Here is a 118,954-nt window from a genome sequence, read left to right as displayed (position 1 = left end):
GACCCGGGAAGTGGTCCCCCCCCCGGCCCGGGATGTGACAATAAATCTCTTTTGGGAGACCCCAGTGTTAGTTTTCATTTTTTCTTTCTATTTTTCAACTTCAAAAAATTAACGAGAAATAGTTTCGGGGCTTAATAAAGGATAAAATCACATCAAGTGAACATTTTAGTTAATTCCCACGTAAAATGTTTTCTAGAGCCAAAGGTTATGGTTTAGTAATTAGTAATTATGATTCACTAATTAATTTTATGTAGTTAATAAGTGTCAGGTTTAGTGATTTTTCAATATTTATTGGAATCTAAATATTTTTAGATTAAAACGGCTATAAAATTAACACGCCCCTGAACACTTGAACTCAAGGTGTTTCTATTCACGTGCACCTAAACACTAAACCTCATGGGCCTCCACTGCTTCTACGGCGTCTTGAACTTTCTAGTGGGCATAAGTTTGGGCTTATGCGTGAGTTTGGATTGCATCTAAACCATTAATTTTATTTATTTAAAGTTTTTTTTTTTGTTAAATTTTCTTCTTGCCCATACCACAACACGAAACTATCATCTTGATGTTCTACAAAATGTATTTTTGGTGAAAATTTTCTTATAATCCATGTCAAAAAATTCGACAATAAGGATATAAATATAAAAGGTATTTGAATCTGAATAAAGTAACGCACTAACAAAAGAAATTCAATGGAAAAAGAAAAAGGAAAAGGAGGGGGGAAAATGTTACGATCGGTACTTTCCTCCGATCCTCCAGGAAGGGAGTTGCTAGCACTTTAGCGATTGTACCACGAAGAATCGCTAGTACCCTAGCAATTATAAACAATCAAAGTCGCTATCTTTTTACCGATCCCCCTTTTTTCAAAATTTTGCTTTTTATTTATTTTATTTCTCTTGCCATAACTACAAACTATCATATTCATGTTCTTCAAAATATATTTTCCAAGCTAAATCTATTATAATTAATATTTAAACACTTGAAATTAATGATTTAAAACCTAAATCTAAAGATACACTCAAATTTTCAACTTAAAAGATCAATAAAAAAATAGTTTCAGGAGCTAATAAACGGTATTACGTCCAAAGGTCTTCCAATATTTTCCTTAACTCCGATGCAAATATTTCCTAAAGCTAAAAATTTCAAATTTTCACAAAAATTGTGATTTATAACCCATACTTCTCTAATCGGTGTTGAGAACTTTTACAATATTCGTTATAAACTTATAAGCCAAAGTTATAGTCATTTTACTCGCACCACATGTTTCCTAAAATTAAGTTAGCACATTTCCAAGATTTTGGACACCTACAAATCTCTTTTGGGAGACCCCATTGTTAGTTTTCATTTTTTCTTTCTATTTTTCAACTTCAAAAAATTAACGAGAAAAAGTTTCGGGGCTTCATAAAGGATAAAAATCACATCAAATGAACAATTTCGTTAATTCCCGCATAAAATGTTTTCTAGAGCTAAAGGTTATGGTTTAGTAATTAGTAATTATGATTCACTAATTAATTTTATGTAGTGAATAAGTGTCAGGTTTAGTAATTTTTCAATATTTATTGGAATCTAAATATTTTTAGATTAAAACGGCGATAAAATTAACACGCCCCTAAACACTTGAACTCAAGGTGTTACTATTCACGTGCCCTTAAACACTAAACCTCATGGGCCTCCACTGCTTCTACGGCGTCTTGAACTTTCTAGTGGGCATAAGTTTGGGCTTAGGCGTGTGTCTAGACTGCGTCTAAACCATTAATTTTATTTATTTAAAGTTTTTATTTTTGTTAAATTTTCTTCTTGCCCATACCACAACACGAAACTATCATCTTGATGTTCTACAAAATGTATTTTTGGTGAAAATTTTCTTATAATCCATGTCAAAAAATTCGAAAATAAGTTATAAATATAAAAGGTATTTGAATCTGAATAAAGTAACGCACTAGCAAAAGAAATTCAATGGAAAAAGATAAAGGAAAAGGAGGGGGAAAAATGTTACGATCGGGAATTTCCTCCGATCCTGCCTGAAGTGAGTTGCTATATATTTAGCGATTATTTTCACGTAGAATCGCTAATATGATAGCGATTGAGATGTGTCAAAGTCGCTATCTTTCTACCGATCCCCCTCTTTTCAAATTTTTCCTCTTTGTTTATTTTGTTTCTCTTACCATAACTACAAACTATCATATTCATGTTCTTCAAAATATATATTCCATGCTAAATCTATTATAATTAATATTTAAACACTTGAAATTAATGATTTAAAACCTAAATTTAAAGATACTCTCAAATTTTCAACTTAAAAAATCAATAAAAAAAATAGTTTCAGGACCTAATAAACGGTATTACGTCCAAAGGTCTTCCAATATATTCCTTAACTCCGACGCAAATATTTCCTAAAGCTAAAAATTTCAAATTTTCAAAAAAACTATGATTTATAACCCATACTTCTCTAATCGATGTTGAGAACTTTTACAATATTCGTTATAAACTTATAAGCCAAAGTTATAGTCATTTTACTCGCACCACATGTTTCCTAAAATTAAGTTAGCACATTTCAAAGATTTTGGACACCTACAAATCTCATTTCGGAGACCCCAGTGTTAGTTTTCATTTTTTTCTTTCTATTTTTCAACTTCAAAAAATTAACGAGAAATAGTTTTGGGGTTTAATAAAGGATAAAATCACATCAAGTGAACATTTTCGTTAATTCCCGCGTAAAATGTTTTCTAGAGCTAAAGGTTATGGTTTAGTAATTAGTAATTATGATTCACTAATTAATTTTATGTAGTTAATAAGTGTCAGGTTTAGTGATTTTTCAATAGTTATTGGAATCTAAATATTTTTAGATTAAAACGGCTATAAAATTAACACGCCCCTAAACACTTGAACTCAAGGTGTTACTATTCACGTGCCCCTAAACACTAAACCTCATGGGCCTCCACTGCTTCTACGGCATCTTGAACTTTCTAGTGGGCATAAGTTGGGTTTAGGCGTGAGTTTGGACTGCGTCTAAACCATTAATTTTATTTATTTAAAGTTTTTATTTTATTTTTTATTTTTTTTAAATTGTCGTCTTGCCCATACCACAACATAAAACTATCACCTTGATGTTCTACAAAATGTAATTTTGGTGAAAATTTTCTTATAATCCATGTCAAAAAATTCGAAAATAAGTTATAAATATAAAAGGTATTTGAATCTGAATAAAGTAACGCACTAGCAAAAGAAATTCAATGGAAAAAGAAATTCAATGGAAAAAGAAAAAGGGAAAGGAGGGGGAAAAATGTTACGATCGGTAATTTCCTCCGATCCTGCCTGAAGTGAGTTGCTATATATTTAGCGATTTTCTTCCTGTAGAATCGCTAATATGGTAGCAATTGTCAACGTCGCTATCTTTCTACCGATCCCCCTCTTTTCAAAATCTTCCTCTTTATTTATTTTGTTTCTCTTACCATAACTACAAACTATCATATTCATGTTCTTCAAAATATATATTCCATGCTAAATCTATTATAATTAATATTTAAACACTTGAAATTAATGATTTAAAACCTAAATTTAAAGATACTCTCAAATTTTCAACTTAAAAAATCAACAAAAAAAATAGTTTCAGGAGCTAATAAACGGTATTACGTCCAAAGGTCTTCCAATATATTCCTTAACTCCGATGCAAATATTTCCTAAAGCTAAAAATTTCAAATTTTCACAAAAATTGTGATTTATAACTCATACTTCTCTAATCGATGTTGAGAACTTTTACAATATTCGTTATAAACTTATAAGCCAAAGTTATAGTCATTTTACTCGCACCACATGTTTCCTAAAATTAAGTTAGCACATTTCAAAGATTTTGGACACCTACAAATCTCGTTTCGGAGACCCCACTGTTAGTTTTCATTTTTTTCTTTCTATTTTTCAACTTCAAAAAATTAACGAGAAATAGTTTTGGGGTTTAATAAAGGATAAAATCACATCAAGTGAACATTTTCGTTAATTCCCGCGTAAAATGTTTTCTAGAGCTAAAGGTTATGGTTTAGTAATTAGTAATTATGATTCACTAATTAATTTTATGTAGTTAATAAGTGTCAGGTTTAGTGATTTTTCAATAGGTATTGGAATCTAAATATTTTTAGATTAAAACGGCTATAAAATTAACACGCCCCTAAACACTTGAACTCAAGGTGTTACTATTCACGTGCCCCTAAACACTAAACCTCATGGGCCTCCACTGCTTCTACGGCATCTTGAACTTTCTAGTGGGCATAAGTTGGGTTTAGGCGTGAGTTTGGACTGCGTCTAAACCATTAATTTTATTTATTTAAAGTTTTTATTTTATTTTTTATTTTTGTTAAATTTTCGTCTTCCCCAATACCACAACACGAAACTATCATCTTGATGTTCTACAAAATGTAATTTTGGTGAAAATTTTCTTATAATCCATGTCAAAAAATTCGAAAATAAGTTATAAATATAAAAGGTATTTGAATCTGAATAAAGTAACGCACTAGCAAAAGAAATTCAATGGAAAAAGAAAAAGGAAAAGGAGGGGGAAAAATGTTACGATCGGTAATTTCCTCCGATCCTACCTGAAGTGAGTTGCTATATGATTAGCGATTGCCTTTATACACAATCGCTACTATTCTAGCAATTGAAATGTGGAAAAGTCGCTATATTTCTACTGATCCTCCTCTTTTCAAAATTTTCCTCTTTATTTATTTTGTTTCTCTTACCATAACTACAAACTATCATATTCATGTTCTTCAAAATATATATTCCATGCTAAATCTATTATAATTAATATTTAAACACTTGAAATTAATGATTTAAAACCTAAATTTAAAGATACTCTCAAATTTTCAACTTAAAAAATCAATAAAAAAAATGGTTTCAGGACCTAATAAACGGTATTACATCCAAAGGTCTTCCAATATATTCCTTAACTCCGACGCAAATATTTCCTAAAGCTAAAAATTTCAAATTTTCAAAAAAACTGTGATTTATAACCCATACTTCTCTAATCGATGTTGAGAACTTTTACAATATTCGTTATAAACTTATAAGCCAAAGTTATAGTCATTTTACTCGCACCACATGTTTCCTAAAATTAAGTTAGCACATTTCAAAGATTTTGGACACCTACAAATCTCGTTTCGGAGACCCCACTGTTAGTTTTCATTTTTTTCTTTCTATTTTTCAACTACAAAAAATTAACGAGAAATAGTTTTGGGGTTTAATAAAGGATAAAATCACATCAAGTGAACATTTTCGTTAATTCCCGCGTAAAATGTTTTCTAGAGCTAAAGGTTATGGTTTAGTAATTAGTAATTATGATTCACTAATTAATTTTATGTAGTTAATAAGTGTCAGGTTTAGTGATTTTTCAATAGGTATTGGAATCTAAATATTTTTAGATTAAAACGGCTATAAAATTAACACGCCCCTAAACACTTGAACTCAAGGTGTTACTATTCACGTGCCCCTAAACACTAAACCTCATGGGCCTCCACTGCTTCTACGGCATCTTGAACTTTCTAGTGGGCATAAGTTGGGTTTAGGCGTGAGTTTGGACTGCGTCTAAACCATTAATTTTATTTATTTAAAGTTTTTATTTTATTTTTTATTTTTGTTAAATTTTCGTCTTCCCCAATACCACAACACGAAACTATCATCTTGATGTTCTACAAAATGTAATTTTGGTGAAAATTTTCTTATAATCCATGTCAAAAAATTCGAAAATAAGTTATAAATATAAAAGGTATTTGAATCTGAATAAAGTAACGCACTAGCAAAAGAAATTCAATGGAAAAAGAAAAAGGAAAAGGAGGGGGAAAAATGTTACGATCGGTAATTTCCTCCGATCCTACCTGAAGTGAGTTGCTATATGATTAGCGATTGCCTTTATACACAATCGCTACTATTCTAGCAATTGAAATGTGGAAAAGTCGCTATATTTCTACTGATCCTCCTCTTTTCAAAATTTTCCTCTTTATTTATTTTGTTTCTCTTACCATAACTACAAACTATCATATTCATGTTCTTCAAAATATATATTCCATGCTAAATCTATTATAATTAATATTTAAACACTTGAAATTAATGATTTAAAACCTAAATTTAAAGATACTCTCAAATTTTCAACTTAAAAAATCAATAAAAAAAATGGTTTCAGGACCTAATAAACGGTATTACATCCAAAGGTCTTCCAATATATTCCTTAACTCCGACGCAAATATTTCCTAAAGCTAAAAATTTCAAATTTTCAAAAAAACTGTGATTTATAACCCATACTTCTCTAATCGATGTTGAGAACTTTTACAATATTCGTTATAAACTTATAAGCCAAAGTTATAGTCATTTTACTCGCACCACATGTTTCCTAAAATTAAGTTAGCACATTTCAAAGATTTTGGACACCTACAAATCTCGTTTCGGAGACCCCACTGTTAGTTTTCATTTTTTTCTTTCTATTTTTCAACTACAAAAAATTAACGAGAAATAGTTTTGGGGTTTAATAAAGGATAAAATCACATCAAGTGAACATTTTCGTTAATTCCCGCGTAAAATGTTTTCTAGAGCTAAAGGTTATGGTTTAGTAATTAGTAATTATGATTCACTAATTAATTTTATGTAGTTAATAAGTGTCAGGTTTAGTGATTTTTCAATAGTTATTGGAATCTAAATATTTTTAGATTAAAACGGCTATAAAATTAACACGCCCCTAAACACTTGAACTCAAGGTGTTACTATTCACGTGCCCCTAAACACTAAACCTCATGGGCCTCCACTGCTTCTACGGCATCTTGAACTTTCTAGTGGGCATAAGTTGGGTTTAGGCGTGAGTTTGGACTGCGTCTAAACCATTAATTTTATTTATTTAAAGTTTTTATTTTATTTTTTATTTTTGTTAAATTTTCGTCTTGCCCATACCACAACACGAAACTATCATCTTTATGTTCTACAAAATGTAATTTTGGTGAAAATTTTCTTATAATCCATGTCAAAAAATTCGAAAATAAGTTATAAATATAAAAGGTATTTGAATCTGAATAAAATAGCGCACTAGCAAAAGAAATTCAGTGGAAAAAGATAAAGGAAAAGGAGGGGTAAAAATGTTACGATCGGTAATCCTCCGATCCTTCCTAAAGTGAGTCGCTATGTATTTAGCGATTTTCTTCACTAGAATCGCTAATATGCTAGCAATTGCGATGAGTCAAAGTCGCTAGATTTCTACCGATCCCCCTCTTTTCAAATTTTTCCTCTTTATTTGTTTTTTTTCTCTTACCATAACTACAAACTATCATATTCATGTTCTTCAAAATATATATTCCATGCTAAATCTGTTATAATTAATATTTAAACACTTGAAATTAATGATTTAAAACCTAAATTTAAAGATACTCTCAAATTTTCAACTTAAAAAATCAATAAAAAAAATAGTTTCAGGAGCTAATAAACGGTATTATGTGCAACTGTCTTCCAATATTTTCCTTAACTCCGACGCAAATATTTCCTAAAGCTAAAAATTTCAAATTTTCAAAAAAACTGTGATTTATAACCCATACTTCTCTAATCGATGTTGAGAACTTTTACAATATTCGTTATAAACTTATAAGTCAAAGTTATAGTCATTTTACTCGCACCACATGTTTCCTAAAATTAAGTTAGCACATTTCAAAGATTTTGGACACCTACAAATCTCGTTTCGGAGACCCCACTGTTAGTTTTCATTTTTTTCTTTCTATTTTTCAACTTCAAAAAATTAACGATAAATTGTTTTGGGGTGTAATAAAGGATAAAATCACATCAAGTGAACATTTTCGTTAATTCCCGCGTAAAATGTTTTCTAGAGCTAAAGGTTATGGTTTAGTAATTAGTAATTATGATTCACTAATTAATTTTATGTAGTTAATAAGTGTCAGGTTTAGTGATTTTTCAATAGTTATTGGAATCTAAATATTTTTAGATTAAAACGGCTATAAAATTAACACGCCCCTAAACACTTGAACTCAAGGTGTTACTATTCACGTGCCCCTAAACACTAAACCTCATGGGCCTCCACTGCTTCTACGGCATCTTGAACTTTCTAGTGGGCATAAGTTGGGTTTAGGCGTGAGTTTGGACTGCGTCTAAACCATTAATTTTATTTATTTAAAGTTTTTATTTTATTTTTTATTTTTGTTAAATTTTCGTCTTGCCCATACCACAACAAGAAACTATCATCTTGATGTTCTACAAAATGTAATTTTGGTGAAAATTTTCTTATAATCCATGTCAAAAAATTCGAAAATAAGTTATAAATATAAAAGGTATTTGAATCTGAATAAAGTAACACACTAGAAAAAGAAATTCAATGGAAAAAGAAAAAGGAAAAGGAGGGGGAAAAATGTTACGATCGGTAATATCCTCGGATCCTTCCTGAAGTGAGTTGCTATGTATGTAGCGGTTGCCTTCACGTAGAATCGCTAAAATGCTAGCAATTGCGATGTGGCAAAGTCGCTATCTTTATACCGATCCCCCTCTTTTCAAAATTTTCCTCTTTATTTATTTTGTTTCGCTTACCATAACTACAAACTATCATATTCATGTTCTTCAAAATATATATTCCATGCTAAATCTATTATAATTAATATTTAAACACTTGAAATTAATGATTTAAAACCTAAATTTAAAGATACTCTCAAATTTTCAACTTAAAAAATCAATAAAAAAAATAGTTTCAGGACCTAATAAACGGTATTACGTCCAACGGTCTTCCAATATTTTCCTTAACTCCGACGCAAATATTTCCTAAAGCTAAAAATTTCAAATTTTCAAAAAAACTGTGATTTATAACCCATACTTCTCTAATCGATGTTGAGAACTTTTACAATATTCGTTATAAACTTATAAGTCAAAGTTATAGTCATTTTACTTGCACCACATGTTTCCTAAAATTAAGTTAGCACATTTCCAAGATTTTGAACACTTACAAATCTCTTTTGGAAGACCCCACTATTAGTTGTCATTTTTTCTTTCTATTTTTCAACTTCAAAAAATTAACGAAAAATAGTTTGGGGGCTTAATAAAGGATAAAATCAGTGTAATTCTACCTCCGCGGCGGCACCGTTCTCTTTTTTTTAATGTCAACCACATTCTTTTTTATTTTTTATTTTTATGGAAGCTCTTTTTTTACGTCTGACAAGTTTGCATCAAATGGGTTGCTTGACTCCAAGCCCAGCAGTGATGCCTGCTCCCTCGTCTGCAAGCGCTAGCTCGCCCTCGAGCGCCTCAGCAGCACCGCCCTCTGCATCGGCACCACCGGCAGCCCGGACCTCATTGTCGGCCTCCTCACCACCAATTCCGCAACGTCCGCACCGTTCACATTGACGAGCGCCTTAACCTTTCGTCGGTGAGGCTGCATTCTGCCAATGGCTCCGACGACAACGTGCTTGATTTGAACAGCTTATCGGACGCCGGTATGACTGCTATCAGCGACAGATTACCCAGGCTCGAAAAGCTGAGCTTAATCTGGTGCTCCAATGCCTCCAGTATTGGTCTAATTTTGCTGATAAGTGTAAATTGTTGAAATCATTGGATTTGCAGGCAAGTATTTGCTTAATTGGCTTCTAATCTCTTCTGTTATTGCTTTGTTAGAGTTGAATTTTAATGCTTGAAGTCTGCAATTCTTCGTTTGAATACTTAACTGGAAATTATTGATACATTCCTAAATGGGTTTCTTTTGGGATAATGTGTTGCAGTCTTGCTTTCGAATAATGTTATTCCTACATTTTTAAGATTACAGAGACAGAAAGAAAATGGCTAACAGAGAATAAATGTGTGAGAGCCTGGAGAGTGAGCCGAGAGGAGGTCCAATAACACAGACAGAAAGAGTGAAGAGAGAAGAAGGCTAAAAAGAAAGAGTGGTTGGACACTTTTATCCCTACATTTAACTGAGGTTCAACACAAATCTCACATTTGGGTTAAATTTGCTAATAACCTTCACCACAAAGGTTTAAATCTTATTTTTTTGACCACAGGGGCAATTTTCTGAATACTTTATCACCACGGGGACCATAAATCCAATTTACAATGCTACGACATCTTATTATTGCTTTTCTTCTTTTTAATCTTTTGCTTCGTGATTTGGGTTCAGTGTGAAAATTAAAACTCGTCTCTTGGGCATCATTTTCTTCTTAACCCCCTTCATACTTTGTTGTTCATCCATGAGGTTCATCCTACTTTGAAGAATCCCTTGTCTTCGCGATGTTGGAAAAGGAATGTTATAATGATGGTTGTGTGGGAGCAAAGGAGAAGACTCGCCTTTCAAGTTTGATCTCAACTTGTTTGTTTCCCATGGTACCGGTGAGTAACCACCAAAGTCCTCATCGGTATGTGCTTGTTTATGAGCACTCCCAAAATCAAAATCCTTTTCTTCTCTGCACTTTCATGATTGGCGATGCAATGGGCATGGCGCGTTGGATAGAGCCTAGGGGTGAATCTGATTTCTACGGACGTTTTGACACTGATCAAGATGAAACATATTGTGAAGAGGGAAAAGTAGTCGGTACTGAAAGGTGAAGCAAGTTGTGAGTCTAAGTGTGAGAGCTAGAACTAGAAGTGGGTGTAAAAGTATATCATGTCATGGGAAGATTTGGTCATTGTCATTTTATTCGCAGAGTTTAATAGGAAGCACGTAGTCGTTGCCATCTAAGATGGGGTAGTCAAGTAATTAAATAGCCCTTTTGTTTATTTTATTATAAGCTTTATTATCGTAAGCTACACTAAAAAAAAGGAGAGTTTAAACCTGAATCCAAAAGAAGAAGACATCGTATGTCAACCAGAGCAATTCACCGCTTGTTGCATTGAAGTGTTAGAAATATATATAGTGAATATTAAGCTTATAAGGAAAAAAATGAATATTAGAAGTTGTTGCAGGCATGCATCACGGTGATCGAGGGTGATCATTAAAATGCCAAAAGAAGTTTCCTTGAAGGTAAAAATTGAGTATGGACTTCGACTTGTTAGTGGCCAAAGCCAAAGTTCCATGGTTTCAACATTTTGATAGGATTCAGTTAGCTTAGAAGGGACACCGTATGTCCTGTAGTCACTATTTCTATACGAAACTGCACGGATTAACGAGTGACCATTTAGGTGTCGTCAACTTTCAGGAGGGCACCAAATCAATTTCACTAAAACAGTGGGGTACATAAAGAGAGCAACGTATATGCAACATGGTCATTGTAATCCTGGTGTCTCCATTCTCCATTTCCTCAAATTCCTTCCAATTGTCACGAATTTTTAGTTCAAGAGTAATCACTTAAAATTCAATAACTATTACTCCAGTTTTCTCTATAATATATTATACTAATTAATAATTTCACACATGCTATGCATATGAAGAAGAAGATATTGGGTAATAAATTAAAAACAGGGTGTGTGAGGGAAAAAAAGTGTTAAATTACAATGGGGCATTATATTAAACACAGTTGATAAAGATAAATTTCTTAATAAAAAGTATATATTAGGTGAAATGAGTTCTAAATTATAATTTTTAGGTTTGAGTTATTTTTTTAAATTTCCATTACTATCCTGTATTTATCATAAGTTTATCAAATTGCTTTAAAGTTACAGGGTAGTTGGAAATTTAAGGTAAAACAGAGAAAGATTTATGACAGTCAAAGTAAAGCAATATATTTTTTTTGGAGGAGTCATTTTTCACCTCACCGAATAATTGAGGGAATTTTTTTTCTTACCATTCTCATGATGCTCGTCAATTTATTTATCCCCGTTATATGAGTTTAAATTCGAGATTTATATAATAGATAGACACAAATTTTAAAATTTAAACTCATCAAACGATGATAAATAAGGTGGTGATCATTACTATCATCTGAGGGTGGTGAACAAAAATGCATCATGAATTAAGGGTCCGTTTGAGAGTCTAGGACAATTTTTGCAGTAAGCGTAAATGTGTGTTTTTTGTTGGAAGTGCTTTCATTAAAAACATGTTAGAGCATCTCAAAAAAAAAAAAAAAAGAGGCTACAATTGTTACATAGACATGCAACAGTAAAAAAATGACAACAAACTCATTGAGAGACATAACAATAATTGACACCAAATGTAGCCCCCATCTCATCACTACATTTTGCGCATGGCTCATTTGAATATGCCATTTATATCTTATTCGGAACAAATCTTGTTGAATGCTTCAAATTCTAGGGTTGATGTTTAGTATTAATTAGATACTGTATACTTCAAAATGTAGGGTGTACATGCATTGAAATTAATAATGGTTGAAATTTGAAACGACACATCTTGAGTTTGAAATACTTTTAAAACTTGGCACCTCATATCCTCCACTCTTTAAGAATATTTCTTAGAGTACAGAGTTGTTTATAATTTTTTTTTAAAATTTATTATTATTAAGAGGATGACGAGAGTTCGAAACTATTACATTAATTTAGGTGATGAGGAGTTTCAAACATGGGATGCATGAGTAGAAATTCAACAACCTATCTGTTAGAATAATAAATTACATGCAAAACAAACAAGGGGACTTAAGGCTCGAGAAATAAATGTTACACTAGGATGTCATGAGGCCAAATGACTCTTGTTATATCAGCAACTAGAAGACATCGACAAGTTGAACGAGCTTACTAAAAAAATATTGAACCAAATAACATGATAAAAACCCATACAATCCAATTCATCAGCAAAAATTTATCTTTTCATTTTGTATTTTACTCTTATTCCCTATTTAATTAGTGTGAATATGTACGAATTATTAAGGAGTTTAAAGCTCATTTAGTTATATTAACATTCACCCTTGTACTTGATCAAGTGCCGAGTACGACTCATTCTCCCTTAGTATCACCTATTTAAAAATAAGTATGCAAATTACTCAAATTTTATGATCCCAATTGGTCTAGAGTGCTTCCATAAAAAGTAATTGTACAACTCAAACTTTTAAATCTATAATTTGTATAAATAAAGTGAGAAGACAAAAAGGGTGAAACTTTCAAAATGCTAAATTTTGCCCTTCTCTTAACTAGAATTCTAAAATATTAAAATTAATTAGTTAGAGTTAAAATAGTAATTTTAAAATATAATCACTTATGGCTCGTTTACTAATCTCTAATCAGAAAGAGAAGAATTGAATCGAGTAGTAGGAATGGGAAGGAATCAGAATTGAATTCCTATTGAAGTTGTTTACTAAAGTGTTTTGGAATCAAAGAATAAATGGTAATAATTTCATATAAGTTGTTTACTAATATGCATGAAGCAGAATGAAAGTTAATATGATTACTAAAATACCCTTGTCCTAAAAGAATTATGTTATATACTAATTAATAAAAAAATTAAATGCACATTTCTGTCAAGGTTAAACATACTACAATGTACGTTAAAATCCCTTTCTCAGAATTTTAATTATTCCAATATTAGTTAAACATTGGGGTATCCTGTTATCGAAATGCATTTTCGCATTTTTAGTTACGTGAATGTGTCATTAGTGGGTAGTTATTTCATTTTGTATTTTTATATTTTTAATTAAAAAAATAGATCCACCAAAAAATAATTTAAAAATAGAAAAATTTGTCTTGAATTTAACATTGAAAAAAAAACTAATTGTCACGCACGTAGACGTGTGCCTCGAGGCTATTGTTTAGTGAAACCAAAGTATTTTTTTCATTAGTAAACTAAACACAGGCCTTTTTTTTTTTTTTTACCAAAAGAAAATCATGGTTACTGTTCTTCCTGCAAAACTTGAAATTTTAAGCCATGTGAAAGGCCAGCCAAAAGGCCCAAAGTTAGCAGTCTCTCATACCCACACGGCCCAAACCACCTGAAAACTGCGCCGCTACCAGAGCCAGCAAAACATAAAGGCCCAGATCAACCTGTTATTTGAGGCAAGAAACAAGGGCAATACAGTCCATTCACCCTGGCCGAAATTGAAAATTAAAATCGAACAGTCATGACCGTCCGATGTAACATTCTTTGAACTTTGAAGAAGAGCCGTAGATATATTTATAGAGAGAGAGCGCCTCTCGAAATTTCAAATCTCACTCTCATCCCGCTCTCCTCCCATTTCAGACCAGTAGAGAGAGAGAGAGAGAGAGAGAGAGAGAGAGATTTGCGGGAAGCGGATCTACTACAAGTGAGCCCATCATAGGTGCGTCCGATTCTCCGTCGCCTTCTCGCCACCGCATAAGAATGTCCGGCCGCCACGAGAAAGAGAAGGGCGTTAACGTCCAGGTCCTTCTCCGCTGCAGGTATTTACCCTTTCCCGCACTTCATGTCTCTCTTTAGGGTTAGATTTCTTGAAAATCGTTATAAGGCGACATTTTTGAATCTTTGAAATCCCTAATTACTTATCGATTTTGTTAATTGTTACTTATATTGTTGATTTAGGCCGTTTAGTGAGGATGAGTTGCGGAGCAATGCCCCGCAGGTTATTACTTGCAATGAGTACCAGAGGGAAGTGGCCGTGTCTCAGAACATTGCCGGAAAACACATCGATAGGGTTTTCACTTTCGATAAGGTCTTTTCCTGCAACCCAAGTATTGTTTTCTTTAATGTAGATTTTTCGGGTTTTCGAAATTTTGTAATTGGTATGGTTATGGTCAAAATTTTAATTTCTGTGGCTTCTACTTGTAGGTTTTTGGTCCTAATGCTCAGCAAAGAGATCTTTATGATCAAGCTGTGATTCCAATAGTGCACGAAGTCTTGGAAGGCTTCAACTGTACCATTTTTGCGTATGGGCAAACTGGTACCGGTAAGACATACACAATGGAGGGTGAATGCAAAAGGGCAAAGGTATGGTGTTTCAGTCTTGTATTGAGTTTTGTGGTGCTGTTGTCCAAGTTTTTGTCATTAAATTTTTTTGATGTCATGGCCTATTTAAACAGACTGGGCCTAATGGAGAATTGCCTCCCGAGGCTGGAGTTATTCCGAGGGCTGTCCAGCAGATTTTCGATACCCTTGAGGGTCAGAATGCAGAGTACAGTGTGAAAGTCACTTTCTTAGAGCTTTACAACGAAGAGATTACCGATCTTCTTGCTCCAGAGGAACTTAATAGAGTTTCTTTGGAAGATAAGCAGAAAAAGCAGCTGCCTCTGATGGAGGATGGGAAGGGTGGAGTCCTTGTAAGAGGTTTGGAGGAGGAAATTGTGACGAGTGCGAATGAGATTTTCACTCTACTCGAAAGAGGGTCTTCTAAACGTCGTACTGCTGAAACTTTATTGAACAAGCAGTCAAGGTAATGCAAATGCTTCTTTGACCGACTTCATGTATTCAGTGTCAACTTTTGTTCATGGTGTTTTACTTTGTCAATTTCAGTCGGTCACATTCTCTCTTTTCCATCACCATACACATTAAAGAAGCAACCCCTGAAGGTGAAGAGTTGATAAAATGCGGAAAGTTGAATCTGGTTGATTTGGCCGGCTCAGAAAATATTTCTCGTTCGGGTGCTCGAGAGGTGCAGTTCAGTTTGACTGTTCAAGTTTGTTTGTAGTGATAGGAATTGCTCTTTTAAGTTTATGCTTAAACTGTTCTTAATTTTGCGCTCTCACAATTATTAGGGTCGCGCAAGGGAAGCCGGAGAAATCAACAAAAGCTTACTGACTTTAGGGCGAGTAATCAACGCCCTGGTGGAACATCTTGGGCATATCCCATACAGGTTTGCTAAGCACTTGTTTGCTGTTATCTCTATGCCTATACTCGTTGTTCTTCCCAATTCTAATAACAGAGTCGTATTTGAAATCAGGGATAGTAAGCTAACACGGTTACTTCGGGATTCACTTGGAGGAAGAACAAAGACGTGCATCATAGCTACAGTATCGCCTGCTGTGCACTGTCTTGAGGAAACTTTGAGTACGCTGGATTATGCACACAGAGCAAAAAATATAAGAAATAAACCTGAGGTTTGTTATTTCATAATGGTACCCATAGTTTCTTTATCTGATATGATTCTCCACTGTGATCTTTTTGGTCAACTCTACAACAATTGTCTAAGAGAAGTTTGTTGTTGGTGCATAGAAAACTACAGGCTCTTTTGTTACTGGAATAAATACAATAATGAATTCGTCTTCTTGGCAAATTTGTACACCGTTACATGCCTATAGGAGTGATTACTGTTTTGTGAATTTGTTGTTACAAACTTATAGGAGCGATTACTGTTGGTTCCACAAGTAATATGTCTTTTCTTCTGTGAAGACTATAGTTTGGATGAGTTTACAATCCTCACTTTTTATGTTTGTATTTCTTGTTATTTGGTGTTATTGCACAATGGCACTGTTGTATGTGATCTGTGTTAAGTGTTGAAACCTTTTGTATTCTAATGCTTCATAAAATGATGAAGAGCTGTATTTCAACCATTTGTAGGTGAACCAAAAAATGATGAAATCAACTCTTATCAAGGATCTTTATGGTGAAATTGAACGGCTTAAGGCAGGTCAGACACTTTGGCTGCCGGTTTAAGTAAAGTGTCTCTGTAATTTCATATGGTGATTGTTTCTAATATTGTGATTGTGTTCAGAGGTGTATGCTGCGCGTGAGAAGAATGGTGTTTATATCCCGAAGGAGCGATACTATCAGGAAGAAAGTGAAAGGAAGGTATAATATTTTTCTTTAGCTTGTTAAGGATATTATTTGTGTCTGGATCTGTCTGATATCTTTTCTGAGGCACTTCTGTACAATGTTTGTTTGCTGCTTTCTAGAAGGCTGTGCTTACTTACTTTTTGTATTTGTGAAACTTAACTTCTCTTTTCTCCATTTTTTGTTTGTGGTGGGTGTGGGGGGTTGCTATGTTTGCTATTATGGCTTTGCATAAACAAGTCTTTCGATATTTTTGAAAGACATTGTACCTTTCATCGATTAGCTGATTCTGGGGTCTTGTTAATTTTGTTTTGCTGTACTAATTCCCTTTTTTCTTGTGTGTAGTCCATGGCTGATCAGATTGAGAACATGGGGGTTGTAATAGAAAACCATCAGAAGGTTTGTCCATACGATATTTTTTTAAAGATAAGTCATTGACTTATTTCTGGTTTTTTGGCGATATCTAACTTCATTTTTACATGTGGCATGTTATAAACAGCAATTTGAGGAGTTGCAGAATAAATATGATCTCCAGGTTCGACAGTGTTATGATTTGAGTAGCAAACTTGATTCAACTGAGGTGAGCTATCTTCATCTACTCATGTTCATGGTATTTTGGGAAAGGATTTTTTTGCTATAGATTCTGAAAGCTCATTGTAAAACGATGTTGCAGAAAACTTTGAACCATACCACTAAGTTGCTTTCTATCACTGAGGAAGAATTGATGAAATGCCGATATGCTTTGAAGGAGAGGGATTTTATCATTTCCGAGCAGAAGAAAGCTGGTCTGTCTCTGAATCCTTAATTTCTTGAACTTGATTGTTTTCTGCATTTGTGTTTGTTTTGATATTATTGAATGCATGGCAGAAAATGCTTTGGCTCAGCAAGCATGCAATTTGCAGTCTGACTTGGAGAAAGCACTTCACGATAATGCATCCTTGTTTCTAAAAATTGGTTTGTAGCCCTCAACAAGCAATTATATTTAAGTTATTTTAATTGTCAAACAAATTTACTAAGTCTTTGTATTTATGATGTGATACTGTGCAGGTAGAGAGGACAAGCTGAGCGCTGATAATAGGTTGGTAGTGAATAATTACCAGGAAGATCTTGCCAAACAAGTTGGTTCTCTTTGCAATATTGTAGCAACATCGATGTCTCATCAGAATGAACACCTTCAGTGTGTAGAGAATCTTTGTCATTCTTTTTTAAGTGCACATGTTAAGGTATCATTTGAAACTTTCCCTTGCTTTTCTCTCTTATGAGGTTCGTTTATGTTAGGATTGTTTTTTAATGATGTCTTCTTGCTTTTGGACTTCTTGATTTTAGGCAATTATGGACATGAAAAGTAAATTGACATCTTCAAGGACTTTGTATCTTTCTCATATTGAGGCAGTGCAAAATGTTGTGCGTTTGCACAAGGCGAGCTCTAATGCTGGTCTAGAGGAAATTTCATGTTTGGCTTCTTCTAATGTGCAGTCTGTTGAAGAAGTGGGTAGCAATGATGGAGTTCCCCTGTTGCACATATCAGTTTTGTACCATGGATATTTTCTTGTTGCCGCTATCCATTTTTACCAACTTTATTTTTTTATTTTCTTGGAATCAGTTTCTAACTTCAGAGGCTGGTGAAGCAGCTACAATATTTGAGGATCTTCAGAGCGGTCTCTCAACACAGCAGGGTGAAATGACAGCTTTTGCTAAGGAATTGAAACAGGTCCTGCTCTGACATCTACCCTATTACATTTATAATTTAATCTACGAAAATTAAGTTTGTAGCACATCAGTTATTTGCATAGCATGGGGGAAAAATAACTTTGCTTTTTCAATATCTTCTTATTTGGTTTCTGCACAACAGAGATTCAATTCGAGTATTAAGCAAATAAAAGACATTTCTGAGTACTCTCAAGGATTCCTACACAAGCTTTTGGAAGAATCAAAGAGGCTTGAAGATCATGTGGGGCAGACCAATGATATTAAATTAAATAGCATTGCTGAATTTCAGAAGGCTTATGAGGTATAGACAATTACTGCACAGATATATCTGCATTGATATATTTTCTTCTGAAAAATTTCTGACATCCCAAGTGTATGTCACACAGGAGCAATCAAAATCTGATGCAGAGAAGCTTATTGCTGATATCTCTAGTTTAGTCTCCATTCACATGTGCCGTCAGAAAGAGATGGTTTGTTTCCATTGTTGGTTCATTATAATTTTCTCCAAATTAAGATTTTTATTCATTCTCATTCTGAAATGAATGACTGTTGAACTCACAGGTGGATGCCAAGCTTGTTGGTTTCAGAGAAAGTGCTATTGCAGACAAGTATTTCATGGACGGTCATGTTTCCTCCATGGAGGGTATTACCACAGACGCAAAAAGAAAATGGCTGGAATTTTCAATGCAAGCGGAAAATGATGCTAAGGATGGTGTTGACTATTCTGCTGCTAAGCATTGCCGCATGGAGGTCATTCTACAAAAAAGGTAAGTGTATCATTTTTCGTGCCGACTCTTGATCCATATTCTTTTTATTCTTGAATGCTGATGTTTGTTCTGTTCTTTTATTTGTTAGTGTAAGTACTGCTGATACAGCTTTGGAGCACTGGAAAAAGACACAGGAGTCTGTGAATGATATGGGAAATAAACATGTTTCAGCTATGCTGTCACTTATCAGGTAGGGAAACCTTTTTCACATCTTGTTCATCAGGGATTTGTTGCTTTTGCTTAAGTTTTGTATGGGCAACCCCATTAGTCTTCTTGAAAAGAAAATGTACTGGAGAACGAACTGTGCTTCTTAAATTTAACAGATAAAAGGGCCTTTACTTTTAAACAATAAGGGGACATGTTTATCATTCTTATAACATCATAGATTTTGTTTGTTCCATTTCATGTCAATTACCCTTAATCCTTAAATATTTCTTATTGCAGAAATGCTTCGGACGGTAATGAGCAACATGATGTCGAGATCAATTCAGTGAGGGCTGCAGTTGAGCAAGATGTGGCAAAGAATAGTGATGATATCCTTCAGCATGTTGATAGTAAGTTTTCGTTGTCTTACTTTAATATATCCTGAATCTGTCGAGCAGTGATGAGTTGTGTTCAAATGTTTTGTGATCTTTCTTATAATTGTATTGTTCTAGCAATAAACGTTGGCATGATCTAACTGGTCAACAATTGCCTGCTAGTAGTACACATTCCAAAACCTTTCCAGGTTTCGAAACTGGTTGTTACAGTGTAAAACCTACAACTGACTCATTGTTTCATGCATTTAAATTTGAGGAATGAAGTTGGGCAACGATGATGAAATGTAGGCAAAATTTAATGCATTGGAGATCTGAATATGTGCGGTGTAGTGGTTTTGTATCCGTGTTTCTATTGGCTTTGGTTATTAAGAGTCGTACAGACTTCCTAAGCATAATATTTTATCGAATTCTCCTACAGGTGTGTGTGAGCAGGAGCAGGAATCTATATCTAAAATCTTGGAGACTATCAAGGCTCATTCAAACACCCTTGAGACTTTACGGGAGGGTCACTCGGGCCAAGCTGTGTCAATTGAGGAGAGGGCACGGGATACCTTCCAGAACCATTATTTGGTGAGCTTTCTTTCCACACAACTTGTTATTGTGATGTACAAATCAGTCAAGACCATATTCAGAAGGGGAAATAAATTGTGCTTGAACACTTTCTCCTACTTGTCAACCGATGTATAGTAAAGGGAAGAGTAACAAGATATCGAGCATTTTTATTCTTAGTTTGTGCGCTCATTTACAATTCGGTTCATGATTTATGTTTTGATGAATGTGTAGGACTATGAACCTAGTGGATCTACGCCAGAAAAGTCCGAGCCGGAAGTTCCAAGCAAGGGCACCATTGAGTCACTTCGAGCCATGCCAATGGAAGCTCTTGTGGAGGAGTTCCGGGAAAACAATTCCTACGAGTCATTCGATGTGAAGGAGTTGAAACCGTCGCTTATACCTCGCACTCCGCTTACACAACTGAACTAAATGTGGCGCGATGATCATCGCTCGATTACCTGCATGAAATGGAATTTGTATTTGTATCATTATCTTATACTTTTTCTTGCTTCTGAGAAATATAATGTAGCAGAGAGTAGTGGAAGTTGGGGGTGTATGGTTTGCTCCTGGTGCAGTCGGTGTACCAATGAATCCAGTCTTTGGATTTAGCAGTGTAGCTCGATATACATAGGAATTTATATTGGAGGCAGAAAAAACCTACACCTGTTTAATTTTATTCAATCAATGGGGTTGTGTTCAACCACATTTGCCTCTCTTTGCAAGTTTATCTTTCTTTTTGCTTTTACGTTGATTTCGTTATCTCCTTCCATGCCGGCCATGATTTCGCAGTTGCTGCCGGTGCCACCAATCTCTTCCTCTTCCTCTCCCTTCTCTTATTGTCTCTGTACCGGTGAATGCAAATGTTGAAATAAAACTTATAGCATTGTCCTTTGTCTAAGAGCTCATGAGTAGAACTTGCCTCCAAAAACCGACCTGTAACTTGCAAGTTAAGTACGCTTAAATATAGTCTTAAATTATATCCTCCCAAACCTCTTGAATTTATGATAACCTGATTTCGAGAAAGAAAAAGGGAATATACCCTAATTCCATTTTACTTTTAAAACAAAAAAAAGTCAGTATCCGAAGTTTCAAGTTTGATTATCGTAGAAACTTGAAACAAGATCTCTATATTATATTTGTGTATGATGTAATGAAAAATTCTATGATGCTCCGGAGTATAAGATAGTTCGAGCTTTTTAACCTTTAGATTTAGATTTTTTAATTTTAAATAAAGATCTAATGCTTCAAAAACCATGTTTCAGATCATCGTAGCAAATCCGTGACGTGCTGTCTCATTCTGAAACTACAAACTCCAAGACTGTTTGAAACATTGTCAACTCCCACAACCTTGTTATGCTCAAACCGAAAAACCAGACCTTCCTTGTCCCCAACCATGGCATCCTCAGACTCCCATTGTTCTCCACAGCTCCTGCTGTTACAGACACCACGGCTGTCCCTGCCCAACCTCCTTTTCCCCGAACTCTGGACCCCAAATTCTATGTCAACGTCCTGCTCAGCTCCAGAAACATCTTTCACATCCGACAAGTCCATGCCCAAGTGACTGCCAATGGAATGCTCCAAAACCTCACCGTTGCAAACAAGCTGCTTTATATGTACACCGAGCAGAGGGTGCTGGGTGAAGCTTATGCTCTGTTTGGTAGGATGGAGGAGAAAGATGCAGTTTCTTGGAGTGTAATGGTTGGTGGGTTTGTGAAGGCTGGTGATTTTACCAATGGTTTTGCAACATTTAGGGAGCTTATTCGAGGCGGTGTTTCGCCGGATAACTATACGTTGCCTTTTGTGATTAGGGTTTGTAGGGATTTGATGGACCTGCAAATGGGCAGGTTGGTTCATGGCATTGTGTTGAAACATGGGTTGGTTTCGGATAATTTTGTTTGCGCTGCGCTCGTGGACATGTATGCAAAATGTACTGTTATCGATGATGCCCGCCAACTGTTTGATAATATGCAGAGCAGGGATCTTGTGAGTTGGACAGTGATGATTGGTGCATTTGCTGAGTGCAGGAATGCTGATGAGGCTTTGGTTTTGTTTGATCGGATGGTTGATGAAGGTCTTTTACCAGATAAGGTTGCTATGGCTACTGTTGTTAATGCTTGTGCAAAATTGGGGGCTATGCATAAAGCCAGGCTTGTTCATGATTATATATGTAGGAATAAGTTTTCGTTGGATGTGATCTTAGGAACGGCGATGATTGATATGTATGCTAAGTGCGGATGTGTTGATTCTGCTAGGGAAATTTTTGATGGGATGCACGTAAAGAATGTTATAACATGGAGTGCTATGATTGCAGCTTATGGTTATCATGGGCACGGCCGAAAAGCTATTGATATTTTTGAAATGATGTTAAGCAGTGGAGTGTCACCAAATGCAATAACTTTTATTTCGCTATTATATGCTTGTAGTCATTCAGGCTTGATCGAAGAGGGTCTTCGGTTTTTCTCTTCGATGTGGGATGAATATGCTGTCAGAGCAGATGTCAAACATTATACTTGTATGGTTGATCTCTTGGGCCGTGCTGGGAGACTTGATGACGCCTTAAAATTAGTCGAGAGCACGACAGTTGAGAAAGATGAGGGGTTATGGGGAGCTTTTCTTGGCGCATGTAGAATCCATGGGAATGTAGACCTGGCAAAAAAGGTAGTGAATTCTCTTCTTGAACTACAGCCAGAAAACGCGGGGCATTATGTATTGCTTTCAAATATATATGCACGAGAAGGTAGGTGGAAGGAAATGTCAAAAATGAGAGATCTGATGACCCAGAGGAAACTGAAGAAAATTCTGGGTTTGACTTGGATTGAAGTGGATAACAAAATTTACCAATTTAGCGTGGGCGATAGGTCTCATCCATGGTCAGAAAAGATTTATGCGATGATCAAGAGTTTGAATGAGAAGTTGGAGCTGGCTGGTTATGTCCCTGATACAAATTTTGTGTTACATGATGTTGACGAGGAAGTGAAGTTGGGTATGTTGTCTTCACATAGTGAGAAGTTGGCAATTGCATTTGGTCTTCTTGCCACTGCTGATGGAACTCCGATCAGAATTACAAAAAATCTTAGGGTTTGTGGTGACTGCCACTCGTTTATCAAGTTTGTATCGGCTATAACACAAAGGGTTATCATTGTTCGAGATGCAAATCGGTTTCACCACTTCAAAGAAGGGGCATGCTCATGTGGAGATTATTGGTAATCACATATTTGACGATAATTTAGGTTAGTTTTCCCAAAGTCAAAATAAAAAGTTGAGATTTCCTCTCTTGCTTTATTTTTCATCTCATGATATAATTATCCAATATCAATTTAAAAGACATTTAGGTTTTCAATTTTCTAGTGAGTTTATGTCTTTAATAGCACATCATATATTATACACGGATCCACTAAAAGTTTCTTGAATGACATAGATAAAATATGAAAATCTGGATTGTTCTTTACAGGCGGCTTTAGCCAATTTATCTGAGCTGCAAGTGTTCATCTCAACATCTAACATCTGAATCATTGTTCAATAGATAATTTAGGAAGAGGAAAAGGAAGAGTCGGTATGTTTATTATAGTTCTTTTGAAGAGAATACAAGGGTAGTTATATAAGACTCAAATCTGCTCTGGAAATTAGCCTTGAATTAAGCTAATCAGACATGAGTTTGGTTTATTGAAATTTCTTCCTACAAATTCTAGAAACTATTGTTTTTGTTGTCACCCAAATGTATTAAGGCTCATCGTGTGGTGACGTCTGGGATGCCATCTTAGTAGTCTCTTGTGTGTTGTGGAGGTACATGATGACATCCTGTTTGTAGGCACATAATGCTTAAGTGGGAACGGGGCAATAATATTTTTCAGTCGTTTTTCTAGGGGAGCATCAGCATTAAAAAATTTAGTACAATATTTTTCTTTCAATGTGAATGATAATTTTGAAAGTAAAAGAGATCGTAACAAGAAAATAATTCAAGTCTTGACGTAGTTTGGTGGTTATGTTGTTCTTTTATATGTTCAGTTCTTAATTATGTTTTTAATTAGTAACAAGTTTGACATGATTATCATCTTTACTGCAACTTGTGATTAAAATTTTAAGATAGTCTCCCTTCGGATATTTGGTCCCCTGATTAGAACACAGGTGATCTGGTTTTCTAAATTAAATAATATGATTGTTATTTAGTTTCGTATTGTTATTAGGATTGTTGTGTCTGTTTAACCCTTTAAGGGTTATGATTAGTATATTTTGAATCTACATTTTCTCAATAAGCATAAACTTGGAAAACATCAACTCCCCAAGCATCGTTGTTTCCTTTGTTCTCTTAGTCTTTTGGTTCTTGAAATGTTCCTTTTGTGTTACTCTACGTTTACCTTTCCCAGCCCCATCTAGTTCCCTTGTTTCACAATGGTCCACTGAACGTCAAGACCGTGTCATCCCCTCTTCAGGAGGATGTGGACAAGCTTAGAATTTACAAATTTGCAAAAGACCGTAGACCTAGCTGGGCAGGTAGGGATGTCACCTATCCATAAGCGATTGTGTGACCATTTAGGGTACCCAACAGTTAGAATGTCACAATCCATCTGTTGTGTTAGAATGTCACAATCCATCAGTTGTGTTCCTTTGTAATTTTCGCTTTTGCACTTAAATTAATAGCAACAACAATGTGGGTGAACTTGTCATGGATGAAGGGAACCCTATAAATGTCGTCTATTAGTCGATCCTAGGCTTCTAGCTATAGATCAAACTCAGAAACAGAACAACTCCCATCTATTTGTGTCTCACCAGCAACTGTTTTGTACTTTAACGAGACAAATACCTGCTATAGTTACAAACCAATTGAATTCTACCAAACCTAGAGGCAGTAATTACAAACCAAAGTTTAGACCCCTTCCTCAACCATTTAGTGATAAAACAACCCAATCACTGATCCTATTTGTCGAAAACTTATATTTGTAAATTATTAGCTATACCTGATTCTGAGGTATTGTGGAACTAATGATGCTTATCCACCTTGTTAGCACTACTGTTATAGTCTTTTGGATCCTTAATTTTTATGATTATCCTAATTATTAGTTCAATTGATGTTCGACACAAGGAAGACAGGAATTTTCTGAGTTGCTTTCTAGCTATAAACTATGCCAATGCATGATTTAGAGAAAGAACACAAATTATGAAATATTGTATTCGAAGCTTTTGAAACCTCCATTGCTTTGAATTTGTTCTGGACAATAAAATAGCTTTTGGTACAAAAATAAAAACAAAAGTTCTGTGGTGAGACCTGCAAGCTGTTGATTCCATACATCATCTATATCAGGGTGTATTTGTGGCTGCTTTTGGAATGGCTAGAAGGTGGTTTCTGCCTACCATAAGCACTTCAGTCTATGTTTAGTAAGAAAACTTAAAATGTTTCCAAGTCACACAAACAATTTCTCGAGAAGCACTCCCAACTGCTTTTCCAGGAAGCATTTGAATTTTTAATAATAATTTCAACGTGCTTTTAAAGAAAATCACTTCTAGCAGAAACCCTTATGATGAACAAAAGTGCTTCTTATGTAAGCAGTCCCAAATGGCGACCCTAATATATAATGCCATTCCTAACTCTTCAAAATTGAATCATTTGGCCTATCTTTACAGTGTTTTATTTATTTTTTTAATGGTAAATATATCTATTTGTAAGAATTATTGAATGGCTGTGTTTGTCAGCTGGTATAAATGCCATACAGAAGAACAGGTCTTCAATTTGGTTTGCTTTTTCTTCAACTTTTTGTTCTTGCTAGCAGTATTTTTTGTCTCCAACTTTTGGTAGTGGCTGTTTGGTGGGACTAACATGATGTGTGATGGATACCGTCTCTTATCTTTTCTTTCCAGTTGAAGGTTCTTGACAAATCTCATTTAATCTCCATCTGGCAAAGATGATGCTCTCAACTGCAATCTGCGTGTACTTTCATGAAGTTGTGTTCTGCACCTTAATGCTCTCATGACCTATCTCCCGCTCCAAAACCATGCTTGCAATGTCAACACTTTATGTCCGATAGCCAAAGGGATACAAGTGCTCAAATGCACCAAATCTGTATAGTCTCTTCCATCAATTCTATAGGTTCCCAAATATGGCCATGCATTTCACATTGAAGATCTCCATTTTTCAGAGATTGGCTCAAGTCCTATTTGCAAATTTGCTACCAAATGGTAAAGATTGTTGTACAACTTTATGTCCCATCACCAAATCTGAAAACCAAGATGGTAAAGAATACAAGTGCTCACCCAACACCACCCATTTGATAGTGGGTGGAATGGGTGCATGTCATTGTCTCTATGTGCTTGCAAATGTATATATATACATATAAATATGGATATATGTACAAACTAATTTTCTTTTACCTATAGAATCAAACTTGAAAGAGAAGGGTGCCCAAGAGCTTTAAAAAAATGTTATTTTTCTGCCATATCCAATATTCTTGTTTGTCCAACTCTATCGACATTGACCCAGTGGTAACTCTTTTACTTCCTTTGAAACGGCTTCACTTATCTACCAGTAGCATGTAAGTCGCCCCTTCCACATAATTTAGGTTTAGTTGTGCGGTAAAACCGAGCAGCCAGTTGTTAAGAGCTCATAGTTGAATTTCTTGAAAAACTGGCTTGTAAGGGAAGACCGCTCGATAACCACACTAAAATGTCGCATGTGGGACAATTGGGTCGTAATAAAATTTGTACCATTATGATTAAAAATAAAACATTATTATTAAGAGGAGGAATAAGTGTTTAAAATTATTACAATAATTTAAGGGAGGAGAAATTTTAAACTCCGGGTATAAACCCAATTGTCACAAATAATTATCAAATGAAAAGACAAGCATTTCAGTTGGGTCCCTGGTGAGATGTTGGCAGGAGTTGAAGTGAGAGAATAGCTCAAGTGATGTGATTCGAATGTGCATTTGTCTTGATCGGCGAACCGGTGTGAAAGTAAGTGAACATTTTGGGTACAATTTCCTCCACAAGGGCATGTGTATGCAGTGAACATTTTGGGTGCAATTTCCTCCACAAGGGCATGTGTATGCATGTAGTTCCACTTATCTGCCCAACTTATTGCATACAAATTTTCACATGGGACAAATATTTATGTTTTTTAACGAATAAAGCATAGAACACGTATCATATATGAATTAAACTTTAGCTATTGGTATATTATTTCCATTGACGTGTTTAAAACCTAGCTAGCTTAAAAAAACTGTTAAAGGTTCGGAGGTCTCGATGTTAATAATAGTAAAATCATTCAATATAAGAGAAATTTTAACCCGTCTTCAACTCAAGCAACTTCCTCTTACATGTTTGTTTTCATTAGATGGAGATTTGGATTTAATGTGAAAAATTAATTAAATCAGTTTGGATATTAACTGTGTGGACAAATGAAATCATTTTAATGGTAACCAAATTGCTAAACATATATATATATATATATATATTTTTTTTTTTTTTTAATTTGACTTATTTTGTGAATTATGATCCACAAGAGAATATATGATAAACAGTTCCAATGATAAAAAAACGAATATATAAAATAAAACGTCAACATATAATCCATATACATCCTCACTCGAAAACTCTCGTAAAGTTTAATTTATATTTTGTTCTTTCCTTTTTATTAACTAGCAAAAAGAAATTGGAGGGTGGGGTGACTGCACAAGAGAAAATGGACGTCAAAAGTAAAGACTTGTATTTAATAACTAATTCTGCCCTTGTAATCCCTTCAAAATGGGTTGGAAAATCACGAAAATCACTCCTCTTCTGATCTCGATTTTGAAAGCAAATTACATTAACGTCCAGATAAGCGGACAAAATCCAACATTTATCCACATAAGATAAGGACATGCATGTAGATAGGATAGTGTTATTCACATATCCATTTTTCCTTTCACACTCCTCTTAGTTTTCGGTATCAAATAAATTGAAGAATATCAATGACTAAAACTTAACAAGGGTGTGTGAGAGATAAAAATGAGTGTGTGGATAATATTAACCATGTGGATATTCCTGCATTTATCTCTTTATCTGACAATTAGTTTGTTCATTGATTCCGATTTGCGTTTAAACTAATACTAGAGAGATTAAATTTAGAAACAAAAAAAACTAAATGATGTGTCACCAATAGAAATGAGCATGTTTATCAATACTTAAGTAATAAACCAATTATCAACTTCCATGTTATTTAGTTTTCAAAATTATCTACAAATCTAGTCTCTCTAGCATTACCCTTTGAATTTAAAAGGTTTGAAGCAAAATATGACCCATGATTTCCAGCTGTTTTTTAGGATTTACTGAACAATTTTCATCAGAACAGCAAGCCATTACACTAACATCAAGAAATGGAAAAATTAATTTTATTATGATTTTCATACTGTCACATAATACAAATAAACGATAAAGTTTACATTTTTCTAGTCTAATTATACAAATAGTAGATATCATGAAAGAGTTTTGACATCCATTTCAAAAGATTTACTGCTAAACGTGAATTAGAAACTTTAAAGCTTTAAAACGAGGATTATAATCAACAATGTTGGGATCACAATAAAAAACTTTATAAAAAAGAACATAAAGGTGGAGGCAGTGTGTGACCTTTGTGACATAAGATATGACCTTTTTTCTTTTTACTATTTTTCTTTTAAATCCCCAAAACTAACCGCTCGATTAATAAGAAAGCTAATCCTTAATCCAATCCTCTCCAAACCTACCACCATCAGTTTCTCTCCCCTCCCTTTATATATCATACTTCCCTTCATCTTTCAATGCACATTTCCTCTCTCTCCCTCTCTCTCTCTCTCTCTCTCTCCCCAACAAAAACCTTCTTTGTTATTAAGTATCACACTACATAAACATCCTAAGCCTGTTTCCTAATTCTCTCTGATCTGCAAAACTGCAAATTTTCTGTTCTAATGATGGATATTACAGCAATAAAGTTGCTTGTTGAAGTTATTTTTCTCGCTTGTTGTTGTGTTTTTGCTATAAACAACATTACCGGAGTCGAAGCGTTGCACAATGTTTATCCCGAGTTTCAGTCTCTTGCCGCCGTTAAGGCGAAGCAAGTCCACAGAACTGCGTTTCACTTTCAACCTCCCAGAAACTGGATTAACGGTACTATATACTTACTTTGCTCTATTAATTTTTAGATTTTAGCATCATAAACCTTAATTACATTTTACAACTATATTATGATGACGAATTGACGACCATGATCATGAAATTTGGTTTTATTTTTTTCATCTGCATGCGGCTTTGATGAGCTACTCTCTAATTTCCGAGGGATCGAGTTATGAGTGTTCGTTTTGGTCATTTTCTTTTGTTGTTCAGATTTTGATTTACCCTAATTCCTTTTTGATTCAAAGCAAATGATTATCCCATGTTGAAATGCGTAAATAGTTGTTTACTTGCAATCACAGTCCGACATATATGATTGAAAGTAACTAATCACATTACGTGATTTATTTGTTCAAATTTTCTTTTGAAAACTTATTATCCTATGTATGCATGTATGATTATTTCCCTAACTGATATTTTTTTAGCATTGAGACACGCAATTAGCACATAGCAGTTGCCAAAAAAGAAGAAACCAAGCATGCAATTGTGCGACCATGTAAATGTGTTGGGGGATTTGAGAGTGACGTTTACACTTTACAGGCATTTGAGCTCTAGGTTGTTTTTCCCTCCTCATTTTATGGCAATATAAAATTTTCCTTTTTAGTGAAAGAAAACTTGGATAGGTTCTCATCTCTTTTATGTAACAGTTTAAACCATCTTTGACCCAAAACAAAAAAATAGTTTAAACCATCTATTTGATAAACTTTTTAGGCATTCGGAACCAGATGAAGAGCTTGACTCACTAATTATTTTTTCTGGCTTTATGAAAAAAAAACAAATGGTACAACAGATCCGCCATATATACATATATATAGGCCCTTTTATGCAAAAGGAATCTCCATTTTTTGAGATTAGGTATGGTGGGTCACTCCATGCCGAACTTCAACAATCCAAACTATCTATTTTGTAAGTCTCGATTCATAAATAATCTTTACAAAAATTTAATTTAATTTGAAACTATTTGCCTATCTAATTATCAAAGTAAAACTTTATTGTTTCTTATATAACAAAGTATTCATTAATTTCTTTGAATCCAATTAGATGTATTAAATATCTTCGATTTGACTAATATTTTGTAAGGATGATCTATGAGGTGCAACTTAAAAAATAAACGGCTCGGATAGTTAAAATTCGATGTGGTGTGAACCCCACAACTAATCCTATTTTTATTAAAAAATGGGATCCCTTCTTTTAAAAGCTTTCTCTATGTATATATGGAAAGCTTTTAAAAGAAGGGATCCCATTTTTGATCCAAAAAGAATATTTTGATCAACATCGGACTCAGATGATAAAAATATTTTGATCCAAAAAGAATACATATGACAAAATATTATCAATAAAGAGGTGGTTTGTGCTTTTTTCGGTCATTCATTTATGTGTCCTGATAAATAGCCGATCTGGTCGGTTCAGAGCACAGGCTTCATGTGTTATTTCGAAAGTTCTGGTCTTTGTTGTAATTATTCTGTAAATTTTGACCCCAAAAACAAAAAAATATTCTAAATTTCACTTGATGTTCTAGATCTGCTCAGTCAGACTCATTATGTTTATTCTTTGTAAAGATCTGAAAACCCAGTTAAACTGCGGCAGCGCAATAAATACATAATGTTAGATATGAAATACATGTTGATGTGTGGTGTTATTAGTTGATATTCCGTTTGTAGAGTATATTAATGTAAAAACAAAAAGAATACACGTCTTATCATTTAAATGGAATAGTAAATCTACGTGACAGTATTTTGAATATGCTGAAAATCTAATCGTTGATGTTTTATTACAGTCACTGACATTTTAATTGTTTTACCTTTTTTCTTAAATTCGATGGCTGCCCACAAACGAATTAACACCAAAAGACCCCAATGGTGAGTTCTTCATTCCTCCCAACATTGAAATGTTGCAACCCTTTCATTCAATTAACAGTTGTTGTTTTGATTAATTTCTTAATTAATTTCTTAATTTGTTCAGGACCTATGTATTTTGGTGGTCTCTACCACTTGTTCTATCAGTACAATCCTGAAGGGGCTGTGTGGGGCAACATTGTTTGGGCCCATTCAGTGTCCAAAGACCTCATCAATTGGGAAGCCCTGGAGCCAGCCATATCCCCATCCAAGCCCTTTGACGTAAATGGGTGTTGGTCCGGATCCGCCACTGTTCTCCCGGGTAACAAGCCCATTATGCTATACACCGGCATCGACTCCCAAAACCGGCAAGTTCAAAACTATGCTATCCCGGAAAATGCGTCGGACCCCTATCTCCGTAAATGGATTAAGCCCGATAACAACCCGCTCGTGATTCCGGACGCAGGTATCAACGCCACTGCGTTCCGAGACCCGACAACGGCTTGGTGGGGTAATGGACATTGGAAGATGTTGGTGGGAGGCAAAAGGAAGCATAGAGGAATGGCCTATTTGTATAGGAGCAAGGATTTTGTGCATTGGGTGAAGGCCCATCATCCTCTCCACTCTGCTCCCCAAACGGGTATGTGGGAGTGCCCCGATTTTTACCCGGTTCCATTGGTTGGAAAATTAGGGTTGGACACATCAAAAGTTGGTGGAGATGTGAAACATGTGTTGAAAGTGAGCCTTGATGAGACTAGGTATGAGTACTACACGGTTGGAACATATTTTCCTGAGAAAGATAGGTATGTTCCTGACAAAGAATTGGTGGATGGTTGGAGTGGATTGAGATATGACTATGGTACCTTTTATGCATCCAAAACTTTCTTTGATCCTGCAAAGAAGAGGAGAATTTTGTGGGGTTGGGCTAATGAATCTGATACAGCTAGCAATGATGCTGCTAAGGGATGGGCCGGAATTCAGGTAAAATAGTTGCATCAAAATATTTATATCGATTACGTTATTGATCGCATTTATTGATCACATTGTTGATTTCTTTCTTTTATCAACTTGAAACGCATGCAAGTGATTTCACCTATGTAAGAGCTCTTGTCAACAGTGTGATTAGTAAATATGTCAGGCCTATTGTTGATTCTGATTTGTAAAGGATTTCTTTTTTTCAAGCAATATGTGCAAGTATTGAGATCTTTTGTTTGGGGTTTACTTGTACAGACAATTCCAAGGGATGTGTGGCTTAGTCCTGATGGTAAACAATTGCTACAATGGCCTGTTGTAGAATTAGAAACATTACGAGGGAAAAAGGTGGGCATCAACAAGCAAATTCTCAAGCAGGGAGATCATGTTGAAGTCAAAGGAATAACTGCTGCTCAGGTTTGATCCTCTTAAAACCTAGAATTCTTTTTTTTTTTTTTTTTTTTTAAATTTGTGCAACTCGTTTTTTGAACATGTTGATGAACCCTCTTGCAGGCTGATGTTGAAGTTACATTCTCACTTCCGAGTTTGGCCAAGGCTGAAGAATTTAACCCTAGCTGGAGTAACCTTGATGCCCAAACACTCTGTGGTAAAAAGGGTTCAAAAATCCAAGGTGGAATTGGTCCTTTTGGACTCTTGACATTAGCTTCAAAAAACCTAGAGGAATTCACTCCTGTCTTCTTTAGGGTTTTCAAAGCTAAAGGCAGACACGTGGTTCTCATGTGCTCTGATGCAACAAGGTATGTGTCATTTGATTTGCCCAAGTTCTTTCTCATTTTGGTTACAAAGGAGTGTTTTCGAACCATGTATCTCTAGCCTACTTCTGCTCATCACCCTAACCACTCTTATTAACTGGCTAACCCCACTAGCTTTTTGTTTAGGCACTATCTAACCACCATGCAATTCTTAACTTGGTCCTTTTTTGTTGGGAAACATTGTGATTAATTTTTGGTATTGTTTTTCCATTTTTGTTTGGGACAGTTCATCTTTGCAGGACAACCTGTACAGACCATCATTTGCTGGCTTTGTAGATGTAGATTTATCTCACTCTAAGAAGCTTTCCCTCAGGAGTTTGGTAAGTACCTAATTGGAATAAGGTCTTTTACAATCTGTAACTCTTTTATTTATTTAATCAAATGGATATAATTAATCGCTAATTATTGTTTTTCATTTTGGTCTTTAACTACAGATTGATCATTCTGTTGTTGAAAGTTACGGAGCTGGAGGGAAAACATGCATCACATCTAGGGTTTACCCGACTCTAGCGGTAAACAACGGTGCTCACTTGTATGTGTTCAACAATGGGACTCAGCCTGTTACTGCGGAGAGTCTTAATGCATGGAGTATGAATGCTCCAACGATGAACAAGCGGATTTAGGGTGTAGAGAGAAGAGAAAATGATTAGAATATTGTAAATGCCTTGTTTTAATAATGTAGTCTGAGAGCTAGGGAATAATGAAGGATGTATCAGTCATGAAGTTGCTGTCGCTGATGCTTAAGGTTTTACTGGTACTTGTACACATTTTATCATAAAAAATAATTTTATATTTAATTAAGGTGCACACCTTCTATCAAATGTCCTCAAATTAAGAAATTAAGGATATAGAGAAGAGATTTAGCCTAAATGTCAGAGTGCCTAATTAAGGTGATAGTTTGGATTGAAAGCCAGAATGATTATTTTAAGACAGTATAGGAGGTTTTGTGAACTTGTAATCTAATGTGCGACGCAACTAATTAATCCACATGGATAACCCTGTTAATTTTCAAGACAGAAATTAATCTGATATACTTTGCATTATTTTGCTTAAAATGTAGTGACACCATTGTTCATAAAGACATCTAAAAGACAACCTCTCTCATCTAAAACATCCGAATTTAACAGAATATCCATTAGAAAGGGTAATCCAGGTCAACTGTTGCACATCCCTAGTTTTGATGGTTGTGATTCATGTTACAAGATCTTAGATTTCCAGATATGTTAATTCTTACATTATCTTATTGTGAACACGAAAAATTCCTGAAAACAAGAAACCAGAATACGTGTACAAAATAATATTTTTGTGTTTAATGATTTTGGGGTTACGATCTCTCTCAAATTTGGTCATCTGATTCTATCTTCGTAGGGTGTAGGTTTGTGGATGAGTTGTTGATCCAAAGGGCCGTCGGGGCTTGATCTAAGGATGAACAGTTGATGAACGGATCTTCAAGGGGCGTTGGGCTTGATCTTGAAGAATGGGTGTATGGGTTTGTTGAGGTTGTTGATCCAAAGGGCCGTTGGGGCTTGATCTTAGGATGAACAGTTGATGAATGGATCTTCAAGGGGCGTTGGACTTGATCTTGAAGAATGGGTGTATGGATTTCTTCAAGGGCTTTTGGGCTTGATCTTGAAGGTTGATGGATGAGCAGATCTTCAAGGGCTTTTGGGCTTAGTCTTGAAGAACGATTGGATGTGTGGATTTGTTGAGGTTGTTGATCCAAAGGGCCGTTGGGGCTTGATCTTAGGATGAACGGATGATGAATGATGAACACTTTCTTCAAGGGGCCGTCGGGGCTTGATCTTGAGTTGGTGGGAGTTTTTCAAGGGCCGTTGGAGCTTGATCTTGAAGGAGGATTTGACGAAGAACGAAGAGTGCTTTCTTGATCCTTCATGATTTTCTTGAGAGCTTTAGAACTTTAAGGCTTCAAGGTTTTGGTCCCCTGATTCTATCTTCGTAGGATGTAGATTTATTGATCCAAGGGCTGTCGATGCTTGATCTTGGATGAACGGTTGGAAGTTTCTTCAAGGGCCTTCGGGGCTTTGATCTTGAAGGTTGATGGAAGTTTCTTCAAGGGCCGTTGGGCTTGATCTTGAAGGTTGATGGAAGTTTCTTCAAGGGCCTTCGGGGTTTGATCTTGAAGTTTGATGGATGAGCGGATCTTCAAGGGCTTTTGGGCTTCATCTTGAAGAACGGTGATGAACGGATCTTCAAGGGCTTTTGGGCTTGATCTTGAAGAACGGTTGGTTTTCTTCAAGAGCCGTCGGGGCTTGATCTTGAATGAACAGTTGGTTTTCTTCAAGGGCTTTTGGGCTTGATCTTGAAGAATAGATGTGTGGATTTGTTTGTTGATTCAAGGGCCGTCGGGGTTTGATCTTGGATGAACAGTTGTTGAACGGATCTTTAAGGGCCTTTAAGGCTTAATCTTGAAGAACAGTTGTTTGTTGATCCAAGGGCCTTCGGGGCTTGATCTTGGATGAATGATTGCCTCAAGGATTTGACAAAGAACGAAGAGTGCTTTCTCCATTCTTCGGGATTCTTGGGAATTTGGGGGTTGGATGCTTGAGAGCTTTAGAGTTTCAAAGCTTCAAGGATTTTGGATGTGTGAGGAGTATTCTCTTCCATTTTGGGAGTAGAGAAATGTATTTGTGAATTGGTTTCCCAAGGTGATATTTATTCCTCTTGATGGAGAAGCCTATTTATAGGTTTTGAGAGTGAATCACCACCATTCATTTTTTTGGTGAAGTGAGTGGAGGTTGTAGGTGAAGTAAGTGGAGGTTGTAGGTGAAGTGAGTGGAGGTTGTAGGTGAAGTAAGTGGATGTTGTAGGTGAAGTAAGTGTGTGAGGTTGGTGAAGTAAATAAATGTTGTAATTTTAATACATTGGTTAATATTTATTTTACCGAAATTTCGATTTCTGCAAATGCCCCCACTTCAAGGCGCGTCGTAGACATGTGCTTGTCACGTGTAGAAGATGCGTGTTGAAGTCCCTTAATGTAGATGTCAACCCAAGGGCCGTCGAGGCTTGATCTTGAATTGGGCTGGAAATTTCTTCAAGGGCCATCGAGGCTTGATCTTGAGTTCGACTGGAAGATTTTCTGGTTTCCTCCAATCGTTGATTTTCCACAGGCTTAATCTTGAACTGGGCTGGAGGATTCATTTGGTCTCCCCCGAAGGTCTGAACTTACTCCTTTTATCTGGAGTTGAATTTGATTCAAGGGTGGTGAACACTTGATTTTGAATTGGACTTGTGATTTCTTCAAGGGCCATCGAGGCTTGATCTTGAAGAATGGTTGTGCGGATTTCTTCAAGGGCTTTTGGGCTTGATCTTGAAGGTTGATGGATGAGCAGATCTTCAAGGGGTTTTGGGCTTGATCTTGAAGAACAGTTGGAAGTTTCTTCAAGGGGCCGTCGGGGCTTGATCTTGAAGTTTGATGGAAGTTTCTCCAAAGTGTTTGTGTTTTTGTTGATGATGTGACTGTACTTGAAGTTTTGAAGTTTCAAGTTGCCTACGTACCCTTGGTTGAGGAGGGATCAAGTCATGACGTAGTTCAAATGAATGATGGTTTTTTTTTTTTTTTTTTTTTTTTTTTTTTTGGATTTTAATGGTGATTTTGGTGATGATTTTACCGTACACAGTTTATGCTCTTGCGGGCCAGGAGCGTTTGGTGCCGTTCGCAGTTTCAACTCGTGCAGGCAAGGAGCAATTGATGTCGCCTTTTATGCTCGTGTGGACCAGGAGCTTTTGGTGTCGTTTGCAGTTTCAGCTCATGCATGCAAGGAGCGTTGGTTGTCACCTTTTAGGCTCGTGCGAACGAGGAGCTTTTGGTGTCGTTTGCAGTTTCAGCTCATGCAGGCAAGGAGCTTTTGGTTGTCACCTTTTAGGCTAGTGCGAACGAGGAGCTTTTGGTGTCGTTTGCAGTTTCAACTCGTGCAGACAAGGAGCTTGTGGTGCCGTTTGCAGTTTCAGCTCATGCAGGCAAGGAGCGTTGGTTGTCACCTTTTAGGCTCGTGCGAACGATGAGCTTTTGTTCCTTTGACAGAGTTAATGCAGGGGCGGAAGCCGCGGCAAAAAGAGCTCTTGCCTTACTTCGGGTTATGATGCCCGAAATATCACCACTTGCGGCGATGATGTTCTTGTTCTTTGCTTTGATTGTAGGAACAGCTTGATCCTTTCTTGATGCCATTTACGTTTTTCAGTGATTTGAGGATAAAGATGAGAGGTAGAGATATCCCACCGGGCGTGCCAAATTTGTGAACACGAAAAATTCCTGAAAACAAGAAACCAGAATACGTGTACAAAATAATATTTTTGTGTTTAATGATTTTGGGGTTACGATCTCTCTCAAATTTGGTCATCTGATTCTATCTTCGTAGGGTGTAGGTTTGTGGATGAGTTGTTGATCCAAAGGGCCGTCGGGGCTTGATCTAAGGATGAACAGTTGATGAACAGATCTTCAAGGGGCGTTGGGCTTGATCTTGAAGAATGGGTGTATGGGTTTGTTGAGGTTGTTGATCCAAAGGGCCGTTGGGGCTTGATCTTAGGATGAACAGTTGATGAATGGATCTTCAAGGGGCGTTGGGCTTGATCTTGAAGAATGGGTGTATGGATTTCTTCAAGGGCTTTTGGGCTTGATCTTAAAGGTTGATGGATGAGCAGATCTTCAAGGGCTTTTGGGCTTAGTCTTGAAGAACGATTGGATGTGTGGATTTGTTGAGGTTGTTGATCCAAAGGGCCGTTAGGATGAACGGATGATGAATGATGAACACTTTCTTCAAGGGGCCGTCGGGGCTTGATCTTGAGTTGGTGGGAGTTCTTCAAGGGCCGTTGGGGCTTGATCTTGAAGGAGGATTTGACGAAGAACGAAGAGTGCTTTCTTGATCCTTCGGGATTTTCTTGAGAGCTTTAGAACTTTAAGGCTTCAAGGTTTTGGTCCCCTAATTCTATCTTCGTAGGATGTAGATTTATTGATCCAAGGGCTGTCGATGCTTGATCTTGGATGAACGGATGAAAGTTTCTTCAAGGGCCTTCGGGGCTTTGATCTTGAAGGTTGATGGAAGTTTCTTCAAGGGCCGTTGGGCTTGATCTTGAAGGTTGATGGAAGTTTCTTCAAGGGCCTTCGGGGCTTGATCTTGAAGTTTGATGGATGAGCGGATCTTCAAGGGCTTTTGGGCTTCATCTTGAAGAACGGTGATGAACGGATCTTCAAGGGCTTTTGGGCTTGATCTTGAAGAACGGTTGGTTTTCTTCAAGAGCCGTCGGGGCTTGATCTTGAATGAACAGTTGGTTTTCTTCAAGGGCTTTTGGGCTTGATCTTGAAGAATAGATGTGTGGATTTGTTTGTTGATCCAAGGGCCGTCGGGGCTTGATCTTGGATGAACAGTTGTTGAACGGATCTTTAAGGGCCTTTGAGGCTTAATCTTGAAGAACAGTTGTTTGTTGATCCAAGGGCCTTCGGGGCTTGATCTTGGATGAATGATTGCCTCAAGGATTTGACGAAGAACGAAGAGTGCTTTCTCCATTCTTCGGGATTCTTGGGAATTTGGGGGTTGGATGCTTGAGAGCTTTAGAGTTTCAAAGCTTCAAGGATTTTGGATGTGTGAGGAGTATTCTCTTCCATTTTGGGAGTAGAGAAATGTATTTGTGAATTGGTTTCCCAAGGTGATATCTATTCCTCTTGATGGAGAAACCTATTTATAGGTTTTGAGAGTGAATCACCACCATTCATTTTTTTGGTGAAGTGAGTGGAGGTTGTAGGTGAAGTAAGTGGAGGTTGTAGGTGAAGTAAGTGGATGTTGTAGGTTGGTGAAGTAAATAAATGTTGTAATTTTAATACATTGGTTAACATTTATTTTACCGAAATTTCGATGTCTACACTTATACTAATTATTTCATAAAGCAACCAATAAAATTTTTATATAGGCATCCTACTTTTTGTGGCAACTATGAAAACAATTGACATAAATATAACTAGTTATGTGCCCATACGTTGTACGTGTGTAATTAAATTTGCTATTATTTATTATAAAAATATTTACATCACTTTTTTTTTTAAGAAAAAGAAAACTAAAAAAAATAGAAATAAAATTGGGCGTGGAACTTGGAAGAAGGGGTGAGAGAGTTGATGAAGTGGGAGACGTGGGTTTGGAAAACCTTCTTAATTTTTAAATAGGGTGTGTTGTCATTACTTGGCTGTGAGGTTTGTTCAAAAAATAACAAAATTTGTGTTGTATGTATTTACTAAATTGCCCATGTATTTTATTTTTGTTTAGTTTTGATGAGAGGGTTAGAATAATACTTTTGTAGAGTTTTGATTGACAAATAAGGTCCCTTAATAGGTAATTTAGATTTAGATATTAGCGTTTGGAAATAATAAAACAAAAATGAACAAAGAAAACGATTAAAAACAAATAGCACCAAATTAACGAATGCGCAACCGCTTTTATATATACAGTTTAGATGAAAAAAAGGGAAACGCAGAAATAAGTTGTTGGATCGGATAAAATGCACAAGTCTATCAATTCTACTCACAAAATGGCAGCCAAAATTGATGCAACATCGGGATCATACGACCGCATGAAAGAAGTCAAAGAATTCGACGATTCGAAGATGGGAGTCAAAGGCCTCTCCGATTCAGGCATCACTGTCATCCCTCAAATTTTTGTCCACGACCCTCAAACCTTATCAGATCTCAAACCCTCATCCAAAAACACCACCACCACCATTCCCACCATCGACCTTTCTCACATCAACTCAGCCGCCCACCGCCCCAAAATCGTTGACCAAGTGAAATCCGCCGCCAATACCTTTGGCTTCTTCCAAGTCACCAACCATGGGGTGCCGGTCTCCGTTTTGGATGAAACGATCACCGCTGTCAAAGCGTTCCACGAGCTGCCGCAGGGGGACAGAGCCAAGTACTACAGGCGAAATGAAGGAAAGGGAGTCATGTACGCTAGCAATGCCGACTTGTACCGCACATCAGCCGCCAGCTGGCGTGATTCTATACACGTGTGGATGAGCCCGGAGAGGGCCAAGGCCGAGGAGGTACCTGAGGCGTGTCGGGAAGAGTTGTTTGCTTGGGATCTGCATGCAACCAAGGTGGCGGATGACGTGTTTGAGTTGCTTTCGGAAGGGTTAGGGTTGGAGGGAAAGAGATTTAAGGAGTTAACATTTTCGGAAAACAGGTTTCTGGTGGGGCATTGCTATCCTTCTTGTCCCCAGCCTGATCGGACCATGGGGATTACGGCGCATACTGATGTTACGGCTCTGACGGTTCTGTTGCGGAACCATGTACCTGGGTTGCAAGTTAGGCATGAGAATGAGTGGCTGGATGTGAAGACTGTGCCTGGAGGTTTGATTATTAACGTTGGAGACTTGCTTCAGGTAAATCCAATATGACAATAATATCATATTCATATTTTCTCCTGCATGAACTGGTTCTTTAAGGGGAGGGATCTCCATTTTTGTTTTTAAATGATAATTAGTTGTGAGATTTATTCCACATCGAATTTCAACCATCTAAAACCGTCTATTTTGCAAGTATCATCCTTACAAAAATTCAATTAAATCTGAACATTTTGCCTATTTGATTGTTATAATGAAATTTCTATGTTTCTTAGTACATAATGTTGTCAATTTTTTTTAGCTCAACTAGATGTCTGTATATTGCCGATTTGGCCAATATTTTGTAAGGATGATCTATAAGATGCAACTTGAAAATGGATTAGTTGTGGGACCCTTTAATGGGAGGCATCTATGAGGTCCAACTTGAAAAATAGATCCAATTAGGATTGTTGAAGTTCGATTTGGTGTGGATCCCACAACTAAACCTTATTTTTTGAGAAAAATGGAGATTCATTCTCTTAAAGACTCTGTATGTGTGTGTGATTTTTATATATATATATATATATATATATATATATATATATTTATAGTTTGTGATATCCTCTAAATTTACTTTCTATCATATAACTTGTCAAATATCTGATAAGGTAGGTTCTAAGAGTAATATCCAAAATGGGTATTCTTTGCATGTACGCTATTGGAAATTGGAATAAAAATATGCATAGAGGATACAGTATAGATTTTTCTATTTTCACTTAGACAAAAATTAGTTAGTTTCATGTGGAAAATGAAAAACATTGTGGAGTTTCTATCTTCATTTTTCTGTTTTGTTCTATAGAAAGTAGTTAAGTTGATATGCTAAGTCAAGTGGAGATCCATATTAATGCAGTCAATATTAAATATATATATATATATATATATATATATATATATATATAATGGTTTCTTTTAAGAGAGCTTTAATGAAAAGGGCTTGAGCCAACAAATATTTAACCAAAAACCATTCCAAAATGTTATTTAACCAAAATGGCTCAAAGTTTAATAAAAAAACTATCCAAAACTATTGTCCACAGGCCAACAAATATTCTACCGAGTCCATGCACCACCATAAGGACCAAAACTATTAGCACTATCTTGGGAATGTCTCCGCCTCCTCATCTTCTTTTTCCCTTTGTCTTTCCTTGAGCCACTTTCCTCATGCATGCTCTTCTTTTTCCTTGAGCCATTTTCTTCATATCTGATCTTCTTCCTCACCTCCCCATTTTCTTTTCCCTTCTTACTTGACTTCTCTTTAAATGAAGCTTTCTTCTTCTTTCTTGATGATTGCCCACTATCACCTGCAGCAGAATCATGTCCCCACAGCAGGGGATCATCTTCATCATCTAACTGCCAATTGCCCGGTAATTCTCCATTTTCAAAAACAACCAAATCAAAGTTGAAAAATGAAGCATTAATTCATCGGAACAAAGCAGCCAAAACAAGTTCAAAGAAGTTTAATGGCAAAAACCGGTGAAAAAGTGTTTGAAAATAAAAAGAATCAAAACATAACACTGTTTCTGGAAAAAAAAAACTCAGATACAGTGTTTGTTTTGTCTGTGCACAAACAAAACAAACACTGTATCAGGAAAAAAAAGAACCAAAATCCATAAATAGTGACTTAAATTCCAGAAACAGTGACTTAGATTCCAAAAATAATGACTTAAATTCCAGTAACAATGACTTAAATTTCAGAAATTCCAGAAATAGTGACTTAAATTCCAGAAATTCTAGAAACAGTGACTTAAATTCCAGAAATAGTGAATTAAATTCCAGAAACAGTGACTTAATTCCAGAAACAGTCTATGTTTTAACCTTTGACTGTTTCTTTTCTTTCATGCATCAATTGATTATATCTAAGAAATATGGTGCTTATTTTGCTTTGAATCCAAATACAGTGAATTTCACTATTTCTTTTCTAGCTTACATTTAAGAAACAATGACTTAGATTCCAGAAACAGTAACTTAGATTTCCATAAACAGTGACTTAGATTCCAGAAACAATGTTATTTAAAATCCAGAAACAGTGACCTATTGTTATTATTGAATAACATGCAGATTTCAAATCTATTTTCTGAAGAAACAAACGATGAAAACTTATAGTTGAGCCATTTATCCATTAACAACGAAAATCTGGAATCAACCTAAAAAAGTTAGGGGTAAAATCGACAAATCATAATTTATTATAGTTGGGCAATTTTTAATTGAACTACTTTAATATGGGCCTTATACTAATCATTAAACAAAACTTATAACATGGTTTTTTTTTATCAAAACTAAAAGTTTTCAAGTCATTTTCATTAGTTTTCCTTTCTTTTAATGAATATCGTACTGTTTCTCAAAACAAAAAATAAACGTTATTTAAAAATTTCTCTTGTTTTTTCATTTAATAAAGGTGCGTGATCAATGATGTATATCTTAAGAGTTGAGATTTATAATATAATGACTATAAATTTTTTTTTAAATTTTTAATAAAGGTGCGTGATCAATGATGTATATCTAGTTAGTTGACATGAAATTTTTAATGGCCATATTTTGTCTTTATATCGATTGTTTATTTCTTTTTTCTTTATATCAAATTTTTGAGTAATGCTATTCTTACCATAATTCTTTACCATCTTAGGTGGCAGATGAGTTGAACAATCTACATCATTTAATTTCAATCTTTTTATTAGTTAAAACACTTAAATAATCTTAGGTGGAAGGTGGAGACTTCTCGTATACCACAATCATCATTTAATCAACAATCTTTTTATTAATTATTGATTAACATTTTGATTAAATGTTAATTAATTTGGGAGTCTTAACGAAAAGTCCACTGTACTGTTCACTTTAACGAAAAACCATATTTTTACACTAAAAAATCAATCCTAGTACTATTCACTTTACTCTTTATTTTGTCATTATCATTAAAACTCAAAGTTTTCAAGCCTTTTTTTATTAGTTTTCCTAATTAATTTAGATGATGTGGCTGTTTAACTCATCTGCCACCTAAGATAGTAAAGAAATGTGGTATAAAATTATGATAAGAATAGCATTATTGTATATTTTTGCGTCCAATCAGGATTAATTAATACTTTAATTATTGTGTTTTGTGTGAGGGTTTAGATCATCTCCAATGGGGAGTATAAAAGTGTGCAGCACAGGGTGTTGGCCAACTCATGGAAAGAAGCTCGAATCTCTGTTGTGATGTTTTTTTACCATACCAAATGGAGAGAAAATAATTACTATGGACCTCTTCCTGAGCTTTTGTCACCAGAGAAACCACCAATCTATCGAGACTTCACTAAACATGAAATACTTGAAAATTACTATAGCAAGGGATTAGATAGCAAATCTTTCATTGACAAAGTCACAATAAAAAACTAAGAGCTGGGTTAATCTCTTTCCACCATGTTTTTAGTTTATAGGAGTGATGCTAGGGATAAAAAATATGAATATCTCTGGGTATTTTCATATGTATTTGATTCGTTTGCAACATGCTTTTGAATTCGTCAGCTGGTTATAAGACTTGTGCGACAATCATGGGAATAGGACCTCATTGGAATAAGGGCACAACACTTTTTCATCACTATGGTAAAAGATCACTTGTTGTTATTGTGTTTTTTAGTTTCTATGTTCATTGTATATCGTACTTTTAAATTAAATTCTTCTAATTTGTGCATTTGTCCGTTCTTTTCAAGTACATTCAATTTTCGTGAATGTATGGATGTCTAACGGAAATACTAAGAATTCGTATACTTTGACAGATATGTTAAATTTATTTTAGAGAACTTTATTACAAATTTTTGTATTTTTTTATGTTTTAGTATACAAATTGTCGTATATTTTATATAGCTCTTTAGAAGTCTTAATTAATTTTTTCTTCAAAAGTTTGATTTTGTGAACTAAAGCAACTTGTAGAAAAAACTATTACAGCCAAACCTTAGGCGATGACGCAGTTTTCATCGACTAAGTTCTCTGTGCATGACAAATTAAGGGATTCGTCGCGCTAAATCGTCATGGCAAAAAGATAATAATAAAACTTTAGGCGACGAAGAATTTTATTAGGCAACAGACGTTTACACAACGAACTATATGTATTTCGTTGCACAATTTCTGAAGAAAAGAAAACACGTTAAACAGAATTCTTCGTCGCACAAAGTCTCTAAAATGGAAGAATTGGCCCTGCCGCAGGGGGGGGGGGATGTTGGTGTGGCCATGGGCAAGGTGAAATTTTCCGTAGCCTATCTGGATCCGGAAGGGGCGAATAACTGCGTTTTGCCACCAGTTGTTCGTCTTTTTTAAGAAAAAAAAAAGTATGCGGGGTTATATAAAACAAGCCAATGAAAAAAATTAATTAAATTATGGGAGTTTTAACAAAACGCTTCTGGTACTATTCACTTTAACGAAAAATGACAATTTTACTCTAAAAAGTTGCTACTGGTACTATTCACTTACAACACATTTTTATCATTTTGATTAAAACTCAAAGTTTTCAAGCTTTTTTCATTAGTTTTCCTTTAAAATAATGGCCTGCAAACAAAGGAAAAAAATTGTGCGTAGGCAAGAAACAGAGAATATGATCAACTAATATTAATATAGACTATAGTTTCGAATCTTTGATGTAAAAAACTAAAGGCTTTGTGTTTCTTGGATTAAATAACTCGTAACCATACAATTACAAATTCAAGTTGACAGTGGTATTATAAAATTGATGGTAAAGATTTACAGGAAGAAACAATTTCAGAATAGCCCCAAACCTAGAGAAGTGTTTCGAACCGTGAATCTCTACCCTGCCTCTTATCACCCTAACCACTCTCATTAGCTGGCTAACCCCAGTGGCTTTTTGCCTGAGCAGTATCTAATCACCATGGAATTGTTAATTTTGTTCCTCTTTTCTTGGGAAACCTTATAATTAATTTTTGGGATTGTTCTTCGATTTTTTTTAGGCTTTTCAGCCAAAATAGTCTTTGATATTTGTATAACTCATCACTTTGATTTTTGAGATTCGAAATCTATAGAATTGGTCATTGAGTTTGTCCACAATCAATCATTTTGGTCATTTCATATAAAATCTCTATAAAATAAGGATAAAATAACAAAAATACCCTCGATTTTGTCAAATCATTTGGGCCTATTGTTTATTATATTGAGGGTAATTTTGTCATTTTGATCATTATTTAACATAATTTTTCACTAAATGACTAAAGTGATTGATGGTAGACAATCTTAGGGGACCTCTTTTATCGATTTCTAATCTCAATGATCAAAAAGAGAAATTAAACAAATCTCATGAAACAATTTAACTAAAAAAAACCATTTTTTTAAGGTGACAGTCGGGATTGGAAGTCAGATTGATTTTTTTAAGGGTTTCATCATTACGTCAACAATGTCAAAAGAGGACAGGCATGTGAAGAGGGAATATATCTTAGCTGGGTAAACCACTTGAAAGAGACGATGGCCTCGAAGCTTCTCAGTAAGATAGGCCACGAACTTGCAAACTACAGCGTGCAATCCAATGTGCGACGTTCTCGACACTTCCAATCCAATCCACATCATTAACCCAGTTAATTTTCAAGACAGAAATCTGACATGGTGCTACCGCACTTGGAGAAATTTTTGGGTGTTCCGGGTACACCAAAAAAATTTGGTGTACCCTCACTCATAATGGTGGACCCTACCCTCACTTTTTTTTCAATAAAATAATAAAATCAAATTTTAATGAGTGTGGGTACACCAAAATTTTTTGGTGTACCCGGAACACCTAAAAATTTTCCCCGCACTTGAAGTTGAAAAAGTTGTCAAAACTGAAACTGCACAAAAATGACAAAATTGCAGGATTGCATTAATTATTTAATTGAAATTTAGTTTTATTTGACTTGATGTATTTTTTATGTTTCGAAAAATTTTAATTTTTTAATCAAATTGAAATGCATGAGGTAGGTGAATGTTTAGAAGATTAAAACTCTTGAAATGTTGAACAATGTTTTTATTTGTATGTTGAATAGGCTCAAACCGTTCGAACCAAACTGAATCAAACAGATTAACCATGATTTAGGTTGGTTTGGTTTGGTTCAATGATGATATTGGTTAAAACTGAACTATACCGAACCCTTGAAAACAAGTTAGTTCATTTATGTTGTGATGTCAAACAGATCTGCGCCCACCCCTAAACTACACTAGCTCATATAAACCTCGACACTACACTCGCTTTTTAACTAGCAGCTAACAAACCATATTATTAACTAATGCTGAGATGGACAGCTGACATGGCATATTCCTATTTTACTCAACGGGCGCCAACTGGCACGACACGCTGCAAGTGTGGATGGAATGAGGATCCTCCGATCACATCCGTTCATTGTATATCGTGTGATCAGTTTTTGTCAAATACTATTTATATTTAATTTTAAATAAATAAATTTACAATGATTTCTAGCCGCACGATATATGATAAACTGATATGATTGGAGAATTCCCGTGATCCTCACAAAGGATCCAGAGAGGATCCTCATTCGTGCGGATGAGCTCGAAGAGGCCCAAGGCAGAACAAATACCTGAGGTGTGCAGGGAAGAGGTCATATTACATGGGATTTGCATGCAACCAACGGGGCGAGACGTGGTGGAGATGATTTCGGAAGGGTTAGGATTGTGGGGAAGGAGGTGGAGGTTTAAGCAGTTAACTTTTTCGGATAAGAGGGCGCTTTTTGGGCATTTCTAAACCCTAAACCCTGAATCCTGAATATCAACGTTGGACATTTGCTTCAAGTAAATCAATCGTGACAATATATGTTCAATTTTTTTTTCCTCCTTTTGTTGCACAACTATATAAATCTAGTGATATAAATTACTTCTGATCCACTCTCTACATTATAACATGTTATACATATATGATAAGATACGTAGTATTGTACTATATATAAGAAATTTTTATATTTACGTGGGAATAGTACTTTTCACATGTATTTTTTCTAGTGTTATAACATGACTAGAAAATATGGTTGACGTGTCTGACTTCCAAAGCTTACTGATAAAAAAAAAATACACTGGTTATAATGTAAGTGCAATATAAGTAACACTGGTTAAAAAAATCCCTCATGATACATCCTTGACATTTAGACGTTTGTGTTATAAATTATAATTAGTTGCATTTGCCACTACGTCGGTAGTGTCCGTAATAGCACTTTTTCATTACATGTCGCTTTCTCATTTTAATTTTATGAGAAATGCTAAGGAGATTCTTTCGAAAGTGGGGCTCTCTATAAATTTTTTATCACTTCATCTTTTTGACACAATTCTCTTGCCAACATCATAAATATTGTGCCAAAAAAATCAGGTGGTGAAGAGTTCAAGGAGAGTTCTACTTTGAGAAAGTCTCTTTAGCAAAATAATGTGATTTTTGTCCTACATCATGTTCTTTGACATAAATTTGTCGTTCAAACCTATTGATTCCTTTCGATATTTAAACATCATGACTTCATATTGATTTTGTCCTAGATTTCTATAATTACAGTCCTAGTGCTACGTACATGGCTACAAATATTTTTGTGCCGCTCACGCATCATTGAGCTTAATTATCACTTTTTTTCATGAGAAGATGGCTCTTGAGAGTCACCAGGTTTGCTTGATCCCTCACAGGACCAGCCCGCAGAACTTCTTACCTACACAAGCCACACGCCACTTGCTTAATTATGTGTCAGTGGTCGCTAAAGTTTTGCAGATTACTGACCTATGCACATAGCAGAATTGGTTACGGGGTTGAAGAAATCACCCGGTGACCAATAATTTGGTCGCTAAAACCTGTTTAGGAGCCATAAGGTTTAGTAAGAATCTAACAGTAATTCCAGATTAAATACTTAAGAACAAGTCAACTAAATAATATCAGAATTATGGGCCTCAATAACACTCCTCGGACACTGGACGGCCCAGGACCTAGTAGTGATTATTCAGTTAAGAGTAATGCTAAGTAGATTAAATCTGTAAACTATATAGTGCATCAACAATAAGAAATAAGGACGTTAATCAATACTTAAGTAATAATACAATCATAAACTTCCATGTTCTTTAATTTGTAAAATTTATTCTATATATATATGGGTAATTTGGTAGTGATTTTTAGAACCAAATGACACTAATTAAGCGAAGGGTAATGCTAGGAAGACAAAATTTGCAAACTAAATGATGTTTCACCAATATAAATGAGCACATTATCAACGCTTAAATAATAAACCAATCATTAACTTTCATGTCCTTTAGTTTTCAAAATTTTATCTTCAAATTTAATATTGTTAGCATTACTCTAAATAAAAAGGACATACACTAATGACAACGTAAAATGGAAATTTCAGTGAGCAGTACGTCATGACTTTGGCACCAAAAAAAGGATTAAAAATAAAGAGCACTATCTACATTATTTTTCTTTTTTTGTTAAAAAATAAAATAAAATAAAGAGCACTAAACGCATCCCCGCCTTTAAATATCGTTGGATGAAAGAAAGGGAGACGCACAAACATATTGTTTTATTGGATTGAAAGTTCTAATTCTCAGTTGTGCTAAGGAAATGGCAGCCAAGGTCTTCCCATGTATCGCCTGATCAACCTTCAAATAGTAAGTGTCCAAAAGGAGAGAGAGAGAGAGAGAGAGAGAGAGAGAGAGAGAGAGAGAGAGAGAGAGAGAGAGAGAGAGAGAGAGAGAGAGAGAGAGAGAGAGAGAGAGAGAGAGAGAGAGAGAGAGAGAGAGAGAGAGAGAGAGAGAGAGAGTTGATGGATGCAAAGTAGTGACTTAAAAGTTAAAGCACCAAAACCTCATTGTTGAATTGTGTGAATAATTTTATTTATTTATGGGTAGTATTGCTAATGTCATAAGACATGTTAATGTTGAAGTTGTTTTAGCTTTGTTTTTAGTATGGTAAACTTAACTTTTTCAATTGGGTTGTACTAAAGTAGTGCCATAAAGCATTTTGATGAATTTTATTTCAAGTTGAATTTTAGTGTGGTGATCATAATTTTTCTTTCAATTGGCCTGTATTGATAGTATAAAATATTTAGTTTGCAAATGGTTTGAAACCGAATTGAACCGCAACCAAATGGTTCAAAAGTGCACCGCAAAAAAATTTGGTCTTAGTTTTGGTCTCACACAAAATTGCACCAAACTAAACCGTGCACACCTATACCCATTACAATCAAATGGAAAAGAACTTCTAGAAACGGTGGATAAAAACCTGTCCCCAATATATGTCATGTATCTAGTGACCAACACTAGTAATGGCATCGGGAATAAAATTTGCTTTGTGAAGGACACCAGACCAAGAAATAAAAGAAAAGGAACTAGCTAGAGATCTGATGTCGTCAAAGATTGTCCTTAGCCACCAAGGAGTACTACACTTGTTCAAAATAACATCAATGATAAGCTTGGAATCTCCTTCAACATACAACCTCTTAAAACCCTTGACCTTTGAAGTTCTCAAAGCATCACGCAAAGCAAGAGCTTCAACAACAAAAATGATACATTCTTCGAGATTGCGGGTACCAGCCACAATAGGTGAACCATTAGAATCTCTTATGACAAACCAGCAATAGCCTGAGAACCCACCAAAGAGCCAACAAAATTAATTTCTATTTTAGGATCATGGAGGTGGCCTCCACTTGATACTTTGAGATAAACCATGAGTTTCATTATGGGTATGAATTAATCTTATGTTTTATTGGCATGTAATACTGACATTCCACATCGCCCAGGGGAGTGGATCCTGTAAGCCTTTTATGTATATTCTCATCTCTACCTAGCACAAGGCCTTTTAGGAGCTCATTGGCTTTGGGTTCCATCAAAACTCCGAAGATAAGTGAGTAGCGCGCGAGAGCAATCCCATAATGGGTGACCTACTGGGAAGTTCTCATGTGAGTTCCCAGAAACAAAACCGTGAGGGTGTGGTCGGGGCCCAAAGCGGACAATAGAATGCTACGGTGGAGTGGAGCTCGGGATGTGGTAGGGGCCTGAGCCAGGATGTGACAATTTGGGGTTCCATCGGAACTCCGAAATTAAGCGAGTAGCGCGCGAGAGCAATCCTATGATGGGTGACCTATTAGGAAGTTCTCGTGTGAGTTCCTAGAAAAGCCTCGTGCTAGGTAGAGATGAGAATATACATAAGGCTTATAGGATTCACTCCCCTAGGCGATGTGGAATGTCACAAATACTGTCTGCCAACTATAATAGCAACCATAGGGACCCTGGTAGGATGAACCTTGCAAATATAGAAAACAAGATTATTCATCATTTCACACTTACCAAAAAGTTAAAAGAGCCTTACTAAGATAGAAAGCTCAAACTCATCATTTGCATTTAGCTGGGATAGCCAAGAAATCAAATCTGAATTAGAATTCACATAAGTTTAGCCAGTTATGATCCTCCAGACATTATGAGAGATTGCAATCAACAAAGAGATGTTGTTGATCTTCTTCATCATTGTTACAAACAGGGCAAACAAAGTTAGTATTAGGAAAAAACTATGCGATCTCTTTCTTGTTTGTAATCTACCTCAAATTGTTGAGAATATATTAATCCCACATTGGTGAAATAAGAGACTTTGCATGTGCTGATAAGTAGTTGGGCTATTCCCCATATTGTCAATTTGTTTTATGGTGGAGCCCCAACTTTCTTCATGGTAACAGAGCAGGTTGTCCCATGTGTAAAGCCCAAAGGCCTCAAGTGCTCCACATTACTCGAGTTGTGTTGTTCATGTGTTAGGCTTGAAAGTTCGCCACATGTGGGTACTGTTCTAAAAATCGGCCTAAGCGTTGGGCGATGGCTGGCCGTGGAGTTAACTCAAAATCGAGAGCAAAATCAAGACAGGGATTAGGCAACCGCCGAGACGATCTGGACGACCCTTGGGTAGCCTAGGCGGGCGACTGAGTGCCCTAGGCAATTCAGAAATTTCAATTTTGTTCTATTTTCAAGAATGCATATCAGCTACATTCTTGCCCTTCTGGGCTTCTGGTTCATAGTTTGGCGAAGACGAAAGGATGAACAAGATGAGAAATAATTTTCTCTCTCTTCCTTTCACAATCAAGTTTTGACAGCAAGCATCAAGTTGCTTGCTTTTCTTATTTAATTTTTTTTTTTAGTTTCCCTCCAATCAAGTTTTGACAGCAAGCATCAAGTTGCTTGCTTTTTGTTAAAAACCATAGGCTGTCAGTCCCTAACATATTGATTTTTCTTGTAAAAAATGATGGGGTGTCAATCCCTACATCCACATATTTCACACCTTTATTTCTCTTTAAATTAAACATTAATTAATATGATCTCTAAAAAATATTTTATAAATTACTATGAACTACCCATATTCACATCAGAATTTTTTTCTTTATTATGAACCACCCAACCCACTATGTGGGATTTTTACCTTTTAAAAAAAAAAAGATATAATCATTCAAAATGTCTTAAGTTATATGGCATATATGCTTAATGTGTTTTTAAATTTTGGACTTGTTGGATACTTTTTTTGCATTTTATCCATGGATTTTATATAAATATAATTGTTTGTAAGTGTCAATATGCACTTATTTACAAGATATACAAGAAATTTACTTAAATCCGCCTAAACCCCGCCTAGCCTCCTAGGCGCTAGGTGCTAGCCTGCCGCCCAACTAGCGCCTAGCGTTTTTTAGAACCTTGCAAGTGGGGGCGTATTGAGAATGAATCTCATATTGATGAGAGAAGAGACCTTGCAAGTGCTTATAAGTAGTTAGGCTACTTCCCATATTGTCAATTAATTTATGGTGGAACCCCAACTCTCTTGAGAAATGAGGAACGAACTAAACATTTCTATATTTTGTGGGACAGAAAGTTTCTACATTCTATTTAATAACACTATAGATAGATGTGTCATTTGCTTGTCAGTTTGCAACCAGGTGACCGATTTAACACAGAACTCACCATTAACAATGGACGCCATATAAATTCATCACGTCTTTCCTGTAACGGTAGCAAGATACTGCATATTCTGGCAAGTCCCCGTATAATAAGACTTTGTTCCTACCAATTTTCTCAATAACATCACTAGCTCTTATGTTGGCGAGTTCCTATTTATTTAAATACTTTGATAACTTGTATTCCGATGCATTGAAAGCTCTTTGTGCCTATATACAGAGACTACGATTGTGAGAACTTCAAATGGAGTTCTTATTGGAGATACTCTTAGAATAAAGAAGATGAAACGAAGAACGAGATCAACATATGGCAGGAAACGAAAGGGTTGGCTAGTCGACATATAATAATTTAATGGAGAGGTCGGCAATACACAGCAGCAGAAGTCGACGTACTAAGAAACAATGATAAGAGCTGCTGTCTGGAGAAAACAAGAAATCTGTGTCGTTGGAATTGGAATTGGTCAAGAAATGGGCCAAAATAAGTTACCAGATGAAAAAAAATATAAATATATATAGCTCAATGAAATGATCACAATATTAAAAGTATGATTAAATATATATGTATTTCTAAAATACAGGTGTTCACATTTGAATACGTTGACTCCTTCCTTCCAATTCTTGCATGTCCCGTGGCAAAACCCATAACAAGCCAAAGAAAGAGTCAAAATATCCACATCAATAATAACACTAAAAAAAAAAACAACATTAGTTTTTTCTTCTAATTAAAATTCCAATTCCTACGTGGAATGATATGAATTGGCATTAAAGAGGTTACTGTCAAATTAAATCATAGTACTAAGTGGCAAATCAAATATAAATTTTACGGTTAATCTCAGTTTATTACCTTGAAGTTTTTTTGTTTTCAACATTTGATACATCGAGTTTTTTTCGTCCCAGTTTGTTACTTAAAATCATAATTTTAAAACATTTTCATACATCCGTTAAGTTTTCGGTTACAGTCTCTGTTAACTGATTTACAACACTAGCCCAGACTTACAAGGTGGCCCAGCCACAAAGTAAGAAACCCAGAAAAACTACAAACCCTAAATCATAAAAAGACAAAAACAAAACACGCCCATGATGAACGAACCGAGTTGCCACCACAATCGCAAATCCGCTAGGACATTAAACCATGTAGAGAGAAGCATATCCCCAAGTCACCACAACCAACCCCACACATTCCTCTCAGAATCTGATCCAAGATTCGGCACTCCAAGGAGGCGGTACAAAGACCCGAATCGAGACGACAGTCTCGGTTCTGCACCCCTTGGAGTGCATAAGCGGAAACTCGCCTTTGAAATGGGTGGCACTTGCATGAACCAAAATGAAAGAGAGATTATTGAATCTTGTCGAATAGGCTGTGGGAAAAGAAAGAGAGGGAAGAATAGGAGAGGGCGGAGGAGAAATTAGGAAAACTGTGACAGCTCAGGAAACCACCACCCAAGAAGGGTTGGGAACCGGCTGAAGACCCAGGGGGAGAGGGGGCGGCATCTTTTTCTGCAAATCTAATGAACAAAAAGATTGTCTATCAGCGAAAACAAGACGTAGAGTGTGAAGCGAGGGAAGGCAATAGGGGGGCAAATGAAGGCTTCCAACAAGTTCCTGAAAAAAATAAAAACAAAGACGAAACAGAAGCTAAAAAACCTTTGTCCAAATCCACATCCCACAAAATTTGATCAAAACGATAAAACAAATATAAACCAAGAGATCAAAATTATCCCAATATCCATCAAATGTTAATATAAACTGCAGTAATTCAACTCCGATACATGGCAAATGACGTTAACTGAATTACAAAAATTCAAACTCCAGTCTAGACGAAAGTAACAAAATATTCGCCCAACACTCTACTTGATCTTCTTCTTGGGCCTCAACTGCAAGAAACAAAGATTAAGTTTCAGTCACTTAGAACGTAAAACTGATCCACAGCATATCAATCACGATCATATTCAATTCTATGATCGAATTTCAAATGCAGTACGCAAATAGCAACGCTGCATACTCCACAGAAAAATAAATCTACCTGGTTGCTGTGGCCACACTTCTTCTTCCTGCAGTTCACTGCCCTCGGATGCAGACGAGCATAGCACCTAACAAACAAGGGAGACAAAAAAAATTACATGTCAGCAGAACAATCTGTCTGTGGGATTCTCGCATGCAAAATCAAGTGTTGAAAAACTACAAGGGAAAAAACAATGGCAAGATACACAATAATTTACATGTCCAACACAGTATCAATCAACTTTACGTAGTGTAAAGGTATTAAAATCAACCAAAGGAAAAGCCTTGTTGACGAGGTCGAAACACTAGTTAAGATCTAAGATCAAAATGACACATTTCAAACAATCACATCATGCAAAATATATTAAGTAAACACAAAAAACAACAGGATGTTCCACCCATGAACACCAACTGAAAACAATTGATCTCAGCCAACACGATTAATGGATAGAAATAAATGTTGAGGCAGGATAAACTCAATACACCTGAAAAAGAGGAGGCTAAGTAATTCTCAACAATGAAGGACAAGCCACAAGAACATAACAACGCCAAACCAACAAATATACCGTAAAGTTAATAAAATGGAATTTCCTATTGGAAACAAGCATAGAATCTAACTTGCTCGGAAAAGTACACAAAAAAAGGCCTAGCCATTTGCCACTTAGGAAAAGCCTCATTCCTTCAGTCAAAATCTCAAAACCAAATTTGATATCTTCATGTCGAAAACATCATTAATTAAATCATGAGTCGATAGCTTAAATTAGGATATAAGTACAACAGTCAGTAATTGTTTTTACATAACAATGCTATACAATATAAGAACAATTAATCAATGTTCCACTCAAGAAAATCAACTGAAAATAAATGAGTCCAGCTGACAAAGTTAAGAGAATGGAAAATTTATATCGGGACGAGTATAACCTCAATTGCACTCTATCTGAAAGGGAGGCTAAGTAATTGTCCCACAAAATTAACCACTAAATTCACAACAAAAAAAAACATTAATTTGCCATAAATAAACAGATTAAGGTGAAAAAAGATAATTACTTTCTGCAAATCATCTTCTCCTGATTGTACTTGCGAGCCAAAGCCATCAGAGAAGGCTCGATAATTCCTCCCCGGAGTCTCAGCACCAGATGAAGAGTCGACTCTGAATCAAAACAGAGCAATCAATTCAAATCAGACTCCGTAAGCAGATCCAAACAATTGAAAAAAAATCCCCAAAATTAAAAACACTAGGAAAAAGGGAGACCGACCTTTCTGGATGTTGTAGTCAGCTAGGGTTCGGCCGTCTTCGAGCTGCTTGCCGGCGAAGATCAGGCGCTGCTGGTCCGGGGGAATGCCCTCCTTGTCCTGGATCTTGGCCTTGACATTGTCGATAGTGTCGCTGCTCTCGACCTCGAGAGTGATGGTCTTCCCGGTTAGGGTTTTCACGAAAATCTGCATCTCGAGGTTCGTTGGGCTGTGACTCTGAGAGGCGGAAATGGCTTCGTTAGGGTTTTATAATCAGCTTCTAGGGTTTCATTTCTTCGGGGCATCTCGCTTTGGAGTCGAGGCTTGCCAGGAAGGAATTGGGCCACCTGCTAAAAAGTGTGGGTATTTGGGCCTGTTTTTAAAAAGTACGACTACTATTTTTTTATGTAATTATAGATAAAATAGAAAATAAATATTCTAAATATAATCTGTGTTGAATGAACTGATGTCACATTGTTATTGAAAAACGAATAACCATAGCCATCGACCAACCACCATATATGGGTTGGGTTGGGTTCTGAACATTAAAAATTTATTTTGAGGAAAAACCTGATCACTCATTCAATAAGTTGATGGTTAGATTAGGATGGAGTACTATTTACGCAATTAAAACTGATCCACCCAAATGAAAATAATTCTTAAACATACTTGTATATTAAATAGATATATAGATATATAACTAAATTTAGTAACTTTTAAATATTTTTTTTTTTATTAAAACGTGTTGTGAATAGTGAAAGTTATGTATTAGTCATATGTAGGGATATAACAACATCAAGTTTATATTATTTAGGCCTAATTTAAAGTAGGTATTGATTATTTATTACTCATACTTACATTAGAATAAACCAATTAACTCCAATCTGTAAAACCAACCCAACTCAACCCACTTAAGAATGGTTTGGGTGGTTGGTTTGCCCATTTTATTGGGTGAAAAAGAGTGAACGATTCCAACTTGAGCATGTTAGGTTGATCAACGAGTTCAAGTCCAACCAAACCAACCCACCCAATGTCCACCCCTAGTCACAATGACGATATGTGTCAACTAAAACATAGGCATGTGTTACTTTCTTATCTGCATGTCATTGATTTATTGTCATGAAACACGATTCAAGAGGAAAAATCGTGTGAATGCATTTGTAATTGACAATCAGTTCAAATAAACATTTTTTGACTTTTTTTCCCATGTTCAGTTTTCAATAATGATGCCGTATTGATCATATATAAACGACATAAAATGATGACATAATGACAAGACAACGATGATATAATAACAACTCAATTAACATATATCATTTATTGCTGCTACTTGCGCTGCGTAATTTTGCAGTTAAAATTGATGTATAGATGTGAGGGAAGACTCAAAACACTTGCGTCTACTAAGTTGCTGCATATCATTATAAATGGCGACTGAAACTTTTCAGGTCCACCAGGAACAGAACGTAGAACCAAAGTACTAGATTTTAAACCATATATAGATAACAGAACACCATCATTTGTTGTGTGTAAAGCTCATCACCAACCAAACGAAATTCTAATCCTCTTTTCCGCCAAAATAATCTAAGTTCAAAACTACATCTTTGTTGATCGAATGGCTGATGATAATAGTTTGATCCAAAATAAAAGTATCTACGAAACAGAGCAGCAGCAGAACACGACACAGTTGAAGGCGAGGTAAGAAATTACAACCTTCTTCCCCTTCTACCACCCTTTCTACGAGTACTATCGGTGGGAATTGGAGTCACATCCTCTGTCAAAACAGAAAAACAAAAATCAACGACTGCAAAGATAACTATTCTCATGATCGAACATTACAAGCAAGCACACAAATGTTCCCTTTTTTTTTAAACAAGAAAAGCACCAAAAATATGTCATTTGAAGAAAACGAAGTTCCATAATCACCGATCATCGCTCCCAAAGTCTCGGCATCACAAGTGGAACAATACACATTTAATACGAGCAAGAGAGATGAAAGGGGAAAGGAAATTACCAATGCGGCCAATTCTCATGCCAGAACGAGCAAGAGCTCTGAGTGCTGATTGGGCACCTGGACCAGGAGTCTTGGTCTTGTTCCCTCCAGTAGCCCGGAGCTTTATATGTAGAGCAGTAATGCCAAGCTCCTGCAAAATCAGCCAGCAAAACAAATTAATTTTATTATTACTTATTAGAACTCGGAAAATAGACACCAAAGAGGGATGTCGATCATACTCAGTCTGCAATAAAAATTATTCAAGTAAAAACACAGGCAAACCTTGCAGCGTTGAGAAACATCCTGAGCGGCAAGCATAGCTGCATAAGGAGATGATTCATCCCTATCAGCTTTCACCTTCATACCACCTGAAATTAGGAAAAAAAGGCAATCTTGTTATAGTATAGCAACAGCAGCGGAACAATCAATAGAAAATCATCTTCTAACAGATTATGCCAGGACACTACAATTAACGGTCACTTCTATTCATCACATTATGGAAAAGGAACGGTTTAAGAAGAACATCAACAAATGAAAAAACAGAGGCATTCATATTTGAAAAGTGCCATCACTGAGCTTCGATAACATAGCTCGGCAATCAACTACGGGTATACAAATTTACCGGGGAGGACATCCAACCATGCAGTTGCAAATCAAACAACACAAACAACTATTTCAAGTAACAATTTTTTAGATAGGTGTTTAAGAGTTTACCGGTGACGCGAACAAGAGTCTCCCTACCGGACAAGTCAGTCACATGCTGCGATTAGAAACACCGAAACCAACAATTTCACATATAAATTCAACTCCAAATGGGAGCGATAATCACATCCAAACCGAAAAATATGGGACTTACAATGAAGGTATCATTAAACGAGGCAAAAATATGAGCAACACCGAAAGCATGCTCTCCGTCACGGAGAACAGGTCCAAGTGTAACATTATCCTCCTTGGGCTCCCTGGTCTTCTTCCTCGACTACAAAAACAATCGAAAAATACAAATAAAAATATATACCAAATAAAATAAAATTATCACAGTACTTGCACAGTAAATCTATAAATCCAAACAGTATTAGTCTTCTCCAATCCAACAATTCGTTATGTGTTTGGTTGGCGAGAAAATAAGGAGGGAAAAAGAGTATTTTCTGATCATTTTTTACTTTCAATTTCTCGGCAACCAGATTGTAAAAATCACTAAAAATACAGAGAGGAGAGAGAGGGAGAGCGAGGGTTTACCATGGCTGTGAGCAAATGATTTGGTAAGAGGTCACAGACTATTCAGAACGACGACGCTCCGGCAGAATCTCAGCGCTTCCAGAAACCCTGCCTGCGTATTTCGGTTGTTTTATAGTTAGGGTTTTGCATTCCGGGCAACTAAATGAGCTCATTGCCCTTATTAAAGTAATCGCGTTTGGGAGCTTACCTTAGAGCAATTCCAGTACGTAAATGACAATTGAATCCCTTCCAATACACAATAATTATCTTTAATGAACAGTAATTATCTTTTGTATCTCCACATCTAAACTTAATAGTCATGGCAATAGGCAATAAAATATTAAACAGTAATTTCGGATAAGATTTTTAACCAGTCTCGTTACATCACATGTCATTATCCGAAACTACAATTTTTTATGATAGTTTTCGATAAGATTTTTATCCAATTCCATCACGTCACGTGTCGTTACCTTTTTAGAATCTTTGAGGATAGATTTTCGATAAGATTTTTAACGAATCTCATCACACCTCGTGTCGCAATTTGTTTAGAATCTTTAAGGATAAATTTCGATAAAACTTTTAACGAATCACAGCGTGCCACGTGGCATTATCTACAACCTAATCCTTTTTGTTTTTCTCCATATAACCCACCATCCATCCTAAGAAATCACACACCAAAATCAAAATCTCTCAAAATCTCTATCCTTATTCATAATTTCTCCTTCATTCTTACAATGTCTTCTTCAAGGATGTTGTGGGAAATCGATGAGTAAGAGGAATAATTGTTTAAGCGAGGGGAAGAAATGTTCAATCTCCAGGAGGGAGAAAATGAGATGGAAGAGGAAGAAGATGAGGAGTGTAGAACGAGAGATGGCGAAGCAAGAAGCCAAAGAGCCTCACATTCCCGTCGAGTCATCCAAGCTGTGGCTAAGATCTCAAAGCCTAAGCATTCCACAAACATTGATAGAAGTAGGCAACGATGAGGTAAGGATCTCTTGGACGATTATTTTGACCGTAACAGTGTGTTCCCTGATGTGTACTTCAGACGTCGTTTTTATTTGGTGTGCTAATGTAATTTTATTTGGTGTGTTTATATTCTTTGAATAAAGATTCTTTTAGTTTAAATAAAGTACCAAATTAAATAAAGATACTCTTAGTTTAAATAAATTATTAAATTAAATAAATACAAAATTACATAAAGTACTCAATTAAATAAATACGAATACAACCCAAAGTGATTGGAAAGTTATGGGCTCCGATTATACAACAAATTCCCTAGTCCCTCGTGAATGCAAAATCATCACCTAACCAATTTGTCCTTAAAATTATGGGCTCCAATTATATAACAAATCACCTAGTCCCTCAATTTTTTTTAAAAATTTTTAAAGCCCAAAAATGTGGACCATTGATCTGGAATTGAATGGCTGAGATTGTGCCATGTCATCTAGCCGTTGGGGGAGTTTTGAAATTTTATTTTTTTACCATTGGAAATTGAACGGTCCAGAAAACAGAACTATTGAAATCTAACACCCGAGAGGGTGCCACGTTGCACCCAGCAATGGCTACAGGCAGCTTGTCCAGCATGGGCCTCATTGCCTGCAAACCCTGTCGATGATGCGCCCCCACGCGCTTGGCTCAATTTTTTTATTTATAATGTAGCTGGCATCAGCCTTGCATCACTCTCCCCTTAGGCGCTCAAGCCTTAGGTTTGTGCCTGAGCTGTCTCTCGGGCCCCACCTCAGCCCAATAGCCTGAATGGGGTGGAATCACTTTGGCAGGCGATTGGGTTGTTGGAGTAGCCTGTCCAAGGGGCTAATGCTCACGCTGGAGGTGCTCTTATTGGTTTTTTTTTTTTTTTTTTTTAGTACATGGATATTTTTATACTAGGGGAGGAGGAGTTTGGCTAAGTCACACAATGAGAAACCTAATTTGGTATCGAATTCACCATCCACAAGATTCGAACCTAAGACATCTTACTTCCAAGTGAAGAGGAATACCACCACCATAGTACTGAGTGGCACCTCATTGCCCATTTTAAAGTAATTGTATATTCTTCTTCACTTGTAAGTAAGAGATCTTAGATTCAATTTTCTTTAAAAGACGAGTTTGAATCACATTATTTATAACTTAGGGTGAGGCTAAGCTCACCCTCCTCCTCACCCTCCTCTTTTTTAGTCTAGATAAGAGGCTAAGTCCATAGTGAGGCTAGCCTATTATTGCACTCTTTGTAAATAAAAGATTTTAAATTTGATTCTCACCGAAACGAATTTAAAACTCCGATTTAAAAAATATGGATAATATAGTTTGTTAGAAAATAAAATTACCCCACGAACCTAGTTACCAATTTGCTCCTTGCTAGCCGCCCACTACATGGCGATGTGCGGTTTCGAACTCGACCCGACAAACCTCAGACTTTTCAACATTCACTCACACACGCACTCTCTCTCTCTCTCTACGTTGAATATCTAAACTACTGAATGATTGAACGAACCGGATTCTCGTCGGCTACTTTTTATGCGGATTATGGGAATCCGTTAATCTTGTATGTTCATTTTACAGTGTACGGTTAGAAATTATTTTAAATATTTTTATTTAAAATTAAACATAAACAATAGTTAACAAAAATTGACAGTACAATGTACGATAAACAGATAATATTGACAGATTCCAGGATCCTCACCAAAAAGATCCGGAGAGGATCCTGTTGGTGATTGAACTAGTCTTTGACTATCCGAATTCGATACAGAGGATACAGATAATTTCGAAAATGGCGTGCTATGTGGTTTTGGTAGGTGCGCGCATTTGATAGTTTGGACCACCATTTACTATTGAGGACGACTCCTGCTGGTCGAAAGGCAGAGGAAAAAGGCGAGACGACGACGCTGGCTGAAAAAATCTGAGCATTTTACACTCTCACCATGTCATGTGAGTCACACTGACATTTTTTCTTCTGTTTTTTTTTTACTTACAAATCGAAAAAATAGCAAACAGAAAATTTGGTTTTGAATTCCATCATCCCCTGTTTCATTTGATCACCAACTCCAATGGGAAATTCTGGTAAGTCTTTATATATATATAATATGTATATATGCATGGAGTGAGAGTTGATCAGAATGTGTTTCTGTTTCTGTTTGTTGTAGATTGGATGATGTCGTTGCTTACCATTGCACTTGTGTTCCTTTCACTGTTGCTTCCTACTTGGAGTGCCACGAGTGGTTCCGCCAAAAGTAGGCCGGAGGTCATTTCAGTACGCCACGGTGCGGTTGCCACTGATGATCGCCGGTGTTCTAGAATCGGGAAGGATGTTCTTCGCGAAGGCGGTAATGCCGTTGATGTATCAGTAGCTGCTGCTCTGTGCTTAGGGGTTGTTAGCCCAGCATCGAGCGGCATTGGAGGCGGCGCCTTCATGCTTGTCCGGCTAGCCAGCGGGGAAGCACACGCCTTTGATATGAGAGAAACCGCCCCATTGCTTGCTTCCGAGGTTCGTTGTGCTGTACATGCTTTACCGAATTCGTTGCCTTAATTGGTTGTCACTCGAGTGTATTCGATAACTGTTTTTTCAGAATATGTATGCTGCCAATGTTACTCTGAAAGGTAGAGGCGCTCTCTCGGTAGCAATTCCAGGGGAACTGGCGGGTCTTCATGAAGCTTGGAAACAACATGGAAGGCTTCCGTGGGATAGGCTTGTAAGACCTGCTGAGCGTCTTGCTCGTTTGGGATTTAAGATTTCACCTTACCTCCACAGACAAATGGTTGCGGCGGAATCAGGAATCTTGGCAAACGAGGGACTTCGTCATATATTTACATCAAATGGGAGTCTCTTGCAGACAGGTGAGATATGTCGGAACATAAAACTGGCAGAGACACTCAATCAAATTTCGAAGTTTGGTCCCGTAGCCATGTACAACGGATCGATTGGGACCAAATTGATTAGAGATGTTCAGAAGCTTGGAGGAATACTGACAATGAAGGACTTGCAAACTTATAGAGTAAGGCTGAGAAAGCCGGTATCTGCTGACACACTAGGGCTTAAAATACTGGCTATGCCTCCTCCTTCTGGTGGTCCTCCGTTGATACTTGTGAGTACATCTTTGTTCTTAATTAGTGTCACCTTTTTTTTTTTTGTTTTGTTTCAGTTTTCGTCTCTTTTGACAAATTAAAGAAGCAGTTCAAATAGGTTCGTTATGGACTACTCTTGTCAATTCCACTCTACAGATGCTAAACATACTTTCGCAATATGGAAATGCTTCTGGAGTTCCGGATCCTCTTTGGATTCATCGAGAAATTGAATCTTTGAAACATGTTTTCGCTGTGAGGATGAATCTCGGTGATCCTGAGTTTGTAAATGTGACTAAAGTTCTAGCTGATATGCTTTCTCCTGAGTTTGCTGAGCAGATGAAGAAAACCATATATGACAACATGACTTTTGATCCCAGCCATTACGGTGGCAGGTAAATTCTTTGATTGGCAAGAAGTTGATTATCTAGTAGTTGCTTGCACTTGATCATGTTTCATCGACGATGATGACTCCTTATTTCCTAACAGGTGGAGTCAGATCAATGATCATGGAACTAGTCACTTGTCTATCGTAGATCCTCAGGGAAATGCCGTCTCCATGACGACTACTGTAAACGGATACTTCGGTGCACTTATACTGTCATCGAGTACAGGAATAGTCTTAAACAATGAAATGGATGACTTCTCCATACCTGGAAATGTTTCCGCAAGTCCACCACCAGCGCCACCCAATTTTATCAGGCCAGGAAAAAGGCCGTTATCGTCCATGACACCTGCTATAGTGTTAAAGGTAAAGGTAATGCAGAACCACCTAAATCTTACGTTTTGTATGCAGCGTATCCGTGCCCAATATGTTCACATGGCTTGTTTATATGCGTGACAGGATGACCAACTGAATGCTGTAGTTGGCGCGAGCGGGGGAGTCTTCATCATTCCGGCAACTGCGGAAGTTCTCTTGAATCATTTTGCAAGGGGAATGGATCCACTCTCTTCCGTCATGGCTCCAAGGGTCTATCATCAGGTAATTTAACGAATTATTGAGACGTGTACGCTAAACGGAATCTCAACTAAAACTACTAATCTGAAACATTTCTGTGCAAGCAGCTATTACCTAATGTGGTTCGTTATGAGGATTGGACGTCCGTGACTGGCGATCACTTTGAGGTTCCTACTCAAATCAGGAAATCCCTACAAAAGAAGGGCCATATCCTAGAGCCCCTTACTTCTGGGGCTATTTGCCAGTTTATAGTTCACAAGGCTTCGACGGAAAATGAAGGTACTCGGGAGATTTTGGCAGTGAGCGATCCAAGAAAAGGCGGGGTTCCGGCTGGTTTCTAAAACTGCAAACTGGTGCAATGGAAGCGATCGAAGCTAGTTATTGTTCTTGTTCCAACGCTAGTCTACTCCCCCCTTTAGCATTGTGGTTGAAACTATTGGTTATTTCTTGTAGCTAGTGACTGATTCACAAGTTTTCTACTCTACATAGTTCATGTTGGTTCTTCCTTTGCAATGGATATGCTAACAAAAAAATTTCCGTCACCTTCGAAAAGGCGACGAAGGAAGTTACATAAATTGAGCAATATTGTGCGAGATTATAGTTTTTTTTTACACATATACACAATAAAATTGGAAAACTTATCTGAAAATTTATCACTTGACATGTTTTTTTGAAAGTATTTTTTGTCTTCAAACTTAACAATATGTTCGTTCATTTTCACTAACGCCACCTATTGTTTCTTTGAATTTAGCAGTATATTAGAAACTTCATCACACATCAGTAACATCACTAAAAATGAATTAAAAAAAAAAGAATTGAGAGAGAAATAAAAACCCTAAAAAAATCTATTATTCTTGTGTAAGAAAATTGAATACATTAGGAATTTTTTTTTCGTAGTTTTGTTTGTGATTTGTTAGTTGTTTAAGTGCAGCCACAGTTCAATTTCCTACCAACTTTGAAATCACATTGCCTAATATTTACGAGTTGCTAAAGTTCAACCATTTCATTTAGTATTTTTATAGTTCAAATTTCATTTTGTTTTAAGTTTTTGATATTCATTTATAAATTTTTATTTGTTTTTTAGCTTCTTCTATTGTTTTTTTAAGTTTTATGTTTAATTTTCTAATATACCCTAAATTTAACGGGAAAAAAAAAAAGACTGTTAGTAAAAATGACCAATGTTGCAACACATTATTAAGTTCAAGGACTAAAGAAACTAAAATAACAGTTTAGAGACTATAATTAAACTAGAGATAAAGTTCGGAACCATTGCTACAAGTAAGCTATTTTATAATGTAATCTAGATGAAATCCAAAAACCAGAACAGATAAGCAGAAATAAGACACAAATGCTTTATTACAAGTGAAAAACCGAAACACTTGGAATTACCATTGTTATCTACACCACATATCATCTGTGGCAGATAAATTAAACCCGATATGGTTAAGGCCGAAAGGATGAATTCTTAGGTGCCACAATCTCAAGGAAACCTTTTGGATTGTCGACGTGAACCCAATGGCCGGACTTGGGAAGAACATGAACTGAAACCTTCCCCTCCGATCCATCTGCTTCGCGAGTGGCAAGGTTTTCGAGTTCTTGTTCGTTGACATCAAACGAGAGACATAAAGTATGATGAAACAGAATGGTAAACATTTAGCCCAGAAAAAAAAAACATAAAGTATGATTAACACAGCCTCACTCATTCCATGAAGGTGCTGATGACAGCCATAATAGTAGAACGATAATGACGAAATCTCTACTCCACGGTGCATCTTGTGGCGGATCAAAGGGATGAAATCCTAGGTGCCACAATCTCAAGAAGACCTTTCGGATTGTCCACGTGAACCCAGTGGCCAGACTGGGGAAGAACATGAACTGAAAGCTTTCCCTCTGATCCATTGGCTTCCCTATTGGCAAGGCTTCCAAGCCGTTGAACCACATCGGGGTCCCAACGATCACTGTTCTCAGCACGCACAACATGTATCGCCATATCTTTTGGTGGGTGCTCCAACAGAGGCCAATAGGACTTCTCCCTGATAATTTGGATTCATAGAAAGTGTGAAAGGTAAGGGGGAGGGAGGGGAAAAAATTCATTCTTTCTACTTCCTAGAACTGATATCAAATCAATAAGATATTTACAGGTAAGACTTGAACATCTGGACAGCACCATCGAGATTGAACGCCCACGTCTCGTGATCTCCCTGTTTCTTGAGGTTGGTGCCTATCCATTCTGACAATGACTTTGAGAACCCAAGTTCAATCATATGATTCACAAGCCACCTGAAGCCAAGAACCAAATTCATCACATAAAAACTTGGAAACATGAACGTCATGTGACATTTTGATAATTTTGTAACACCAGTATGTAACAAAGTTTTGAAGAAAAAACAATGGTCTCCTAATGGATTTATCTAGACTCCTGTAATCAGAGTAAAGCTATACAGAATCCAAGGCTCTCGATTGAGTGAAGCAATCTGAGAGTAGAGCAGGCGTTGTGTGTGCCAACATTACTAAACATAATGACTTTGATTAAAAATACTCCTTTTAATGCTATACACTTTTAGGGAGAAATATGACAATGTACGGATTATTGTCGTCTCCAAATTGGTATCATACAGAAGAAAAAAATATATATAAAGGACTCGACTTGACACCTACTTATGAACAGATAACCCCATAATACATGCAGTTAATAATATCAAAATAATCTATCATAAGGAGAAAGAGGTTTTACTTTCGTGATGGAACTGACGAAGGTAGACTCTGCAATGTCTGCAAAACTTTCTCAACTTCCCCATCACTTTTGTCACGGCTCACTTCTCCTGGAACAGAATCCAATACCCACAGCTGTTCTGGATCACAAAGAAAGTACAAAGCGCACAAAATATCTTTAAGTGCAAAGGGAACTGAACTTTCAATCACACATGATCTTAAACTTTGACCCTCGTATATAAGTTTACAAGTTAGAATTTACTAGGCCACTGGCTAAGCTGGCCCTATTTGACGGCCATAGTCATATTAAAATGGAAAACCAATCTGAAAGATAATCGGTACTTTGGTTTCAATTCAGTTCATTAGGCAAACATAGCACTACGAAGCAATACTTTCTCATAAACCTAAACGGGGAAACTAAGCATGTTTCATCCACAAACCCAACTAATCATGATAATGAAAATACAAGCCTACAAGTATTTGGCTGGAAAGTTTCAACATTCAGGGTTCACGAACCACCGTGCTCAAAAGTCACATACACGGAGTCCCACCTGATGATCCCCAAGATGCAACACATACAATCGAGTGAGAGCTCTCTCGGAACCAAAAATGCCTTGCGAACACCCCAACCCACGGAAAACATATCATCCTAATTCACACTATATACTCAACCTGCATCAAGCAAGCAAAAACAGCTTCCCAATTTTGTTCATTTCGCTAGAACGATGAGCTTATATTAAGGTACTGGTTAGTTTATGGTAAAGCTCTTGAATTTACACAACTAACTCAAAAATATTCCCAAATAATTCTACTTTCGGCACAAAAGAGCAAGCACAAGTGATGAACTTATGAGGGGAAGATCGAATACCTGCTTGGGTAGCTTAGCGGAATCACCGTAGTCACCAAGAGCACAGCTCTCTGCAAATTGCAGAGCAACCTTACCGCCCATGGAGTGACCGAGAACAACATCGGGCCAGTCCCAACCCTGAGTCCCAACCAAATCAGCCAAATCTCGGGCCGCATTGACCAAATCATGAGGTGGGTTCAGACCTTCGATCTCGGCCGATTTCCCATGGTTCCTCAAATCCACAAGCACCAATCTCCAACCTGCAATTGGAAATTTGTGTCAATAAAAACGGAGAAATCAAGTAATCGAGAGGAGCAGAAGAGGGAGGGGGGAGAGGGAGGGAGGGAGAGAGAGAGAGAGAGAGAGAGAGAGAGAGAGACCAGATGGATCGGAGAGATTGGAGAGGAGGGAGCGAGAGAAAGTTCGCCAGTTTCTGGCGGAGCCCAGGAGGCCGTGGAGGATGAAAGCGGTGGAGCGGTAGGGTTGTTGTGGGTCCGCGTCGGAGGCTCGGAGCTCTTCATAGGCCAGGGTTTGCAGCGGCCGTCGTGAGATTGTGAATCGGGTCAGGAGGTGGTGAAGACCCGGTTTGTTTCCGAGGATCCGAGCCATGACGACGGCTAAAACTGTCAACTATTCCAACTGTGATGGAAGAAACAAGGAGATTAAATTATGAGTTGCACGACGTCGTTTCTACCTTCCGCGGGAGTATCAACGGAAAGTGTTGGAAAGAAAAAAAAAAAAAAAAATTGACAGCTGTGGGATTTGAACCCACGCCCTTTCGGACCAGAGCCTAAATCTGGCGCCTTAGACCACTCGGCCAAACTGTCCTATTGGTGCTAACCATACAGATTTAACTGTCATTTACTCTAATACTTCTCAGTTAATCTACAAAAGTGAGTCGTTCATAGGTACTATTAGCTTCCGGATACGACAGTCCTCCCACATTAAGGGGCTCATGTATAGAGTCTTCTCGTTAGGAGAGAATCCGTATGCGATAGTTGTATGCAAGAATTTCTCCTAATTGAGATAACATCTGTTTGAAAAAAAAAATTAATCGTGCAATAACCAATTAGACTTGTGGTCTTCACATTGCTAATCCATTCATAATTGTTGAAGCCTAAATGGATAACAGAATTCTGATTGCAGGGAAGTAATGGAATCTGATTTGCTTACTGGAAATGATCCTACAACTAAATACAAATTGGTTGGTAAATATGTAGAGACTACTCGCGACTATTCATGCAGCAACTCTCTCACTTCCGCCAAAATGTAGGCCCCAAGTGCCGGACCTACATGCATTCCCGACTCTTTGTGGGAGAGCTACCCCATGGGTAAAGCGTACTGATGATTTCCTTCAATCATAGCTCTCAGACGTGAATAGCCACTAAGGCCATCTCTAATCGGTATGGCTAGATATAGTCCTGTCCAAAATTATAGCCTTGTAATAATAATAATAATAATAATAATAAATAGTGTCAAGTCATACTCATATAACATCTCCAACCGAAGGAAGCTAAATATAACCCCCCCTCAATAATTTAATTGTTTTAAGTTTATACTTTAAATTTATTGGTTAATTTAAATCAATTATTGTAATTGAAGAGTTGAGCACCGAAAAACGGCTAGGAAGGGGGCTACATTTGGCCAACCTGATGGCCCTTCGATCAAATAATAGTCTGGTGAGCTCCACAGAATTATAGCCCAGTCATCGGTTGGAGATGAGTTTTTGGGCAAATCAGACCATTTTTTGCTTTTAGACCTTTAACCTTCTCCATTGGGGATGGCCTAATAAGTTTTGCATCTATATTGCTCATGAAGATTTCTCTACTTTTATGTCAACAAAAAGCAACAAATTCAACTAAATTGGCATTTCTTCACAGCCAAGTTCCCAAATCCATGTGTAAGTTGTAACCCATTTCATCAAACACATAAATTTGCGATGATTCCTAGTTTACATGAAGTACTCTTGCAATCAAGCCAACATTTGGCACAAGTTACACACACTATGCTAATTTGAAAGGCCAAATTTTGAAAACCATTCTATTCAACTTATTTTGCTTTTAAACAACTGTAACTTTATATACTATTTTGTGTCTTTGGGCAGTCGAAAATTAAGGGCTGGAATGGAAAATATTCCTGAGCTGCATCGACGAGGAGATAACACCGCTAAGTTATTCCTCTGGTTTGCTTTAGTCAAATGGATCAATCCGCGGGTCATGCTCGCTTGCCATCATCATCCCAGTGCACAGGCACGTCGGGCACATGACCTAAGTGAACATGGAAGGTGATTAGTCCTAGTAGAGAGCGAAAGAGAGAGAGTTTGGCATTACAATAGATGATGCAAATCTCCTATCAAAAGAAACGAATGGAATTAAAGCCTTTTTGCACAAAATTCCTTTCGGAAGTTTGACAAATCATCGTAAATCCCTTTATAATTCTTTCTTCCTTTTAAGCTCGGCACGAGTAAATCATCGGCAAACATGATACGATGAAATTGTGGAAAGATTTGAAGCAAGTGTAGCACGAAACAAATGATCAACAACACCAAGAGATAAGTGTGAAAAATTGCAGTGCGATCATTTCTCATGAATAAACCACCTAGCAACAAATTTTGTACCTTTCCAGCACCAGAGCAATTTGGGCACCTCTCAGTTGTGGGCACTCGCAAAGGGCGGTCTGATGCACTAGATGCTGATATAGGATTGATGTTCAAGCACGCTCCACTTGCAGAACATCTAGCACAGGCCAAGTACCCTGCCCATGTTTGCCCAGACAAAATTACCAGATTAAAACCAAAGTATGAGAACAATATAACATTAGAAATAACATTTATAACGAGAAATTAAAGAAAGGTAAAAAACATCAGAAAAGTAACAAAGTTGAAAAGATTTTTAGTGATGAGAAAGGCAAGGGAGAACTTCTGTACAATTCGAAGAAACTAATAGCGTTGTAAGAGCCAGAACCTAAGCCACTTTTTACTTGTTATTTTCATAAATTTATCAGCATACGCAAACTTCATAAAAACTAACCGCAAGAAGATATAAAAACAACCCCATTCAACAAATGATCCACTTATCCCTTAGAACTTTATCAGTTGGCACATTTCATTTATGGCAGTTTAAAACATACCAGTTCCATGGCAATATTTGCACCTTTTCTTCTCTTGCTGCTCAACATTGTTAGCTTCAATCAACATCAATGCTGAAATGACACCCACTGCCCCACCGGAGAAGGATGCCACAATAGGATCAACCTGACTGAAATCAAAATCAAACAAAAGGGATTTCAGAACAGTAAGTAAGAAAAACCATACTGGTTGCTTGAATTTCTAATTGTAATCAGGAAAAAAGAAACATGTTCAGTATATACCTTAATTGTAAAGGCAGATGCATGCTACGAATGAAATCTTCATACGAGGTACCTCCTATACCTAATTTTAGTTCCAGCTGTCACAGAGAACAGGTTGAGACATTTAACAAATATAACAGTGAAGAATTCTAAGTCCATCCAATAGGCACAAAACATGAACATCAAAACTAAGGTTCCTAATCCGTTATGACCTCAACCGAAGATATCCTTAATAAACAGAGGAACATGTAGCATCACGCTTTAAGGGCCAGTAAACATATAAGCAGGTAAAGGGTAAAAAAAATGGGAATCCACCTTTACAAAAGTATACATGTATGGAGCCATGGGGAAATATTCACTATAAACAATCATCCATGCTTATAGACTTACCGATGGTGCAATGAGACCCCCAAATACAATTACACTAGATATCATGGATAAGCTTGTGAGGTAGAGCTGCTTCAATGTCTTTGGTGTCTACATCGTAACACATATCACACAATGTCAGCTGAAATAAAAGGTAAAGTGCTTGCACAACCACAGAATTCAGAAGAAAAATATCATACAGACATGAAAATTTTGGCATACGAGCACTTGTTTTAGTTGGACATTTAATTGGAAAGGTATTAGTTGGTGACTGTTGGCACAAGAAACGGACTAAGCAAGAGCTAAACAAAGAAACACAACCATCTTATCAAACATGGACAATAATTCATTGTCAATTATCGTTTTCAACCCGCATGCCCCCTCTTGAAATATAAGGTTAGTATTTGTATCTAAACCCATACGTGTTTCTGACTACTTAGCTAACTATCCAAATATCCCAACTTGTTTGAGGACGTCGATAAGGAGCAAACTTAAGGCGGTTAACTAAATTGTAGATGATACTCACCATATGAGGGAGAAAAGGGATAGTGGATGGAATGTCAGGCATCTCATTTGACTCTTCCACACAAGCCTCATCCATATCTTTCGCCATCCTCATCCGGTGCTGCACCCGCAATCTCCTTAGCTACACAAACCAAACATATATCAAACAAAGAAGTTAACAATCCCCTAATTACTGAAATGTAAATGATCAAACATATATCAAACACTTTTGAGTTTTCTGTTTTCACCTCTTCCATGAGAAGAAAAATCTTGTTGCGCCGGCTTCTTATGTTGTCCTGAATTTCCTGCAGTTGCATCTGCACAAAGTCCTGTACCGTCTCCGGCCCTTCTATGATACAAAAGGTGCTGACGAAAGAAAACAGAACACAGAAAGCTTAGCATTTTCCCGTTAACTAAACAGAAGGACCAAAATTGAATTTCAGTTTCGGATTGCTAAAAGCGCCTTCTGACAGCCAAAAGGGCTAAATGCTTTTGGCTCATAGAAGTTCTTTTCAGACGAGAAATGCTCCTGTGAGATGCTTCTTCATAAGCACTTGAATTTTAATAAAACATTTCAAGGCACTTGGATTTTAATAAAATTTTAAACGTGTTTATAGTAGAAGTGCTTATGAGTAAAAGTGCTTTATAGAGAAAGCAATCCAGACGGGCTCTTGATTACCTTGGCGTGTTATCGCCGGGGGATGATTCCTTGGAAGCAGAACAGGAAATTTGGGGACGCGGGGAGGTGAATTTGGACAGAGATAGACGTCTAGGGATTCCATGGGAGGAGATGGTGGAGGGAAGTAGGGTATTGGAGGAAGGGGGAGGATGAGAAGTGAGTGAGAAAGAAGCCATTTTTGTAAAGCTTCTACGCTCTGCTCATCTCATCAGCCAAAAAGCAGAGAGAGAGAGGAAGGAGGGTTTTGGTGAGGGAGAGCAGAGGGGAGATAGAGAGACAGGAATCTTTGGGAGGTTTGAGACTTTGAGTGGGCATCTTGGTGGAAGACGGAGACAAAAGAGACGATGAGGCTAATGGGTTATTGCCACGTCACCACATGCTTCTGTTTCTCTCTCTTGACCGTTAATTGTTACTTGCGAATCCGGATCCTCGTCGAAAATACATGAATTGTATCGGTTCATCGTATATCGTGCAGTTAGAAATTATTTTAAATATTTTTATTTAAAATTAAATACAAACAGTACATGATAAAAACTGACCGCACGATGTACGATAAACTGACAAGATGAATCTCTAAGATCCTCACCAAAAGGATTCGGAGAGGATCCTGTTGGGTTACTTGCGTTCGCAGCAATTACCACGCCACTTATACGTTTCGGAAACGAATATTTGTAGGTTGAGAGGACCAGGCAAATGAGAAAATTTTCATTGTAACTGGAACACAAGCGGTACACCACGTGTTTTTATACAGGTGGTGGGAAATTTTATTTTTTAAGTTATTATCTTTTTCTCACACATATCCCACCATTTGTATAGTAACACGTGCTGTATCATCTTATATTTCAGTCACATTGAAAAATCAACTGAAAGAGAGAACAACAGAAAAGCCCAAGTTAGCTAAAATGGTTCCTATAAAACAATACGGGTCAGTAATATTTTGGTAACGTATACAACATTTGAGTTATGGGTATGACTTCAATGCTACATATTTTGGGTCGCAAGAGAGGAGATTTAGTGTTCATATTCAAATCCATAACGTATCTTGGGCCGCAAGAGAGGAGATCTAGTATCCGTATTCATTTAGCCGCTAAATTTGATTTTCACAACTGTTTGGATATTCTATTTTCAGTCGCATCCATTCATTCATTCTTATATCATTCAACAATACGTAGCATTTGAAGAAATTTCCCTGTGTTATTAGGTTTACAGCTCCTTAAAGAACCCTAATTGCATTTGCAATTGCATTTGCAACTCCTCACTATTTTCTCCCAAACATACTTAAAAACGAAGCTACATGACAATCATGGAATCATCTGCAGTTCGTTGTTTTATCCAACAACAAAAACATTGACTTGTTTTGTTTTGGTCTGAAACTACAAAAACAAAGACACCAGCAGAAAAAACAACATAAACAACAGCACAACAACAACAGGAGGAGAAAACCATGTTCCAAATCCCCCAAATCCTTCATACAGATCATCAACTTCCCAATCCAATATCTCTTTTCTGAACCTCTTTCCCTTCCCACTCCTTCCGCTTTCAGCTAATCGTATGTGAGATAAAATGTGAGGAAAAACTTTCTTGTGAGAATCTTCTCCAATCAACAAATCTGAATGCCCGAAACCCTCCACAACTACCCTTTCGTGATGGAATCCTGGCTGGTGCAACTTCATGTACTTATGAGCGAGGAAAGACGTGTGAGGAGTCACGAGGAGAGACCGCCCTCCGGATATGTAAAGCGTTGTGAGTGCCATTCTTTCTGGATGGATCAAATATGAGTTGCTGCCGTTGCTGTCTACTATAAAACCGGAGTTGCATATCTTTCTCAGGTGGGGAAATGCTGCCATGGGAAGTTTTGTAGAGCTTTGCTTGTTCAACCACTGGTGCATGGTGGGGCTTACGTTTTTGTGCCAGAATGTGTTTCCGAAGATTCCTGAGAAAACTTCACATTCGTTGCAGGTGCATCTCTCGTAGCGGGGTATGAAGCGGGCTATAAGTTTCAGGAGGCTGTGGCGTAAGCTAACGGTTGATGTCTCCAACAGAGGAAGCGTCTTATCAATTCCAAGTATGAACATTGATATCTGCATATTAAAAGGAACTTTTGAGGCTCTCGCAGGTAAAATTAATGTGAGCTTGCTTTACGATTTAATAATTTTTGAATTACTACAAACTTTATTTAATTCCTTCCTCCCCTTGTTCATAATAATTAATAAGTTTCCTGCGTGGTTGTATTCCATCCTAAATCTATAGAGAGAGATGGGCGGAGGGCGGGGGGGGGGGGGGGGGGGGGGGTGAGAGGGGGGTGGGGAGCGAGAGTGAGAACTCACCGGCATCAGAGGAAGCCACATTTTAACTCTGGACCAAGGACTAAGCTTGAAGAACATTGAAGAATTGGTGCATGAGAGAGAAGCAATACGGGTTGCAGAGACGTGACCTCCCATGACAGCTATGTGTATGGCTAAGCCTCCGACACAGTGTGCAACTACATGCACCTTCACGCGCGGCCCATGCAACTCAACAATCTTATTAATTGCTGCAGAAAAAGTGAAGCAGGAAAACGCTCATTGACATACAATAGGATTAGTAAGAGTTAAGTACAATTACAGTAGGTGTATTTGGTCTTTTACCAGCAGCGATGTCAAATCTTGCAATATCTTCAATCGTAAAACTGTTTGACGAATTCAGAGGGTGCAATCGTGATTGCAGTAGCCATGTTTCATGCCCTCCTTCAAGCAGAGTTCTGACTAAATCATTTGGCTCTGTTGGCAGCCAGTAACTCTCGGTGGAGTATCCATTAAGAAGAAGAACTGGATTTAGTTGCTCATTTCCTTTAAGTTGTGGCAAAATATGGTGGCACTTCCATTGCCTACAACTGATATTGAATCCATCTTCTGCACAATATATGGACAAGAAATTAGGAACTCTATAGCAGCAAGAAATGGACCGGAAACAGAAAACAAAAACATTTGCTACCTGTTTTTAATTCATGGAGAATGCCGCTCGGATAAGATTTAATTTGAAAATAGGATGAATCTAAATCCTTGTGGTTCCCTCGAGGTATCTGCAATACATAGGTTCTCAAGAGGGCCCCTAATAGATGGCATAAGAACCTTCCCCTCTTGTTTCCTTCAAGGCTTATGAAACTCTTAAGAAGCTCCTTCATCGAAATGCTAAGCTCCCCTTTTAAAACAACCTTCTCATCCTCCGAGTTTTTCTCAGCAACTTTCACAAATGTCACATGCAGTGTTGTCATCTCCCTCCAAGCATATAATGCAGAGATAAAAGGATTCATTATCTTTCTTCCCTCGAGAATATATCTGCATCAAAATCGTTGTGAGAAAAATAAAAGTAAGAAAATTTATCAAACTTTCAAGTTTTATATACCTTGAACCAGTAGAAGCCCCGAGAAGAAGATGGTAATGCATATACTGTGTGTAAGGAGTTCTGCAATCTACCTCGCAAATATTTACATCCCCGTCTAAGATGTGTAAATCATCCTTCTCAAAGGCTCTAAGTTTCACATGCCCTCCAACTTTCCCTCTTAAAAGGGAATGGGCTTCTTGAGTACCCAACTTCCGCTCATTCGGTCCTTTCTGGTCTTGAGGGTTCATCTTCATTCTGAGATAAGCTGTGCACGGCATACCCCCAACGTAACCTCTCATTGTTTCTTTGACCAAGACCTCTGATCTCTGACCATTAACTATAGTCTTATCAGTGAAGGAATCCTGACCTTGGTTAGCAATTTTAGGAACAGATGCAAGACCTTCTCTGTACTTTAGAGCATCCTGCACAAGGTTCTTGCTTATGTGCTCAGCTGCCGCCGCAATAGTAAGAGAAGGATTTATTCCAATAGAGCATGGGATCAAAGAAGCATCACATACATAGAGGCCGGGATGTACAGTGATAGGTGACACCGGATCAAAAACCTGCCCGTTGGAGTTGCAAACACCGTGTGAAGGATCTAAAGATGCATTGCACCCTCCTAAAAGATGAACTGATGTGCTTCGGTATTTTGACATAAAGAGAATTCCTCCTAATTTCTGAGTGAGCTTTTGGAAAGCTGTAATTTTTCGTGGGAGAAGGGAATCATGAGGCGGGGTAAAGCAGATTTTGTTCGTGCCCTTTTCCAACGTGATCTTACCATCACTCTCATCATATCCCAATGCAATAAGAACCATTGCTTGGGTTGCTTTACAACCTATGATATGCTTTATCTTGTCTATAATCCCATGAAGGAACCAGTATCCAGTAGGCCATCCGTAAGTTGTAATTCCTTTAAACAGCAGGTACGGATACGATGTTGGAAGTACAGCACTCTGTAACAACGAAGACTACATAAGAGGTTGATGAATCCAAATCCATCAAACCAGAATAAAACATTTTTAAACTTATATCTTCAGAGATTAACATTTATATACATGCATGCATACTTCATATATATATGTAACTCGTTTTCCACAAAAGCCAGACTACATCTAGATTTTCCCACCAGATATCTATATGATACATCGTTGATTACATAAAAAATTAAAAGTCATTTGTGACCAAACCAATAGATTTACATGAATGAAAAACTGAAGTCAATTAAGTTTACAGAAGTTTCTGAACCTGTATTGTAAAGCCGAGCGAAGAAGTGTAGGAGGCAGAGATGGATGGCCCTGGCCTTTCTTCAAATGGTGTCTTAAACATTTGCTTTCTGTCTAATCCGTAACCATTCAGTGGTGCTGGGCTCCCAGCAAGATAAGCCACAGTATTTCCATTGCAGCTGAATCCAGATCCAAGTGCTTCAGAAAGTTTTAGTCCTCTCATTCTTGACTGGTAGAGTATTTTAGTGGTGCCAAAAACTCCCGCTGCGAAAAAACAAGTCTAGAAATTGTTAAGAGTCTTTGTGATTAAAATTTTCAGAATACCTAATTTGATTGTTTCTCACCTGATAGGATTACGAAATCAGAGGTTATGTAATCAATCTCATTCAAGTAAATAAGCCATCTTCTATTTTTTCTACTGCTTTCTCCTTTGTATTGGAAGTTTTCATGCATGTTTCGAACCACATACTGTACTTGACATTCTGTTTTAACTATGCAGCCTGCCTGCTTCACAAGAAACACTGGTTTTAGCGGAGAAGGTACGGTAAAAACTTAAACACGAACATCTATTACATCCTAATGGATATTTTTTTTTTTTTTTTACGAACTTCATTGATCTATTAGATAACATAAGACATGCCTGGATTGCTGAACGCAGATAATTTTTGTCAGTAGAACTTTTGGCATTATAAGGACATCCAGAAAGACAGTTTCCACAGGCTAAGCAGGTACCCATTGCATCAGTTTGTAGTTCTTCAAGGTCAAAATTCACGCTTAGCTTCACCGAAGTCTCAAAAACTTCTTCAGTCTCTCCAATAGCAACCTCTTCCAAGACTTTTGCGGCAGGAAACTTGACAGGAATGCTTTGTGCTTTCAGCATGGCTGCCGCAGAAGCTTCACAGTTATCCCAATTCCTTTCCCAATCCTTTGGCCATTTTGGATTTCGTCTAGCACGAGCTGGTGCTGGAACCAGAACTCCTGCATTCACTAATGAACCCCCACCAAGTCCACACGCCGTAGCTGCTAGAGAATCATTCTGCTCATATACCTAGACTTTCATCATAACAGATGCATATTACACCTTGCCCCGATTTGAATGGTTACGGAAAAACTGTATATGTCGCTAAATTATAGTAAAAAGTAAAAAAACTGGTATATACACAATAGTAAGCAAAAGTGACATCACAAAACAAAGTACATACAATATCCTGAGATTGACATGATTCAAAACAAACAACAAAATACAGAATCGCGGCAGATATTGCCCGAGAGAAAAAGAGGAAGAGAGAATAACCTGGAACAAAGCATCTTTTGGTCCAAAGCTAATGCCCAGGTTCTGGTTCTCCATCCTCATAGCAGAAAATATCTTCGAGCTGTCAGTAGGAAAGTCCTTAGATTCCCATCTCCGGCCTTTCTCAACTAGACACACCCTTACCCCTGCCATAGACAACCGACAAGCAGCAACAGAACCGCCATAGCCAGACCCCACAACAACTGCATCATAACCATCTTGTTGTCCATAACCAAAACTAACTTCCGATTCTTGCTGCTCCATTTTCTTTCAAGTTCCGGATCTAGAATTCGGTACAATTTCTTACTTAAGGTCAAAACAAGGTGTGAGAATTTCAGTTCCAGATTCAAGATACCTTATATAGCAGAGGATACTGCCAACATGGAAAGTACTGGGTATCAAATTTGTTTCCTAGTGTGATTATTTAATAGGTAAATGATTGCAATCACGTTTTAGCATGAAGAAACCAATGAATCCAGTTAAGACGAAGTTGAGAACAATTACCTAGTAATAAGCTCCAAGACAATGCAACCTCATTAGAACATTGAACATCCAAGATTACAGCAAATATTATGTCGTCTAGCGGCACAAAGGACACAAATCGAAAGACTATAAAGTCAGAGGTTAAAAGTAGTTTAGTCATCTATCAGCTAGCTAAAAAAGCACATTCGGTCTATTTCTGGACAAATCCCAGATCATCGTAATCTGCATTGAACTTTTTTGAAGCAAACAAAGCTTGCATTCGACCACCAAGCATAAAAATTGAACAAGAAACTAGGACTTTCTTGTCTTGGACTTAAAGAAGTAAGAAAATTTGCATTACATAACAAAGTGGAGATAATCTCAACTTAAATATATGTATAAAAATCTTGTTTACAGTCTAGCGATTTGGACCGACTTCTGAAGGGCCTGCATAAGATTTCTCATGATCCTTGGCTCACCAGGAGGTGTCTTGTCCTTCAAGGGTCCGTTTCTGACAGCTCGGAAAATAGGGCCAGAGCCGTCACTTGGTGGAAAAACCAAGCAGTCTATGTACACAGGGACCTCAACCTCCGCATTCCCGATTGTAACAAACCCCAATCTAGTCCCACCTGCAATTTTGTCTACCTGTTCCATTGCAATGTACAAGAAAACATTCAGTCCATTGCTAGGGTCTCAGTGCCATGTTCATAATGTATGCCAATGTGTCCATGCAACAGGAACCTTAAATATGGAAGTCAACATGGCTAAGGGAATACAAGTCAAGCAAACTGATTTCCGCATACTCATTTTTCGTTTATTTCTGACATATTGGATTGGATAAATTTGTGAATCATCTTTATAAATTGGGTGTTATAAACATAATGGGATTTGATTTTTATTTAAGTTTATTGCATATAGCGATACCTCCAACGCAACGCCTAATACGACTTCAAACTTTGAATAAAATAAAGGAAAATGAAGAAACATAAATAAACAGGAAAAAAAATAAAAAAATGAAATGAACAATATATTGTGTACCTTCAAAGGCATATCAAGAGGCAGGTTAGCTCCTTGGCAGAGACTATTAGCCCACTGTCGAGCAAAACGCAGCGTTTAGCACATTGGACCAGAAAAATGGCGTTTAGCACATTGGACCAGAAAAATGGCGTTTAGCACATTGGGCCAGAAAATGGGAAAATACAGAAATTTAAAAAACGCTAGAAGGAGGGTTCGAACCTCCGACCTTGTGGTTAACAGCCACACGCTCTAACCAGCTGAGCTATTCCAGCTTTGGTGTTAGAGTGTGCACTTTAATGTTTACATATACTTTATATTACCTGGAATAGTAGAATTTGGAATCTGGGAAGATCGGTATCCGAGGGCAATTTCATGGTCCCGAGCAAGACGCCGTCTTCGGCGTCGTCCGAAGGGATAAGGCTGTCCTTTTCCTGAGACGACGCCTTGGCCACCGCAGTTTGATTTCGGTGGCGGTAGTGACGGCCGGAATGCAAATTAAGGTTAGGAAAGAAGCAGTAGCTGGTGGCGGTGGTGGATACTAGTGGACAGGAAGCAGCCAGCGACGGAGGAGGAGGGGAGAGTGGCACGTGGGAGCTGACACGTGGGGAGTGGACGCGGCGGAGCGAGCTCATCGCTCCTCCCGCCACAGCGACAGAACTGGGCATGGATGGCTGAGCAAATGAAATCTGTGAGGGGGTTTTAGAACTGATGGGAAAGAGGGAAAGGGATTTGTTGGAGGAATCGCAAGTTGGGAGGATATGCTTCTTTCATCTTCTTTAACGAGGCGGGAATGGTTGGCGAGAATCGCCTCATCAAGATTCCAATCATTTCATGCCATATCAGCAAATGTAGGCCACCGCTTGCCTCATAAACTTGGCATTTTTTAAAAACAAAATTTAGCAACGGTCTCTCAAATTTATCTCAATTGGAGTAATAGTCTCTTAACTTAAAATTCATGACCCTTTTTTCTTAACTCATCAAAACGTACAGCTATGATCCTTTTTGTCAACTCAGTCAGAATTCTGTCAAAGTGAGTCTTGTTGGAAGGACCGTTGCTACAATTTGGTTAAAGTTGAGAGACTATTGCTCAAATTGGGTTAAGGTTGAGAGATCATTACAACAATTTTTCTGATTTGATTTTTTATATTTGCCCCTTGATTCAACCTCACGTGTTTGCCACGTGACTCATTTTGACGGAAGTTCTTAACGGAGTTGATGAAAATGACCATTGCTACACTTTTTGATGAGTTAAGAAACCAGTAGTCTCAAATTTTTAGTTGAATGGTACAATTACCTCCTTTTTGTGTGAAATTAAGGAGTTGTTTGATAAGTATTTTGTTTTTAGTTTATTATTTTTTTTGAAAACTGATAAATGAAAATTCGTTTGATAACCACTTTACATTTTCAAACCCAAAATCGAAAGCTGAAAGCTAAATTTTGAAAACTCAATAAAATAGTCTGCATTTTCTAGTTTTTGAAAACTAAAAATAGTTATCAAACAAGTTTTCATTCTTCAATTAAAAAAAAAACAAATAAAAAAAACTAAAAATTTTAAAAAAAAATTGTTATCAGACGGTTCTTAAATTGATTATTTTCGAATTTTAATGACAATTCTCCTTTACCATTTCTCAGTGAAAAAGGATCACTAGCCCAAAAGAAGTTCATACGGCTTGGAGACAAATCAATGTGATTGCAAACTATTAAGGTGCAATGCGAGAAAATTAAAACGTAAGAAAGTTACTAATTAGTAAAACAAGATTCTAATTTCAACGGACAACTCGAAGAATTGGACATTCGAAAGCATATCACAATGTGTGAATAAATCCTATGTGTGAGGTACACATATCTGTAGAGTGACTTGCCCTGCAAGTAACAGTGCAAGCAACAAATCTTTTCAATTAGTTCTCAATTTGTACAGGTGATAAGTGAGAAAGGGAAAAAAAAAAGATAATAATCCACAAGAAGTACAACACCGGAATAACAGAACAAACTCCTGAAGGTCGAAAGTTTTTACAAAGAGAGCTGCTCTGCCGTCTATACGAACCACATGAAGTATACTGCTCCGGTTTTACATCCACTCAACTAAGCCGGAGAGCAAGATTCGAGCTTAGGGAGGAGACTTCGCCAAGCCTCTGCAATACTATTCGCCAAGCGTGCCTGTCCCTTGGCAAATTCATGGAAAGCAACCCCCATGTCTGTTGTTTTTTGTTCCTGAAAGTGAACTATCTCTTCATTCATCCGTCGCACTATCGTTTCAAATCTTCTGGTTGCTTCCTCACCCTCAGCCTTCAACTGCATCACAAAACCAATCTTAGTCAAATAATGAAGATACCACCTAACGTGTAAACCATATACGATTGCATCAGCTGACTTGCCTCATTGTACTCGTGCTCAGCTTCGCCCACCCTGTCCGATCTAGTCAACATGAGTTTGTCACTGCAAACCAATCAACACTTATTAGGCCAATCAACAATTACGGACAAAACGAGCGCCAGAGTGTTTATATCAAATGGTGAGTGGAATCCAACATTAGTTGAATCAAATGGTTCCCATCATGCATTTTCACAAATCTTTTTTTTTTTTCCTTGAACCATTTTATTTTTATTAACTGGAAACCTAAATATGATCACAGGTGCTGCTTGTCTGTGTTTTCAGTATACAAGAGGCTAGCGTAACAGAAAATCCAGACACGCAGAGAAACATAAAACAGTTGACCAGATGCATACAGATTTATCTCCTTCAACTTAATTGTTTCGGCAAGTTCACACTGTTGCCTGAAGGCATTTGCTCTCTCAGCTATTGTGGCCTGTTTCAACACACACAAGTAAAAGAAGTGCAAACAGTATAATCTAAAGACATGTATCAAGTCAAACACTTCTCACCTTAATAGACTGCACGGCACGGACATAATCTTTCAAGGGTTCTTCAAAATTCATTAACAGTTGTTGGGCCTACAACGAGACGGAAAGATATGGTAATACCATAACATATAATGATAAGCTCTTATACAAAATGGAAAACAAAAGGAATGCATGCAAAGAAGAATAAGCAAACACACCATAGACACTGGAACACCAATGATATATATTGAATTCTCAATTCAAGCCTACCTCCTTTTGCAGCCTAATTGATAATGTCTCTGACTTCACCCCAAGCTCGGTAAAGGCCTTTCCAAGAGCATTACCTTCGGAAGCTCCTAGGAGCTTGGCTGCTTTCCCAAAATCTGCTAGAGACTGTCCCAGCTCTGCATAAATATAGTTATAAAGAATCACATTCTAACCACATTCAGAATTCAGAATAAGGAAATGCAGCCATAAGCCCCCTAATAGAGAAATGTAAGAGAAAAAGGTAAAGAAAGAACATTGAGCCTTCAAATCGTCATTACCTCTGTACCTCTTGACAAGACGGTATGCATGTTTCTGGGCTTCAGCCAAGTGGTTTTCCAGCTCAAAGATGTAGTGTTTCAACTTCTCATATTCAGGATTTGACTCGTCCACCGGCTTTTCCTTTCCAAGAACAACATCGCTCACTTTAGATTGTACATCCTGTTAAATACAGAACTGCTGTTGTTCAACCAGATCACCTCTCAAAAAGGAAAGATACTTACTAGTTTAAGTGGCCTATTCAGTTCAACAAATACAATAAATGCGGAAGACATGAAGCAGTGGAAAGGATTGCCCATTATGAAAAATGCCTTTTTAGGGAAATGAAATATCCCATGGAAACAGTTAGTCTTGCAAACACTATGCAGAATCAAAGTTACCTTGAAGATTTGCATCAAATCTGCTGGCTTCTTCTTAAAGATACCAGTCTCGTGAAACCTTAACCTCTCCATTGTCTGAAAAAAGCATATAAACACGTCAACTATTCTGAAGTCCGACAGAGGTGCCTGATAAGTTATTGACTTTCATAGTAGTGACATGAGAATAACTCTGTGACTCAAGGCATCACTTTAGAAGCACCACCTCTTCATCTGCTTGTAAGAAGGTTCTCAGATCCTCACTTTGCTGAAGTTCATGATGTGAAGCTATCCGATTAACAAATACATCCAATGCTTGACGCCTCATCTCAATAAATTCAGCACTGAAACGGAACTTTTCTGCATTAAGGACTGAAGTTAGTCACAGTGATAGGTGTTTATTTGGAGTGATTCCAAATTCCAATTCTTGGTGCAAGGCCAAGTGTGCTGGGCCCCTGGAGGAGTCTAGTTTATCTTTTATTTTCGGTTTTTTTTAAGTTTTCTGTGTTTTCACTTCCGCTAACCACTCTAATTTCTGCTGCCCAATTCTATCCTACATCATAAACCAACAAAAAAAGAGAGAGAGAGAGAGAATTTTCTTAGGGTTGGCTCCACCTTGTCACTATCACAATTCCTTCATTCGCAATTTGAATCAACAACTAAGATACCTATACTAGCTAGTTAAGGCCTACACATGAAGATACAAGTACATAAGTTTAGGCATGACAAAACAATGCACATGATGAGGTAAACATAGCATTTTCTACTTTACAAGTACAAAAGAGTTCTAAGAAAAAGGGTATAGCTATGTTGTTACCTACAGCACTCTTTTCTGGAAGAGGTGGAATAAAAATTCCTTTATACTTTTCAAAGAGGCGATCCCGTAGCCAAACAAAATCACTGTAACGTCGAATAACAATCTTCTCCGGCCCTTGGTATTCAGGAAAATTTGTCTGAAAAAACAAACATAGATAGATGTGAATGCTCAAGTAGAATTTAACCATTATTATTGCATCAAAATAGACACAAAAACAAGACTTAAAAGAGCATATTTACAGATCACATGCTCATCCAACTCATTAAACATGCTTAAGCTCAAAAGATCCATTGAAAAACATCATTCGTTTGCACACATATTATAACGAGAATCACTGATTCTCACATTAACTGAATTTATCATTCAGTACATCAAATTCCCCTAACAAAACCCAACTTAAATAAACAAATTCCCCTAACAAAGTGAGAATTTATATCTTCCGTACACTCTGAGCTAAAACCAACCATGCAGTTACTGTTAATTACGCAATCAACCCAATCACAGGGACCTTAACCCTAATCAAATCAAAGCCTACAATCAATAACAGAAATTGAGAGCGAAATGACGAAATTACCTTGGTGATCACTCGGTAGGAGATGTATGCCTGGACGCCATTGCCCAATTTCACAGGATCAGTCACTGAGACTGACAGGTACGGCTGCGACGACGGAGATCTAGGGCTCTGCGACGGCCCCGATATGCTTCTCTGCTGCTCCATGCAAACACAATCAAATTACGAGCAAATCATCAAAACAAAGACCCAACAGAAGAAGACGAAGAGGAAGAGATGAGTGGCAGGTTCGTAATTACCGCGGTAATCATGGCGGAGTTGTGATGAAGGTCGGGTGGGGTCAATGAAGAAGATGGGGCGAGACGGAGCTCTGCGAGATTTCAATCGGATAGTCAACCAGAGCGTAAAGCGGTGGAAGTGGGAGTGGAATTTTCTAAAGTGCGCCGTGTGTGCGCCGCGCCCTGTTCCGGTGGCCTGGTCCGTGCAGTCGACGCCAGCGAAATGATCAGTTGGATGTCTTGCTGCGTAAATGAGCGAGAAGAAGAAAGTATTGCTTGTTTATTGGCATTGCTGAATAAGAACAACAAAAAATCAATGTATTTTGTTTTTTTTTTTTTTTGGTCAAAAGGTAAAATTTATTACCAACAACCGTCATTACCAAAGAAGAGGTCTATTTACATGAAAAGCACAAAAGAAGATATGGATCCTCAAAACAAAGCCCAAAATAAAGTTTTGAGCCCAGAAACAGGAAAACCCAACAGTCTTGCTTGAGTTGCCGCCACCAAAGCATCGTCGAGAAACAGAGATCCAGCCATCCAAATCTGCAAAAATGATGGAAAAGACGACTCCAACAACTTCCTCAAAGCACCACATAGATCGGAACATCAACCACAAACCAAAGAAAGCCAGTGAGATATGACCCACTAGCAATAAAAGTCACCGAAGGAGAAAAAAAGCCACTAGGGATAGGGTCATGGGAGGTGATGGTGTGAACACCTGCGTCCGAGCTCTACACACTTCTCAGGAGAATCACGTCAAAGCGCGTTGAAGGAGAGTGACTGCAGATCCGTAAATATTTGGGGTGGAGGAAAGCCGGAGCGAGGTGGGAAGGGTGGGAAGAGAAAGGAATAAAACTATTACAATCATTTAGAGGAATGAGAATTTCGAACCGAAAACGTATGGGTAAAAACTCACCGTCATATCCACTAAGATTTTGAACCACATGCGCTTGTTACCAAAATACATATTCTAGAAACTTTCATTTGTAAGGTTGCAAAAGAGCTTAGCCTTAGTCTTTCAGCAGGCTATGACTTTGTGTTTTTCCTTGGTCATTTTTGCAGCACTTCAACGACTTCGTGGTTGGGATTTGAACGGTTCTGTGGTCGCGATTTCCAGTTGCGGCGGTTAGGTATTTTCTCAGGTATTAGTTTTTTCTGGTGGTCACAGTTTATCGAGTGATGCGGGTGTTGTATTTGGGTTTTTTTGAGTTCTCTTTTGATTGTTTTGGGCAATTTGTTGCTTAATTATTTTGTTGTCAAGCGTTTCTACATCGTTCAGTTGCTCTGTAAACATTTAAGATTGAAAGTTTATAGCTTTTGATGGTTGACATAAAACCAGGCTTTGATTGTTTTTGAGAATTTGGATAGTGTTCTTTATAAAACTGAAATGGCCATGTGATTTCTTCTTTCGATTATTTGGTTTTGCTGGGTTGTGTTGAGTATTTTAAGCGATTTGTTGCCTGAATATTTTGTCACTAAGCACTTCTGTGTGGTTGAGTTTCTCTGTAAAGATTTAAAATTAGTTCCTCTCTTCAAAGTTAACAACTTTTGTTGCCTGGCATAAAATCAAGTTTTGATTGTTTTGGAGCAGTTTAAATGGAAGATCAAGGTCCAACTCCTCCTCGATCGATTGGTACCGTATGAAAGGATTGTGAAAATTAAAGTTGGGATCTGCAGAATATGGAGGCCCAGATTTCTACGAAATTATGAACTTCCGCAACAATAAAAAAGAAACAATTGAAGCAGGTGCTTGTTCACACTTCAAAGTTTATGCCAAAAGAAACAATTTATTAAGACAAATAATGCAAATTTTAGCGAGGAACTAGAAGGATAGTGATGAAAGGCAAGTCAGACACATCCAAATGCCTCAAATAATTGAGTTCATAAAAAATAGGATTTCTCCTCTTTTCACACATCTAATTGAATCATCACTCTTGCCAAATCCCACTTCAAACTCAACAAATTCATCAAAAAAATTGCAAAATAAACCCAGATAGGATTCAAATTTAAAATGTTACCCACCCAAGATCGAGACATTTACAAATTAAAAGTCTACCAAATGGGCCAGAAGCACCCCAATTGACTGAAACACCCAGAATCAAATAGCATGGAAACTATCTGCCTTAGGGTTTCAAGAAAAATCGGGAAAAAGAGCTCCAAAACCCAAAAGGAAAACAGAGCAATGCCTCAGAAAAGCCAGGTGGGAGGAGAGGAGGGTTTCAGAAGGAAAACCCTAAAGAGACCCTCCCCGATGGAGTTTTTCACTATTGCGCAGCTATGACTCAAAACGCTTCCATGGCTAAAAAGGGAAGGCGATCTTAAGGGCCACGCCTAACAAGAACAAACAAATATTGCAGAACAAACATTTAGATTAAAAGTTGCTGAATTTGAATGGAAGAAAACCAGAAAACCCTAATGCCCGAAGAGGCAGAGGAGGCGTATGAAGTGCAGAAGGTGGGAATATATAGGGATGCGGCCTTTGCTCATTTGCTTGTGTGTTGGTTGGGCTTTTTGGTTGTGAGTAGCAGAAGACCCAAAGACTTGGAATTTTCGTGAGGCCCAAAATGTTATAATTGCAACTTTTGTTGGGATGAGATGTTAGAGATTTTGGGCCAAACAAGTTCAGCATTTCATTTGAAAGATGGTGGTGCCAGCCCAATTATCATCTATAGCTTAAAGAATAATATGAATGTTAGCACTTCAACGAGCAATTTTTTAACGTGTTTGAAACACGGCCTAGTACACTAAATCTTAATACAAGTTGTTGAATATTTGAAAAAAAATTTCAACTACTTGTATTATGACACTGCTGTACAGAACTGTGTTCTCAACATACTGAAAAGTCTCTCCACTTCAACATACTAAACTATACGGCTACGGAGATTGTCAATAACGGTTTTCTAATTTTATTTTAAGCAAAACTCTTAACAAAGTAAAGAATATGCCACTTAGTACTACGGTCTAATAGTATTCCTCTTTATTTGTAAATGAGAGGTCATACGTTCGATTCTCACCAAAGACAAATTTGAACCACATTATTGCTAGCTCATTGTAAGACTAAACTCACATCCTCTCCCTTAATATAGATAATATCTTTTGTAAAAAAATAAAAATAAATAAAAATAATTAGTTGCTTGACTAACGTAGCATGTATTTTTATCTGATTAAATGCTAGCTAGTTTAAACTCGCAATTTTTTTTCCCTTAATATGAGCCTGCCGACAATAGTTTAGTTGTTTGACTTGAAATTATCTGACTGAGATGTTCAATTCCACACATGTTTTACTAATTATTATATATGACTAATTAACCTAATTAGAAATATTATTTTTGAGTTGATAAAGGATAAGGGTGAATGTCCTCGAAATTTCACAAGTAATTAACAAATTAAAATAGAACGAATTAAATTAAGGTCAACATTCTGTTATGTAGAGGTCAATCGTGCAATTGATTTTTCATTTCCCGTGTCGTATTCCTAATGATGATAGTCCTCACATCAATTTAGTCAGAAAGTAAACAATGACCAATTTTTTTAGCTGCAACAACCGATCACCAAGTCTTTTTTTTTTTTTTTTGAACAAAAAGACATAACTAATGACCAAGTCTTGAAAATGAAGAAAAAGAAAAAAATTCGAAATAAAACAGAAGCATACGTAGTTTTATTGATACATTTATTTTTACTTTTTACACATATTTTAAATTTTTGATCATCAAATTGAATAAGTTGAAGAAAATTAATGATAAAAATTAATAAAGAGGTGTAGAAAGTAAAAATCAGTGTGAATGTAACACTATTTAAACAGAAATGCATGCATGCATGCATTATGCTATATGAATTTTCCAGGGTTGGGAATGTTGATATTTGACGTCAGGGCATTCAACTTGAATTTCTGAACGTGTTCTTCACATGATTGGATGACTGGGTCGTTTGACACATAAAATAAGCTAGTTCCTCAAGGGAGAGTATGTAATAATTCAAAACTGATAAATAATAATAAGTGAGGCTTATAATATCATATATTGTTTGATACAGTAAAAATGCCACCCTAAGTTATACAGTTGAAATCAAACCAATTTTTATACAGTTGAAATCAAACTAATTTTATAACTTTATAGTTCATTCGAAAGTGTTTTTAAAACAACTGAAATCACTTTTAGAGAAAATATTTTTCAGTTGTAAAAGCACTTAAAATACTTATTTCATCACCAAAAACGCTTTGGTCATTTTAAAAGCATTTTTGTAACATCCCGTCCCGAAACTAACGAAACGTACATTGAAATTACAATTTTACCCCTAATCTATTCGTTTACGTGTATATTTGTGTTGTGTGGGTGGTGGGACCACACACAATCATACACTTTCTTTTCTCCCGGGATTCCCTCCCTCATTCCCTCACTCTGTCTCTTCTCTCTTCTCTCTTTTCTCTCTCTCTCTCTCTCACTCTCCCCGAGTCCTCTCTTCTTCTTCCTTCTTCAACACACGGACATACACACAAACTTACTCAATACTTCACCAATCGAAAAACCAAGACTACCATCGTGTTCGTGGAGCTGAGAGGAGTCCAGTGGTGCCATTTTCAGGTAAGGAAAACACCATTTTCACGTCGATATCACGAGGTCCGATTTGAACACTGTTCATGCAAACCTAAACTAGCTTGTTTTTGGAATTTCTAAGCTTGTAGATGTGTTTGTGAGGTCCCAAGGAGCCTCGGAGTAGTTCGTTGGACAAATTTGGACGTCGGGAAGGCTAGGTTCAAAGTTGGCCGAACTTTGATCGTTGTTGCAGGTATGATCGTGTAATTTTTAGGCCTTAAAACTAGTCTAACGTTGTTCTACTAGTCCTAGGCTTCATTTTGGTATAAAGAACGTGAAATTTGGTTGAAAAACGAAGGAGAAAACAAGGTTTGAAAATTACCCAGTTTTCCGGCGCCGTCGCCGGCGCCGGCGTCTCGCCGGAGGTTCGCCGGAGAAGAAAGGAGAATATTCCGTTAAGTCTAACGGAATATTCCTAACGGCAGTGACAGAATCCGGTTAGATTTGACGGAATATTCCGTCAGTTAACGGAATATTCCTGACGGCGTCAACTGACGCCGTCAGTGTGCAGTGCACGTGGGCCGCGCGTGGGGGCGCGTAGGTCCGTGGCTGTTCAGGCGCGTGAGGGCGCGTGCGTGGTCCAAAAATTTTTCTAAAAATATGGGTGTGATCCTGAGGTTGTGTAGATCACATTGGTATATTCATTTGTCCAATTTGAGCAATGAATGAGAAGTTATTACGAGAAGTTGCTTAGGTGCTTTTAAATTAATGTTTTCGTAACTTTGTCGCGTATAGGTGATTCGTTTTCCGAAGACGAGCGTACGCACTCGAGGCAGGGGGGCTACGACCCTTCTAATTATCAGTGAGTGGGCTTTTGTTTTCCGTATATACCTATATACATATTAATTCCCAGAAATTAAATAGAAAAAGGTTATATGTTTTATGCCATGCATCATTTGAATATTGTTTACGCATCATCACGTGCGTTGGTAGTTGGCATACATATATAAATGTGTATTTGGTGCTGTGGACGCACAGGTAAGTGCCAGGTAAGCGGTATTCATGTGGTTATGCATTCCTGTTTATTATGCAATAGTAGTTTGAAATGCTTAGAGAGCTCATAATCTGCACCCCCGGTGTTAGTGCTCCCGCCCAGGGCCAGGGCACAGTCCTTCACGTGATGTTCACCAGCACCACACGCTCGCCTTGGATCCAAGTTAGGTGCAAGCCTTGTCGTACAGACCACATTAGGTGGTTCCGACTCGTAGGTGACCCGCGATTATTCGCACAGTCTTCACGTGATCGTAGCACTAGAGCGTATATATTACACCCAGTCTTGTCGTACAGACCACGTTAGGTGGTTCCGACTCGTGTGCAGATTCAGATATTGAGTTGAGATTGAAGCTCTATATGCAGCCGTACAGGTCACGTTAGGTGACTCCCGGCTGCCAGATTATATATATTCGATGTGAATTACGCTTGAGCATTTATAATTGATTATGATATTCTGTAATGGCATATTCTCAAGCATGAATGGCATATTGCAAAGCATGAATGGCATATTGTGAGCATGAATGGCATATGTGGAGCATGATTGACATATCTATACATACGTATATATGTTCATTTTCTGGGAAGTATACAGGTTTTACGGCGAGGGGTTAGAATGTGTTTTGCTAAAGAGTTTTCAAAGAACTTTGTTTTTGCCCACTCACGCTTTTGTTTTTGCGCCCCTCCAGGTTCTAGTGGTCTAGCAAGTTCGGTGGTATTCCCCAGAGGGCGTCCCGGCAATTTCTGACAGACACTCACCATTGTAGGGTCACCTTCGGGTGTACATATGTCGTATCTTTTCCTTTTGGACTGTTGTAGACTTGCTCTGAATTGTGTCTCACATACACTAGTACTTTGTATGTTATTAGGTTTTTAACTATTCGTACTTTTATATTACCTTCTTAATTAGCTTCCGCACGCGCACATGGTTACGTCACCTTCGTGTGACGGCCAGCACGCCCTGATCTCGGTCGGGGTGTGTCAGCTTGGTATCAGAGCCTAGGTTTGGCAGTCCTGTGTCTTTGTGAGTATTCTAATAGTTGGTGTCTTCTGTCAGAATCATGCCGCCTCGTCGGGAACCACGTCGCTCAGATGAGTCTAGTTTTCCTGATCTTACTCAGTTGGGGGAAGTGATTGCTACAGCCCTTCAAACAGTGATGCGCCCTCCCCAGAGGACTCCTCTGGAGACTATGTATAACCTGAAGTTGGATAAGTTTAAAGGTAATGAGGGTCACGAAGGCGCAGAACGTTGGTTGGAACACATAGAGAAGACTTTCCGTGTGTTACATAACCAGGGGAACCTTCCTATGGAAAGGTGGGTTGAGACAACCTCTTGGTTTCTGGAGATGGAGTCTGCAGCTTGGTGGGAACAAGAACTTCGTAGGTTGACTCCAGCTCAGAGGACCGATTGGAATGTTTTCAAAGACGTGTTTCAAAGGAGATTTGTACCCCCTGAGTATATCGATCGTAAGAAACAGGAATTCACTGAATTGAAACAGCGAAAGTTGACGGCTAACGAGTACTATCGTAAGTTCACTGATTTGTCTCGTTACTATCCCGATGTCGCTGGTAATCAGGCGGAGATGCTTCGTCGTTTTCGCTTGGGCACTAAGAAGAAATGGCGTTCTATGGTAACTACTACTCACTGTGAGTCATATCAGGAGTTCTATGAGATATTGTTGAGGGTAGAGGACTCTGAGAATATGTCAAGTGATAGTGACGAAGAGAAAAACGGCAATCAGAAGAAAGACGACAAAGGAAAAGGTCAAACATCGTTGGGGCCTCGCCAAACTCAGAACTTTAAAAGGGGTGGTGCAAGTTCAAGTTCGTCTAGTGGTGGTTTCAGTGCCTCTGGACAAGGACGTGGAGGTAGGTTTTATGGAGGTGCTCGAGGCCAGAGACAAGATGATGGTGGCCGAAACCGACTCCCATTTTGCCGTAGATGTAATAATCGACATTTCGGCGAGTGTAGGCGTGGCAACGGTGCTTGTTTCACGTGTGGGCAGATGGGACATAGAGCGGTGAATTGTCCCCAGGGTCAGCAACAGAAGCCGCAGCAGACCTTTATGCCGCCACCTGCACCGATTCGGCAAATCCAAGGTCCGAGTAATTATGGTCAAACAGGTAGAGGTGGTGCCTATCACTATCAGGGTGATGCTGTTCCCTATGCCCCGGGACCGTATCAGTACCCCCAGGACCCGTATTCACAAGGTGGTTATCCCCCGTATCCCAGCAACTACATGCCGTATCCTCCAGCTCCAACAAGTGGTTCTCAGTGGTACCAAGGAGGACAGTATCAGCAGGGTGAGAATGCCACTAGTAGTGCAGGGTCTTCGAGGCAGATGGGTCAGCCCAGTCAGGGGCGTGGAGCTCAAGGTCGCGGTGTTCAAGCGAGCAGAGGTCGTGGAGGACGACAGCAGGGCCAGGGGCGTATTCACAATATTTCCCTGCAGGATGCTCAGAACAACCCGGACTTGATAATGGGTACGTTAAACATTCTTGGTTATTTTGCTAGAGTCTTAATTGATTGTGGAGCTACACATTCCGTTATTTCTCATACATTTGCTCAAGTAACGCAACCTCGCCCCACACCTCTAGGGTACGATTTAGAGTTCGCTATGCCTAGAGGAGAGAGTTGTGTTGTAGATTGTGTGTACCCAGGATGTCCAGTGATAGTAGAGGGTGTAGTTATGCCCGCGGATCTTATTCCGTTAGATATTGTCGATTTTGATGTGATTTTGGGCAATGATTGGTTGCACTTCTATCGTGCCAACATTGATTGTTACGGGAAAGTAGTTACTTTTCACCGTCCTGGATTACCTGAGGTTACTTTTGTGGGTGAGCCGAGTGGAGTAAGACATGGTGTTATTTCAGCTTTGCGAGCAAAGAAGTTGTTGTCTAAAGGTTGTCAGGGGTATCTAGCTCATGTGGTGCTAGAGGAGGCCGTTCCTAGCAGAATTGAGGATGTGAGAGTGGTTAGACACTTCCCTGATGTTTTTCCTGAAGATTTACCTGGTTTACCCCCAGATCGAGATGTGGATTTCACTATTGAGTTGCTTCCAGGTACTAATCCTATTTCATTAACTCCTTATCGAATGGCTCCTGCTGAGTTAAGGGAATTGAAAGTGCAATTACAGGAATTAGTGGATAAGGGATTCATTCAGCCTAGTATTTCACCTTGGGGCGCTCCAGTGTTGTTTGTGAGAAAGAAAGATGGGACTTTGAGGCTGTGTATCGACTACAGACAATTGAATCGGGTGACGATTAAAAACCGTTATCCATTGCCTCGTATCGACGATTTGTTTGATCAGCTGAGAGGTGCTTGTGTATTTTCTAAGATAGACTTGAGGTCTGGGTACTATCAGCTGAAGATTAGTAGGGATGATGTTCCTAAGACGGCGTTCAGGACTCGTTACGGTCATTACGAGTTTCTGGTTATGCCATTTGGGTTGACGAATGCACCAGCAGCTTTTATGGATTTAATGAACCGGGTATTTCAGCCTTACCTGGATAGATTTGTCATTGTCTTCATTGACGATATTCTGGTGTATTCTAAGTCCAAAGCGGAACATGTCCGACATCTTACTTTGGTGTTGAAAAGGTTGAGAGAACACCAATTGTATGCTAAGTTTAGTAAGTGCCAGTTCTGGTTAGATCAAGTCGCGTTTTTGGGGCACATCATTTCTGCTCAAGGTATTCTGGTTGATACTCAGAAGGTTGCAGCTGTGGAGAGTTGGGAGCAACCACGAACCGTCACTGAGGTGAGAAGTTTCATTGGTTTGGCGGGATATTATCGGAGATTCGTTAAGGATTTTTCGGTAATTGCCTTGCCACTGACGAGGTTAACAAGGAAAGATGTTAAGTTTGAGTGGGATGATAAGTGTGAGCAAAGTTTCCAGCAGTTGAAGCATTGTCTCACTCATGCACCTGTTTTGGCACTCCCGGACGATAGTGGTGATTTCGAGGTTTATAGCGATGCTTCCTTGAATGGTCTGGGATGTGTATTGATGCAGCATGGTAGGGTGATTGCTTATGCTTCGCGGCAGTTGAAAACCCATGAGATGAATTACCCTACACATGATTTGGAGTTGGCTGCTATCATCTTTGCGTTGAAGTTGTGGAGACATTATCTTTACGGAGAGAAGTGTAGGATCTTCACAGATCACAAGAGTCTTCAGTATCTCTTCACCCAGAAGGAACTTAATCTTCGTCAAAGGAGGTGGTTAGAGTTGCTCAGCGATTACGATTGCACGATTGATTATCACCCTGGTCGTGCGAACGTAGTAGCCGATGCACTTAGCAGGAAGTCACATGGCCGTATCAATGCGTTGTACGCTAGTCGTATTCCTCTTTTGGTGGACTTGCGTGCTACGGGAGTAAGGTTAGAAGCAGAAGATCGAGAAGTGGCATTACTTGCTAATTTTCAAGTTAGGCCAATCTTGGTTGATCGAGTGCTTGAAGCTCAGGCAGCTGATGAACAGACTCAAAAACTAATTCAAGCTCGAGATCAAGGAAGGAGGCGAGATCTCAGAGTTCGTGATTCTGATGGCATGTTGATGTTAGAGGGTAAAATGTTCGTGCCTAGTAATGTGGACTTGAAGAAGGAAATTCTTGATGAAGCACATATCTCGGCTTATGCCATGCACCCAGGAGCAACTAAAATGTATCATACCATTCGACCATTTTACTATTGGCCGGGTATGAAAAGGGAGATAGCTGAGTATGTGACCAGGTGTGCTGTTTGTCAACAGGTTAAAGCAGAAAGAAAGAAGCCATTTGGGCTATCGCAGCCGCTTCCCGTTCCAGAGTGGAAATGGGAAAATATCACTATGGATTTTGTGTACAAGTTGCCGCGTACACATAATGGCTTTGATGGCATTTGGGTGATCGTTGATCGGCTCACTAAGTCGGCACATTTCATTCCAGTAAGAGAGAAGTACTCTTTGAGCCGGTTAGCAGAGCTGTTTATTTCAAAGGTTGTGAAGTACCATGGTGTCCCTGTAAGTATTGTCTCGGATCGTGATCCACGATTCACATCAAAGTTTTGGGTAGCCTTTCAGGAAGCTTTGGGTACGAGACTACTTTACAGTACGGCATATCATCCACAAACGGACGGACAGTCTGAGAGAACTATTCAGACCTTGGAAGATATGCTGCGAGCATCGGTGTTACAGTTTAGTGATGTTTGGCACCAGCGATTAGATTTAATGGAATTTGCTTACAACAACAGTTTCCATTCGAGCATTGGCATGGCGCCATTTGAAGCTTTGTATGGTAGATCTTGTCGCACTCCGTTATGTTGGTCGGAGGTTGGCGAAAGAGTCTTGGTAGGTCCGGAGATTGTCGAGGAGACTACTCAAAATGTTCAGGTAATTAGGTCTAACCTGAAAGCAGCACAGGACAGACAGAAAAGTTTAGCAGATCGACGTGCTACGGACAGAACGTATGAGGTCGGAGATTGGGTATTTCTGAAGCTTTCACCGTGGAGAGGTGTTGTGCGGTTTGGAAAGAAAGGGAAGTTGAGTCCCAGGTATATCGGACCGTACATAGTCACAGAAAAAGTTGGTGAGGTAGCTTATAGGTTGGAGTTGCCTCCGGAGTTGGCTAAAGTGCATAACGTTTTTCACGTGTCTATGCTCCGACATTACGTTGCTGATCCATTGCATGTGATACCTCCTCAACCGTTAGAGATAAATCCAGATTTGACGTACGACGAGGAACCGTTAACGATCTTAGATTGGAAAGAAAAGGTTCTGAGGAACAAGACGGTGAATTTGGTGAAAGTTTTGTGGAGGAGTCACTCGGTTGAAGAAGCTACATGGGAGACAGAAGAACGAATGAGGGATTTGTATCCTAGATTATTCTTTGACTATTAGGGGTGTATTGAGGTTGTTTTGAATTTCGGGACGAAATTCTATTAAGGAGGGTAGGTTGTAACATCCCGTCCCGAAACTAACGAAACGTACATTGAAATTACAATTTTACCCCTAATCTATTCGTTTACGTGTATATTTGTGTTGTGTGGGTGGTGGGACCACACACAATCATACACTTTCTTTTCTCCCGGGATTCCCTCCCTCATTCCCTCACTCTGTCTCTTCTCTCTTCTCTCTTTTCTCTCTCTCTCTCTCTCACTCTCCCCGAGTCCTCTCTTCTTCTTCCTTCTTCAACACACGGACATACACACAAACTTACTCAATACTTCACCAATCGAAAAACCAAGACTACCATCGTGTTCGTGGAGCTGAGAGGAGTCCAGTGGTGCCATTTTCAGGTAAGGAAAACACCATTTTCACGTCGATATCACGAGGTCCGATTTGAACACTGTTCATGCAAACCTAAACTAGCTTGTTTTTGGAATTTCTAAGCTTGTAGATGTGTTTGTGAGGTCCCAAGGAGCCTCGGAGTAGTTCGTTGGACAAATTTGGACGTCGGGAAGGCTAGGTTCAAAGTTGGCCGAACTTTGATCGTTGTTGCAGGTATGATCGTGTAATTTTTAGGCCTTAAAACTAGTCTAACGTTGTTCTACTAGTCCTAGGCTTCATTTTGGTATAAAGAACGTGAAATTTGGTTGAAAAACGAAGGAGAAAACAAGGTTTGAAAATTACCCAGTTTTCCGGCGCCGTCGCCGGCGCCGGCGTCTCGCCGGAGGTTCGCCGGAGAAGAAAGGAGAATATTCCGTTAAGTCTAACGGAATATTCCTAACGGCAGTGACAGAATCCGGTTAGATTTGACGGAATATTCCGTCAGTTAACGGAATATTCCTGACGGCGTCAACTGACGCCGTCAGTGTGCAGTGCACGTGGGCCGCGCGTGGGGGCGCGTAGGTCCGTGGCTGTTCAGGCGCGTGAGGGCGCGTGCGTGGTCCAAAAATTTTTCTAAAAATATGGGTGTGATCCTGAGGTTGTGTAGATCACATTGGTATATTCATTTGTCCAATTTGAGCAATGAATGAGAAGTTATTACGAGAAGTTGCTTAGGTGCTTTTAAATTAATGTTTTCGTAACTTTGTCGCGTATAGGTGATTCGTTTTCCGAAGACGAGCGTACGCACTCGAGGCAGGGGGGCTACGACCCTTCTAATTATCAGTGAGTGGGCTTTTGTTTTCCGTATATACCTATATACATATTAATTCCCAGAAATTAAATAGAAAAAGGTTATATGTTTTATGCCATGCATCATTTGAATATTGTTTACGCATCATCACGTGCGTTGGTAGTTGGCATACATATATAAATGTGTATTTGGTGCTGTGGACGCACAGGTAAGTGCCAGGTAAGCGGTATTCATGTGGTTATGCATTCCTGTTTATTATGCAATAGTAGTTTGAAATGCTTAGAGAGCTCATAATCTGCACCCCCGGTGTTAGTGCTCCCGCCCAGGGCCAGGGCACAGTCCTTCACGTGATGTTCACCAGCACCACACGCTCGCCTTGGATCCAAGTTAGGTGCAAGCCTTGTCGTACAGACCACATTAGGTGGTTCCGACTCGTAGGTGACCCGCGATTATTCGCACAGTCTTCACGTGATCGTAGCACTAGAGCGTATATATTACACCCAGTCTTGTCGTACAGACCACGTTAGGTGGTTCCGACTCGTGTGCAGATTCAGATATTGAGTTGAGATTGAAGCTCTATATGCAGCCGTACAGGTCACGTTAGGTGACTCCCGGCTGCCAGATTATATATATTCGATGTGAATTACGCTTGAGCATTTATAATTGATTATGATATTCTGTAATGGCATATTCTCAAGCATGAATGGCATATTGCAAAGCATGAATGGCATATTGTGAGCATGAATGGCATATGTGGAGCATGATTGACATATCTATACATACGTATATATGTTCATTTTCTGGGAAGTATACAGGTTTTACGGCGAGGGGTTAGAATGTGTTTTGCTAAAGAGTTTTCAAAGAACTTTGTTTTTGCCCACTCACGCTTTTGTTTTTGCGCCCCTCCAGGTTCTAGTGGTCTAGCAAGTTCGGTGGTATTCCCCAGAGGGCGTCCCGGCAATTTCTGACAGACACTCACCATTGTAGGGTCACCTTCGGGTGTACATATGTCGTATCTTTTCCTTTTGGACTGTTGTAGACTTGCTCTGAATTGTGTCTCACATACACTAGTACTTTGTATGTTATTAGGTTTTTAACTATTCGTACTTTTATATTACCTTCTTAATTAGCTTCCGCACACGCACATGGTTACGTCACCTTCGTGTGACGGCCAGCACGCCCTGATCTCGGTCGGGGTGTGTCAATTTTCAAACGAGCCCTTAGGGATGCTATTACTTAATAAATGTGTAGTTAAAAATATTATTCTTTGACCTATTTATCTGTAAGAATATTGTTCCTAATACGATTTCTTGAGCGCCAATATTTTATTTCTTACATATTTTTGTACTCACTGACAATAATAAATATGTGGAGACATGTTTCCTTAAGATGAGATCAAGAAAGATTATAACTTATTACAATATGGAGTTTATTTCAATACATAACTAGCCTCGAGTTGAGACCAAATTTTTTTATGACATGAAAATGATTCCATTATAGAGTATTACTGATGCAGGCCAATGACTAAAGGCGTTATTACATAAAATTACTGGCAGCTAGGATTTAAGTTTTATAATATAATACATGCATTTTTAGAGTTATAATGCATGTATCTATCTTTAAATTTGTGGCTCATGGAATTCCTAGGTTTATGACATTTTATGAAATCATTTAGTTTTTTAGGAGTTATATTGTAAGCCTTTATTTTTTTTTTTTTTTTATGTCTTTTCATATTTTTCACTTTAAGTTGTAAGCCTATAAATACTTGTATTTGTAAAGAAGAAGGGAAGAACCTGTTTGAATTATCATATTGATATTTGAGTTGTAAACTCGTTTTTATGTGCCTTTCTCTTGTGTAAGAGTCTCCTGCATTGTTCTTTCTAGTGTCTACGTTGTAGACTGGTATTAGAACCAAATTTTATAGGGTTTTCAAGCCTCTCCTAGCACTAGGAGATAGTGGACCCTACCTATCAATTTATTTTGCTTCTATCTGTTGCGCCCTACATTAGTTGGTATCAGAATGTTAGCTTGATCCAAGGGTGGCGCTATATTCAGCATGTCGCAGATGCCATTAGATGAAGATCTTAATCTGGACCTTCCTCCAATATTTGATTGTTGCTTGGATAGTTCATGTCCAATATGTCGTGAAAATTAGTCAGGTGATTGTCTTGTAAATCTTGATCTTCCTCCTGAGTTTGATCGTTCTCCATATAGTACTTATCACTTTTGCTGTCAAAGTTCTTGTGTGGTTTAACGAAATATTGATATGGAATCTTGTGTAATTATTAAAAATGCTGATTACAAAGAATTTTTGAAGTGGAGTTTCATGATTTAATGAGTTCATTGGAAGCTTCTAGATATGTTGATTTAATTAGGGTTGATGTCTTCTACTTCAGAATTTCCAAAGTTTTGCGTGACATTATAAATCAAATGAAAGAGAATGTCAAGGTTGTGAGGTATGCTATTAAGGATGCTTTTCACACTTCAATAGTCAATATTAAATGCTCCAATTATCTATTTGTTTGGACCTGCAGAGTTCAATTTTATCACTCCAAATCAGATGATCCGAATTCGAGGACGAATTCTCTCCAACCCCACGAGAATGATGCAGGCCAAGGACTGAAGGCGTTATTACATAAAATTACTGGCACCTGGGATTTAAGTTTTATAATATAATACATGCATTTTAAGAGTTGTAATGCATGTATCTATCTTTAAATTTGTGCCTTATGGAATTCCTAGGTTAATGACATTTTATGAAATCATTTAGTTTTTTAGGAGTTATATTGTAAGCCCTTATTTATTTATTTTTATGTCTTTTCATATTTTTCACTTTACGTTGTAAGACTATAAATACTTGTATTTGTAAAGAAGAAAGGGAGAAGTTGTTTGAATTATTATATTGATATTTGAGTTGTAAACTCGTTTTTATGTGCCTTTCTCTTGTGTAAGAGTCTGCTGCTTTGTTCTTTCTAGTGTTTACATTGTAGGCTGGTACTATAACCAAAGTTTATAGGGCTTTCAGGCCTCTCCTCGCACTAGGAGATAGTGGACCCTACCTATCAATTTATTTCGCTTCTATCCGCTGCGCCCTGCATCAATTACTTTAGAGAGGTTTTACTATACAACTAATTAGTGAATTAATCATGCATGGCCTCATGCTAATAATGTCACATCCCGACCTTGGTCCCAATCACAACCCGGGCTCGACTATACTGTAGCACGATATTGTCCGCTTTAGGCCTTGACCACGCCCTCACGGTTTTGTTTCTGGGAACTCACACGAGAACTTCCCAGTGGGTCACCCATTCTGGGATTGCTCTCGCGCAAACTCACTTAACTTCGGAGTTCCTACGGAATCCGAAGCCAGTGAGCTCCCAAAAGGCCTCGTGCTAGGTAGAGATAGGAATATACATATAAGGCTTACATGATCCACTCCCCTGGGTGATGTGGGATGTTACAATCCACCCCCCTTAGGGGCCCGACGTCCTCGTTGGCATACTTCTGGCTAGGGATTGACTCTGATACCAAATTGTCACATCTCAACCCGGGCCCCCACCACAACCCGGATTCGACTCTACTGTAGCATGATATTGTCCGCTTTGGGCCCCGATCACGCCCTCACAGTTTTGTTTATGGGAACTCACACGAGAACTTCCCAGTGGGTTACCCATTTTGGGATTGCTCTTGTGCGAACTCGCTTAACTTTGGAGTTCCTACGGAATTCGAAGCCAGTGAGCTCCTAAAAGGACTCGTGCTAGGTAGAGATGAAAATATACATATAAGGCTTACATGATCCATTCCCCTGGGCGATGTGGGATGTTACAATTAGTAACGAAATTATTTATTTATAGGTAGTAATTTATTTTTGTCAAATTCATGTAAGCTTTTAACATTCCTTAACAATTTACTAGTTCTTGCAATTCAAGGAAAATATGTAAATTTTGTCAAAATTTCAAGAAAACGAACACGTTTGTAACATGTTGGGAAAATTACAAGAAAATTGTAATATTCTTCTAAGAAGCATGTAGACAATTAGGCTGAGGTGCAGGTATCTCGCTCTCTTTAAGGAGATTGAAGCCCACTGTGGTTTGACAAAAGTTCATGAACTGGTGCATCAGTATATCTCTTGACTTGTCTCATCCAGGATACAAATAAAGAAGAGTCCAAAGCTCCACCACAAGAATACCCTTCTTTGGCCAATAAGTAAAAGATAGAAAGTATGGAGGAATAAAAATGTAGTTGTGAGGAAATTGGTAGTGGGATCATAAATAAAAAGATAATGGGAAAAATGCTAATAATTATATGTTTATTATTAAATTAACAAAGAAAAAAGGTTACAAGAGTTACAAAAGTTGAAATGCTAAAGATTCAGAAAGGGATTCTCTCTAGATCCCTTCCACCAAATACACCCAATCATCTAATCCGAGCCCTTAAAATTTGATCCAACGGCTAAAGGTATATTAACTTTTAAATAGGCTTCCTGTTTTTAGCCATTGGATCAAATTTCAAGGGTCTGGATTTGTTGATTGGGTGGATTTGGTGGATGGGATCCGGAAAGGATCCATTTCCTAAAGATTCCATCTTAATTTCCCACTAACCACGAATAATGAAAAATAAACTTACTTTTCCACTAACAACCAAACAATGACAATTATAATTAATTTAATATTAAAAATGAACCAACATAACATTTATAAAATATAAATCTAATTTACACACACACACATCATCCATGCGCTAATTTTCTCCACAAATTAATGCAATTAATTCATCGTCCTTGATTTGTAGAAGTTCACAAAATATCACATATCCAAAATTGAAAATTGAAACATATCGATATTAAGTCATGTGAAAGCTAAACAAAATCAATTTGCAGATTTACAGCATAATTACATAACTATCTTTTTCAAGACATTTGAGCGTGGTCTATGTCCAGTACAAATTGAATCTAATCTGAGCCTTTTGAATTTTTTGATTTCCTATTTTCAAACTTCACTCTTTTGTTGCTTTCCGGAGCCCATTTAAGTGATGTGCGTGGTACAAAGATCTATCAATCAGGCAAGCTAGGAACGATTCATTCCCTTCTTTGATTATGTCATTGCGCGTGAATTGATATCTGCATTTTGCAACCTTAAATTGCAGACGAGGAAAGAATATATGTTTGACATCATAAGTTTTTGTTGACTTCTTTTGTTGACTACTTTGTGACTCATGCATTGACTAATTGCAAATATAAAGAGTTTGTCGTTTCTTAGAAACCAAACTATTATCTATCGCCTAAACATGCAATCATATGGGGCCACGAGTGTTTAAAATTGGCATTTTCTTCAGATCACGCGTTTCTTCTCTTAGAGAGACTTTTCAGTGCGCCATCGGAACATGGACATGTAATTTATTTATTGTTATACAAGTGGATGAACACTTGAATAAAAGAATTTTTCTCCACTTGTATAATGACGTATCGCACTGTATACCGGACACATTGAAAAATCTCTCTTTCTCTTGCTTATAAATATAAATGTCTCATTGAGAAGTCAGGTAAAAGAAAATGGAAAAGAATCCGGCGAGGATCCTCGTCGGATCCTTTCCTGGGATTCCGTGATCGTGACTGTTCATCGTACATCGTGCGGTCAGAAATCATTTCAAATTTTAAAATTTAAAATTAAATATAAATAGTACCTAACGATTTCTGATCGCACGATGTATGATGAACGGTTACAATCACGAGATCCCTAGGATCCCCAAGAAAAGTTTGTACACATGCATATGTCAAAAACTAATTTGTATTACATTTGTTTTATTGAGAGCAATAATAGGGTGATTTTATTGATAAAAACAGAACAATACAAGATGTGTCATTCTGAATACATATTCAGATATTCTCTAGTGATCAAATCTTTGATTTGGAGAAAAATTTGCACAACTAATTAGATAAACCATCGCATGACTACTACCACAAACTACCAGAAACACGAACAATAGACATTACAAATTTGACGCAAAAATGATAGAAACAACAATTTCAACACTGAGTGCCCACACAAAGCAAGGCTGAAACAAGCGAGGCCACATCAATTATTGCTAAAACAGCAAGTCAACAACAATTTGCCGTAACAATCGTAAGACAATAAAACTAACTAATCTGTGAATGAACCACCAATTAGTTTCTCTTTATAGTGAGGGCTACACCGCTTACAGCTGCTGAAGTTCTTTTTTTTTTTCTTTTTCTTTTTTTCTTCTTTTGCACAGAATGAGGGAGCATTATGTACAATATTCTGCAATAAATATTGCAATAGTTTTTAAGGAAAACTAATGACAAATCCAAAAAAACTTTAGTTTTAATGAAAAATGACAAATAAAGGTGTAGTGAATAGTACCAGGGAAAGTTAAAAATGTGGTTTTTCGTTAGAATTGAACAGTACCAGGAGTGTTTTGTTAAGACTCCTTAGTTTTTATGTTTGATGTCCTTTTGAAGAAAGAATATTGATGAAAGTACCCTGAACTTCTATGAAGAAGTTGGATTTGACACCTTTAAGTCCCTACAATATTGCAGAAATTTTGGATTGTTCCTTTGGATTAAAACGGTTGAAAGTTACGTTTCTCTCCTCTACCTACAATCTCATCAAAGAATTTGACAGGTGTTGGTGATCGTTGCATTCATGAGTAAGAAATGAATTGAGGGCTTGTTTGGAGCTGTTTTGTAAAAAGTACTTATACTCATTACATGGAATAGTGTGGTCAATGGATTTCATAGTTGAGTCAACCTACTCTAATACGATAAAAGAACTTGAGGTTCTACTCTAAAACAAATTGGCAACACAAGAGTTGCTCAACTTCTTACAAACCTTTACAAGGTTCTTATTTTTTTTTTATATTGGACATTTCTTCGCATCGTCACACATCCATTCCCCTATGGTTGTTGGCTTACATAGTTAGGTTATACCATAATGAAAGAATTAAGTTGAGAGTCCACCCAAAGCTATTAGCAATAAGAGGAGTGAGTAACCCAACCAATTCCTTATGGCCTTGTTTGTTTGTCTTCACGAAGCTTTATAGGACCAAACTACATTAAGAGATAGTGTAGTTATGTATTTTTTATCCGCAGTGACTAGCTTAATGGGATTACGAGGGACTCGCCTCAACTAGCACCCTGGTTAAACAATTTTAGCGAGACCCCCCAAAAAGCAAAGGACTGCTAAGACTTGCTTCGCTTTGCAAAGCGAGACCTCAATTCCAACAATCATTGAAAATTGGTCTGATCCTCCCGGAAAGAGAAACTCGATGACTCAAACCTTTGATCTTCGTCGCTGTTTGCCGCACATCTACAGAAAGGCTTTGAATTCCACACTATCTGTTACTGACTTGCCCGTGCTGCAGAGATCACTCATTTTCACAGCTGCCAACAAGATGAAGAAGGCATTGGATCTCAAATCATCGAGCTCCAGCTCAAGAAGAGTCTTGGGTCGGCCGGGCTCAGGTCTCTGGAAGCCCAAAAGGGTTATCATGGCGATGGGTGAGCTAATAAGGATCCAAATGGGGATTTCACTGGTCAGCTTAATTTCTTCACTTTTTCATTTCTCGTTTGTAATTTTTGTTTATCTAACTTAGAAGGGTTTAAATTTGTTTTGATTTATTTTTAGTAGGTAATGTTTGGTTTTTATAATTATAATGATAAGATGAGATTGTTTAGCTCAAATCTGAGAGTGGTCTGGTCATTTTGGATTGCAAAAATTGTTTCTTTGCTGAATGTAGTTTGATATGATGAAATTTTTATGTGTTAATTAATCAAAATCTTCGTTTCAAGCTAGTATGTTGCATCGAATGCATAGTTTATAGTCAGTATTTTAAAGCTTTTTGTTTAAGGGTCGTTTGCATTAGAGCTGTTTCAGCAGCTTAAGTCCTTTGATTCCACTGACCAACAAGAATGCGATCTTGCCGTTGCACCCTTCCCTCCCCTTTTTCTCAATAGGAAAATATTATAGTTGATGGCTTTAGCAGTCTGGCACTGCACTAGCATTGCACCAAACACTTCACTATTCTTATCTTGCTTAGTCCAAGCCAAGCCAGTCTAGTTTAGTCCCTGAAGCTAATCTAGTTTGAGATAATCTAATGCAACAAATGTACCTATAAGTCCTTATAGGTAGACTTGGCATTTTCAACCCAACCTGTTAACCCGACCCGATTCGACCCATTAAAATTAGGTTTCGGGTGGGTGATAAACGGGTCGGGTGGTTAACCGATCAACCCGTTAAATAACGGGTAATTTTGGGTGAACCCGCGAAACCCGTTAATCACCCGTTTATTGAGGACTTTTGTGTAATTTTAATAGTCTTAATAGAAAACCCTCAGACCTCAGTCCATCTCCACTCTCATGCACACCGTGCTCCTTCGGTCCTTCACTTCTAGCTCCAGACCTCCGGTTATCTCCCTCATCCTCTTCTTGCAACTTCTCTTTTGTCCATCCTCAAGATTGCTCCTAGTAATCCTCTCTTTTGTTGTTTTGGATCCGATTTCTTATGTTTTTGTTTCTGGGTTCTTCTAAAAGTGTGGATTTTTATTGATTGGAATTTGGAATGAAATTAATGCTTACCCATGTCATCAATTTGGGGTTTTGTTTCATGCTGCTTTCGTTGTCTCTTTTTTGTGGTGTTCAAAATTAAAATTGCTTCATGGGTTTGATGCTTGGAATGAATTTAGGGTTGGAATTGTTTGCAAAATTATGGGTTTTCAATTGTTTTCTGAAATGGGATTGTGTGAAATTGGACTACTGGGATTTGGTAGATGGTTACAATGTAGTTTAGAAAGATTAGTTCTTTTGATTTTTGGGAATTCGGGGTCCATTTCAATTTCTAATTTGGATTATATTAAGTCATAGTAGTCATTGCTTTCGGTTGTCTCAACTTCCTTGGCATCTGATGCATCTTATGTTTATGGTTAGTGTAGATGGATATCGATGAAGAGAACACTGAGGCTATGGAAATATCAACAATCAATCTAAGTGATATGCCAGGTACAACAAGTGCACCAAGTCCTTCAAAGAGAAAGGCTAAAGGTATATGAGTAGGTAAGATACGTCAAAAGAGATCCCGGGTTTGGACTTTGTTTGAAGAATTGCCTGTTGGTCCTGATAATAAACAACATGCGAAGTGTAAAAACTGTGGGATAGTTTACGTATGTGATAGTAATTGTGGGATGAAAAACCTATTGAATCATATGAATTTGTGTAGTAAAAAACATCCTATTGATATAAAGAAATCTCAAGTTGGACTGCATTCTCCTTAGTTTAACCATATTAGTTTTTGTGAGCTATTAATTGAGGCTATAGTTAAACATGATTTTCCTTTTAGGTTTGTTGAATATGAGGGCATTAGAACTTTGTTTAAATACATATCTCCTGATATCAAATTGCCTTGTAGATGTCACATCCCGGCTCGAGGTCCACCATATCTCGGGCCCGCTCCACCACCGTAGCACGATATTGTCCGCTTTAGGCCCCAACCACACCCTCACAGTTTTGTTTTTGGGAATTCACACAAGAACTTCCCAGTGGGTCACCCATCATAGGAGTGCTCTCGCGCGCTACTCGCTTAACTTCGAAGTTCCCATGGAACTTGAAGCCAGTGAGCTCCCAAAAGGCTTCGTGCTAGGTAGGGATGGGAATATATATATAAGGATCACTCCCTTGGGTGATGTAGGATCTTACAGTAGAAATACTGTTAAGAAACATGTGTTGAGGATGTTTGAAGATGAAAAGATAAGACTTCGAGATTGGTTAAATGCAATTGAGGGAAGAATTTGTTTAACATCAGATCTATGGTCTTCTGCTGCAACTGATGGATATCTCACACTCACAGCTCACTTTGTTGACAAAGAATGGAAAATGCACAAAAGAATTTTAAATTTTTGTCATATGCCTCCTCCACATACTGGGGTTGCTTTGTCTGAAAAACTTAAGGCCTTATTAGTTGAGTAGGGGATTGAAAAGAAATTGTTTTCCATTACTTTGGATAATGCCTCTGCAAATATTGTTCTGTTGAGCTATTGAACAAAACAATTAAATTTTAGAGGTTTGCTATTAATGGATGAAAAGTTTTTCCATGTTTGTTGTTGTGCTCACATCCTAAACTTGATAGTCCAAGATGGACTAAAGGAAATTGATGGATCAGTGACGAAAGTTCGTGAGTGCATCAAATATATAAAGTGTTTAGAAGCGAGAAAAAATAAGTTTTTTGCTTGCGTTGCACAAGTAGGATTGGCAAGTAGTAAAAAAGGGTTGAGATAAGATGTGCCTACTAGATGAAATTCAACATATACAATACTGGATAGTGCTATTTTCTATCGTCGTGCTTTTCTCAATTTGGCACTTGTTGATTCTAATTTTAGTTCATGTCCTTCATTGGAAGAGTGGGATAAAATAGAGAAGATTTTCAATTTCTTGGGGTATTTTTATGAAGTTACTTGCTTATTTTCCAGAACAAATTACCCTACATCAAACTTGTTTTTCACAAAAATGTTCAAAGTCCATTATTGTATTCAAGATGCTATGGAAGATTGATGATTTCATGAGACGGATGGGGAGTTATATGAATTTAAAGTTTGAAAAATATTGGTCAGAGTATAGTTTGATTCTTGCTGTTGTAGTGATTCTTGATCCTCGCTATAAATTGGAATTTGTAGAGTGAGGTTATGACAAACTTTATGGTGAGGATTCTAGAGAGTTGAAGGATGTTAGTGGTACATTGTTTGCACTATTTGGTCGTTACATGGACAAGTTCTCTCATCTTCTTGTATCCAACTCATTCAATCAAACTCCTACTCAAATAAAAGTTGGAGACAAATTTTTTGAGGTAGTATTCATATTTGTTATTCCTGTTTTTATATTTTTAATATGCATCTTTATATTGTTCGTTGACGTCATTGTTTCTATTTTGTTTTTATATGTAGGAATTTGATAATATTTACCAAGATGGGTCAACTTCAAATGAAAAAACTGAATTACATCTATATCTTGAAGAAAAGAGACTTGATAGAAAACAAGAGTTGGATATTCTTTCATGGTGAAAACTGGAGCAATTTCGTTATCCTGTACTTTCTCGTATGGCTTCTGATGTGTTAACAATTCCTATCTCAACTATTGCCTCGAAATCAACATTTAGTATTAGTGGTAGAGTTCTTGATCAATATCGAAGTTCTTTGTTGCCTAAAACCGTTCAAGCCTTACTATGTACTAGAGATTGGCTTTTTGGCAAAGGAGGTAAATTTTATATTACCTTGTTATTTTTTTTCTTACATAATAGATTATAATTGTTTTCCTTTTTTTCCTTTTATGTTTAGCTTTAGAGAAATAGGGTGCTGACTTGGAAGAACTCACTGAAGAAATTTTTGACATGAGTTTTATCGAAAACTCGGGACAATGCTCCAATAGTATTAGTCTTGATTAAGCATGGTATGTATTTTCCACAATAAAGTGAAAACCTGTTTTGTTTGCCTATGAATTCACTACTTCCAGCATCCTTGTTTATTTGAATTTGTTGTACTGGGTTGAGTTTAATTGTGTTTTGTGGGTATGTTGCAGATTTTTGGGTGTTCGATATGCAAATTCTTCCTTGAAGTAGCGATGTAATTGGGCGGTACATCTTGGTGATGTTGAATACGACATAAGATGTTAGACTGTTAGTTAATTAGTTGATTTGGAAAACCCTTATGGAGTTTTATTAATTAGTTGATTTGGAAGAATTTTGGGTGTTCGATTGCCCCATGGCGTATAGCTATGCTTCACATTTTGTAAAACCCTTATGGAGTTTTATTTATTAGTTGATTTGGAAGATTGTAGTTTAATACATATACATATATATATATATATATATATATATATATATATAAAAGATGTTAGGCTGTTTGTTAATGTTTGTAATTTTGGGTAAAAGATGTGTAATTTGTACTGGAATGCAAAATGTAAAAAAAAAAATAAAAAATAAAAAAAAATAAAAATTGGTAACAGGTGAAACAGTTGACTTATTAAGCTTAACGGGTTGGGTTCGGATGACCCGATCCGTTTATAGGTCTACTTATAGGGTTTCTCACCTTTTTATTATAGGACCATATTTCTTCACATCTTCACAACACTCCTCCCTTAAGGTTTCTATCTTATGCACTCCCCACTTTGTTTGTCTTCTCTATTAGTTTATTAAGTCTAAAGAAAACATGACAGAGGCTACTTAGTACTACGGTCTAGGGGTATTCCTCTTCATTAGTAAGTGAGAGGTCTTGGGTTCGATTCTCGCCAAAGGCGAATTTGAACCACATTATTGCTAGCTCATTGTGAGGCTTAGCTCACTTCCTTACCTTTTTAGTATAGATAATATCATTTGTTTAAAAAAAAAAAAAAAGCTGAGAGAGAAAAGGAGATTATAAAAATGACTTCAATATTAATTAAGGTTAAGTCAATCAACATTTTATGCTTTTAAGGAGATGTAAATAAAGACCCTAACAAAAAGAAGATGTTAATAAAGAGAAATATTAGAAAGGCATCCTGACTTTAGTTGGAGACAAAATCTGTTTTTATTACCTTAGTTGAAGAGAATAATTGTTTCAGTTGACTTACACTAGAAAGTGGAAGTCTATCAATTTATACTGAAATATGAGATTATTTATTGATCAAGCTAAACCAAATTCCTTCTCTTTTTTACTTTATAGAAGGTCGCGAGTTAATTAGCATTGCCAATTTGCCATAGATATAACATGATTAAAGAACATCTTTAAAATACTTATAGATTATTTATTCATAATTTCGTATTTATAATAAATATAAAATGCTAAAAAATCATCTTTTTAAATCACAATTATAAACCACTTTATGTGGCATGTCACGTTATCATTGCTTCACTTATCAATTCATGTGAGGTCGTTATATATTAAACTTAATTTGCCTAGCTAGCCACATTTGTAATATTAGGCAGAAATATACATCTTCACGTATTTGCATGTCATGACTAAAACTTGTTGCCCAAAGTCGGCAGAGGAAGGAGTGGGGACCTGATGGCGCCACTTGCCACTGTAAGGAAAGCAGCCCTTCGTTTCTTTTGTCAGTTCAGAGCTTCGTATCTTCCAAACATTTCTATATGCGCGTTTCTTTATTTTCTTCAGAGGTCAAATTTTGAAAAGCTTCTGCGTTGTTGCGGTCTTAAATTTTCATTTTTATGAGATTTCGATTGTTTGAATGATTGAAAGTCTGAAAGACAATATTGGAGAAACAAACTAACAAAGGATTCATGGAAAATATTTTTCTTCCTTTTCCCTCTTTTGGTAAAGGAGGAAAAAGGGCTAGTTCGGTTGTTTAAACACAGAGGAATGAAAAATGTTGGGTTCCACATTGGGTATATAACAAAGTAACATACAATAAATACATGAAAGATTTTACTCATAATATTATCGAGATACTTTGTGATATAAATCTAACACTTGGTAATAGGTGGTTAAGTTGGAAAAATGCCGATGATATTAGTGGTGGATCATGCTGGACCTAAAATGTTTATCAAGAAATTGGGAGAAGTTAGTGTGCGTTTTCTTTCTCATTAACTTAATTATATAGAATTAGAGTTACTTGGAGACTCGGAGACTAAGCTTCCTTATTTACGCGACTAAAGAATTGAACTAAGTAAGATATTACCTAATAATCCTAAGAGGACAACCACATGATTAATAATAATATCTACAAATAAATGTAAAGGATCAAGGAAGAAGTTACAGTACTAGTTGGTATGTTTGTTGGACTTACAGAAGATGATTTGCTCCAAGTAACAAGTAAAACCATGCTATGCATGAACTATTGGACAGTTAAGTTTTGTCCAGGTTCTGAAGACATTTCAGCGTGGTCACCAAGAAACATTAAAGTTTTACCCCATTGCGCGTGAAATCGCATGTGATTGTCATTATAGTCTGCAACTTTAAACTGTTTATGACTAATTGACTTTAGTCTTTCTCAGAAACCGAACAGATTTTTATATAATCTCTCTAACCTTCTTTTACGATTGAAAATTCAAACTCAGACTCGATCTAATATTTGGGGGGCCACGAGTCAATTGGTATCATCTTAAGCATGAGCCCGAATCTTTGCGACAGATTTGTAATGTCCGTGAGGTAGCTGAAAATCGATTTATTCATTATGTTTGTTATTTGCCTTATACCGTTAATGTCACCGAATAAAATATACTCATGTTGCACTCATTGAAATGAGCGGTTTACTCATTATGTTTGTTTAATTGCCTTCAAATCAGATACCATTTGTGCTTGAGTTTAGAGAGTGTCTTATTCCTCGATCGTGTTGATTAATAAAGAAGTTTACACTTCGTGTTGATTAAGTGGTAAAGGCTTCAAAGCTGGTACTGATCGATCGTTGATGTAGGATTAATTGTTTTCCTTCTTTTGTCCGGCACAAACCAAGAAACTGTCCAATGCAAAAATGGTCGCTAGGGGTTAGGCAAAAATGATAATAGATCTCATTGTTTTGTATAAGAATTAGAGAGTTAAACGAAAAATAACATACACATATGATAAGAGATAACTTGGTACGTAATTTCCATGACTTACCCCAGAGTTAGGCCATCCACTGCCACTAGACCACCACTGCCAGGTCGAATTGCTGCTTGTTGCACCACCAGGGGCCATTGCGCTAGGTTCTTTGTATCGATCACACAACAAAAGACCTCTTTAGCGAGGAACGTGTTAGCAGTAAAAGTAGGAAATTCGTCGGATTAGAATTTTGCCAATTCCTTTCTCGCTAGGTTGTCGATGAATCGATATAGGACCAATGTGAAGTCTAGGCCGATGTACTTTTTGATAAAAAATTCTACGCCGAGGAAAATATTTTTATCAGAAAGTAATCAATAGTGACTAGAAAAATCTTTCTCGAAATAGAATTTTTTTGTCAGATCTTTGGAAATTATGTTGTGTTTTACATGACTACATCGTTATTAAACATGGAAAATGACACTTGGAAAACAAATTCAAATTTGTGCTTTAGAATTTAGAAGACTACAAAAAGTCGTATTCCTCTCATTTAATTACGTAAAATTTAAAGCACGCAACGATAGTTTATTCAAGAAAAAAGAAAAACTTATAATAAATAAGCTTCACACGATCAGCTTTACACACTGTGCCTTCACATTTCAACTTTCCATCTCTCTACTCTCTCCATTCTTTTTCAGGTGCTCTGGTGTGTATCGGTTGATGGGATAAATTGTTGCAATATCCTCTCTTCCATATATGTTCCGGTTTTATCCCATTTATCGCGAAAAAAATCAGGTGGCAAATTGTTTGGCAAACTGTGTATCGATCATATGTTGGGATATCTTGGTGGGATTCATGTCCCAATTGCAACTTGTGCTCATAATCTTTCAGAGCTCCCAAATTTTCATTTCTCTTAGAAGTTCTCTTAATTGATTTTTTTTTTTTTGGTAATAATTTTCTATTTCTTGTTAGGGTTTGGCTTCATATCCCTTCTAACTTATTGTATCTTTACTTTTTTTTTTCAATATATATATTCACAATAATGTCTTTTTCCTAATAGCAATGCTGAAATGAATGTGACATCATTGTTTTAATTATAAAAAATAAAAAATAAACCGGAGAAGATGTGAATTATATAGTCGAGTAAAAAGGTTGACTATCATATTCATGCATGTAAATAAAAATCATTCGGCCAAACTCTGTTACCCTAGACGAGTGATTGGTTGGAACATTGGAAATTTCATACCTAGCCGTATTTGTGTAGATTTTCCCTCCCTCTCCAACCAATTAAATCTCTCCCAGCTCAACTAATCAAGAGGGCTCTTGAAATGTTGCTATAATTACTTTATATTAATAGGCAGTAATTTTCTCCTACAATTAAACAGAATCATTTAAAATGCAATGTTCAGTATTATGCAAATCCAAAAACAATATTGTATTGATCCAATATCTAAAAAGTTAGACTATAGTTTTGATGAGTAAAACAGAAAGCATGCTCATCTTATCCTACGTACAAGTAAATTTCTTTTATGTATGTATGAGTCACATATATGTTATTTAATTCGCATTAATGTGAGTTCATAATATATAAATTAAAACAGCATAATGTACAAGTGATGAATTGCCTCGTGGTTAGGTTCTTTTTCTTCAACTCATTGCATCTTGGGTTCAAACTATCCCTCTCCCTTGTATAGACGGAATTCATAGTGGTTCAAATCAACTAAATTATGATGGTACGAGAGCATCATGTTTTGACACCATCTAAGTTTTCTCCTCATCCTTTGTATTTGTATTGAAAACGGCTAGTTTGGACTATGGTGCCTTATCTCTGATGCTTTCTTCCATGCCTTATCAGAGTACACGATTTAAAAATGGTCTAACGATTAATATATGCTAATCGTCTTGAGAAGAATTAAAAGGGATAAACGCAAATAGTATAACAGCGGGTGCAGTGTAAAGACCCCAGAGACTTTCGCACAAGGACATGCCATATACATGCATATTGACTGATTCCAAGAAAGTCAAGATGAGGAGGGACAAGGGTTTTCTTCGTCCACAAGCGCGTGGAAATTTCCAAGCAATTAACTAAAAATTTTGTCTTTCCTTTCTCCTTTCACTCGGCATCCTTTTTGCTCCATCATTTGGCTAACACAGGCCATTCCATACTCATCTGCTATATATATAATGTTTGAAACCTACGTAACTGAAAAACATCAAATTAGTACCACATAGAAACTTGAACTAGCTACTAGCTTTGAGCTATTCCTATTTATTTTGGGTAGCTGGTAGTAGCTAGTGTTCTTAAGGTTAGGGTAGAGGGAGGGAGATCGAGAGACAGATGCAATGGAGGATTTACCACCTGGATTTAGATTCTCTCCAACAGAGGAAGAGCTGATTTCGTTTTACCTGCAGAACAAACTTGATGGGAGGAGTGAGGACTTGAACCGAGTTGTGGATCGAATCATACCCGTTGTCTACATTTACGAGTTTAATCCATGGGAACTCCCACGTAATTCAACCTCTCTCTCGCTCTCTCTCTCTCTCTCTCTCTCTCTCTCTCTCTCTCTCTCTCCCCCTCTTCCCTCCCTACCTCCCTCCCTTTCCCCCCCCCCCCTCCCTCCCTCCCTCCCTCTCCCTCCCTCCCTCTTTAATTGTTGGATTTATGCTAGCTTCTGGCTTGCTTAACTCTAGGAAAATGTTGGTTTTAGTGTACTGAATATACATTTGATAATTTTAATCTATATGATGCATACTTAACATTATGAGGCCAATATGCATGTCTCAATCAGATTTTCCCTCTTTTGGGACAATAGATAGACCAAGAAAAACGTGACATATGAAGCTAGCTACGCTTAAGATGCAATTTTATGAAAGCACTTATTTATTCACGCATATGCAGTGCTTCAACTATTGTATTTTATAGTTGGGAATATACTTTACATGTACTTTAATTAATTATGGTTACTAATTAAACAGAGGCTGCCGGTGAGGCGATCCATGGAGATCCAGAGCAGTGGTTCTTTTTCATCCCAAGACAAGAATGTGAAGCTCGAGGAGGGAGACCGAGACGACTCACAACAACTGGGTATTGGAAAGCAACAGGATCTCCAAGCACTGTTTACTCTTCCAATTCCAGTAACTATCGTGCCATCGGCCTCAAAAGAACCATGGTTTTCTATACTGGCAGAGCTCCCCATGGAAAGAAAACGGAGTGGAAGATGAATGAATACAAAGGCATTGCAATTCATGCAGATGATAATAATCAACCATCAATGACCACCTCCTCATCAAACCCTAGTACTCCTACTCCCACGGTACGTACGTACTAATTAATTTCTTAGTTCAAACTAACATCGTTTTTTTTTTAATTCACAAATTCAATTATTTGCAACACAATGATCTAGGTTTTCTGACGACATAGTTTGACGAAAATCTACATTTATTGTCTGATGTTTATGTGTTTGTGTATATGTATAATATTTGAGAGATTACATGATGATGCGGGAGGTAGACTTTGAAGAAAACAATTTGAAGACCACTATAATGCATTGGAATAATAAGGTTGTGTATTTTAATGACATAGGAACTTATTAAGTGTGGTTTAGTCCATCTGCTGCGTATTTTAATGACAAAAGGACATTTAAATGACATAGGAACTTGAAGAAAACAATTTGAAGACCACTATAATGCATTGGAATAATAAGGATGTGTATTTTAATGACATAGGAACTTGTTTTCTTCCGCATCATTACAAGTGAATGATTTTGTCCATCAGCTGCAAGTTGCACCATATATATTCAAAAAGCATATATATATATATATTGGGCACACAAGAGGACATTTAGTTAGTTTGTAGAACGACACCAACAAAGACGGAACATGTTAGTGGCACCACAAGGCCACACAGTTTTTAAGCGACTTCTTTGATGGCTTACGGCATTGAGTTTTCAGTGCTGTTAATTAGCATCTAAACCAATTTAATTAACAATACTTCATAATTCATATTAATTATTATGTTGATGTATGTTGGCATGTATGCATGCAGTTAAGGCAAGAATTCAGCTTATGCCGAGTATACAAGAAATCGAAATGCCTTAGGGCATTTGACAGGCGACCTCCAGGGATTGAGATCACAAGAAACCCTAACTTAAACATTCAAGCAGCTCCTGCTCAGGCTACAGATCATCTGGATAAGGGTTTGACAACGTCGAATAGGAACCCTCAGAATATGGAAGGGAGAACAAACTCAAGCTCACCGGAGAGTTCATCCTCAGGAGGCCATGGCTCTCAATCCTCTCAACCAGAACAAAGTGGGACTTTGCCAATGGCCGTTAATAATGAAGCTATTTGGGATTTGGATCAATTGATAAATTTGTTGCTTTAAGGGGATAGGAAGAAATACTAAGTAGTACGGCATTACCACGTTATCTAAAATCCTTAAATAGAATGTCTAGCTACTAAGAAAATAAACTAGTGCGCGTGGAATCATAATCACTCATATGTACTTATGTAGGGTTTAATCACTCTAAGGTAGAGTTAATTTGTACTGGAATTGGGGAAGAAAAACCAAATTCAAAGGCTATTGTACTAGACATGTCCTGATCACAAGCCTAACCTATCTTGATCCGTTTTGCTTCCTTTGTAACAAACAATTGGGTTCCTTATCTGTTGTGCTTTCATATGTATGTATGTTAATTTCTTGGACTACTATTCTGTATAGCCTTGAAAGTTTGCAGAAGTGATATTAGAATTTATCACTTGTATTGTTATGTGTAGGTAATTAAATTTTTGAGAATTGTTGTCATTTGAAGGCCAATTGATACAAGTAATTCACTATTAACTTTATATATCAATTGCACAAAATTGATATTTTTCAATTAAAAGTTTGGTTCAAATTTTTTTTGGTTCGATCATTTTTGCATTTCTAGTTTTTTCCCATGCATTCCTCCAATTTTTTCTAACCTTTGAATTGATTAATTTAAAAGAGATTCAAAGGACAAAAACAAGAGGCGAAGTGTGAAGAAAGAGAAAACGAGAGTGTAAAAATCATTACTTTTTTGTCTACTGAGCAACGTGTCAAACTTTTTCAAAATGGTACCAAATGGAATATCATGTGATCATAAATTAATGTATGCTAGATTGACTAGTCAAACTCACCAGTCAACTATGTTAGTTAAGCAAACAAAAATCTAGCAACCAAACTTGGTTTACTATAGGTTATCCTAGTCAGCAATTGCTTTGTTCGTTATTCATACTCATGCAGTGTAAACTTAAGCGCAGACACACATCAAATAACAAGCCATAGAATGCATGTATGTCACGCCCCAACCTGTGAATAAAGACTATTCATGAGTTAGGGTGTAAGCCATATCTTAACTATAAAAATAAATTCTACAAACAAGATATGGTGGGAAAAAAAATTATATTATAATGACTACACCACACATCAACTAAATCTTACAAAAAAAAAAAAATTATTGAATACGCAACAGAATAACTATAGTGCACAAATTAATTCACAACAAAAACTACCAATTCAACTATAATAAAATTGTAACAATTCTTTCAAATGCATGAAATATATGCAGATGAGATGGATGAATGTACTCACTCCCTTCTAATCCCGTCAACACATACCTAAGGCACCCAAGTTTGCATGTCTCATACCATGCTTATACCACTTGGCCCCGGATACGTTAGAGTGTGAGTTAACTCCCGTTCATCCCTTAAACCAAATTTTTGTAGTTAAACTCTCATTTTTCACTTTATTACACAGGCACTTCCGCCGACACCCAATTGTATATTCAAGCCCTTCCCCCGACGCCTGACATATACAAGATTTCATTATTTTATAATCAACCAATTTGTATACTCAAGCCCTGCACCCTACGCTTGACATATACATGGTTCATTATTATTCAAGGCAAACATCAGCCCTTTAATATCCTCACAACTTAAAACACTTTACACAAGTGAGCACTTGACACGACACAACTCTTTTTTCTTGCTTTGCATGAATGTTTATGTATATGTCATGTTCATATAGATATCAATACTCACATGTTATCTAACAAACCTGCAAACTTCAACATAAATCAAATTTATTAGTAACAAGAGTAATATAATCATAATTTAATAATAAAATAATAATATTTAATATAAATGATAAGCAATATGTTACCATTTCCTCATTTTTTTATTGTTTCATTTTCATTTCCTTCCTCTTGTTCTCTTTCTTCCTTCACCACTTCCCCTTCCTCTTCTTTAATATAGCTGAAATTCTCAACCAAACATCAGCTGTTCAAACTGGGATACAAGTCAGCACATAAATTGGATTGTCATGGTTTTTGGATATGTTATAGAGGAGATGATAAGGAACAACTTTTGTGAAGGAAATGTTTTGGTTGGAGCTACGAAAAATGGGGTTTTGGTGCTCATAACATGGCTGTCCAGTTTTCCGCGGGATTAGAGACTGAAGTGATATTTCAAACATATTGGACGATCACACCGTTGGATTTCTCTAAAATTTGGATATATCATGGTAGAGAGACAGACGAACAACTCCCATGAAGAAAGTACTATGATAAATATATGGATAATGGTGTTTTGATCTGTTAAATGCGCTGGACGAATTTCTAGTTTTTAGATATCTTTCTTTTGATAGATGAAAATGACGGTGAGTTTGGTGGAGAGATTTGTTGGGTAAGGTCTCATGTATTTTTCTGGGATTTGTCTCACACTTTTTTACATCATTCTCAAGGGATATAGATGGAGATTTTCGATGGTTTAGTGGAAGCTTCTCATGGAAATCATCTCAAAATGTAAATGCGTAAACAACACAAGATTTAAGTGGTTCAACAAATTGACTACATCCACTGAGGTTTGCTTTCATTGTATTTCACTATATATGAGGGACTTACAAATACAATGAAAGATGGCTTAAAGCCCTAAGAACATGTAAAAGAAATATAAGGAGGTAATATGAAAGGGAGAATGGCTTTCTTTTTGGAGTGGTTCTTTCTTCTTCTTTTTTTTCTTCTTCTTCCTCTCTCTTTTTCTCCATGTCTTCCGTTG

The 118,954-nt window shown here is 37.3% G+C and overlaps 14 protein-coding genes, 1 long non-coding RNA gene, 4 other non-coding genes and 1 pseudogene across 30 annotated transcripts; 9 read left to right on the top strand and 11 right to left on the bottom strand.

Annotated features, from left to right (window-relative positions):
- Window positions 1-14,067: 14,067 nt before the first annotated feature.
- On the top strand, window positions 14,068-20,841 carry LOC137745927 (kinesin-like protein KIN-5C). Its single transcript, XM_068485958.2, has 23 exons — window positions 14,068-14,247; window positions 14,387-14,516; window positions 14,633-14,791; window positions 14,884-15,233; window positions 15,314-15,452; window positions 15,556-15,653; window positions 15,741-15,897; window positions 16,358-16,427; window positions 16,512-16,588; window positions 16,916-16,969; window positions 17,070-17,150; window positions 17,244-17,355; window positions 17,438-17,524; window positions 17,618-17,793; window positions 17,897-18,058; window positions 18,174-18,281; window positions 18,423-18,581; window positions 18,667-18,750; window positions 18,842-19,047; window positions 19,136-19,237; window positions 19,492-19,601; window positions 20,005-20,156; window positions 20,370-20,841. Exons 1-23 carry the CDS (start codon window positions 14,189-14,191, stop codon window positions 20,565-20,567), a joined length of 3,030 nt encoding a protein of 1,009 aa, XP_068342059.2. The 5' UTR covers window positions 14,068-14,188; the 3' UTR covers window positions 20,568-20,841.
- Window positions 20,842-21,330: 489 nt separating this feature from the next.
- On the top strand, window positions 21,331-26,573 carry LOC137744566 (putative pentatricopeptide repeat-containing protein At3g23330). 2 transcript variants are annotated; one of them, XM_088681191.1, is made up of 2 exons: window positions 21,331-23,368; window positions 25,992-26,573. In XM_088681191.1, the coding sequence occupies exon 1, from the start codon at window positions 21,492-21,494 to the stop codon at window positions 23,343-23,345; it is 1,854 nt and encodes a 617-aa protein (XP_088537317.1). In that variant the 5' UTR covers window positions 21,331-21,491; the 3' UTR covers window positions 23,346-23,368; window positions 25,992-26,573. The 2 variants fall into 2 exon arrangements, with proteins under 2 accessions (XP_088537317.1, XP_068340450.2); XM_068484349.2 differs by having other exon boundaries at window positions 21,386-23,341; window positions 25,992-26,436.
- A 2,158-nt stretch (window positions 26,574-28,731) lies between these two features.
- Window positions 28,732-33,632, top strand: LOC137744928 (beta-fructofuranosidase, insoluble isoenzyme 1). 2 transcript variants are annotated; one of them, XM_088681192.1, is made up of 6 exons: window positions 28,732-29,252; window positions 31,218-32,071; window positions 32,321-32,479; window positions 32,576-32,820; window positions 33,062-33,155; window positions 33,270-33,632. In XM_088681192.1, the coding sequence occupies exons 1-6, from the start codon at window positions 29,054-29,056 to the stop codon at window positions 33,456-33,458; spliced, it is 1,740 nt and encodes a 579-aa protein (XP_088537318.1). In that variant the 5' UTR covers window positions 28,732-29,053; the 3' UTR covers window positions 33,459-33,632. The 2 variants fall into 2 exon arrangements, with proteins under 2 accessions (XP_088537318.1, XP_088537319.1); XM_088681193.1 differs by lacking the exon at window positions 28,732-29,252 and adding an exon at window positions 29,681-31,114.
- A 5,616-nt stretch (window positions 33,633-39,248) lies between these two features.
- On the top strand, window positions 39,249-43,692 carry LOC137744564 (1-aminocyclopropane-1-carboxylate oxidase homolog 4-like). Its single transcript, XM_068484346.2, has 2 exons — window positions 39,249-40,218; window positions 43,324-43,692. The coding sequence occupies exons 1-2, from the start codon at window positions 39,340-39,342 to the stop codon at window positions 43,582-43,584; spliced, it is 1,140 nt and encodes a 379-aa protein (XP_068340447.2). The 5' UTR covers window positions 39,249-39,339; the 3' UTR covers window positions 43,585-43,692.
- A 10,143-nt stretch (window positions 43,693-53,835) lies between these two features.
- On the bottom strand, window positions 53,836-55,663 carry LOC137745130 (ubiquitin-ribosomal protein eL40 fusion protein). Its single transcript, XM_068485017.2, has 4 exons — window positions 55,379-55,663; window positions 55,170-55,272; window positions 54,145-54,211; window positions 53,836-53,995 (listed from the first exon to the last, which is right to left on the bottom strand). Exons 1-4 carry the CDS (start codon window positions 55,566-55,568, stop codon window positions 53,969-53,971), a joined length of 387 nt encoding a protein of 128 aa, XP_068341118.1. The 5' UTR covers window positions 55,569-55,663; the 3' UTR covers window positions 53,836-53,968.
- LOC137746368 (small nucleolar RNA snoR99) lies at window positions 54,953-55,054 on the bottom strand. The gene has a single exon (XR_011069838.1). It is a non-coding gene; the product is annotated as a small nucleolar RNA snoR99 (small nucleolar RNA).
- A 1,035-nt stretch (window positions 55,664-56,698) lies between the features above and the next one.
- Window positions 56,699-58,751, bottom strand: LOC137745494 (small ribosomal subunit protein uS11z). 3 transcript variants are annotated; one of them, XM_068485450.2, is made up of 6 exons: window positions 58,582-58,751; window positions 58,202-58,312; window positions 58,060-58,105; window positions 57,628-57,713; window positions 57,367-57,496; window positions 56,699-57,126 (listed from the first exon to the last, which is right to left on the bottom strand). In XM_068485450.2, exons 1-6 carry the CDS (start codon window positions 58,582-58,584, stop codon window positions 57,059-57,061), a joined length of 444 nt encoding a protein of 147 aa, XP_068341551.2. In that variant the 5' UTR covers window positions 58,585-58,751; the 3' UTR covers window positions 56,699-57,058. The 3 variants fall into 3 exon arrangements, with proteins under 3 accessions (XP_068341551.2, XP_068341552.2, XP_068341550.2); XM_068485451.2 differs by having other exon boundaries at window positions 58,202-58,309; XM_068485449.2 differs by having other exon boundaries at window positions 58,202-58,321; window positions 58,582-58,750.
- Window positions 58,752-61,347: 2,596 nt separating this feature from the next.
- On the top strand, window positions 61,348-64,167 carry LOC137745975 (glutathione hydrolase 1). Of its 4 annotated transcripts, none has more exons than XM_068486012.2 (7): window positions 61,348-61,485; window positions 61,701-62,041; window positions 62,124-62,639; window positions 62,776-63,011; window positions 63,106-63,367; window positions 63,461-63,598; window positions 63,682-64,167. In XM_068486012.2, the coding sequence occupies exons 1-7, from the start codon at window positions 61,479-61,481 to the stop codon at window positions 63,913-63,915; spliced, it is 1,734 nt and encodes a 577-aa protein (XP_068342113.2). In that variant the 5' UTR covers window positions 61,348-61,478; the 3' UTR covers window positions 63,916-64,167. The 4 variants fall into 4 exon arrangements, with proteins under 4 accessions (XP_068342113.2, XP_088536877.1, XP_068342112.2 ...); XM_088680751.1 differs by having other exon boundaries at window positions 63,106-63,373; XM_068486011.2 differs by having other exon boundaries at window positions 61,439-61,617.
- Window positions 64,168-64,902: 735 nt separating this feature from the next.
- LOC137745860 (uncharacterized) lies at window positions 64,903-67,820 on the bottom strand. 2 transcript variants are annotated; one of them, XM_088682072.1, is made up of 6 exons: window positions 67,514-67,820; window positions 67,155-67,393; window positions 66,309-66,421; window positions 65,714-65,854; window positions 65,504-65,607; window positions 64,903-65,169 (listed from the first exon to the last, which is right to left on the bottom strand). In XM_088682072.1, exons 1-6 carry the CDS (start codon window positions 67,740-67,742, stop codon window positions 65,018-65,020), a joined length of 978 nt encoding a protein of 325 aa, XP_088538198.1. In that variant the 5' UTR covers window positions 67,743-67,820; the 3' UTR covers window positions 64,903-65,017. The 2 variants fall into 2 exon arrangements, with proteins under 2 accessions (XP_088538198.1, XP_068341992.2); XM_068485891.2 differs by having other exon boundaries at window positions 64,903-65,607; window positions 67,514-67,814.
- Window positions 67,821-67,880: 60 nt separating this feature from the next.
- Window positions 67,881-67,960, bottom strand: TRNAL-UAG (transfer RNA leucine (anticodon UAG)). Its single transcript has one exon. It is a non-coding gene; the product is annotated as a tRNA-Leu (tRNA).
- Window positions 67,961-68,986: 1,026 nt separating this feature from the next.
- On the bottom strand, window positions 68,987-72,355 carry LOC137745315 (protein ORANGE-LIKE, chloroplastic). The gene is made up of 8 exons (XM_068485254.2): window positions 72,031-72,355; window positions 71,600-71,717; window positions 71,374-71,493; window positions 70,872-70,958; window positions 70,503-70,579; window positions 70,263-70,390; window positions 69,751-69,887; window positions 68,987-69,400 (listed from the first exon to the last, which is right to left on the bottom strand). The coding sequence occupies exons 1-8, from the start codon at window positions 72,204-72,206 to the stop codon at window positions 69,323-69,325; spliced, it is 921 nt and encodes a 306-aa protein (XP_068341355.1). The 5' UTR covers window positions 72,207-72,355; the 3' UTR covers window positions 68,987-69,322.
- Window positions 72,356-73,204: 849 nt separating this feature from the next.
- Window positions 73,205-78,388, bottom strand: LOC137746191 (uncharacterized). 2 transcript variants are annotated; one of them, XM_088681806.1, is made up of 9 exons: window positions 77,911-78,388; window positions 77,257-77,664; window positions 76,961-77,120; window positions 76,639-76,880; window positions 75,415-76,346; window positions 75,004-75,347; window positions 74,658-74,921; window positions 74,358-74,563; window positions 73,205-74,111 (listed from the first exon to the last, which is right to left on the bottom strand). In XM_088681806.1, exons 1-9 carry the CDS (start codon window positions 78,169-78,171, stop codon window positions 73,404-73,406), a joined length of 3,525 nt encoding a protein of 1,174 aa, XP_088537932.1. In that variant the 5' UTR covers window positions 78,172-78,388; the 3' UTR covers window positions 73,205-73,403. The 2 variants fall into 2 exon arrangements, with proteins under 2 accessions (XP_088537932.1, XP_068342365.2); XM_068486264.2 differs by having other exon boundaries at window positions 76,961-77,116; window positions 77,253-77,664; window positions 77,911-78,315.
- A 136-nt stretch (window positions 78,389-78,524) lies between these two features.
- Window positions 78,525-80,169, bottom strand: LOC137746192 (uncharacterized). The gene is made up of 3 exons (XM_068486265.2): window positions 79,707-80,169; window positions 79,408-79,461; window positions 78,525-79,014 (listed from the first exon to the last, which is right to left on the bottom strand). Exons 1-3 carry the CDS (start codon window positions 80,049-80,051, stop codon window positions 78,781-78,783), a joined length of 633 nt encoding a protein of 210 aa, XP_068342366.2. The 5' UTR covers window positions 80,052-80,169; the 3' UTR covers window positions 78,525-78,780.
- On the bottom strand, window positions 79,585-79,658 carry TRNAN-GUU (transfer RNA asparagine (anticodon GUU)). Its single transcript has one exon. It is a non-coding gene; the product is annotated as a tRNA-Asn (tRNA).
- A 1,066-nt stretch (window positions 80,170-81,235) lies between the features above and the next one.
- LOC137745160 (sorting nexin 1) lies at window positions 81,236-85,268 on the bottom strand. 2 transcript variants are annotated; one of them, XM_068485062.2, is made up of 12 exons: window positions 85,132-85,268; window positions 84,753-85,023; window positions 84,517-84,651; window positions 83,943-84,078; window positions 83,352-83,485; window positions 83,150-83,224; window positions 82,772-82,931; window positions 82,497-82,630; window positions 82,269-82,337; window positions 82,113-82,192; window positions 81,762-81,822; window positions 81,236-81,678 (listed from the first exon to the last, which is right to left on the bottom strand). In XM_068485062.2, the coding sequence occupies exons 2-12, from the start codon at window positions 84,762-84,764 to the stop codon at window positions 81,469-81,471; spliced, it is 1,206 nt and encodes a 401-aa protein (XP_068341163.2). In that variant the 5' UTR covers window positions 84,765-85,023; window positions 85,132-85,268; the 3' UTR covers window positions 81,236-81,468. The 2 variants fall into 2 exon arrangements, with proteins under 2 accessions (XP_068341163.2, XP_088537734.1); XM_088681608.1 differs by having other exon boundaries at window positions 84,517-84,648.
- A 307-nt stretch (window positions 85,269-85,575) lies between these two features.
- LOC148692535 (uncharacterized) lies at window positions 85,576-86,144 on the top strand. The gene is made up of 2 exons (XR_015954248.1): window positions 85,576-85,635; window positions 85,794-86,144. It is a non-coding gene; the product is annotated as an uncharacterized LOC148692535 (long non-coding RNA).
- Window positions 86,145-86,569: 425 nt separating this feature from the next.
- Window positions 86,570-86,674, bottom strand: LOC137746362 (small nucleolar RNA Z266). The gene has a single exon (XR_011069832.2). It is a non-coding gene; the product is annotated as a small nucleolar RNA Z266 (small nucleolar RNA).
- Window positions 86,675-91,896: 5,222 nt separating this feature from the next.
- LOC148692534 (uncharacterized) lies at window positions 91,897-97,405 on the top strand. Its single transcript, XM_088680969.1, has 2 exons — window positions 91,897-92,797; window positions 97,335-97,405. Exons 1-2 carry the CDS (start codon window positions 91,897-91,899, stop codon window positions 97,403-97,405), a joined length of 972 nt encoding a protein of 323 aa, XP_088537095.1.
- A 9,679-nt stretch (window positions 97,406-107,084) lies between these two features.
- Window positions 107,085-109,197, top strand: LOC148692533 (zinc finger BED domain-containing protein RICESLEEPER 2-like; annotated as a pseudogene). The gene is made up of 4 exons (XR_015954501.1): window positions 107,085-108,219; window positions 108,317-108,626; window positions 108,713-108,818; window positions 108,948-109,197. The product of XR_015954501.1 is annotated as a zinc finger BED domain-containing protein RICESLEEPER 2-like (transcript).
- Window positions 109,198-113,903: 4,706 nt separating this feature from the next.
- Window positions 113,904-116,637, top strand: LOC137746133 (NAC domain-containing protein 90-like). Its single transcript, XM_068486212.2, has 3 exons — window positions 113,904-114,389; window positions 114,857-115,194; window positions 115,926-116,637. Exons 1-3 carry the CDS (start codon window positions 114,224-114,226, stop codon window positions 116,262-116,264), a joined length of 843 nt encoding a protein of 280 aa, XP_068342313.2. The 5' UTR covers window positions 113,904-114,223; the 3' UTR covers window positions 116,265-116,637.
- Window positions 116,638-118,954: the final 2,317 nt, after the last annotated feature.

Source organism: Pyrus communis, chromosome 12 (assembly GCF_041283825.1).
Source record: "Pyrus communis isolate YQ-2024b chromosome 12, ASM4128382v1, whole genome shotgun sequence".
Lineage (NCBI taxonomy): Eukaryota > Viridiplantae > Streptophyta > Magnoliopsida > Rosales > Rosaceae > Pyrus > Pyrus communis.
The sequence above is the reverse complement of the archived record's forward strand: the minus strand, read 5'-3'. Positions and strand labels throughout refer to the sequence as shown.

Bases quoted from the DNA above. Each gene is read 5' to 3' on its own strand.
- LOC137745494 (XM_068485449.2), bottom strand. The intron at 58,106-58,201 runs GTAAGTCCCATA...TTCTAATCGCAG, and splicing joins CGTTTAATGATACCTTCATT to CATGTGACTGACTTGTCCGG. The intron at 57,127-57,366 runs GTAATTTCCTTT...CTGTTTTGACAG, and splicing joins CATGAGAATTGGCCGCATTG to AGGATGTGACTCCAATTCCC.
- LOC137745975 (XM_088680750.1), top strand. The intron at 62,640-62,775 runs GTGAGTACATCT...TCCACTCTACAG, and splicing joins GTGGTCCTCCGTTGATACTT to ATGCTAAACATACTTTCGCA. The intron at 63,374-63,460 runs GTAATGCAGAAC...TATGCGTGACAG, and splicing joins CTATAGTGTTAAAGGTAAAG to GATGACCAACTGAATGCTGT.
- LOC137746133 (XM_068486212.2), top strand. From the start codon at position 114,224: ATGGAGGATTTACCACCTGGATTTAGATTCTCTCCAACAGAGGAAGAG. The intron at 114,390-114,856 runs GTAATTCAACCT...CTAATTAAACAG, and splicing joins TAATCCATGGGAACTCCCAC to AGGCTGCCGGTGAGGCGATC. The intron at 115,195-115,925 runs GTACGTACGTAC...GTATGCATGCAG, and splicing joins CTAGTACTCCTACTCCCACG to TTAAGGCAAGAATTCAGCTT.
- LOC137745315 (XM_068485254.2), bottom strand. From the start codon at position 72,206: ATGGCTTCTTTCTCACTCACTTCTCATCCTCCCCCTTCCTCCAATACC. The intron at 71,718-72,030 runs GTAATCAAGAGC...TTCTTTCGTCAG, and splicing joins CCCGGCGATAACACGCCAAG to CACCTTTTGTATCATAGAAG. The intron at 70,580-70,871 runs GTAAGTCTATAA...TCTCTGTGACAG, and splicing joins GGGGTCTCATTGCACCATCG to CTGGAACTAAAATTAGGTAT.
- LOC137744928 (XM_088681192.1), top strand. From the start codon at position 29,054: ATGATGGATATTACAGCAATAAAGTTGCTTGTTGAAGTTATTTTTCTC. The intron at 32,480-32,575 runs GTTTGATCCTCT...ACCCTCTTGCAG, and splicing joins AAGGAATAACTGCTGCTCAG to GCTGATGTTGAAGTTACATT. The intron at 32,821-33,061 runs GTATGTGTCATT...TGTTTGGGACAG, and splicing joins ATGTGCTCTGATGCAACAAG to TTCATCTTTGCAGGACAACC.
- LOC137744564 (XM_068484346.2), top strand. From the start codon at position 39,340: ATGCACAAGTCTATCAATTCTACTCACAAAATGGCAGCCAAAATTGAT. The intron at 40,219-43,323 runs GTAAATCCAATA...GTGAGGGTTTAG, and splicing joins ACGTTGGAGACTTGCTTCAG to ATCATCTCCAATGGGGAGTA.
- LOC137744566 (XM_088681191.1), top strand. From the start codon at position 21,492: ATGCTCAAACCGAAAAACCAGACCTTCCTTGTCCCCAACCATGGCATC.
- LOC137745160 (XM_068485062.2), bottom strand. The intron at 82,932-83,149 runs GTAACTTTGATT...TGTATTTAACAG, and splicing joins ATTTGATGCAAATCTTCAAG to GATGTACAATCTAAAGTGAG. The intron at 81,679-81,761 runs GCAAGTCAGCTG...TTTGTGATGCAG, and splicing joins CTGAGCACGAGTACAATGAG to TTGAAGGCTGAGGGTGAGGA.
- LOC137745927 (XM_068485958.2), top strand. From the start codon at position 14,189: ATGTCCGGCCGCCACGAGAAAGAGAAGGGCGTTAACGTCCAGGTCCTT. The intron at 15,453-15,555 runs GTGCAGTTCAGT...CACAATTATTAG, and splicing joins CTCGTTCGGGTGCTCGAGAG to GGTCGCGCAAGGGAAGCCGG. The intron at 19,048-19,135 runs GTAAGTGTATCA...TTTATTTGTTAG, and splicing joins GAGGTCATTCTACAAAAAAG to TGTAAGTACTGCTGATACAG.
- LOC137745860 (XM_088682072.1), bottom strand. From the start codon at position 67,742: ATGGCTCGGATCCTCGGAAACAAACCGGGTCTTCACCACCTCCTGACC. The intron at 66,422-67,154 runs GTATTCGATCTT...GATCCAGAACAG, and splicing joins CCGCTAAGCTACCCAAGCAG to CTGTGGGTATTGGATTCTGT. The intron at 65,608-65,713 runs GTAAATATCTTA...CCAAATTATCAG, and splicing joins CAGATGTTCAAGTCTTACCT to GGAGAAGTCCTATTGGCCTC.
- LOC137745130 (XM_068485017.2), bottom strand. From the start codon at position 55,568: ATGCAGATTTTCGTGAAAACCCTAACCGGGAAGACCATCACTCTCGAG. The intron at 55,273-55,378 runs GTCGGTCTCCCT...GTTTTGATTCAG, and splicing joins TGACTACAACATCCAGAAAG to AGTCGACTCTTCATCTGGTG. The intron at 53,996-54,144 runs GTAGATTTATTT...TGTTTCTTGCAG, and splicing joins AGTGTGGCCACAGCAACCAG to TTGAGGCCCAAGAAGAAGAT.
- LOC137746191 (XM_088681806.1), bottom strand. From the start codon at position 78,171: ATGGAGCAGCAAGAATCGGAAGTTAGTTTTGGTTATGGACAACAAGAT. The intron at 76,881-76,960 runs GTGAGAAACAAT...GTTTTTTCGCAG, and splicing joins TGATTTCGTAATCCTATCAG to CGGGAGTTTTTGGCACCACT. The intron at 75,348-75,414 runs GTATATAAAACT...ATTTTGATGCAG, and splicing joins GGGGCTTCTACTGGTTCAAG to ATATATTCTCGAGGGAAGAA.
- LOC148692534 (XM_088680969.1), top strand. From the start codon at position 91,897: ATGCTTCGTCGTTTTCGCTTGGGCACTAAGAAGAAATGGCGTTCTATG. The intron at 92,798-97,334 runs GTACGTTAAACA...TGTCGCGTATAG, and splicing joins CAACCCGGACTTGATAATGG to GTGATTCGTTTTCCGAAGAC.
- LOC137746192 (XM_068486265.2), bottom strand. From the start codon at position 80,051: ATGCCCAGTTCTGTCGCTGTGGCGGGAGGAGCGATGAGCTCGCTCCGC. The intron at 79,462-79,706 runs GTAATATAAAGT...TTTGCTCGACAG, and splicing joins TCCAAATTCTACTATTCCAG to TGGGCTAATAGTCTCTGCCA. The intron at 79,015-79,407 runs GTACACAATATA...GCAATGGAACAG, and splicing joins CTCTTGATATGCCTTTGAAG to GTAGACAAAATTGCAGGTGG.